The sequence below is a fragment of the Azolla caroliniana genome, unplaced genomic scaffold (genome assembly GCF_043228905.1).
Source record: "Azolla caroliniana isolate FFs.n. ecotype wild unplaced genomic scaffold, voAzoCaro1.0.p SCAF_17, whole genome shotgun sequence".
Lineage (NCBI taxonomy): Eukaryota > Viridiplantae > Streptophyta > Polypodiopsida > Salviniales > Salviniaceae > Azolla > Azolla caroliniana.
The window spans coordinates 2,438,741-2,559,437 of NW_028230452.1; the positions used below are offsets into that span (position 1 = coordinate 2,438,741).

General features: G+C 41.1%; 9 protein-coding genes, 1 non-coding gene and 1 pseudogene across 16 annotated transcripts; 6 read left to right on the forward strand and 5 right to left on the reverse strand.

Annotated features, from left to right (window-relative positions):
- The first annotated feature begins 2,040 nt into the window (after positions 1-2,040).
- LOC147852782 (uncharacterized) lies at positions 2,041-52,777 on the forward strand. 3 transcript variants are annotated; one of them, XM_087332893.1, is made up of 3 exons: positions 2,041-2,585; positions 2,658-4,742; positions 52,621-52,684. In XM_087332893.1, exons 1-2 carry the CDS (start codon positions 2,087-2,089, stop codon positions 4,733-4,735), a joined length of 2,577 nt encoding a protein of 858 aa, XP_087189019.1. In that variant the 5' UTR covers positions 2,041-2,086; the 3' UTR covers positions 4,736-4,742; positions 52,621-52,684. The 3 variants fall into 3 exon arrangements, 2 of the variants coding, with proteins under 2 accessions (XP_087189019.1, XP_087189018.1); XR_015531251.1 differs by lacking the exon at positions 52,621-52,684 and adding an exon at positions 52,737-52,777 and having other exon boundaries at positions 2,041-4,862; XM_087332892.1 differs by having other exon boundaries at positions 2,041-4,742.
- Positions 34,602-39,876, reverse strand: LOC147852783 (potassium channel KAT3-like). The gene is made up of 13 exons (XM_087332894.1): positions 39,552-39,876; positions 38,671-38,886; positions 38,446-38,598; positions 38,299-38,356; positions 37,568-37,891; positions 37,237-37,476; positions 37,028-37,126; positions 36,902-36,931; positions 36,297-36,482; positions 36,035-36,220; positions 35,873-35,948; positions 35,039-35,761; positions 34,602-34,939 (listed from the first exon to the last, which is right to left on the reverse strand). The coding sequence occupies exons 1-13, from the start codon at positions 39,770-39,772 to the stop codon at positions 34,833-34,835; spliced, it is 2,619 nt and encodes an 872-aa protein (XP_087189020.1). The 5' UTR covers positions 39,773-39,876; the 3' UTR covers positions 34,602-34,832.
- LOC147852784 (uncharacterized) lies at positions 49,731-52,623 on the forward strand. Its single transcript, XM_087332891.1, has one exon. It carries the CDS (start codon positions 49,885-49,887, stop codon positions 52,621-52,623), a length of 2,739 nt encoding a protein of 912 aa, XP_087189017.1. The 5' UTR covers positions 49,731-49,884.
- A 1,687-nt stretch (positions 52,778-54,464) lies between the features above and the next one.
- On the reverse strand, positions 54,465-55,893 carry LOC147852785 (uncharacterized). The gene is made up of 2 exons (XM_087332895.1): positions 55,785-55,893; positions 54,465-55,170 (listed from the first exon to the last, which is right to left on the reverse strand). The coding sequence occupies exon 2, from the start codon at positions 55,155-55,157 to the stop codon at positions 54,756-54,758; it is 402 nt and encodes a 133-aa protein (XP_087189021.1). The 5' UTR covers positions 55,158-55,170; positions 55,785-55,893; the 3' UTR covers positions 54,465-54,755.
- A 3,390-nt stretch (positions 55,894-59,283) lies between these two features.
- On the reverse strand, positions 59,284-69,573 carry LOC147852786 (chaperone protein dnaJ 15-like). The gene is made up of 11 exons (XM_087332949.1): positions 69,112-69,573; positions 64,140-64,263; positions 63,626-63,708; positions 63,387-63,498; positions 63,195-63,299; positions 63,070-63,120; positions 60,817-60,906; positions 60,607-60,715; positions 60,380-60,528; positions 60,237-60,290; positions 59,284-59,821 (listed from the first exon to the last, which is right to left on the reverse strand). Exons 1-11 carry the CDS (start codon positions 69,234-69,236, stop codon positions 59,618-59,620), a joined length of 1,206 nt encoding a protein of 401 aa, XP_087189075.1. The 5' UTR covers positions 69,237-69,573; the 3' UTR covers positions 59,284-59,617.
- A 13,279-nt stretch (positions 69,574-82,852) lies between these two features.
- On the forward strand, positions 82,853-87,408 carry LOC147852787 (pentatricopeptide repeat-containing protein At3g16610-like). Of its 2 annotated transcripts, XM_087333420.1 has the most exons (4): positions 82,853-86,267; positions 86,346-86,473; positions 87,048-87,089; positions 87,257-87,408. In XM_087333420.1, the coding sequence occupies exon 1, from the start codon at positions 82,884-82,886 to the stop codon at positions 86,055-86,057; it is 3,174 nt and encodes a 1,057-aa protein (XP_087189546.1). In that variant the 5' UTR covers positions 82,853-82,883; the 3' UTR covers positions 86,058-86,267; positions 86,346-86,473; positions 87,048-87,089; positions 87,257-87,408. The 2 variants fall into 2 exon arrangements, with proteins under 2 accessions (XP_087189546.1, XP_087189545.1); XM_087333419.1 differs by lacking the exon at positions 87,257-87,408 and having other exon boundaries at positions 87,048-87,208.
- Positions 87,409-88,993: 1,585 nt separating this feature from the next.
- On the reverse strand, positions 88,994-92,607 carry LOC147852788 (protein PLANT CADMIUM RESISTANCE 10-like). Its single transcript, XM_087333551.1, has 3 exons — positions 92,305-92,607; positions 90,293-90,519; positions 88,994-89,376 (listed from the first exon to the last, which is right to left on the reverse strand). The coding sequence occupies exons 1-3, from the start codon at positions 92,483-92,485 to the stop codon at positions 89,203-89,205; spliced, it is 582 nt and encodes a 193-aa protein (XP_087189677.1). The 5' UTR covers positions 92,486-92,607; the 3' UTR covers positions 88,994-89,202.
- Positions 92,608-97,094: 4,487 nt separating this feature from the next.
- On the reverse strand, positions 97,095-102,979 carry LOC147852789 (uncharacterized). The gene is made up of 5 exons (XM_087332950.1): positions 102,854-102,979; positions 101,299-102,335; positions 100,435-101,179; positions 98,433-100,329; positions 97,095-97,482 (listed from the first exon to the last, which is right to left on the reverse strand). Exons 2-5 carry the CDS (start codon positions 102,041-102,043, stop codon positions 97,453-97,455), a joined length of 3,417 nt encoding a protein of 1,138 aa, XP_087189076.1. The 5' UTR covers positions 102,044-102,335; positions 102,854-102,979; the 3' UTR covers positions 97,095-97,452.
- A 4,930-nt stretch (positions 102,980-107,909) lies between these two features.
- On the forward strand, positions 107,910-110,090 carry LOC147852790 (AP-4 complex subunit epsilon pseudogene; annotated as a pseudogene). Its single transcript, XR_015531249.1, has 2 exons — positions 107,910-109,472; positions 109,552-110,090. The product of XR_015531249.1 is annotated as an AP-4 complex subunit epsilon pseudogene (transcript).
- Positions 110,091-113,274: 3,184 nt separating this feature from the next.
- LOC147852791 (uncharacterized) lies at positions 113,275-119,055 on the forward strand. Of its 3 annotated transcripts, none has more exons than XM_087333220.1 (6): positions 113,275-113,473; positions 113,770-113,855; positions 114,574-114,654; positions 114,735-114,770; positions 114,919-115,309; positions 115,398-119,055. In XM_087333220.1, exons 2-6 carry the CDS (start codon positions 113,836-113,838, stop codon positions 118,647-118,649), a joined length of 3,780 nt encoding a protein of 1,259 aa, XP_087189346.1. In that variant the 5' UTR covers positions 113,275-113,473; positions 113,770-113,835; the 3' UTR covers positions 118,650-119,055. The 3 variants fall into 3 exon arrangements, with proteins under 3 accessions (XP_087189346.1, XP_087189348.1, XP_087189347.1); XM_087333222.1 differs by lacking the exon at positions 113,275-113,473 and having other exon boundaries at positions 113,558-113,855; positions 115,398-115,497; positions 115,573-119,055; XM_087333221.1 differs by lacking the exon at positions 113,275-113,473 and adding an exon at positions 113,657-113,676.
- A 185-nt stretch (positions 119,056-119,240) lies between these two features.
- TRNAL-UAG (transfer RNA leucine (anticodon UAG)) lies at positions 119,241-119,320 on the forward strand. The gene has a single exon. It is a non-coding gene; the product is annotated as a tRNA-Leu (tRNA).
- The last annotated feature ends 1,377 nt before the right edge of the window (positions 119,321-120,697 follow it).

Consider the following 120,697-nt stretch of genomic DNA (forward strand, 5'->3'; position numbering starts at 1 on the left):
GGTTGTTCGAATTGATAGTTAGCTTGATGATTGACAAAATGTTCTTGTGCCAAAAGTTCTCGTATGTCACCATCATTCGGGAAAAATTGCGATGTGCCCTCCATTGAATTCGTTGTGTTATCTTCTTCTTACTGTAAACAAATTTGGTTCAGTGCTACCAATTGTAAACAAATTTGCTAAATATTACTTATGACCCATTGTTATGACTAACCGTAAGGCGGAACTAGCAATTTTAGAAGATGGAAGCCAAATGGGTATCAGCTAGACTTGATGTTTAAAGACAATTGATTGTGCACGTGGGCCAAACAAAAAATTGTCTTCCATTGTTGAGGGTGGTGAAGAAACAATCCAAACAAAATCATTGAGGTTGGGAAAAACTTCAAAGTAACAAAGAATGCAATGAGTGACTAGCCTTGTGAGACAAACTTTAACATTAGACAAGAACAGAGCATGCTTTTACAAAAGTTTTCTGAACATAAATCACCTACTGTAATGGTTGTGTACATACTACAAACATAATTGTTTCTCCAAACGTAGAGGCTATGGATAACGAAAACTCCAAATAGTAAATAGGGAGGAATGCCTTATAATACTCTTTTTTGTAAAATGCGTATATGCACAAGTCGTAGAGCTTTGGAGTGAAAAAAACGCTTGTAGAAAGGTTGGATTGTATGGTACTATAATTATTGTTGTGCTGTCAGGTGTGAAAAAGGGAGGAAGGTTTTAAGGTCACTGTAGTACAGATAGAGAGATATATTAGTTCATATAGAGAGAGATATATCTCTATCCAGTCTTTGAAATCAATCAGTCAAAAGTCTTTCTTTTGGAAGGACAATATGAGAACCTTTGGTCTTTGAAAACCCTCATTTTGTAAGAAAAATTATACATTCCAAATGAAACTTTTCTAGGAAGAGGTTACGATGTACGTGGACACAGAAAATACTGTGTCCCATTTTTACGGAGAAGACTTCATAGCCACGCGCTCCTTATTTCTCTGTGGGTCCGCATTAGTGGTCCATAGCTATGGTCATAGTTGGTGGCCGTCGTGCCCAGAAAATGTAAATAATGCACGACTTGAACAAGCGATGGGTAGTGTAGGGTTGTTACATAACTCCTCGTTTGCCTAGCTACCCGCAATTCTCTTTATGCGTCCTCTTGGTTGGGGTATATATACCCATGATTCTTCTTGTAAGAATTTGATTACATGTAGCATGTCGAGGAAGTGATCATGGGTGTATGTATAGATATGCCACGTGATGCCTTCTACATATACAATCCATGACTTTGTATATATATTCTTTCTCCATGTCCCTATCGTTTCTGCTTTGTATATATCCATGAATCCTCTACCCCATTTGTTATTCCCATTATGTATATCTACTCCTATTACACCGATGTTTACCTTTGCCACACCACACGTCCAATCATGTTCTCTTATTCACACCATCTATGATATGTTTCTATGATATCCATGAAGCACAACCGAAGGAGTCAAAAAGTAAGTGGAGCCCACAAGCTATTATGAACAAATATGAACAAGTTCTAGTACCACTTACTAGCGAAGAAAGTCACTAATGTACAATTTATTGTACAAACTATCATTACTGTATATGTGTGTATGATTGTATATATATGTGTGTGTATATATGCTTTGTGTGTGTGCGCGCATTTAATTAACTTATGTGAATAACCCAAAATCCTACATATCAGGAATCAAAGTGCTCACTGAAGAACCTATGCTCAGTTTATATGATCGCATGATACTTTCCAACTTGTAAAATCATTAAATTTTAGCCGGTGTCACTAAATGATGCATGTTCTTTGTGTCATTTAGCAATGCCTTTTAGGAAAATAAGGCATATCGCTATCTCAGTTGTTTGTTCTAGTGAGTTTATTGACAAATCGCTCTTGATAACTACCCTTCCCATCTTGAAACGTATTCATTCCATTGGTGTTGTTGATTTCTTCTACTCCAAAGTTCCCACCTCTTTCACTCACTCCATCTTATCCAACACTCCAGGAGATGCTGAACCTCCCATCCACTCTCCCTCTCCTCTCAATCCTTTTTCTCATCATAAATTCGGCAATGACGACCGAGGCTGTGGCGCCTGGTTCTTCTCCTACTTCCTCCTCCTCCTCTGATAATGACGACGACTTGGCGGTAGTGCAAGCCCAAGCCCAAGCTCTCATAGCATTCAAGGATGCCATCACCCATGACCCCTCTTCTTGCCTCTCGTCCTGGACCACCTCCTCCACCTTCTCCAACTCTACTAGTCATATTGTCCACACCACAACACCGGCCTCCTACTGCCCCTCCAACAGCTCTGCCGGCTGGTACGGCCTGCACTGTGATGACCGCTTCCACATCATCTCCATCAACCTCTCCTCTTGCAGCCTCTCTGGCTCGCCTCCCTTCCCTTCTCCCCTTCTGTGGCTCTCTGGTTCCATCTCCCCTTCTCTGGCTCTCCTCCCTTCCCTTTCTCTTCTCAATCTTTCCTACAACAACTTTTCAGGCCCCATCCCTTCTAGCCTCGGGAACCTCACCCAGCTACAGACCTTGGATCTCGAGTACAACAACCTGGAAGGTCCCATCCCTTCTAGCCTCGGGAAACTTACCCAGCTACGAATCTTGGTTCTCGACAACAACAGACTGGAAGGCACCATCCCTTCTAGCCTCGGGAACCTCACCCAACTACGGATCTTGGATCTCAACGGCAACAACCTGGAAGGTCCCATCCCTTCTAGCCTCGGGAACCTCATCCAACTACAGACCTTGGTCCTCGAGTACAACAAATTCTCAGGCCTCATCCCTTCTAGCCTCGGGAACCTCACCCAGCTACGAATCTTGGTTCTCGACAGCAACGACCTGGAAGGCACCATCCCTTCTAGCCTCGGGAACCTCATCCAGCTACAGACCTTAGATCTCGACAGCAACGACCTGGAAGGCCCCATCCCTTCTCGCCTTGGGAACCTCATCCAGCTACAGACTTTAGATCTCGACAACAACCACCTGGAAGGCCCCATACCTTTTATCCTTGGGAACTTCACCCGGCTACAAACCTTGTACCTCGAGAGCAACAACTTTTCAGGCCCCATCCCTTCTAGCCTCGGGAAACTCATCCAGCTACAGATCTTGGATCTCTCCTTCAACAACCTGGAAGGCCCCATCCCTTCTAGCCTCGGGAACCTTACCCAACTATGGAGCTTGGGTCTCGAGAGCAACAACCTGGAAGGTCCCATTCCTTCTAGCCTTGGGAACCTCATCCAGCTACAGACCTTGGATCTCGACCAGAACAACCTGGAAGGCCCCATTCCTTCTAGTCTCGGGAACCTCATCCAACTACAGACCTTGGATTTCAATAGCAACAACCTCGAGAGCCCCATCCCGTCTAGCCTCGGGAACCTCACCCACCTACGGATCTTGCGTCTCCACAGCAACAACTTGGAAGGGCCCATTCCTTCCAGTCTCGGGAACCTCACCCAGCTACGGGCCTTGCGTCTCGACAGCAACAAGCTGACAGGGACGATACCAGCTGCACTCGGAAGCTGCTCACAACTCACCGACCTTCGACTAGGGTTCAACACTCTCAAGGGTTCCATCCCCAGTGAGTTGGGAATGCTCATAAACCTCGAGGAACTCTCACTAGTTAGAAACAACCTAGAAGGGATTGTCCCTGTTGACGCTTTACATAATCTGACGGTTCTTCAGGTCTTGCGTCTCTTTCGAAACAATTTGACTGGGAAGATAGAGAACTTGGACCTGTCCAAGTTGCCGGATCTCTCGAGTTTTAGTGCCTATGAAAATGCTTTAGAAGGGGAGCTACCTGCTGGTCTAACAGAGAGTAAGGAACTGGTCGTCTTTGATGTGCAGGGGAACAAATATCTCACCGGATCCTTAGGCAATACTGCTACTCCTGACATCACTGGTTTATTCAACCTGAGGGTGCTCTCGGTGAGCTACAACCAACTAAGCGGAGACATCCCTAGTTGGGTTTGGAAGCTTCCCAGTCTGCAGGCACTAGACCTCTCCAACAATCGTTTTAGTGGCCGCTTCCCTGCGACTCTCACGCACCTCTCCTACTTCAAGCTCAATCAAACAGCAGGCAGTAACCAGTCAACCCTCTACGAGGAGGTGCCTGTCACGTTGAAGAATACTGTCCAAATTCTTGACTATTTTTTGAGTGCGCGGATCTACTTTGATGTGTCCATGAACGATCTGGAAGGCGAAATTCCGGAGAGCTTCGGGGAGCTGCAGGGTTTGACAGGAGCCAACCTGTCCCACAACCGAATCAGCGGCCCCATAGGTGAGGGTACATTCGGTAGGCTGATGCATTTGGAGGTGTTGGACCTGTCCTACAACCAGCTCAGCGGTGGCATCCCACAAGATTTCACGTCTCTGGACAGCCTCTCTACTCTAAACCTCGCCCACAACCAATTGGAAGGACCCATTCCCACACAGAACAACTTTAATACCAGGTTCACGAATGTGAGCTACGAGAACAACCTGGGCCTGTGTGGCTACCCTCTTTCCTCCTCCTGCAACACAAGCATCGATGATGCAAGTAGTTATGTGGGCATCACAAGCACAAGCACAGGCAGGCCAAAGCAGCACCTATTATTGATCATGATTTGGTTCCATGAGTTCGTATCTCCATGGGCAGTTCTGGTGGGCTATCCCGGTGGGGTTGCACTTGGCATATTTCTCAGCCATCTCGTCTCCTCAAAATTGAAGTGAATCAGTAGTAGTGTTGGACAAGAGAACTGGACTGGACTGGATTGCACAGTTTTAAGGACTGCCATCATAAAAGCTATTTGATTACTCACACGAGGAGCACAATCTCCAACATGAGCATTTGAACTATGTATAAATATGCCTTTTAAACTTCAAATTGTTTGCATTTTTACTCCATGGCCAGCCAATGATCGATGGCCTAGGGGAACAACTATCTTGATTCACATTTATCCACGTATCGACAAAACTTGGAGATTTCGCAAGTGGGTCCTTGGAATTCATATCATATCATAGCTTTTTAATAGAATGTTCCTATGTTCCTATGGTGAGTCAATCTCCTTGGATTTTCTGAGTTAATAAGTGTTGAGAATCAAGCTCAACCTAGTCTAGTGTGTGAACACACCCTTGAGAGTGTGCACTCAAAGATCAAAAGTCACCACTCTTATCTACACATTAACTATGTATCATAAAATCATATTCTATGACACATAACTAATGAGTTTTCACATTCCCCATGACCCATGAGCTTCGGTAGTTAATGAAGAGAGAGAGTGACTATATAAAGCACTGTCCTCCTACTTTGTAATTAAGTCGATTAATCTCCTTTGTAATATACATTTTCTTGAGTGTTTTATTGTCTCTCTAATCTATCTTATGTTTCTCTCTCTCTCTCTCTCTCTCTCTCTCTCTCTCTCTTATACACACACACTCACAACACATATCTCTAGTCTATTCCGCTACACAAGAATCACCATTGATTCTTTACATGGTATCAGAGCGGTTTGGTAGCTTAATCTCGCTCATCCGTGTGTGTTGAGTTGTACATCGACGTTCAAGAAGAACCGGCTCATCGCTATCGTAGTGCAACCACATAGCTCGTATTTAAGAGAGAAGAAGGAAGAAATCTATGTCAAACACCATGAATACTCAAATGGGGAGTGTTGTCGTGAAGATTTTCGGCAATGGTGTGAAAATCACATAAAACGTACAAAATCGAGTATGAATCACATAAAACAATAATAGTGAAGTATCTAAGTACAAAATGATGGAGGTCTTCAACAACTTTCGAATGCACTTTATTACACGAAAAACGGACAACTAGATGTAAAGATATGAGGGTATAGAGTTTGTGAAAGTAAAAGAGAAAACTGTGAGATATCCCACATAGGCACGACAAATATGGCTCTCATAATATATAAGGTAGAGTAAAAGCTATTATCTTTGTGTCTATGTGTTGAACATAGAGAGTTCAAGGTAACTTGAACTAAGAGTGGAGGTGGCCTAGCCACTCGTAAAGGTTTTGGCCAACCAAAATCAGATCAGCTCCATAGCCGATGATCCAGCGGCAGCAGCCGGCAAAGCGACGGTGGCACACCGGCAACCGACATCCGATGGAGCCGACGAGGTGGCGGTATCGGCATCCGACGGAGCCGGCGAGCCGACGGTGGAATCGGCATCCGACGACGACGACATCCGACGGGCGTCCAAATTAATAATTAAATATATATCACATACATATACACAAGGAGGGCAAGTGAGGATTCGAACCTTGCACCTCCTAGTTAAGAGTCAATTGGCTTACCACTAAGCCATGACATTTAGTTGAATTTATATTTCTATCATTGTACTTTTACATGGAAATTCTCATACATGAGAGCTAAAATGAGTGACATGGTTATCATGCACCACATGTAATACATGAGCGCTAAATGGCAAACATGCATTTTATGCATGTCTTTGTACCCTCACATGCATCATATGCATGAGAGTATCTATAAAAGAAGGGATGAAAAAGAAGAAGGGTTAGGCTTTTTTTTGTTATGAAATTAAGAAGAAGAGAATTCGTTATCGAATTGATCGTGTAACTTGTTTCTTAAAATCTAAAATCAAGAGTTTAATCTCGATATCTCTCTCTTGGCCATATCAATCTTTCTCAATCTAAGTCAAGCGTTTAATCTTAATCTCTTTCTCTCTCTCGTTCTATCCTAAATACTTTCTCGCTAAGCTTGGTGCGAACTTTGATCCTTCCGATCCAAAACCTCGGCGGTTCCGCCTCACGATTTGCGCCTAGTGACGGATCTTCACAACATAATTAAGTGGTGAACCCGACGTGAAAGAGGCAGTAGGAAGGATCAAGTCGAGGATCAACCGATACTTGGAGATGGCATCCGCAAGCAATCAAAGCGGGAGAGCTCGAAAGGATGATGCTAATCGTCGAGCAAATGATGAGATCTCGGGACAACGACGCGAGCTTGGAGAAGGGTGTTGATCGTGTCGTAGAGCTCGAGGGCCAATTTGATGGAAGGAACGTTACGAAGTTCCTTGATACATATAGAAGGGTGATGAATCAAAGGGACATGTCTGAAGCACGTCAAATCGCAAGCTTCAAGAGAGTTGTCGCCAACAACGTCCAAAGACGCATCATCGAACTTCAAGAAGGTAAGACAACATGGTCCGAGTTCGAGAAAACGATACTAGCAAAGTTCGCGACTGAAGACTCAACGAGGATGACTCGACATGCCCTGATGAAGTGGATAGAGAAGAAGAATAAGAAGATGAGCGCCTCGAGGGTGTACGACAAATTCAACCAGATGTTTAGTCGTCTCCCCAACACGGACCAACTGTTGCTTGAAGAGGACAAGACTTTGTACATCTCGAAAGCTGTGGACATGAAGGATAGACAAGAATTGGGGACTCTTCTCGAAGACGATACCCAAGCAAATGGGCTTGTAGCGGATTGGATCGCGGTGAAGCGGGCGTGCAATAGGCTCGATAAACGTCGCCAATGGGTTGACGACACCGACTTGACGGGATCGACTTTCACGGTGTCGCGTTGTTACGCGCGTACGTGGAGAAAGGCAGGACCACGGGGGTCTTGGACTAGGGAGTGATGGAGCGTAGGAAGTCGTGCTTCACCGTCTCCGGGGCATCCCAGAAGCACACCGGAAGCAACCGAAGAGAGAGAGAGAGAGAGAGAGAGCGCTTAACACCGACTCACGCACACACACACGCAGGCCAACCCGACTCACACCCTTAAGTACAGGAAATGCAGGAAAGGGGAAACACCCGACACCAACGAAGACGCGAATGTACACAGACAGACGCAAACGTATATATATATATATATATAAGAAGAATACATTCCCGGCGTCGAGCCGGACCAAGGTAGGTTACAGTAGTCGTCAGCTGCCACGCCGACGTCGGGGAGCTCACGGGCTCGTCGTGCCGAGAGGGGTCTTGCGCAGGAGATGAGCTGAAGCAAACCCTAAGCGAACACGAAGGGGGAGAAGAAGAAGAAGAAGAAGAAACCCTAAATCTAAACCTAACGGTGAACCCTCTAATGCAAAATGGGCAACCCCTTCACAAAGGGCGTTCCCCTCCTTTTATAGAACAAGGACAGGGATGCGTTACAATGTGGGATAAACCCCGACTTACATGGGACCGTCTGTCCCGACTTGACTACTCTTCGGCGCCATAAAGGCGCCCTCGTTATTCACACTAAATGTACATGGGTGCGTACACACGCTGCACCCCGCCGATGTACCCAATGTTTCCCGGTTTTCGCCTCTGGCCGAAATTCTTCACGACATCCGCCCCCACCTAACCGCACATCCACCGGTATGTGCCAAGTCCGGTTGAAGGGTGAGAGATTTCGGCCGGTGAGAAACCGGTCTTCCGTGATCCGCATCCCGGCTCGTTGCCGGTTTGATCCGTCGGCTTCGATTCTTCCTTCGCGCTTACCTCCCCGTAGGCTCGTTCGACCCGTCGATGGGTCCTCTGCCGCGATCTCCGTAGTACGCGTACTTCGGTTGGCCCTTGTTCGGCCGTATGAACGCCCCGCTTCCCGCCGTATGCCCGATGTCCTCCGCCGCCACCTTCCTTCTCCATGGTCTTACATCGTCGCGTAAGCTCGAACTGCCATGGTCTCTGGAACGGTGTGGGGATCCCTTTCCGGTCTTCGTGCTGTTGCAACAAGTCCTGAGTCTTTCGCTTGTCGTCGTCCCCTCGCCCCCACCAGCTTGTCACCCCGGGCTTGCCGTGTCAGTCTTCACTACTTCGACGGAGCTACTGAGATCTACGAAGCGAGTGTGGAGGATCCTCCTCCGGCCTCTCTTGCCATCCCCTTACTCCAGCCCTGTGCAGTCCACTAGACACTTGTCACCTCGTCCTTGGCACCTCTCTTGTGCCATCTTCCGCTTCCTTTGTTCGGCCCCGCCCGCGCCGAACACCGTTCCGTAGTCATGCTTCGATCCGGCCCGCGATGGCCACTTGCGAGACTCTTGTTCTTTCCAAGGTGTGCCTTTCCGGCCTGACACACCTCCTCGTGTTCGCCCCTACCGGCTCCTTCCGAAACCGTGACCGGCCGGTGAGGGTTTCGCACTTCGTCCGCCCGTCTTACCGGCTCCCTATCTGCTACCTTGTGTTGTCGGGTCCCGTTCCCTGTCGCCACCGTCCTTCTCCCTCGGTCTTACGTTGCCACGTTGGCCGAACTGCCGGGGTCTTCGGATCGGTGTGAGGGTCCCATAGGACCGGACTCCGTTTCTATGCTGGCCGAAATTCGGGCGTCTTTTGTTTGAGTCCCTCCCGGACTCTCCTCGTGTCTTCCGCGTAGGCGGGTCCCGTTTCCCACCGCCACCAACCTTCTCTCTCGGTCTCATGTTGCCACGTTGGCCGAACTGTCAGAGTCTCTAGTTAATTGTGGGGATCCCGTAAGACTGGACTTCCTTACACCCTTGCCTTCGTCACCTCGCCACCACCGTCAGTATCTTGGTCTTACGTCGACCGCGTTACCGACTGCCGAAGTCTCTAGAACCGGTGTGAAGGATCCTCCGTAGACCGCCCATCCGTAGCCCTTGCCTTCGTCACCTCGCCGCCAGCGTCAGTATCTTGGTCTTACGTCGACCGCGTTGCCGACTGCCAAAGTCTCTAGAACCGGTGTGAAGGATCCTCCATAGACGTCCGATTTGTCTTCCCGACCCTGTCCCGGGTCGTCCTTTTCCGCATGCCGAGAGGGCGGTTTACTCCGCACCCTCTCCCGTGGTACCGACGTACCATGTCCTCGGCCTCTTCGTAGGCCTACTCTCTTCCTCCCTCCCGGAATGGTCATCCGGGAGTCCGCTCCGCCCGGTTCTCGTCTGGGTCCGTTCGTCCTTCTCCGGATTGCCGAGTCCCGTTCTCCTGTCGCCACCGATCTCTCTTATAGGACTCACGTCGGCACTCGGGCCTGCAGCCGGATCGGTGTAAGGAATCCCATAGGACCTGCTTTCATTCTCCTTCCAACCCTCGACCTTCGCCCGGTCGGTCTTTCTCCCCATGTAAAAGAGGGCGGCTCGTCCCGCACCCCCTTTCGTATCGGCACTTTCATGCCGAATCCGGCCCCGATCGAACGATCCACGACCGGATTCTGCTCCATACGAATCGGAATGCCGATCTTCTCGTGCCACATCCATCGTCGGCCTCCTCACAAGCCGTTTCCCATCTGTCTTCGCTGGCATCGTGCCAGGACTCCTTGGTACCACCATCCATCTCCTCGGACTTACATGGGCATACGGGCCCGAATGCCGAGTTCTCCGGAATTGGGTCCGTGGGCTTTCGTCCGCTCCTTCCCCGTATTGTCTCGCCGGTGATTCTTGGCCTTTCGCCGCCGCCTTCCTCCGCTTGGGACTCACGTGGGCACTCGGGCCCGACTGCCATCGTCTCGGGAGCAAGTGTGGGAAGACACAAAGAATCGCCCGTCCGTTTTACGCCCTTGTCCGTAGCCACCGACTCTTCGTGGTCGGCGGTCGTCTTCTTACCGATCGCGCAAGCCCCGTCTGGGCTTGCTTCTCTAATGACCGGGACCTCGGGCTGACACGCCCGAAACCGCTGGTCCCAACGTTCCGGTTCCGTGATCTGTATCTCGGCCTCGTCCTTGGCCGTTCTATCTCCGCAAGTCGAGAGGGCGTTTTGTTATGCACCCTCTCCCGTGGTACCGTGGTACCGATCTTCCGCCGTCGCGTGGGGCAAATCCGTCTCCTCAGTCTCGGCTTGCGGCCTCCGTCTTTCCTCTTCCTCGAGCATCGCCTCGAGAGCTGTGTACGCCTCCGCAATCCTGGCCCCAACGCCGACCCTTGCCGACTCTCTTCGTCGTTCGGCCTCTTCCCGTTGTGATGGCACGCCATCGCGTACCTTCCTCTTAGCCTTCTCGGCTCGCTCGTTGTCTAGCCATTGGCACACCCTTCGGACCTTCGACCAGTCCTCTATAAGCCCATTCGCTCCATCATCATTTTCGAGCTCAATCCCGAGGGCCTCCCGTTCCGCTCGGTCGATCGACCTGACGAACAATAGGACCTTGTCCGCCCCCACCAAACCTTGTTCCCACTCTGGGAGTTGAGCAAGCCGTCGCTCGAACTCTCGGAACGCCTTCGTCGCGCCCCGGTGGGTCTTTGCCGATGCTACCCACTGGTCGAAGTCGTGTCGTCCCTGGCTCTTCCGCCGTCCTCCGTATGCCTTCAGGAGCGCCTCTTCGAAGGCCTCCCACGAACTATGAGCCTCATGGAGCTCCTTTACTTCCGCATGCATCCGGACAGCTACAACCCGACAGAAGAACTCCAGCCTCAACGCCTCGTCTACGCCACGCTCCTCCATTCCCGCGTTGTAGGCTTCCAAGTAAGATGGGACTTTGTCCCCGTTGAAACGGCCGACTCTTTCGACCACTCGCTCAACCGCTTGTTGCACTGCTTCTCGCCTCATCACCACTCGTGCCGACTCCAACACCACTTCGGCCACCATCTCCGCAAGGTCGTCGTCTTCCGACTCCATCCTCCCTTGCCGCCTTTCACGTCGGGTTCACCAAATATGTCACGTTGTTACGCACGTGCGTGGAGAAAGGCGGGACCACGGGGGTCTTGGACTAGGGAGTGATGGAGCGTAGGAAATCGTGCTTCATCGTCTCCGGGGCATCCCAGAAGCACACCGGAAGCAACCGAAGAGAGAGAGAGAGAGAGAGAGAGAGAGAGAGAGAGAGAGCACTTAACACTGACTCACGCACACACACACGCAGGCCAACCCGACTCACACCCTTAAGTACAGGAAATGCAAGAAAGGGGAAGCACCCGACACCAACGAAGACGCGAATATACACAGATAGACGCAAACGTATATATATATATATATAAAAGAAGAATACATTCCCGGCGTCGAGTTGGACCAAGGTAGGTTACAGTAGTCGTTAGCTGCCAAGCCGCCGTCGGGGAGCTCACGGGCTCGTCGCGCCGAGTGGGGTCTTGTGCAGGAGAAGAGCTGAAGCAAACACTAAGCGAACACGAAGGGGGAGAAGAAGAAGAAGAAGAAGAAACCCTAAATCTAAACCTAACGGTATACCCTCTAATGCAAAATGGGCAACCCCTTCACAAAGGGCGTTCCCCTCCTTTTATAGAACAAGGACAGGGATGCGTTACAATGTGGGATAAACCCCGACTTACATGGGACCGTCTGTACCGACTTGACTACTCTTCGGCGCCATACAGGCGCCCTTGTTATTCACACTAAATGTACATGGGTGCGTACACACGCTGCACCCCGCCGATGTAGCCAATGTTTCCCAGTTTCCGCCTCTAGCCGAAATTCTTCACGACAACGGAGAAAGCAAGACCACCGAAAGTAGCTGAGCCGCCAAAACAAAGTGACGTGGAAGAAAAGAAGGTTGGTGATGATGTCATCGAAGAACTGGCGAAGAAGTTCGAGAAGGTCACGCTAGCCAACATGAATCGTCGGGGGCCCAAAGGAAAAGAACCCTTTAGATGCGTGTGGTGCGACAACATGGATCATATGAGAAGGGATTGCGCAAGCCTTCGAGAGGCGATCCGACAAAATATCGTGTACATAGATGACAACATGATCTGCTCGAGTGAGATTAGAAGACCCCTACGGGTGAATTTCGAAAGAGGAGGAATGAAGAAAGATATGGAGGATGCCGATGCGACTCATGTGGATGCGATGCACTATGCTGCGTCGGCCGGAATAAGAGTCGAGAAAGATAGAAATGAAGCTGCAAAAGTGGGAGCCAAGTTTTGGTCTTCTGTTCTCGAGTATAAGAAGATGGGGAAGGTCACATCGAACGAGGTAGAGCTTGAGGACCGAAGCGTGCAAAGCATAACCGGGTGGTCGGATCCGGTAGACGACAACACCATACTCACAGAGGTGATGTGTGACAACCATGAGGTGTTCGTCGAAGAAAAGAGAAAAAGAATACAAGAGCAAGGACCATAAAAAAGACATGAAACAAGGAACGCGAAAAAGAAGGACGAATCGGAGACAAGTCGACCTTTACAAACGGAGGAACGAGAATGAAGCCGAACAGGGGAGCCGAGCATACGAGTTGAAGAAACGGTTCGGCCCGTGAAGGTTGGTGTCGAAGACCCCGCTCGGAGGACAAGGACTATGCCTACCTATAAGCTAAGGTCGGACATAGAGCAGACGACGAACCTAAAGAAGATTCTTGAAGAATGAGTTCTTGATAGCCACGTGACTTTGTCCTTGAGGGAATTGCTTGGCATTACGAAGGAGGAGTTCCATGACACGATCGTGGACCTTGTAAAGAGAAAAAGACAACAATCGGACGAGGAAGAAGAGAAGCCGCAAAAAGCAAAAACGAATGCCATAATGATGGCAAGAGATGAAGTCGATGAAGATATGGTGGACAGCCACTATACTCAACCTCATTGGGCACGAGTGACAACGGTGTCGTGAAGAATTTCGGCCATAGGCGAAAACCGGGAAACATTGTCTACATCGGCGGGGTGCAGCGTGTGTACGCACCCATGTACATTTGGTGTTAATATCGAGGGCGCCTTTATGGCGCCGAAGAGTAGTCAAGTCGGGACAGACGATCCCATGAAAGTCGGGATTTGTCCCACATTCTAACGCGTCCCTCTCCTTGTTCTATAAAAGGGAGGGAACGCCCTTTGTAAAAGGGTTGCCCATTTTGGATTAGAGGATATACCGGTAGGTTTAGGGTTAGGTTTCTTCTGCTTCTTCTTCTTCCTCTTCGTGTTCGTTTAGGGTTGGCTGCACCTTATCTCCTATGCAAGACCCCGCTCGGCGCGACGAGCCCGAGAGCTCCCCGACGGCGGCTTGACAGCAGACGACTGTTGTAAACTATCCTGGTCCGGCTCGAAGCCGGGAGTGTATTCTACATATATATATATAAATATACATTTGCGTCTGTCTGTGTATATTCGCGTCTTGTTGGTGTCTGTTGCTCCCCTCCTTCCCTGCGTTTCCTGTACAAGAGGGCGTGTGTGCGTGTGCGTGTGCGTGTGTGCGTGTGTGCGTGCGTGCGTGCGTGAGTCGGTGTCAAGCACGCTCTCTCACTCCCTCTCTCTCTTCGGCTGCTTCCGGTGCGTTTCAGGGGTGCCCCAGAAAACGGTGAAGTGCGACTTCCTACGCTCCGTCGCTCCCTAGTCCAAGACCCCCGTAGTCCCGCCTTTCTCCACGCACGCGCGTAACAACGCGACATCTTTGGTGAACCCGACGTGAAAGGCGGCAAGGGAGGATGGAGTCGGAAGACGACGACCTTGCGGAGATGGTGGCCGAAGTAGTGTTGGAGTCGGCACGAGTGGTGATGAGGTGAGAAGCAGCGCAACAAGCGGTTGGGTGAGCGGTCGAAAGAGTCGGTCGTTTCAACGGGGACAAAGTCCCATCTTACTTGGAAGTCTACAACGCGGAAATGGTAGAGTGTGGCGTAGACGAGGCGTTGAGGCTGGAGTTCTTCTGCCGGGTCGTAGCTGTCCGGATGCATGCGGAAGTAATGGAGCTCTGTGAGGCTCGTGGTTCATGGGAGGCCTTCGAAGAGGCGCTCCTAAAGGCATACGGAGGACGGCGGAAGAGTCGGGGACGACACGACTTCGACCAGTGGGTAGCATCGACAAAGACCCACCGGGGTGTGATGAAGGCATTCCGGGAGTTCGAGCGACGACTTGCTCGGCTCCCAGAGCGGGAACAAGGTTTGGTGGGGGCGGACAAAGTCCTTTTGTTCGTCAGGTCGATCGACCGAGCGGAACGGGAAGCCATCGGGATTGAGCTCAAAGACGATGATGGAGCGAATGGGCTTACGGAGGACTGGTCGAGGGTCGGAAGGGTGTGCCAAAGGCTAGACAACGAGCGAGCCGATAAGGCTAAGAGGAAGGTACGCGACGGCGTGCCATCACAGCGCGAAGAGGCTGAACGGCAAAGAGAGTCGGCAAGGGTCGGCGTTGGGGCCAGGATTGCGGAGGCGTACGCAGCGCTCAAAGCGATGCTCGAGGAAGAGGGGGGATCGAGGCCAGAAGCTGAGACTGAGGAGACGGACTTGCCCCACGCGACGGCGGAAGATCGGTACCACGGTAGCACGGGAGAGGGTGCGGAACAAAATGCCCTCTCGACTTGCGGAGATAGAACGGCCAAGGACGAGGCCGAGATACCGATCGCGGAATCGAAACGTTCGGATCAGCGGTTTAGGGCGTGTCAGCCCGAGGTCCCGGTCATTGGAGAAGCGAGCCAAGACGGGCTTTGCGCGATCGGTAAGAAGAAAACCGCCGACCACGAAGAGTCGGTGGCTACGGACAAGGGCGTAAAACGGACGGGTGATTCTTTGTGTCTTCCCACACTTGCTCCCAAGACGATGGCAGTCGGGCCCAAGTACCCACGTGAGTCCGAAGCGGAGGAAGGCGGCGGCAGAGGGCCAAGAATCACTGGCGAGATGATACGGGGAAGGAGCGGACGAAAGCCCAAGGACCCGATTCCGGAGAACTCGGCATTAAGGCCCGTATGCCCATGTAAGACCGAGGAGATGGATGGCGGTACCGAGGAGTCCTGGCATGATGCCAACGAAGTCGGATGGGAAACGGGCTGCGAGGACGCCGAGGGCGGACACGGCACAAGGCGATCGGCATTCCGATACGGTTGGAGCGTGATCCGGTCATGGATCGTTCGATCGGGTCCAGTTTCGGCATGAAAGAGCCGATACGGAAGGGGGTGCGGGACGAGCCACCCTCTTTTACATGGGGAGAAAGACCGACCGGGCGAAGGTCGAGATTTGGAAGGAGAATGAAAGTCGGTCCTATGGGATTCCTTACATCGATCCGGCTGCAGGCCCGAGTGTCGGCGTGAGTCCTATAAGAGAGATCGATGGCGACAGGAGAACGGGACTCGGCAATCCGGAGAAGGACGAACGGACCCGGACAAGAACCGGGCGGAGCAGACTCCCGGATGACCATTCCGGGAGGGAGGAAGAGAGCAGGCCTACGAAGAGGCCGAGGACACGGTACGTCGGTACCACGGGAGAGGGTGCGGAGTAAACCGCACTCTCGGCATGCGGAAAAGGATGACCGGGGATAGGGTCAAGAAGGCGACGATAGCCCAAGGAGGATCCTTCACACCGGTTCTAGAGACTTCGGCAGTCGGCAACGAGGTCGACGTAAGATACTGATGGTGGTGGCGAGGTGACGAAGGCAAGGGCTACAAATCGGGCGGTCTACGGAGGATCCTTCACACCATTCCGGAGACCATGGCGGTTCGAGCCGACGCGACGACGTAAGACCATGGAGAAGGAAGGTGGCGGCAAGGTGACGAAGACAATGGGCGTAAGGAAGTCCGGTCCTACGGGATCCCCACACTTAGCCAGAGACTCCGGCAGTTCGGCCAACGTGGCAACGTGAGACCGAGAGAGAAGGTTGGTGGCGGCGGGAAACGGAACCCGGCTACGCGGAAGGCACGAGGATAGTCCGGGAGGGACTCAAACAAAAGACACCCGACTTTCGGCAAGCATAGAAACGGAGTCCGGCCCTATGGGACCCTCACACTGATCCGGAGACTCCGGCAGTTCGGCCAACGTGGCAACGTGAGACCGAGGGAGAAGGACGGTGGCGGGAGGGAACGGGACCCGACGACACGAGGTATCGGAAGGAGCCGATAGGGGTGAACACGGGGAGGTGTGTCAGGCTGGAAAGGCACACCTTGGACAGAACAAGAGTCTCGCGAGTGGCCATCACGGGCCGGATCGAAGCGTGACTACGGGACGCCGCTCGGCGCGGGCAAGGCCGAACGAAGGAAGCGGAAGACGGCACAAGGGAGGTGCCGAGAACGAAAGGACAAGTGCCTAGTGGACTACACAGGGTCGGAGTCAGGATGGCAAGAGAGGCCGGAGGAGGATCCTCCACACTCGCTTCGTAGATCTCGGTGGCTCCGTCGAAGTAACGAAGACTGACACGGCAAGCCGGGGTGACAAGCTGGTGGGGGCGAGGGGACGACGGCAAGCAGGGGACTCAGGACCTGTTGCAGCAGCACGACGACAGGAAGGGCCAAGCGGGCTACTGCAGGGTGTTCCTCGGATGCAAAGAACACCGGTATGCGGGAGAACAGTGATGCAAGATCAGGCCGGAAAGGGGCCGACGAGGGGTGTAACACGGGCAGTGCCAAACAACAGACGAGGGTAGGTGGCACACGGAGGTGCCAGAGCAGAAAGGCGAGCGCGAAGCGGAAAGGGATCTTCCACACCGTTCTGGAGACCATGGCGGTTCGAGCCGACGCGGCGATGTAAGACCATGGAGAAGGAAGGTGGCGGCGGAAGGACGAAGGCGACGCGAAACACCATCGGGACATCACGATTCGACAACGGAGGCCAACCGGGCTGCCACGGGCATTCCTCTAGCGGAGGACATCGGGCATACGGCGGGAAGCGGGGCGTTTATACGGCCGAACAAGGGCCAACGAAAGAACGCGTGCGACGGAGATCGCGGCAGAGGACCCATCGACGGGTCGAACGAGCCTACGGGGAGGCGAGCGCGAAGGGAGACTCGAAGCCGCCGGATCAAACCGGCAGTGAACCGAGATGCGGATCATGGGAGACCGGTTTCTCGCCGGCCGAAATCTCTCACCCTTCAGCCAGATTTGGCACGTACCGGTGGACGTGCAATTAGGTGGGGGCGGATGTCGTGAAGAATTTCGGCCATAGGCGAAAACCGGGAAACATTGTCTACATCGGCGGGGTGCAACGTGTGTACGCACCCATGTACATTTGGTGTTAATATCAAGGGCGCCTTTATGGCGCCGAAGAGTAGTCAAGTCGGGACAGACGATCCCATGAAAGTCGGGATTTGTCCCACATTCTAACGTGTCCCTCTCCTTGCTCTATAAAAGGGAGGGAACGTCCTTTGTAAAAGGGTTGCCCATTTTGGATTAGAGGGTATACCGGTAGGTTTAGGGTTAGGTTTCTTCTGCTTCTTCTTCTTCCCCTTCGTGTTCGTTTAGGGTTGGCTGCACCTTATCTCCTATGCAAGACCCCGCTTGGCGCGACGAGCCCGAGAGCTCCCCGACGGCGGCTTGACAGCAGACGACTGTTGTAAACTATCCTGGTCCGGCTCGAAGCCGGGAGTGTATTCTACATATATATATATACATATACGTTTGCGTCTGTCTGTGTATATTCGTGTCTTGTTGGTGTCGGGTGCTCCCCTCCTTCCCTGCGTTTCCTGTACAAGAGGGCGTGTGTGCGTGTGCGTGTGCGTGTGTGTGTGTGCGCGCGTGAGTCGGTGTCAAGCACGCTCTCTCACTCCCTCTCTCTCTTCGGCTGCTTCCGGTGCGTTTCAGGGGTGCCCCAGAAAATGGTGAAGTGCGACTTCCTACGCTCCGTCGCTCCCTAGTCCAAGAACCCCGTGGTTCCGCCTTTCTCCACGCACGCGCGTAACAACGCGACAACGGAGACGCCGGTGAAGATCGGGGAGAAGAAAGAGACCGCGGTAGCTTTGATCGACCACGGCTCGGAGATCAACCTCATGTCAACCGACTTCTACAAAAAAGGAAGATGGCCAATCAATAAAAACCACGTATGGAAGATTCGCGCGGCAACAAAGTCTACGGAGGACTTGTACGGAGCTTGTCCAAATGTCAAAGTCACGATCGGCGATGTGGAGATGGATCAACACTGCTTCGTACAAGAATCGGCGTCACATCCTGTAATCCTAGGGCAACCTTATATCACATCATCTCGGATGGAGACCAAAGTGTTCAATAATGGAGCAGCCTTCGCACGAATAAAGAGTCTTGACAACCAAAGATCTGTCCAATTCCTAACGGTGCAAGCCAATCATGAAAGGAATCGAGATAGTCTTGGAGGCGAATCCTCGGAGTTTTAGAGCGGACTATTGAAGCATGGGGCACAAATAGTCCGAGCAATCACAAGACCCCACAAGTAAGAAGAGTGCGTGGATTGCGAGGAGAAGCAACATGTGTCACACCTAGTGGCGCATGTAAACTAGTACTACTCGACAAGAAGGACAAGCGTCGGATACAAGAATTCGAGAAGATGCTGAAAGAAGAAAACATAATAGAAGAAGGAGAGTTCGTGACTCATATTATGGAAGAAGCCTCATTTAACGACACCATCGGCGAAATCGAGGACGTCGTGGACTTGAGCTATCTTCCCGACCAACGCGTGATTTCGGTTAACTCCGTCAACATGTAAGCTATCATCGATGAATACCGTCATGGCATCTCGATGAAGGAAGCTGACATCAACACGAAATATAAAATGGTGGATAAGAAGATCAAGCCAGTTGCGGTTCCGCTACCGGAAGATTGCTGGCAAAAGATGAAGGAAGTCGCTAACGATCCAAGCTTAAGAGATCCGAAGACGATAGGTCATGTCTTCACCGAAGAGACGAAAGGGAAGCTACGAGTTGGAAAGGAGGATTTCCTTCTCCCTGAAGAGGAGCAAATGTTTCGCAATATGCTTGAGAGACATGGGAAGGCTTTCACATTCTTCCCACGAGAAATCGGATGTGCCGACCCAAAGGTTATAGAGCCGATGGTGATCTTCACAGTGTCGTGAAGAAAACCATCCCTTAGCATAATCGGTGCATAGCGCGAGTGAACTGGCTCTTCACGCGTGCGCGCCCTTTAATGTATATAATAGAGAATTAGGTACAAAGGTATATCCTAGGTAGTTAGATTCGGTAGGTAGGAAGTTAATGAGGGAAACGGCTCCCTTCTTGAAGCTATAAAAGAGAGGGAGACGCGGGGAAAGAAGGATTTTTTTTTAGAGGAGGACGAAGTGTTGTCGGACCGTAACCGAACGCTTCTCCTCTATTCGTTCTCCATCGCTCTTCTCTGCAAGTTTTCGGGAGGCTCGCGCTACTTCGAGGAACGCCCGTGTGCTTCTGGCAGCACCTCCATCCTATCCCCTTTCGTGCGCAAACGAGCAGGCATCGGCATCTGTTCGCCTGCCTGTTCGGTTGTAACCGCTCGCATGCTCTGTTGTTTATTTGTCATTCGTTAATATACAAACATTCGTGTCTCTCTGTCTCTGTGTCCATTCGTGTCTTCTGCGTTGACGGGCCGTGTCCTTGTGTTTCTTTGCTCATACGTAACCGGGCGTCTCTCTCTTTCTCTTTCCCCTTCTCTCACCTGCTCTTCGGTTCAAGACCCCGGTGGTCCCGCCTCGTTTCTCCACGCACGCGCGTAGTAACGCGACAACGGTGCCCCATGTGCCTTGGAATTTGAAACCGATACCGGTTCCGAGAGCACACCTTCCGAAGCTGATCGAGCTCTTAAAGGAGAAGGTGAGTATGGGAATTCTAGAATTGTCGAATGCTCCTTATTCCAATAGGTGGTTCACAGTGCCGAAGAAGAATGGATCATTGCGATTCATCCAAGATCTTCAACCCGTCAACAAGGTGACAATTCGAAATGCCGGAATTGGTCCGAGCGTGGACGAATTTGCCGAAGCGTTTGCGGGCCGGTCCATCTACTCCATTGGCGATCTCTACTCCGGATATGACCAATTCCAATTGGCGATCGACAGTTGGGACATTACAACCATGAGGACTCTGATCAGGTTTGTGCGGATGTGTACCTTACCCCAAGGCGCAATGAACTCGGTGGCTCATATGGTGAATACCATGAATAAAGTCTTGAAGGATTGCATCCGGGACATCACGATGCCATTCTTGGATGATATTCCGATAAAAGGATGTTTGGATTAGGAGAAAAATGAATCGAAAGATAAGGAAGGTTGTAGAAAGTTTGTTGCGGATCATATGAAAGAGTGCGAGAAGGTGCTTCAAAGGCTCAAAGATGCGAATTTGACATTTTCAGGAGAAAAATCCGCATTCGGGCAACCGGAGATCTTGGTGGTAGGTCACTTATGTGGGGCATACGGCCGGAAGCCTTCGCCATACAAAGTGAATGCGATCCAAGACATGATAGAAGAATGCGAAAATCAAATGGAGGTTCGAAGGTTCCTTGGAGCATGCGCATTTTATCATATATGGATTCCTCACTACACTCATGTCGCCGAACCCTTATATGAACTACTAAAGAAAAGAATGAAGTTCGAATGGCGAAGCGAGCATACAAACGCGATGCGAGGATTGAAGAAACTACTTCTTGAAGCTCCATCACTAAGAAAGGCCAACTATACTGAAAGGAAGCCGATTTTTGTGATTGTAGATACGAGCCCAACCAGAATCGGGTGGGTCATCAACCAAGAAGGAGAAGATAATGCACGATATGCCATCCGGTTCGGAGCGAAGGTTCTCAGCGAACGGCAACAAAGATATGCCCAAGTCAAGCGGGAACTTTGGGGTATTGTGTCGGCAGTGAAGATGGACAACGATTACCTGATCGGGTCGGAAATGATAATAGAGACAGATTGTCTCTCAATTCTCGGAATGGTCTCGGGATGTGTTCTTGCTATGCTAAGGTGGATCGCCTACATCAAGTCTTTAAACCCAGAGATCCATCACATTGCAGGGAAGAAGAATGCCATGGCTGACATGCTGTCGAGGGCAAGATTTGAAAATGGAAGCGACATGGTTTCGGAAGATGAAGATGTCGCCCTCGACTTCTTCAAGATGGTTCAATTATCGACGGAAGACCAGGACACGCAAACCCTCCACGCCGTCAACGAGAACGAGTACGAAGGAGAGCGATTACTGATCGGTAGATTCCTAAGAACATTGACGGAAGATGCTTCGTTGACAAAGGAGGAGGCCCTACGAATTCAGAAGAAAGCTCACCGATACTTCTTGAAGGGAGGATTCCTTTGGCGACATCCAAAAAGAAGGACAGAATACCACGTCGAGTGGTGGTGAAGAAAGAAGAGCAAGAGATGTTGATGACTGAATTCCATGAGAGTGCTTGGGCAGGTCATAGAGGAACATGGGCGACGTTCGAAAAGTTGAAGGAGAAGTACTGGTGGCCAAGCATGTACAAAGATGTACTCCATTTCGTGTCCACATGCAAAACTTGCCAAATATATTCAAATATACGTCATCGTGATGAGTTACAGCCGACATACCACTCACCATACACTTCAAATGGATGGTGGATCTGGTCTCGATGCCAATGGGAGTGGGACAAATGAAATACTTAGCGCTGGCAAGGGAAGACTTGACAAATCAAGTGGAAGGACGAGCCTTGACAAATAAGACGACTTCAGCCATTTGCAAATTTCTGCTTGAAGAGGTTGTTTGCCAATACGGATGTGTGGGGAAGATAGTGGCCAACCGAGGGGAGTTGGATGCACACGAAGCGACGGAGCTCTTCGAACGACTAGGTGTGAAGCTCTCCCTCACGACTGCCTACAATCCGGAAGCGAATGGGAAGATCGAGCGAGGGCATGGAGCTATTGTTAAAGCTATCGTACGAGCATGCAACGGTCGAGTCAGGAATTGGCCACAACTATTACCCTATGCCTTGTGGGCCGATAGAAAGACACACAGCTCGGTGACAGGGTATATGCCGACGGAGCTTATGTATGGACAAAAGCCGGTTATGCCCATCGAAAGGACGATCACCTCATGGGTAGCGATACCGTGGGAGAACGAGATGAGCCGAGAAGAGTTATTAGCAGTGCGGATAAGGCAACTTGAAAGAAGACCTGAAGATCTAGAAAAAGTGCGAAAGATGATGGAGGTAGCCCGAGTAAAGAACAAAGTTCGGTTCGACAACACGCATCGACTTCGTCCCAAGAAGATTGAAGAAGGAGATTGGGTTTTGGTTTACGACAATCGCCTTGACAATCAACACAGTACAACAAAAAAGTTCGCTAGAAGATGGTTCGGGCCGTATGTGGTGACAAGTGCCAACGATAATGCCACATACCACCTTGCGGAGCTAGACGAATCAAGGTTGGTCGTACCCATTGCGGGAAAAAGAGTAAATATTTTTAAGAAAAGACAAGACGAGGATCTTGACCTCGATTACCTCGACGATGAACATAATAGGACGGATGTAAATGAAGACATGGAGGAATCTGATTGATCACCGTAGCCGAAATCTCATTTTCTCTCTTCTTGGCATGTACCAGAGGACGTGCGGTTTGGTGGGGGTGGATGTCGTGAAAATTTTCGGCAATGGTGTGAAAATCACATAAAACGTACAAAATCGAGTATGAATCACATAAAACAATAATAGTGAAGTATCTAAGTACAAAATGATAGAGGTCTTCAACAGTTTTCGAATACACTTTATTACATGAGAAACGGACAACTAGATGTCAAGATATGAGGGTATAGAGTTTGTGAAAGGAAAAGAGAAAACTGTGAGATATCCCACATAAGCACGACAAATACGGCTCTCATAATATATAAGGTAGAGCAAAAGCTATTATCTTTGTGTCTATGTGTTGAACATAGAGAGTTCAAGGTAACTTGAACTAAGAGTGGAGGTGGCCTAGCCACTTGTAAAGGTTTTGGCCAACCAAAACCGGATCAGCTCCATAGCCGGTGATCCGGCAACAGCCGGCAAAGCGACGGTGGCACACCGACAACCGGTGATTCGGCGGAACCGACATCCGACCGGTGACTCGGCGGAATCGGCATCCGACGGCGACGACATCCGACGGGCCGATGGCGGCGGCATCCGGTGACCGACGGTAACCGGCGGCGACCGGCATCTGGCAAACCGGTGTCCAAATTAATAAATAAATATATATCACACATATATACACAAGGAGGGCAAGTGAGGATTCGAACCTTGCACCTCCTAGTTAAGAGTCAATTGGCTTACTAGTAAGCCATGACATTTAGTTGGATTTATATTTCTATCATTGTACTTTTACATGGAAATTCTCATACATGAGAACTAAAATGAGTGACATGGTTATCATGCACCACATGTAATACATGAGCGCTAAATGGCAAACATGCATTTTATGCATGTCTTGTACCCTCACATGCATCATATGCATGAGAGCATCTATAAAAGAAGGGATGAAAAAGAAGGATTAGGCTTTTTTTTTGTTATGAAATTAAGAAGAGAATTCGTTATTGAATTGATCGTGTAACTTGTTTCTTAACATCTAAAATCAAGAGTTTAATCTCGATATCTCTCTCTTGGTCATATCAATCTTTCTCAATCTAAGTCAAGCGTTTAATCTTAATCTCTTTCTCTCTCTCGTTCTATCCTAAATACTTTCTCGCTAAGCTTGGTGCGAACTTTGATCCTTCCGGTTCAGAACCCCGGCGGTTCCGCCTCGCAATCCACGCGTAGTGATGGATCTTCACGACAGCACTCTCGGCTCAATAAGTGTCAATGTGGAGGATGACGAAATGGTGCAAATATGCCTCGGCGGCCTGGCATCACAATTCGGCGCGATGCGGACCGTCGTACTAGCACGGGAGAATTCACCCTTCTTCTTTGATCTTCAATCTATGTTATTGGTCGAAGAGAATCATGTTCGAACTAGGAGCAACGCCTTGGAAGGCCACATGCTCTACACGCATTTGAATGGAGGAAGAGGACGCGGCCGAGCAAGAGGCCGATTCGGCCAAGGACGAGGCGGCGGACGAGGTCTGACTTACGACAACAACTCCCAATTTCGGCAACAAGACGGGAGCCATCAAGGAACCTTCGGAAGAAGGGGGAGCTTTCATTCCGGTTTGAGTCGACAAAACTTAATCGAATGCGGATATTGCGGAAAAATCGGCCACCATGAAGAAGAGTGCCGAAAGAAGAAGCGTGAGTCGGCTTCCACAAGCCGACAACTCACCAATTACACCACCAACTCCGACGATGAAGATCATGGCGGAATCCTTGTAATGAGACATAGAGCAAATTCTATGTCGGCCTCTACTTTGACTAATGCCTCCAATCTGGAAGATGTATGGTTCGTCGACTCCGGTGCTTCAAACCATATGACGTCCCATCAAGAATGGTTCAAAGACCTTCGAGAGCCAGATCGACCTGGTTATGTCGAGATCGGAGACAACACCACTCATCTGATTCGGCATGTCGGCAATGTCCCATTCGGGAAAGAAGGTGAACAAAATTGCATAAGAAATGTCTTACATGTACCTACCATAACGAAGAATTTGGTCTCGGTTAGCCAAATCAAGTTCGATTCAACCAAGGAGGTTGCTTCATCGAGAAGGAAGGCTGACTAATTGCTCGTGGTCGAAGGGAAGGTCGAATGTTTATCGTCAAAGCGAACGAGGTAAAATCGACCATGTTCACAAAGGGCATCAAACCTGGCACCAACATAGAGCTATGGCATAAAAGAATCGGCCATATCAATCTCAACAAACTCAAGGTGATGCAATCAAAAGGAGTCATCATTGGGCTCCCGACCTTCAAAGAGAAAGAGATTGAAGGAGTATGTGAAGCATGCCAATTCGGCAAGCAACATCGACAACCGTTCCCGAAGGAGAGGCACGTGAGCAAAGGCCTTTTAGACATAGTGTGGGGACCGGCACAAACAGCCACATTCGGAGGATGTTGGTATTATGTTACCTTCATTGACAGCTTCTCTAGATACACATGGATCTTTCCCATGAGGATGAAGAGCGAAGTGTTTACACACTTCCAAAAATTCAAAAGCGAAGTCGAAAAGACAATTGGGCATCATGTACAATGTCTTCGGTCAGACGGAGGAAATGAATACTTCTCTGATGCGTTCACGGCATACCTTCGACAAGAAGGAATTCGGCGAGAATTCACTTGCCGACACATACCACAACAGAATGGTGTAGCCGAACGCAAGAATTGGCACATCCTTGAAGTAGCAAGGGCCATGCTAAATGAGAATCATGTGCCCAAGTCATATTGGGCAGAAGCTGCAAATACCGCCGTCTACCTTATGAACCGGTGCACAACATCCGGAGTGCACGAGGTCACCGCGCACGAGAAATACTATGGGAAGAAGCCTAATCTATCCCATGTAAGGATATTCGGCTCCATTGTATACGTACACATTCCTGATGAGAAGCAGTAGAAGCTTGACCCAAAATCAGAGAAGTGCATCCTTGTGGTGTACTCACTGGAGCAAAAGGGGTACAAGTGCTTCAACCCCTCTACTCAGAACACTTGTTTAAGTCGGGATGTCGTCTTTGACGAATCGACATCATGGCACAAACCTGAGCCGAATCCTCCCGAGCCATCTATGAATGACCTCGACAACACAGAAGACGATGATCAACTAAGGTCAATACTTGAAGAGATTTTGATCTCAACTAGATTGAGCGGACCACAAGAGCCTCCGAGTAACCAAAGCACATCTCAGCCAAGTCCAAAGATGGACAAAGGGAAGGCCAAAAAGCCGGAATATGAAGACGATCACTTCGACGGCAACGAATCGACTCATCCACTCGAAAGTGAGTTCGATGGCTTTGATGTGTCTCTTACGAGGTCACCCAGAGTTGAGAAAGCACTCACATCGGCAAATGAGAAACTCCGTCACTCCACCTGAGAGAAGAATCCGGTTAGCCGATTCGGCTACAACGACTATATGGCATACCACTATGCCTTTATGATGAAGGTGGCAGTAGTTCGAGAATCGGAGAGCTTTGCCGAAGCCGCTAAAGATCCAGCAAGCTCTCAGCAAGAACGAGGAGATGCAAGCTCTCAGCAAGAATGAGACATGGGATCTCGTCCCTCACTCACCGCACAAGAAGGCAATCAGCTGCAGATGGATATACAAAGTGACGTATAATGACGATGGTTCCATCAACCGCTACAAAGCTCGACTCATAGCAAAGGGCTACGCACAAGCACAAGGCGTCGACTATGAAGAGACCTTTGCCCCGGTGGCAAAGATGACAACTATGCGAATCATGATAGCGCTTGCAGTAGCGAAAGGGTGGCACCTCCATTAGATGGATGTCAATAATGCTTTTCTTCAAGGAGAATTAGAAGAGGAGGTGTACATGGTACAACCACCCGACTTCGAATCCAACATTCATACGAAAGCCATCTGCCGACTCAAGAAGCCTCTCTACGGCCTTAAGCAAGCACCACGTGCTTGGCACTCGAAGATAACACAATATCTTCATTGAATTGGCTTCCGAATGTCAAAATCCGACAATTCTCTCTATGTAAGAAGCGATTCCGAAAGTCCGATCGTCATCATCCTATACGTGGATGATCTGGTCATTGGAGGTGAGCATCTAGTCAAGATCAACAAGGTCAAATCCCTCCTTTCCAACAAATTCGAGATGACGAACATGAAAGAGCTCCACTACTTCCTTGGCATCGAGGTAATTCGGACTCCAGCCGGGATTATGATCTCCCAATAGCACTACATTCTCAACTTGTTATACAAGTTCGGGATGACTGAGTGCAAGTCTGTGGCAACACCTCTCGACCGAAACCTCAAACTAGATGTCATTTCTGGCACCATAGAGTGTGAGACGACTCAGTATCAACAATTGATCGATAGTCTTATCTACCTCACGATAACTCGACCAAACTTGAGCTATCCGATTGGACTTCATAGCCAGTTCATGCAAACGCCACGAGATATCCATTTGGATTGTGCTAAGAGAGTGCTATGATACGTGAGCGGAATGATGGACTATGGCATTCTCTATAAGTCGGCCACGCCAATTCAACTTGAGGGGTACACAGATGCCGACTGGGCAGGCTACAAAGCCGATCGACGATCAACCTCTGGTTTCATCTTCTCCCTTTGAAGTGGAGCCATCTCTGAGAGTAGCAAGAAGCAACCAATCGTCTCTCTTTCGAGCACAGAGACCAAATACAGGGGTGTGGCAGTGGCTGCATGTGAAGTCGTATGGCTTAAGAGGATCTTGAAGGATCTGGGCGTTCCCATCAAAGATCCAATTCCCCTTTACTGTGACAACATGAGTAGTATTTATCTGGCTCGGAACGCGGTGTTCCACACAAGCACGAAGCATATCGAAGTGCACTATCACTTCATTCGAGAGCGCGTTCAGGCTGGCGATGCCGACCTTCAACATATCACTACGAATCTTCAGACAACCGACATCTTCACCAAAGCCCTAGGAGCCGAAAAGCTTCGGCAATTCCTGTTAGACCTTGGATTGACGGTCCCTGACTTGCCAAGCTTGAGGGGGAGTACGAGCCGGATGTACCAGATACCGTCCGAACCGGATACAAGCCGAAGCGAACATCAACTGAAGTAGTTGACCAAAGTTGAGCTTGAGGCGGCGTGTTGAGAATCAAGCTCAACCTAGTCTAGTGTGTGAACACACCCTTGAGAGTGTGCACTCAAAGGTCAAAAGTCACCACTCTTATCTACACATTAACTATGTGTCATAGAATCATATTCTATGACACATAACTAATGAGTTTTCACATTCCCCATGACCCATGAGCTTCGGTAGTTAATGAAGAGAGAGAGTTACTATATAAAGCACTCCCCTCCTACTTTGTAATTAAGTCGATTAATCTCCTTTGTAATATACATCTTCTTGAGTATTCTATTGTCTCTCTAATCTATCTTGTGTTTCTCTCTCACTCTCTCACTCTCTCACTCTCTCATACACACACACTCACAACACATATCTCTAGTCTATTCCGCTACACAAGAATCACCATCGATCCTTTACAAGAAGAAACTATATAGCTTCAAACTTCTGGTCACATTTGGAACCCTTGCAATATAAATTTAGCTTTTCTCCTCTTCTGCGACAGATGTAAATATAGAAATCCTTCTTACTCTTGGGAGAGAAGCTTAATTTCTCTTTTCCTCATGTAAAAAAGAGTAAGCTCTCCATTTGCTCCTCTCTCCTCTCTGTTCAATCTGTTGTTTTGATGCAATTAGGGATAGTTCTTTCTTCTTCTAGTTTTTTTCTATATTTGTTTCGGTGTTTGCCTTTCGTCACAATCTGTTAATGGGTATGAATGACTGTTTCAAGTGAAATAAATGCCTATGATTTCTTCCACGGATTGGAAGCTACATACATCTATCGACTGGATCTCTTTTTGCTTGCCCATTTTACTGTTACTCTAATTTTACCTAATGTAATGCTGGAATGGAAATTAATATGATTTGTTTTAATCCATCTTAGATGATTCTTGAAAATAACAGTAGTAGTGAAACAATGTTGCTTCCCCAACCATTCCCAACTATAGATTGCCCAGTAGTACCCCATGCATCCGATTTTTTGGCACCTTCTCTTAAACAAAATCCTCTACCGACAAATGCATTTTGGCTTAAATTTATATTGACCTTTATGCATTGCTTTGCTCATCTTCCAATCCATTTTGAAGGCCTAGGTCCGTTTCCTTACCTCTCTATTACGCCATATATATCCTCTTAATTTACCACATTACCACTCTAGAATGTAGGGGTTGAACCCATGATCCTGGTCTCCAGTGGAAAACCTTACCAAGCTACACGCACACTCTTTCTTTCTCTTAATGAGCTTACCCTAGTGGTAAGTTGTTAAACTAATAGCACTACATCTATTGATTTGCTGACAGTCGATTGCTGTAGCCGACAGACACAATAAGTCGAACGTTCTATCAAGAAGATTATGGTGGAGAGATGGGTTAGTCGACACTAATTTGACACATAGAGAATAGGTGTACAAAGATTAGTTACTACGATTTAAACATACGTTCTTGATTGACTATTAGGTAATATAATTTGTGAAGCAGAGACTGAATTCGACACATCGACAAATGGAAAATACAGAGTAGTTGACACAATAGATACTCTAACTACCAAAACTTATATTAATCAAAATAGATTGATATTGTTACAATGCTCTCCGTCCCTTTTTATAGGCGACCTAAGAGTCTTTTTTCCATGATTTACACTTGTCTTGTTCGGCAAGAACCTACAAAATTGTTCTATTTCCTAATATTACTTTAATTTCTATACTAGGCAAAGCTACATTTAAATTCTGTCCTTTCATATTTATACGCTTTTTGACTCTTGTTCATACTCTTTGACTTCGACTTGGACACAGACTCCTTTCCACATTCGTCCAATTGCAACCATTCGACTTTGGGTATCCGAGCAGCCAACACATGGCACGTCTGTGGGACAATGCCCTTTTACCATGATTTACACTTGCCTTGTTCGGCAAGAACCTACAAAACCATTCTATTTCCTAATATTACTTTAATTTCTATACTAGGCAAAATTACATTTAAATTTTGTCCTTTCATATTTATATGCTTTCTAACTCTTGTTCATACTCTTTGACGTCGACTTGGACACGGACTCCTTTCCACATTCGTCCAATTGCGACCATTCGACTTTGGGTATCCGAGCAGCCAACACATGGCACGTCTGTGGGACAATGCCCTTTTACCATGATTTACACTTGCCTTGTTCGGCAAGAACCTACAAAACCATTCTATTTCCTAATATTACTTGAATTTCTATACTAGGCAAAATTACATTTAAATTTTGTCCTTTCATATTTATATGCTTTCTAACTCTTGTTCATACTCTTTGACTTCGACTTGGACTCCTTTCCACATTCGTCCAATTGCGACCATTCGACTTTGGGTATCCGAGCAGCCAACACATGGCACGTCTGTGGGACAATTCTCTTTTACCATGATTTACACTTGCCTTGTTCGGCAAGAACCTACAAAACCGTTCTATTTCCTAATATTACTTTAATTTCTATACTAGGCAAAATTACATTTAAATTTTGTCCTTTCATATTTATATGCTTTCTGACTCTCGTTCATACGCTTTGACTTCGACTTGGACACAGACTCCTTTCCACATTCGTCCGACTTCGTCCATTCGACTTTAGGTATCCGACCGGCCAACACATGGCACGTCCATGGGATAGTGCTCCATAATTTCCGCATTGAGGATGGGGTGAAGGGTGTGGGGGGATTGCTCGTCGGATTTGCTGTCGGGGAGGGGTATGGTTTCTGGCTTCATCGTAGTGTCCTGCTCCTTTTCCACTTGCACTTGTTTCGTCTCATATGCTTCCATTTCAAGTGCGAAGTCAATTTGATCTTCGCCGAATGCCTCTAGAAGCTGTGCTATCATTTGGAGGGCGCTTTCCTTCCACATTTCAATTAGCATGTGAATCCTCTCCTCCGACATTTCTGTCTTCGCTCGCATGTGCTTGATGGTCACTTCGAGTTGTGTTATTTTGCTTGTAGTGCATCATGATTGTAATGCGTACCTGTCTTGGATGAGGCTCATATTCATCCGCAAGATGTCCAATTCCTTGGTGTACATCTCCATCCGAGCCATTTCTTGGCGCATGTGGTATTGAATTTCCTTTGCCAACTTATTCTCGCCTGCCATCTGCTCTTCATACCATGCCTTTTGCTTAGACTTTGCCTCACGAAGTTGATCGTTTGTTTGGCGTGTGTGGTGGCCTCTCTTTGTTCGTCGAGGGCCGCTAGAGTTCGGTTAAGCTTGTCCTAGAGAGTCTTTGCATTTTGCGAGGCGGGGGGCAAATAGTTTTTTCATGATTTGAGGGTTGTCAAAGTTCGGACCGAAGCTGTTCAATCTCTGTTTTTGCATTCGCCGCCACTTTCTTAGTTTTGGCCGCTATTGCTTGATGGGCCTCTACCTCCTTATGTAATGCTCGACTTTCATCCGTGGAGGAACCTTTCGTGGTGGCGGTAGATGTGGCTTCTTGCAGTTTCAAGTTTAATTTGACGATACATTGTTGCAACTCCTGCAGTTGCCGCCTGTTCTCCTTCTTAGTGTGCCACCCCTGCTTATTCTTATACGCCATGTCCTTTGCTCCAAGGCATAGATGAGCCAACTCTTGGTGGACTTCAACTAGGGCCATGTTTAGGGCTAGCAACTCGATTGCCATGTGTCCTCCGTTTGCATGCCTTTTCCGGCCAATCTTGCTTAAGGCCTTTTCTCCTTTGGATCTATTAATCCAGTTATAACGTGCTGGATCATTTGTCACTCGGCATGTTCTTCAGCCATGCGCTTGGCCATTGCGATTTCTTGTATTGCGAGGAACTTAACCAGTTCCAACGTTGTGCTAAACTGTAAGATCGCCGCAAATTTGTGTGTGACCATTGGGATCTCCTGATAAGCGAGGACTTCACTTTCCTAAATTAGGGACCCTTTTCCCCGTTGTAGCTTCTCGGTGAGTGTTGTTCCTTTTGTTGTGTCCTAAACGACTGTCGTTGATGACTCCACCCATGTCTTAGTGGCCGGCTTCGTCGGTGTGTCTTTTACCAAGCCTTGGCTGTTTTTTTTATCCTGACGGCGACGTTTCAACTTGAGGCTTTGGGGAGCCTTCTCTTGACATTGTTTGCTCGTTGTTGATGTGTGGGGGGTGGATATACAACACTGAGAGGAATACAACACTCTGACGAGTGTATCAGACGCACAAGGCTCTTCGCGTCTGCTATTACACACACAACTATGGCGCGACTCTCACAACTCTCTTTCACACACTCCCTCTCATTCTACAACTACTGTTCTTACATTGTTTCTCCTTGCACACACATAAATTTTGCCCTAGTTGTATATATACTTACACAACATTCTGGCTATTTACATACGTAGCCCTCATAGGGCGCACAGTTAGACTATTTACAAGTATAGTTAACCGAGTTGGCTATTTACACGATTCCGGTTTCAGCCTCGGCCGAGTCACTCATCAACTCGGCTCCTCTCTCTTTCCCATATGGATGGACTTGTTTCCACACATCATCATTATTATTATTACTATAATAATGATAGTCGAATCTTCAAACAATCGACTCACTGTTTTCGACTCTTCGACTGTCGGCTTTCCGAACAGTCGGATCTTCCCTATCATCGACTGTCGGCTTTCCGATCAGTCGGTTCTTCCTCCCACTAGAGGGACATATTCCCAACAAACTCCCCCTTCACTCCGGTGGGAGGAAATCTGTCAGTCCTTTATTTTGTCGACAGACTCTGAGTCTATCCAAAGGTAGGTTCTTCGTCAGCATGTCAAATCCATTGTCGTCAGTATGGATCTTCACAAGGGAAAACTCTCCTTCTTCGACTCTCTCCTGCAACCAGTGATACCTTCTCTGTATGTGTTTGGTCCGGGAGTGGTATGCCACGTTTCGTGAATGCTCCTCGTTAGACTTTCGATTTCTGCTCGATTGCTCCCTACAATCAGCATGTCATCGACATAAAGGATCAGGTAGATCCGGGACTCATTGACAAATTGTCGAGTATACATACATGGGTTGGAGTCGGATCGGTGGTATCCAAGTTGCCTGATGTAGGAGTCGAACTTCTGGTACCACATCCTCAACGCTTGCTTTAAGCCATAGAGGCTTTTCTTCAATCAACATACAAGGTGACCTTCCTCCCCCGTCACCATGAAGCATGTCGGTTGAGACATATAGATATCTTCTTCCAAGTCTCCATGTAGGAAAGTCGTCTTGACATCCAACTGCTCGAGCTCTAGGTCCTCTGTCGCCATGGCCCAGAGTAAGAGCCGAAGTGTGGTCATCTTAACTACTAGAGAGAATATCTCATCGTAGTCGACTCCATGTTCCTATTTGAACACTTTTGCGACAAGCCGAGCTTTAAATTTGGGCTTCTCTAAGTCGGATACATATTTGTATCTGAATACCCATTTGCAGGGCAACGGCTTCCTTCCAACTGGTAGTTCGACCAACTCCCAAGTATTGTTCTGATGGATTGAGTCCATCTCGGATCGCATGGCTTGTACCCATATTTTGGAGTCCGACACGACTATGGCTTCCTCGTAGGAGCTCGGTTCGCCAGCGTCCATGTAATTGACGTAGTTAAGGCCCAGTTGATAGAACTCTATTGGCCTTCTGACTCGTCTAGATCTCTTGAGTGTTGATTTTGTCGATTCAATTTCTTCAGTAGGCTCGGTCAGCCGATCAGTATTGCTTGAAATACGTATTTTAGGAGTCCTATTGGATGACTAACCCTTGTGATAGGATTTCAACGATGTCATGTCATCCTCCCCTGTTTCGGGATTGATTGAATTGGAGATCGGAGACTTAGCCAGCTCGGTCGACTTTTCTCTTTAGCCTTTATGGGTGTGTTAGTCAAATCGACTCTGTCTTCTTCGACTCTATCGTTTTCACCTTGACACTTCTTGGCTTTGCCTTTCTCGACTCTTGTGAGGACCTGCAAGTAAATGTGTGCAACAAACAACATAGATATGCAACACGAGAAGAAACCAGTAGATCGACAAATAGTGAAGCTTCAATGGAAGTTCTTGTTATTCTATATCTCTCTCTACAAGACTCAAGAGCAGCATTGTTACAACGTTAAGTTAAGACTTATATACTCAAGCCCTAACTATTGGGCGTGTTCACACTAGTAAGGATACAAAGTGGAAGGAGTCGACTTTTATGCCAACAAAATATGACTACAAATGCTACCCAACTATAAACTTGAACTTATCGTATTGAAAAACTATAATGAGTAAGATGATAAACCATGTTGTATGACTATATCGTTGATTAAGACTCCTCTATTTCACCTCATAGTATAATTGGGATAATCCTATCTACTTATGGCGCCTTCACTTTCTTAATTTCATTTGCCTCCAACTTCAAATATGGTCATCTTCATTCATGATGCATGGTACTTAGCATAGTTCAGAATGTAAACATGTGCCTCTTGGCAGGTGCTCAAACAATACATATTACAGAATACAGTGCCAACTTGGAATGACAGTAACAATCATCACATTTAGCAAATACACAGCTAAGGTTACGGTTCATGCAATTTAATTAGCAAGGTCAGGTAAAAATTGTACATTTAGCATTTAGCATGAAAAATCTGTGCCCTTGATGTACCAATTAGAGTGGTAAATATGGACAATTATTCTGAATTTCTTGTGAGCTCTTGTAGCGCTTGCCCAATTAATTAAGGTATATACCCTGAGCATAAGAGGTTCTTCTAGTCAAGAAAATACAGGCATTCATTATCCCGAATGACATCTAAATCATCTATTTCTGCACCATCAGCGGATAACACTTCCTTTGGCTTCATCCCCAGTTTTTCACCTGAAATAGTAATAATAAGAATAAAATGTGTGAATCAGCAAGAAAACATCATCATGTAAAAGACCATATGTGCGGAACATACATTAGAAATATGGTTACCTGCCATCTTCATCAGCTCCTCAAATGTTGTGGGCAGGAGAATCAGCTTACCACGTATTTTGCCTCCCTTGCTAGTAGTAGGGGATCCCTCAAATATGGTTACTCGACGGGGATGACTGCTATGAAATAATGCTCTGCTAGACTTGTTGTCTACATGGAAAGATGCAGAAACAACACTAAAAAGCGATGCCTCAAAATTCTTTGATGACTTTCTCCCTCTACCGGATAACTTATTTACAACTGTTGATTTAGAACCAACTAAGCCATTGGGCTGTTTCCTACTTGCTACAGTGGATAACTCAACTTCATATTGCCCTTCGTTCAATATAGATTCTTCCCCTGTTTTTGTGCATGAAGGCATGTTAAATGGTGGAGAACGTTTATCAAATAGCATCTGAAGTCCTTCCTGGCTCAGCTGGGTGGCTGAATCAGAAGAGTCATCCAATTTGACGCTTTTATGTCCAAGGATGCCATTGAGCTGAGGCAAATGCTTTGAAATAGCAGATTGCAGTTTTGTCAAGTTCTGTGGCTTTACAGAGCTGATTCTCGCTCCATATTTGAGCAATTGCAGAAATCCCTCTGTATCGCCTTTTTGGATTGTATTGTACAAGAGCTCTCCATCTTCTTCTGAGTTCAAATTTGCATGGTTCTCCCATAAAACTTGTGCTACTGTTGGATGTCCTGCCTTAATTGCCTCCCATAGGGGAACGCTATTTTCATTGTCTGCAACATATGCTAACTCAATTAGTTTGCTGCACATTATGGAGATTCACATTGTGTAGCTTACCCTAACCTTCTTGTCAAACAAGTTATGGGAGAGGGAGGGAGACATACCTCGTCTGTTTGGATCAGCACCATATTCAAGCAGAATGCGAACACATTCTAAATAGCCATTAGCTGCTGCAATATGCTGAACAAATTAAACAAAAATGTCCATCTCAATAAGAAGATCCATTAATTATTTATACAGCGTTACAGATATGTCAAAGAAATTACCAAAGGTGTTCTGCCACTGTGATCTGTTGTATCTGGATCTGTTCCTTGCACTAGAAGTTGATGCATAAGCTCAGAATTTCCCACTGATGCAGCATACCGAAGACTCAATATCATGCCCCCTCTCCCCAGGGCTATTGTTTCCTCTATCTCCTCCATAAGATCTGAACCATATGAGCTCTTCACATGCTGTCATTAAAATCACAAATACAACTTTCTAAGCAGATAAGCCATCAGAACCAGAATTACGCATAAATTTGTTAACCTCAAGGAGATTGTCCATCACAATTTGTGCATCAACTATATTGGCTTGCGCAATGTTCATGAAGCTGATCCTATCAATTCTTAATAGTTGCGACAGTTTTGTTGTACGGACAGTGAAGATCTGTGGCCTGAAACATAGTACTCCAATTTCACCAACAACATCACCTGATTTCGCAAATCCAGAAAGCTAATTCAACAGAGAAAAAGAATTCAGTTGATGAATTTAAATAAAAAAATCATTGTTGCGCGTCACAATAAAAAAAGTTGGAGAAATAACTTGATGGATAAGTTTGTAATATCTCAGACAAGGTTTTCTCCCTATTTTGTCAGTGACAGAACAGGAAATATCCAAAGTTTAAACAAATCATAAGAAATATTTCATACACTATGTATGTACAGTGGCATTACAAGTTTTCATGATTCTGAGTATATTTCATACACTATGTATGTACAGTGGCATTATAAGTTTTCATGATTCTGAATCTCATGTTACGAGATTTAGATGCATGAAGGGTTATCAGTTCAGAAAATCTGACATAGGAAAGGAGACAGAGACATTCTGATAAAACAGGTTAAGAATCATCCACAGAATATAGTTGGCACTACCTGTTCAGTTCCATTATTTATATATAAATCCTGTAAAAGCAATGAGAATATATATTCAGAATGACAAGAAATTGACATACTTATGCAAATGAATTAAACCTATTTACGTTTGAAGATCACATATACCAGTACTCCAGACACTACAATATAAAATTCAGTGGGAGCCTCATTTTGTAAGATCATATCCTCTTCTGGTGGAAAATATTCTGGCTTCATCCCTGCGACCTTAAATAATCAACAGTATCTGATTTAGCATCACAGGAAAACATCAATGTGTATCTGGGAGAGCCTACAATAATTCCATATAAAATCACTTTCAGACTCAAGAAACATACAATCTGTAGGAGGAAGTCGTTTGATGTGTTCTTGAAAAGGTAGGCACTCTTTACTGTTGGAAGAAACAAGTGATGTGCAATGGCAGAACGAATTGCTTTCGGTAATTCTGGTATTATCTCCTCATGCTTTAGGTACTCGGTTCTGTATTTTAATCTCAGGTGGTCAACCATTTGATTATGTAACCTTGGGGGCAAGTGATTTCGTTTGGAAAAATTTGTAATCCCATGGATTGTGTCTCTCTGTCACAACATGATTAAACTTTGATTGTCATAGCTGATGTGATGCTTTTTGCAACTTCATGCACTAAAACAAAAAATATCTGTATCTTACAAATCTCCGGGTCCGACTTGTCACGTGCACAACTAAATTTGTCATGTTGCCTATCAGATAGGCTGTGAGACCGAGGTTAAAGAACATGTAAAGTATTTCAAAAACCATCTCTGAAGAATTTTGGGCATGAAGGTCACCATAACCAACTGATGTTAGAGTTGTTATTGACCAATACATTGCATAGATGTAACAAACCCATGGACTCTTATTCCTGAAATCAGGGAGAGCAGATCCGATCCAAGTTTTTTCGTCCTTCTCTTCTGGGTACGATGCTGCCAGCAAAAAGTAGAAACAGCCAGCAAAATGAACAGCCAGCAGAGTAACCTGCAAAGAAAACCACTTGAATGAAACCAAGAAAAGATAACTATGCTCCTACATTGTAGGATGGATAAGGTCAAATTCAATTATCTCTGGAATGAGCTGCCAAAATCGTGTTTCAAACAAACTCATGCAGCCATGTCACCACAAGATTACTTTTGCCTAACTTGAACCTTGGAGTAATCTATAACGAGATTTGCAGTTTATAGCAATGATAGTGATGTCTGAATTGTCTTTTGTATAATATTGAAAAGGGCATGTCGCCATAGGTGGTAGTTATAAATAGGGCCTTCAATTGCTCCATACACTTCCCCAGGAGCCACAATACATGAAATTGCAAAGGTTTTTTCTAGCATGCAGAAAGAAATGCTATCATTTGATATGAACAGGAAACAGCTGAGAGATCCACTTACGCATGACAATTTAAAACCTCGAATCCAAAAGTATGTGAAGCGAATGTCCTTCTCTAGACTGCAATACTCAATATGGAGCTAAGCTTACATCATATAAACAAATATGTTTTGTTGCATTTAAGGTGTTCCCAAGAAAAAAGAAATTACCGTATGAAGAACTTGCTAACTCTTCGCAGCCTCCAAAGGCGAAGCATGTTGAGTAGACTGTAACTTCTGCCTTCCCCATATCTCCTAGAAAACACGAGTGCTTGAATAGGGAAAATAGATAATACATCCAATGCAAAGCCTGTTCTAAGGTACCTGTGTAGATTAGAAGGTCATGAACTTTTCAAAAACATTAAAATTGATTACCATAACATATATCTTCCATACCTTGCAGCAATTTTAGATCGTTTGGTGACGAGAAGGTAAGTATTTCTGTCCACATATGCAACAAAAAATGTAACAACGATGTCGACAAAGAAGAAACAATCCACTATAAAGTCTGCAATAATATAGGGCAATAAATGCTTCCGGATAAATCCCAATTCGAATGGTGACATCCAAGCCGTGTACATCACAAGGAAGATTAAACAGCTTTCCCAACATCTGTGTGCCCAATTATATCAGAAATATTAGGTAAAACAAAAGGATTAGCATATCCTGTTTGAAAGTTTGGTAATTTCACACTGATGATTGAGATTTCCTTTATGATGATGTGATCATCAGATGAATCACCACAACCTTAATTGTTTTTACTTCTTTCAAGAGACATAGAGAGAAATTGCTGAAGGAAAACAATCCAACTACAAACCCTCATCAACAAAGAACCATAACAACGTTTTTTAGGTTCATCACTCCTCATGTTTTGTCAAAGGCAGAATTTCAGAGTATCTAAGATCAAAATTTTAAGTAATCAGCTAGGGAAAATGTCTGCAGCTTTACTAATTTTCTTCTAGTTATTTTGGTTTGTGTTCCCAAAGATGAGACAATCTTTTAAGATGCAATCTCTACTTCAGTCTCCTTCGACATTTCATGCTAGGTTTAGTTCTAAGGATGTTAAAAAATGTATCAGTGTCACGCAATATAGTGCTAGATCAAGAGCTATAGAGAGATGATGTTCCAATCTGATATATGAACTATTTAGCCAAGTTTGTTTTGATAGATATTGTAATTTGATTTTCCAAAGGAATGGAACTTCGTAAGGTGATGAATGCGACATATCATTTCAGTCATAAAAGTGCTGAGCAGCCTTTCGAAGTGATCAAGAAAACCTGTATCGGGCATCGTTGGGGATGATGATGTTCTGCTGGATTGACACAAATCTCCTGCTTCTTGCTCCTAATGCCGGCAACAGATCTGGATCGAAACTGTTGAAGCGGGCCAACTCAAGGGGATCATGTGCATGGCGATGAAGCTTAGCATTAAGGGTGCTGGAAGCAGGGGCGGCATTGAAACAGGAAACAGTGGGAGGGCAAGAAGTTGGGGAGCCCATAGCATACAGGAATGCACAATGGGAGAGGGGGGTTTTCTCTGTGTGTTTCTGTGTGTGTTCAGTAGTAACTCTAGAAACAGATCATCTTCTGACTGATTTGACTGACTGCTTGACTGATTTTGACTGGCAGCCAGAATTAGATGGAAAGAAAGATGGATAGAAAACATATGATGGATGTGTCTGTTAGAAGGTTGGTTGTGGTTGGGCCTTTCCTTTTTATGGTCACAAAAAGAGAGCCCTAAACCCTACCTAAAACCCCACCATGCTCCAATGCATGATTACCGGACCTACGGCTTTATTCGCACACCTCCCTCCCTCCATCCCTACCGAATGTATCTCGTGTAACAAACCGAATGTGCCCGATGATGACAAGCGCTTCATGATATGGCTTCTATCCATCAATCCGTGTCTCCTTATCTTCTCTCACAAACTAGGGTATGCCCATTCTGTGAGGGAATGCGGACTTCCTACTTTTCTCTTTTGTTCTTCGTGTGTTGCCCTCCATATCCTTCTTTTTCCAAAGACCTTGAGGCCCACCACCATTACGCTAACAATTACCATTTTATTCGGTTCACTTTTCCACAAGTCATCACTTTCTTATAGCCCCTTGAAAATGAAGTTTTGATCCCCAAGTCTTTCGATGTATGTACAATGCTTGGTTAATCATCGTCACGATTTTTGCGGTCTCATTCTTGAATGCTTCATAAGGTTATCATACGGTCTCCTTCACATACTTGAGTGCTTGTTTATTATATGTTTGCCTTCACATATATTCTACTTACAAGTTGTGGATAATGAACAAAAAAATACTTATACACAATGATGTGCTCAAAAGCACTCAAAGAATATTTGAAAGTTGTAAAGGAAATAACACGGAATTGGATGGAGACTATCATGCAATAATTGAACAATGCACTCCTTGAAGAAGAAGAATTCATCTACGTCAAGTTGAGTGGAGATTGTGGGGCTGCATGATATCCATGTAGGTTCAGAATCACCAAAATGTTACGTGATTGAAATATTGAAAAGTAGTTTCGAGAACGTGACTTTAGTAACATTTACAATGTTATCTTTTTCCGTGCAAAACAATGAATTTCAAATGAAACACTGATATATGTTATTATTAAAGCAAAATTTTCTCCTGAACCCAATATTTTATTTTTTAACATGAGCTGCTATGTTTGTCCAAACTAAAACAAAAATCCTACTTGAACTCATCCATCAATATTGCCATGTGTTTCAACCGAGAAATGCACTCAAGACTATATTCATTCAAATATACCAAATACAATTACAACAACTTTAATAGCAAAGTTTGTCATGAACTTTCCCTTTGCCTATCCATGGCTAGTCATTGGGATAGTCCTTTTTCCTCTTCTTTTTCATCTCTTTCGTAGTTTGTACTTGATAGGTTTTTTAAAACTAATGGAAGGATATTTTGTTTTGGAAAAAAAAAAAAAACTTTCCCTTTGCCTTGCCCAATCCCACTGTTGTAGAATACTTAGCAAACAATACGTGTAGAATACATATTTTATAGTTAAATTGCATTAAATACTCAAAATACGTTGTCGCGGATTTACACGAGTGTGTGCGAAACAAAGGCGGGACCATAGAGGCCTCGGCCCAAGGAGCACAAGAAGAGAAATAAGAGGAACGACACATGATTATCAACAAGACGGGTACCAACGATTAATTAGGGAAACAGAGTAATTACAACCGGCTTAATCGGGGCTAAGCTACGAGCTCAGCGAACAATGCACACACCCACACACCAAGATACTACAAGGTTCCTCTGACAGAAGCAAGCGGCTTCATACGCAAGCAGACGAGTCTATGCTAACAAGACGAAGCAGGAGGTAGAGAGTGTGTGCTCGGTTCCCAGTCCAATAGCACTTCGTTCTCCCTAAACGTGTGATCTCTAACTCAGTCCTCTCTCCCTCCTTTTATAGATCAAAGAGAGAGAGGGTTGTTACATCAAGTAGTTAATCTCTGTCATTTCGGATAGAGATTTGCCTAGATTTATTCATGTATTTCGGGCATCCGTGCTCGCGGCCATTCACGCGCCTTCAGTCCCTTTCCTCCTTGTAGCCAGATTTCTCCACGACAACGTGTAGGATACATATTTTATAGTTAAAATGCGTTAAATACTCAAAATACGTGTAGAATACTAAAAATATGTAGAATACTTGTAAAATACATAAAATACTTCTCCAATTTCAAAGTTTTTTTTCAAAAAAATAGAATTAAAAAAAATTTAAAACTTTTTTGAAATGATAAATACTTGTTAAATAGTAGAATACATGAAAATTTGAAAAATGGCAGTTCTAAAACGTAAAATACGTGTAGAATACTTTTGTAAGTTTAGAGTATTCTAAACGTGGAATACACGTGTTTTAACAACTATGCTCAATCCAGTGACTCATAAAACAAAGTAAAATTCATACCAGTTCATGATCCTCTACCACAATAAACAAATAACAAAATTGTACTTCATTATCCTTTACCAAAATATTAGCAATGTTAGACTGAACGGTTTTGTATGGGGAGATGACAAACTAGTAGATTAAAACAAGGCTACCAAGGTTTACAACCCTATTTTATTGTGCATAGATTGTGTTACATGGACATTATCTGTAGATTTTCCACGAAGATTGTTGTCAACCACCCAAGAGTAGAGACTTTACATATGCAGCCCAAGTCTGTATCCTTCATAAGGGACAAAGAAACACCGCATTGTACCTTGGGCAGTCTGTATCAACTTTTGTATCATGCCATCCTTCACAATTTTAGAAGTTCCACAGCATAGTAGTTTATCATACAGCTCAAATGGTTGATAGTTGGCTTCATGACAGTTTTACAAAAAATTTAACGAACATAGCATTTTATATCAACTCTTTCAAAAGACAGGATAATTAAAGTTGTGAATTATACAAGGCATCCATGTGCTTTGGCTCTTGTCTTCTCCTTCTACTTTCACTCATCCACCCAAATCTATACCAAAATATAGAAGCCCCAAACCCTATGTGTAGTTCTCATACATTTTGCAGCAATGTAGATGCCATATGCACCATGGAAAAAACTCACCACCCAAAAGAAGGATATATTTCATCAGAGTTCACACAAGTTAACCAGGCCCAACCTTGGGGATATCATAATGCTCACTTAAATTTGCAAGATACTGGTAGAAATCTTCAGTCCGATTCCTATGCAATTTCATAGCTACTCTTTTCAGGCGTTGTGCATCGAGCTCTAATTTCTGTTGATGGTAACTTTTCTCTGCCGCAATACGATGGTCCTAGTAGGGAGGTTCTTCATCACCGACATGTCGCCCCTTCTCTGGCTCATCTATCATGGATTCTCTCTCATTCTCAGCGATAGGAGAGTGCGCCTCCTCGCGCGTCGTCATTGTCAGCTGCTATAGGTAATGTCTTTCTCTCTTCTTTTTCTTTTTTATATTCCCTAACTGAACATCTAATCCCTTCCCTTTCAGCTTAAGCTTGCCTCCAACCACATTTTGATATGACATTGCCTGCAAAAGACTGAAAACACAAGATCCCAAAATACATTAGCAATATATGCGCGTAAATGTGATTGCCCAAGCATTTCAAACATTATGAAGAAGTTTCCGACGTTATTTTTTTAGTTAGAGAGCCAAGTCAGATTTGGCTAGCTTGCAGCAGCAATTTTTGAGAAGGTGGGAAGTACAAAGCCAAGTGAGACAAGCAGAAATATGGACCGACACAAGGAAATCGCAAGTCAATCCAAGCTAAAGTATGTTAGAAGCAAACGTAAAAAACCATGGAAAAAGAAGGTAAAGGCAAGATTCAACATGAAGTCATCACAACAGTCTGTCTGCATTGTATCCTCACAATATGAGTACCAATGATTGAAACAAAGAAAGAAGAATATCAATTTCTTCTGGACTATGCGCAGAAACTACCTTCATTTATTTGCAGACATCCATGATGTACAAAATCCTCCCTCTCTCTCTCTCTCTCTCTCTAGTGTTTAGGGTGTTGACCTCTCCACAAACAATCCACAAGGCTGTTGACGATCATGCCCTCTCCTTAAAAGGGACAACCATAAAAAACAATGTAAATAAGTAAATATAAAATAAAAATAAAAGCAATGGCCTAATGGTTAAGTGTATTGGATTGTGTGAGGAAAGTTCTAGGGCCTCAATCCTAGCACATGTGTGTATTGGCTAATGGTTAGGAGCATTGTTGGGCAAAGTCCCATAAACAATATAATTGTTGCAATTACGTTGTGACTTTTGCTAGCCAATGTGGAGGACAATCGTAAGTGATTTTAGCCATAATTTCCAAGAAAACGGAATCTAGGCTGCTCATATTTTCCGAATCGGTTATTTATGCAAGTTAAAGAAAAGGGGTAAAAAATAGCAATTTTTTTATATTTCCTTGCCCAACTATTTTCTCTTTTTTCTTCCTCTTTTCCTTGTTTTGCTCACTACTCACTACAATGCTCACCATTAGAATTACCTATCTGTCGAGATTTCCTTCTACTCATTGCTCATTGATCATTGATTGCTTGTGCTTTGCGAGACTTCAAGCCTTGAAACTCAACGATTGCCTATTATGTGTGACGTTGTTCATTGATCATTGATTGTTGAGGAAATTTGTGTGCCTGGGTGAAACTGTCTAAACAAGGAGAGTGTAAATAACAGGAAGAAAGTGAAGAGTGGGAAGTCAAACCAATAGTCGAGCCGAAGTATTTTGGTAGCTTCCAACCCTACACATGTAACTTTCTCGCCAACATTGAGAATCACGTCCCTTTGTCTATTGCTTGTAATATCAACATAACTCAATTTGGAAGTGCATCATGTAGATATCGAAACAACATTTCTACATGGAACAACCCAAAATGATGGAAAATGACAAGTATCCTGACTATGTATGCAAGCTACTCAAGCCATTGTATGGATTAAAACAATATCCAAGACAATGGTAGGCCAAGCTATGTCAGTTCTTGTTCAATGCCAACTTCACACGGTTTTACTCTTAAACGAACCTATATGTAAGGAAGACAAAATCAAAATTCATCATAATAGGAGTATATGTGCATGACTTGCCTATAGCATGAACTTCTGAAAAAGAGATACTAGAGGTGACCAAGGAGCTAGACCATTAGTTTCCGGTCAAACATCTTGGAGCATTGGAGCATTTTCTTGGAATACACGTAGAGAGGAATCAAAGCCTAAGGCGACTATCACTTTCCCAAGCAAAGTATGTGGACAACATCTTGAATAAATTCGACATGGTTGAATGCTCTCCTACATCCACACCACTCATTGTACCATGTAAGCTATCATTTCGAGGCTATCCTCAGAATGATGAAGAAGCATGTATTATGAAGAATATTCCATATCACCGAGTATTAGCGAGCCTCCGATACTTGTGGGTTGCACAAGACCAAATTTGTCATTTTGAACTGGTTTTCTCTCAAGATTCATGAATTCAAAAACCAAGTCTTAATCATTAGGTTGCACTCAAATGCGTACTACAGTACTTTAAGTAAACTCAAAATATGGCACTCATTTATCAGGCATTCTTTGGGGAAGACAACTCTAGAATACAAGCATGGCTATCAACACCACTTCAAGGATGGGCTGATGCAAAATGGGGAGGAGATGTTGATTCTTCTCGCTCCACATCAGGTTTTTTGTTTACTTTTGCCGTAGGGTCAATCGCGTGGTTTAAGAAAAAGCAAGCCATTGTCGCCCTCCCCTCTTTTGAAGCTGAATATATCACATCTAGGCTTATAGCTAAAGGACTTTGGCTTTGATCAATGATCCAAGAATTAGATATTCTACAAATTTCCAAATTTAGGCTATGGTGTGATAATCAATCATGTGTCAATATCACCAAGAACCCAAAAATCACCGACCAAAATAAACATATTCGGGTTTGATTTCACTTAATAACAAAACTTGTTGAATAACATAACCTTGACATCAACTATACCCCTACTCAAGATATGTGGACCAATTTCTTAACGAAGCCAGTTCTAAGTAATAAACATTGGAATTGCAACAAAAGTATTAGGTTGAGTCTCTCTCATTATCCTATAGGACATACAGTTAAGGGGGGTATTGAAAATAACTCTAATTTTAAATAAAGACTATTACAATTGCAACAATCACATTATCTAAAAATATGATTGACTGTTACAATTGCAACAATCACATTTCAGATGTATTTAAATTAGGGAAAAGTACCAGGATACCCCTGGAAGTTCATCTATTTACCAGAATGCCCCTAGAAGTTCCAAATTTACCAAACTACCCCTATGTCCAAAAAATTACACTTTATAAAGTAATTATACACTCAAATCTTTGGTAAATAGGGCTAGTTCAGGTCCATTTCTTCCATCTTTGGTAAATAGGGCTTGTAAATTTGAGTGTATAATTACTTTATAAAGTGTAATTTTTTGGACATGGGGGTAGTTTGGTAAATTTGGAACTTCTAGGGGCATTCTAGTAAATAGACGAACTTCCAAGGGTATCTTGGTACTTTTCCCTTTAAATTACTATAGTACCACATATTTGTGTATGAACACATCTAAGAATACATGTACAAGTTCATGTGTTAATTCCAATATCTATTTTGTAATCTCTTACCTCTTACCTTTGTCTTCATGTCCTTGCTAGAATGCTTTTGGCAATGTAGTTGTTTTTTTGTCTATGGCATTAGTAATAAATATGTAATTACTTCTTCATTTGAATTTACGAATAGTTTGGATCTTGATTGTTACGTGGAATAGTCACAATTAATGGTCATTACTCGGTTACATTTCATTTGGCATATTCACGTGAAGAGTAGAATCATATTTTTGGTTCTAATAACATGAGAGGGTACCGTGTTGAGGATTTTAATCGTAATTGTCCATGTTACAATTGTTTGATAATTTTCTCTCTTTCATCCCATGCACTAAGTGAGATAGTGCCACCCAACACAATTGTCCATCCCATGCACTAAGTGGATCTTGATTGTTACATGGAATAGTCACAATTAATGGTTATTATTCGGTTACATTTCATTTGGCAGATCCACGTGCAAGGTAGAATCATATTTTTGGTTCTAATTACATGAGAGGATACCATGTTGAGGATTTTAATCGTAATTGTCCATGTTACAATTGTTTGATAATTTTCTCTCTTTCATCCCATGCACTAAGTGAGATAGTGCCACTCAACACTTCCACTCCATAAAGCAACACTTAAACCACTGACGTTCCATAACATTAATCTCACTTTCCATAGTTAAATATCACTTTAGTTTCATCTCAATTGTATAATTACTATTCCAACCTACTTGAAGCCTAGACGTGTAGCACACATTCCACCTACCTGTCAATGAGACATAATATTAAGATATTTGAGGCTTGGTGCCATTTGGATTGGTTCTCCTTTGTATATAAAAGTGGGGTAGTTTCTTGGTTTTATTGCCATCAATTTGGTTGTTCGCCTTCATGATTGACAAAATGCTCTTGTGCCAAAAGTTCTCGATGTCACCATCATTTGGGGAAATTGTGATGTGCCCTCTATTGAATTCGTTACAAATTTGGTTTAGTGCTACCAATTTTAAACGAATTAAATGCTAAATATTACTTATGACCCATTGTTATAGCCTATGACTAACCCTAAGGCGGAACTAGCAAATTTGGAAGATGGAAGCCAGATGGGTATCATCTTGACTTGATGTTTAAAGACAATTGATTGTGCACATGGGCCAGACAAGAAGTTGTCTTGCATTGTTGAGGGTGGTGAAGAAACAATCCAAAAAAAATGCAATGAATGACTAGCCTTGTGAGACAAACTTAAACATTAGACAAGAAGAGAGCATGCAATTATAAAAGTTTCCCAAACCTAAATCAATTATGGTAATGGTTGTGTACAAATATAATTATTTCTTCAAATGTAGAGGCTATGGATAACAAAAACTCCAAATAGTAAATAGGGAGGAATTCCTTATGATACTCTTTTTTGTAAAATGTGTAAATGCTCAAGTCGTAGAGTTTTGGAGTGAAAAAAACACTTGCAAAAAGGTTGGGTTGTATGGTACTATAATTATTGTCGTGTTGTCTGGTGTGAAAAAGGGGGAAAGGTTTTAAGGTCACAGTAGTACATAGATAGAGATATATATATATATACCTCGAGTCTTTGAAATCAATCAGTCAAAAGTCTTTCTTTTTGAAGGACAAATATGAGAAGCTCCGGTCTTTGAAAACCCTTCATTTTGTAAGAAAATTTATGCATTCCAATTTAAACTTGTCTAGGAAGAGGTTACAATGTGTGTGCACATGGAAAATACCGTGTCTAGTTGGATAGATCCGACCAAGTTGGTCCCATTTTTACGGAAAAAACTTCACCGCCACACGCTCTGTATTCTCTGGTGCTATGGGTCCGCATTAGTGGCCCATAGCTAGCCATCGCCATGCCCAGAAAATGTAAATAATGCATGACCTGAACAAAGCGATGGGTAGTGTAGAGCTGCTACATAACTCATTGTTTGCCTAGCTACCCACAATTCTCTTTACACATCTAGCATGTCGATGGAGTGATCATGGGTGTATGTATAGAAATGCCACATTATGCCTCCTACATATAATGTGCCTACATTACAATCCATGACTCTGTCTATATATATATATATATATTCTTTCTCTATGTACCTATCATTTCTCCCTTCTGTATATATCCATGAATCCTCTAGAGTCTACCCCATCTGTTTGTTATTCACATCACATATATCTACTCCTATTACACTCATCTTTACCTTTGCCACACCACACGTCCCATCATGTTTCTCTCATTGCACACCATCTATGATATGTTGCTATAAGAAGCACAACTAAAGGAGTCAAAAAGTCAGTGGGACCTACACGCTATTTTGAATAGGTTCTAGTACCATTTACTAGCGAAGAAAGTCAGTATTGTACAATTTACTGTACAATATATCATTATTGTATATGTATGTGTATATATGCTTTGTGTGTGCGCGCATTCAATTAACTTATGTGTCTAACCCAAAATCCTACATATCTATGTGTAGGTTGTGCAATCAAGAAAATCGAGTTCTCACGTGAAGAACCTGTGGTCAGTTTATACGATGGCATGAATCAATGATACTTACCAACATGTAAAATCATTAAGTTTTAGTAGGTGCCAGTAAGTGATGCGTTTCCTTTTTCCAATGCCTTTTAGGAAAATATGGCATATTGCTATGGTAATTGTTTGTTGTAGTGAATTATTGAAAATTTGAGCAAATGATTGGGAATTCATATTATATGATATTCACAATTATTGTATTCTAGATTGTCAAATTATATGCCCAACAAGAAAAGTAAAGAAGGAGAGTGACGAACAGCATGTTGAAGTCCAACTTCAATAAGTTAGAGTGTGAAACTTGAGGTCAAACAGGTTTGGGAACCTCAAGCTTGAATCAATTATTTTGACTCACTTATGCAACAATACTAAATGTTACTCATTAGCACTCATCTTAGAAGCTAGAACACCATGTATTGTTACATTTAAAGTTGAGAGTTTGGTTGCGACATTTGGGTGCTAAATTTCATTACAATGGTCTTTTTGCATGTTAGTGGAGGGTTTTGGAGATGATTTACAAACTTCAACTACATAATTGACGGAACTTTGTATCTGAGGTATGCTGATGCTGAAAAACAAGCTTATGACAACGTTTAACACATGCATCTCGATGTTCTTGTACAAATCGCTTTATATCATGGTATTGTACGCCTATGTTGTTATTCTCAACATCCCTTTGCTTGTAATATCAGGATTCATTGCGTCATTATAGGCGATAAGGAGTGATTGTCATCGCATCCGACATTTCTAGAATAAGGATCAATTCTGTATGCTTTAGAAGCTTGAGCAAGAATTGGCTAATCTCTGGTGGGGTCAACGGAGGAGATTACTGGAAGGCCCACACCATTTTTGTGCAACTGCTGCTGTTGGTGGTTTCCTCCGAGTCTCCACAATTTCCACCTCTTCATTCCCCTCCATCCTGTGTGGAACACTCGCCAACTAGCGCAACGCCCTTTCGACAATTCTTCCTTCTTATTCCCGTGGTGCGATGCTGAACCTCCGACGCACTCTCCATCTCCTCTCAATCCTTATTATCATCATCAATTCAGCAATGGCTGCGGAGGTTGTGGCGGCGCTGACTCACTCTCCTACCTCCTCCTTCGACTTGGCTGTAGTGATAGCCCAAGCCCAAGCTCTCATAGCATTCAAGGATGCCATTGCCCATGACCCCTTCTCTTGCCTCTCCTCCTGGACCACCACCTCCAACTCCACAGCACCGCCCTCCTACTGCCCTTCCAATGGCACTGCTGGCTGGTATGGACTGCTCTGTGACGACCGCTTCCAAATCACCTCCCTCAACCTCTCCTCCTGCAGCCTCTCTGGTTCCATCTCCCCTTCGTTGGCTCTCCTCCCTTCCCTTTCTCTTCTCGATCTCTCCCACAACTTCTTCTCAGGCCCCCTCTCTTCCTCCCTCTTCACGCAACCCAACTCCTCCCTCACGTACCTCGACCTCAGCGAAAACAACCTCTCTGGTGACATCCCCCCTTCCCTCATCCTCAACTCCCCCAACCTCCAAACTCTACGCCTTCTGAACACTCGCCTTGGCGGAGTTGTTCCTCCAGAGATGTGGACCCATCTACCGGCTCTTCGGCAGCTGTCTATTTCCGACTACCCCTTACTACCACTTCTCAGCATTTCGCCCACCTCTTTTTCCCCTAGTGCTAATTTCTCTTTCTGTGCTACCATTCAGGTGTTTGTACTGGATGGCCTTGATGCTAATTTCTCAGCATCGTTTCCCTCTTCCTTGGGAGATTGCCAACAGTTGCACACCTTGACTTTGTCTACGGCGGGTCTACAAGGCTCCATACCCCCTTCCATTTGGCAGCTTCCTTACCTCCAAAAGCTGGATATCGTAGATCGTAATTTGTTAAATACTGAGGAGATTCATCCCTACGAGCCACGCCCCTACAAGCTCCACGGGTCACTGCCATCCACTTTTGGCTTCTGTGGCGCTGCTGGATCTACCATCGAATACATATCCATAGAGGGCATAAATCTCACTGGCCACATTCCTGCTTCTATAGGCAACTGTGCTTCTCTCCAGGCTCTGTCTCTCTCTCAAACAAGCCTGGAAGGTCCCATCCCTTCTAGCCTCGGGAACCTCACCCAGCTGCAGACCTTGGATGTCAACAGCAACAATCTGTCAGGCCCCATTCCTTCTAGCCTCGGGAACCTCACCCAGCTGCAGACCTTGGATCTCTACAGCAACAATCTGTCAGGCCCCATCCCTTCTAGCCTCGGGGACCTCACCAAGCTACAGGAGTTGTACCTCATGAGCAACAACCTGGAAGGCCCCATCCCTTCTAGCCTCGGGAACCTCAACCAGCTATGGATCTTGGATCTCGACAGCAACAACCTGGAAGGCCCCATCCCTTCTAGCCTCGGGAACCTCACCCAGCTACGGATCTTGATTCTCAACAGCAACAACCTGGAAAGCCCCATCCCTTCTAGCCTCGGGAACCTCACCCAGCTACGGATCTTGGACCTCCACAGCAACAACCTGACAGGGAAGATACCAGCTGCACTTGGTAGCTGCTCACAACTCTTCCAGCTTCGATTAGGGTCCAACACTCTTACGGGTTCCATCCCCAATGAGCTGGGAATGCTCAGATATCTCGAGGAACTCTCTCTATTTACAAACAGCCTAGAAGGGATTGTCCCTGTTGACGCTTTACATAATCTGACGGTTCTTCAGGTCTTGCGTCTCTTTCGAAACAATTTGACTGGGAAGATAGAGAACTTGGACCTGTCCAAGTTGCCGGATCTCTCGAGTTTTAGTGCCTATGAAAATGCTTTAGAAGGGGAGCTACCTGCTGGTCTAACAGAGAGTAAGGAACTGGTCGTCTTTGATGTGCAGGGGAACAAATATCTCACCGGATCCTTAGGCAATACTGCTACTCCTGACATCACTGGTTTATTCAACCTAAGGGTGCTCTCGGTGAGCTACAACCAACTAAGCGGAGACATCCCTGGTTGGGTTTGGAAGCTTCCCAGTCTACAGGCACTAGACCTCTCCAACAATCGTTTCAGTGGCCGCTTCCCTGCAACTCTCACGCACCTCTCCTACTTCAAGCTCAATCAAACAGCAGACAGTAACCAGACAACCCTCTACGAGGAGGTGCCTTTCACGCTGAAGAACTCTGTCCAAACTCTTGAGTATGTTTTGAGTGCACGAATCTACTTTGATGTGTCCATGAACGACCTGGAAGGCGAAATTCCGAAGAGCTTTGGGGAGCTGCTGGGTTTGACAGGAGCCAACCTGTCCCACAACCGAATCAGCGGCCCCATAGGTGAGGGTACATTCGGCAGGTTGATGTATTTGGAGGAGTTGGACCTGTCCTACAACCAGCTCAGCGGTGGCATCCCACAAGATCTCACGTCTTTGGACAGCCTCTCTACTCTAAACCTCGCCCACAACCAACTGGAAGGACCCATTCCCAAACAGAACAACTTTAATACTAGGTTCACCTCCGCCAGCTTCGAGAACAACCAGGGCCTGTGTGGCTACCCTCTTTCCTCCTCCTGCAACACAAGCATCGATGATGCGGGTAGTTATGTGGGCATCACAAGCACAAGCACAAGCACCCCACGGCCGAAGCAACAATTATTATTGATTGTGATTTGGTTCCATGAGTTTGTATCTCCGTGGGCAGTTCTAGTAGGCTATCCCGCTGGGCTTGCACTGGGCATAATCCTCTGCCATATCCGCTACTCAAAATTGAAGTGAATTAGTAGCTGTTGGTCAAGAGAACTGGACTGGACTGCACAGTTTTGAGGAGTGCCATCATTCATAAAAGCTAATTGAAATACTCACTAGAGGAGCACAATCTCCAACATGAGCATATCGAACTTTGTATTGTATGCATTTTTACTCCATGGACCATGAAAGCGTTGCATTGCGTTCCTCATCTTCCAACCCATTTTGAAGGCGAACTTTGTATTGTATGCATTTTTACTCCATGGACCATGAAAGCGTTGCATTGCGTTCCTCATCTTCCAACCCATTTTGAAGGCCTAGTCCGTTTCCTTACCTCTCTAAGACTCCATATATGTATATGCTCTTAATTTATTACATTACCACTCTGGAATGTAGGGGTTGAACCCATGACCTCTTGGTCTCCATTCGACAACCTAACCAAGCTACAAGCACACTCTGGAATGATTAGCTTACCCTGGTAAGTTGTTAGACTACTGCCACTACATCTGTAGTACTCAATACATCTCTCTCTCTATCTCATATAATTCTACATGGTATCAGTAGCAACAAAGGAGCTCAATCCCACCAACAAATATGCTAATTGATGCTAATTAATCATGTCAAGCATAGGAGCATTATTAACGAATATGACTCAAATGGCTACCCAACTATAATCTTACACTTATCATATTGAAAAACTGTAATGAGAAAAATGATTAAACATGGCATATGACTATAGAGAGATCATATTTGGACACTAGAATTTGTTAACCATGGTTGATGGAACCAACTTACATGCAAAAATTCATTACCCCACAAATAAATGCAATTAATCGTGTTGGTCTTGCATTTGGCATATCCTTTTGCCATCTCCTTTGCTAGAAAACAATTTAAGCGAATTAGTTTCTCTGCTTTAGAAAGGAGTGTTAATCAGTATACTTCAAGGAATAAATCTGAATTTATATAGAATATCTTGGTCGATAATTATTAATAACGACATAATTAATCAACAACAAAGAATATTATTTTGGCTTAGGAGTGAGAATAATACTTCACGAACAACATGTTTCCAACTACTATCTTAACAGAATTGTATTAATGTTTGGGTGGTTAGTACATAAGTGATCTGCAGAATTGCCCGGAGTCAAAAGCATTACACTCAAATTATGGACATCTCTATAAATACTTAATGCTATAATTAGCAAAACAACAACCAATAATTAAAATACTGCAAACAAAATACATTTACTTGACCTTTGGAAATCATGTCTTTGCAATGAATGGGGCCTTCAATGGGGCCTTCACTTGTAAAATATGTAGAATACGTAGAATTTTCAGCATATATAGAATACATGAAAATTTGAAAAATGGCAGTTCTAAAACATAAAATATGTGTAGAATGAGTATTCTAAAACCTGTTCTAAACGTAGAATACACGTTTTTTAACTACCCTCAATCCACTAGTTCAGAAAACAAAGTAAAATCCATACCAGTTCATGATCCTCTACCATGATAAACAAGCATTAAAATCATACTTCATTATCCTTTTCCAAAATATTAGCAATGTTGAACTGAACGGCTTTGTATGGGAGATGACAAACCACTAGATTGATACATGGCCACCAAGGTTTACAATCCTATTTTGTTGTGCATAGGTCATGATATATGGAGATTATCAATAGATCTTCCACGAAGTTCGTCAACCACCCAATGTAGAGACATTACATAGGCAGCTCAAGTCAGTATCCTTTATAAGGGACAAACAAACACCACATTGTACCTTGGGCAGTCAGTATCAACTTTTGTCTCATTCCATCCTTCACAATTTCAGAAGTTCCACAGCATGGTAGTTTATCGCACAACTCAAATGGTTGATAGTTGGCTTCATGGCAAGTTTACAGAAATTTAAAAAACATAGCACTTCATATAGACTCTTTCAATAGACAGGATGATAAAGTTGTTAATTATACAAGGCACCCATGTGCTTTGGTTCTTGTTTTCTCCTTCTACTTTCACTCATCCACCCAAATCTATACCAAAAAAGAGAAGCCCAAAACCCTATGTGTAGTTCTCATACATTTTGCAGCCATGTAGATGCCATAAGCACCATGCAAAAAACTCACCACCCAAAGAAGGATATATTTCATCAGATTTCACACAAGTTAACCAGGCCCAACCTTGGGGATATCATAATGCTCACTTAAATTTGCAAGATACTGGTTGAAATCTTCAATCCGATCCCTATGCGATTTCATAGCTACTCTTTTCAGGCGCTGTGCATCGAGCTCTAATTTCTGTTGATGATACCTTTTCTCTGCTGCAGTACGATGATCCTCGTAGGGAGGTTCTTCATCACCGACATGTTGCCCCTTCTCTGGCTCATCTATCATGGTTTCTTTCTCATTCTCAGTGATAGGAGAGTGTGTCTCCTCGTGTGTCGTCATTGTAAGCTGCTTCAGGTAATGTCTTTCTCTCTTCTTTTTCTTTTTTATATTCCCTAACTGAACATCTAATTCCTTCCCTTTGAGCTTAAGCTTGCCTCCAACCACATTTTGATATGACATTGCCGGCCAAAGACTGAAAACAAAAGACCCCAAAATACATTAGCAATATATGCGCCTAAATGTGATTGGCCAAGCATTTCAAGCATCATGAAGAAGTCTCCAACGTTGTTTTTTGTTAGAGAAACAAGGTGGAAAGAACAAAACCAAGTGGAACAAGCAGAAATGTCGAAGGGCGCAAGAAAATCACGCCAATCCGAGCTAAAGCATTTTAGATGCAAACGTAAAACCATGACAAAAGAAGGTAAAGGCAATATTCAACATGAAGACATCACAGCAGTCTGTATGCATTGTATCCTCACAATATCAGTAGTAAACAAATAAAGAAGAAGATCAATTTCAAATAAAAGACACATAAACGGGAACTTTACGACGTAGACTACGTCTTAGAGAATAATACTCAAGGATTGGAGATTTAAATTACATTCCTTCTGAACTATGCGCAGAAACGAACTTCATTTATTTGCAGACATACATGATGTACAAAATCCTCCCTCTCTCTCTCTCCAGTGTTTAGGGTTACCGCATCTATATTCTTTTCTGCAGACATAAGAAGACATTGGTTCCCATGCAGCACGGGAGGCAAAGAAGAAAAACAACAAGGAATAGGAAGATTAACGACAGACTAACCTCGATGACTTGGAGGTCGATGGGGAGGGGAAACCCTCAGTAAGGCATCAAACGGTCTCCCCTGCTGCTGCCCACAGCCTAAACAGAATATGTTTATGTTATTGTCACATTCTTTACCTCGCTTTATAATGACCAACACACACATATAGATCTTGTTTTGTAAACTTCCTTGATTACATGGCATGTGCATTGTGAACAGAATCATGGGTATGCCAATGAGCAAGATGGAGATGGCGGGATACAATTGAGATTGAAAAAAACCGGCCAATCTTCCTCCACGCCACTATTCCAAAAGTGTGATACGTCCATCTTTTCTCAGTTACTTTTGTGTCGATGCGTCAAAGTAGGCATTAAATTGTCAAGTCTTCATGCGTTTTTGTAAGCTTTTGTTTGTTCTAGTATTGAAGAAGAGATTTGATTGTATCAATCGTCAAAGCGAGAAGAACACGTGCCATAGCCATAGTGTGGAAGGAAGCAAAATGATTTCCCACAATGTTAACAATGTTTTGTTTAGAAATCAATGTTATTAATTTCAACTCATAGCTTCTGGAAATGCATTTCTTGGCAAATAGTTGTTTAGGTTGGCCAATACAAATATGTAAAAAACTCACATATGCCTCATCATAATTGAATCCACTTCCATCACCAACTACTATGGTCATGACTCATGACAATGACATTGTTGAAACCCAAAGCATCATAGTGAAGTTGGCATCAAAAACCTCTTTTGTGCCACCAAGTCGATGGATAATTAACTCAAGGGTTGAAAGCAATGTATGGAATGTTTTATCTACAAGGACAATTAGTTTGCCACTACATGGAATGTGAGGTCTTGTCATGAACAACAATAGAGATCAAAACAACCAAGACAATTTAGAAGGCATTAAATTTTGCTTGATATTTAATAAACGAAAACTTCAAATAGCAAAACCACTTATGAGTCCAAACATCAAGATATACATGTCATAAAAAAAACCCCAAAAAACAAACAAATAATGATAATGCAATTCGGATGACATCACATCACATCCTTGCTATACACACACGTAACATGGGTGAGGGTAGGTCACTAGTATTTACAAAACATAGCGAAGGGTATGTTTAACTAATGTTAGAAAGGAACTAATGTGATTGGATAGAAAGAATGATAGATGTATGGATAAAGTGTGAGGGTTAAACGAGTGTGTAAAGAAGGGAAGGATTGCTTTTAATCCTTGGGATTGAGACAACCCATTAGGGCCAAGTGTGAACTTGCCTAGGGGCCTTAGGTCTGGCTATAAATATGAGGCCTAGCTACCCTCATTTGATAATCTCTTGATTATTCGTCGCGACTCTAACCTTGTGGTGGATCAACTCTTGTAGCAAGCAGGCAAGTACCAGGTATGACTCGACGCCACGATAGTGGTATGGGACGCCGATCGAGGCTCGAGTCCGTCTCGATCCCTTCGCTCAGGGGTGGTTGGGTGGATCGGCACCCTTCTTTCTGTCTCTCCTTATCTATTTATCTATTTTATCCTTATCTCATGCTTACATTAGGATATAGCTCTAATATGTATGAACTATAAAAGGGACTAATGTGATTGGATAGAAAGAATGATAGGTGCATGTACCATTATGATCTTGACAACCAATGAATACAAAGTCTTTTAGAAAAGCACATTTATAAGGGGCCTAGGAAGAAGTATAACTATGAGGCCTAGCTAACCTCATAAAACACATCGCACTAGAAGGTGGAAGTCTTGAGAGACATGTAGTGTAGGCTAGGCTTTTGTCGCGATGATAGTGTTACCTTTTCTAAGGTATTAGTCATCCTAATATCCATTAGTATGGGATGACAATGGTAGAAAGGAGAATAAGAATTAAACATAGTGCATGTACAAGAAATTACCTCTCTCATGATCAGTCAACATAACAAGGATGGTCAAAAGGATCGAGTTCTTCTATCCAATCAATTCACCTTTCTTTTACTTTTATTTGGTCTATTGATTGGTAATATCAGCTATTAACAAATCCCTTGTAGTGGTATTCATCCGATGCCATCACTAATATTTGTGCTAAATACAGATCAAACATCGTGTTGGTGACATGGCATCCATGAATATTTGGCTAAGCACATGGGTAGGCCAAACATAGTTGTGTTGGGTGATCACATTGTAAGTTTCACGCTCGTTCTAATACAACTAGCATTTTCCCAATTCCTAGGAAGGTCTATGGTTAGAGCCCAAGGAAGTTGTCTACAATTAAGTACATCAATTATTGCAAAATCCTTTTTCAATGGGATAGTGGATCATTGTACATTGTCTTACATAAACACTATGAGCATCATTGTGTTAAGAATGGAACTTAAGTTCAAAGCATTGTTAACCATTCAAGAGCATGTTTGCCTATGAGAATTAAGACGATAGTGAGTCGTTCACACTATCTGATTGGCACCAATTTTGGCAGCTTTTCCAACAGCAATGGAAAAGCATTGTTAACCATTCAAGAGCATGTTCGCCTATGAGAATAAGACGATAGTGAGTCGTTCACACTATCCGATTAGCAACAAATTTGACACTTTCAAGTGAATTGGAGGGTGCCCCTAGAACTAAAATGGTTTTACACATGGTGTGGCCTTCTCCAACCAAGAGTCGCACCAAAATGAAAATATTGCACGTGAATGAAACATCAGTCGACACTGATCCAACCAAGCATGCTTTTCTTCGGAGGGAAAGGGGGATTCCATGTCTTAAGAGGACACTTCCAAAGGAGGTGAGGAAAGCCACAACGAAGGGAAAACTGCAGCAAAAAGAGCTTGGGTCTGCGGTATTAGATCAACAATCAATCTCATTGTCATTACATTAAAAAAGCAAAAACTTTTCATGTACAGGACAGCGTCAGAAAACCTAGATTCCATTGGTAAATATCTCAACAAAGTATTCAATGTTCATCACGCGTTTAACTGAGCATTCGGTGGTAAAGCCAATGAAATGGCAATTACTACCCAAGGGGTACAAGAACTTCAGCATGAAGTTGAAGTCTCCTATCTGCCAGCAGAATGCAAAGAGCTTCTTGAGACTTCATATTGCAATTCAACATGTAAACTACACATTTTCAAACCAATCACTTGCTCAGCATTTGATTTCTTCCACAGTTTTAGGTTTTGGGGGTATCTACCACATTCTCATTGGACCCGAAACTGGTCTCAAACCCTTGCTGATTGGTTAATGCTAGCAGTCAAAAGTTAATAAAGTCAAAAAGAGAAGAGCTCTTTGCTTTTCATTCCATGCTGGCTGAGATGGATGATAATCCTTTGGCCCTGCCTTTCCTTTCATGGTTGTCTTGCCACTGGTTGTCCTGGCAGAACCTTGCCATTCCATTCATGGTCGGGTTGAAATCTGTGTCTAAAGTAAGAGTAACTAATATTGGACAATTTCTAGCCATAAAGCAACCTCATAATGCATCCATTTTCTGTGTGGTAAAGAATACTCCAGAGTAGATGGACAGTGAAACAATGGTGTATTTCTACAGCAGGTGTGTCATGTCATATTAAAAAATACTTGAGTAGCACCAATGAATGTGTAAAATAGTTAAAGAATGAATAAGACATGAGGGAGCCAGGAAGCTCCCCCCCCTAATAGAGAATCAAAACTTGCATACAGATGCCTATAATGCATTTACATTCTGACGCAAATGTGATAAGGAGATCACATCAACCCAGATATAATGTACAACTGCGATCTAGATTAACATTGCCCAGAAACCAGGAGCTGAGACAAATCTCAAACTACAGAAGATTAGACTGACATGACTCCTTGGCATCACGGTAATAGGTGCAGCAGATGGTGACTTTGTTAAATCTTTCTCTCTGCTTTAAAAGTCATTCCGAACCACTTCTTTTTGTTAGATTTATCTCTGTTGGGGGATTCCTCAGATGTGCCTGCCTTTTCTTCAACAGCTGAAGCTCCCAAATTGCTGCTATTGGAGTGTCTTTTCATCTGTGGTACTAAAGAAAATGAGGCCTGCACTTTTTCTCTCGACTTCAGGAGGTCATCTACCTGAAATTCAAGCAATGCACAACTCAAATTACACTAGATTCATAAAGAGCTAGACAGCAACTTCAATTATGCCCTGCACAAATCTGGGACAACTGTTCAGGGGCATGCAGGGCAGTAGTAGAACAAGCAGATAAAGAAAGGACACAATGCAATGACAAGCTTTCCTGTGGGAATCACACTACAACATAAGATGAAATCAGCCTCTAATAAAGCATATAATAAGTGGATGACGTAGCCAAAGATTCATTCACATTTCCTACAAAGGGATGGTGCAGATGCAAGTAGTAATACTGTCATAACATTACCCCTAAATGGAATGAAAATCATTGCAAGTTCATCCAGAAGTTAAGACAAAAAAAGAAAACGGTATCAATAAGCATGTTTTGTTATCATTAAATGGAAGCAGAAAACATACCAAAGTTTTCTCGTCTTTAAATTTTTTGCTGACTGCGGTAAACCGAGCTAGGACCTGCCAATATGCACAAATTACTTAAAAGGTTATACAGGAAGCACCAGAATTTGACAGATAGGAGAACATTAAAGTGGACCACAGCTGACCTCTTTATACTCTGTCTCAAATTGTCTCAACTCATTCTGTTTGTTCAACAGTTGGGCTTGAATTTCTTTAAGTTTCTCAGCAGAAGCTTTGAAGGATTCAACTGAAACTGCCTCGATTGTGTAGGTTGCACTTTTGAAGAAATTGTCACCTGACAATAAAGGCTAACATTCATGTTTATTCTTTCTTCAAATTTTGAGATAACATACAATTTCCTAATTCCCTTTACCATAAACAGCAAATATGTGTGTTCCTGCATGCAATTCTGATACTTCACATGGCTGCAAACCTTCAAGCTTTCTGAAGAATGCTGACTGTGGATCTTTTGCCATTGCTAACTAGAAATTTTTTAAAAAATAATGAGGGCATGAGGCCCATCCATCTGATAAAAAAGAACATTTCTAGTGAAATACAGTTTGAGACTAGAGGAGAAACTCACCGTAGTCATTGTCACATCTAGCCTATAAACTTTAAAGTGTAAGAAATACATTCCTGCAGACGTAACTTTCCCGGTCTTTACACTATTCTCCTGTAAAATTTAATCAGATGAGCAGCATATTATCAGAACCTGAAACCACTTCTGAACATATCATTTGTAAAGATCACAATAGGTAGACAAGTGGCCTCATACAAGCTACCAGGAAATAACAAGAAATGCCCAGAGAACATCCCGCTCACCATAGATCTTACATTGCGGATGATACACCATTCAGAAAGAAGGAATATACGAAAAAGTGCTTTTTAAGCACAAAGACACACTACAAAGGCTCCAAGATACATTTGGATTGACAATATCCATGAGCTCAAATAAATGGAAGTGACGCCCCTTTTCATCTGCCATGAACATTTGGCATTTATGATCTTTATTATTGCCTTCCCAGTGAAGTGCTATTTTGTACTGGAACACTCAAAAAATCAATTTGAGTGTTGCATCATACATCCCATTTTTTCGTGTGCATCACTGCTTATACACAAAACAAACAACTACACTTCATTTCTGCAAACCGGAAGAAACATGTTTTGGAGTTTCCAAAATAGAAACCTAAAACCAGCATTCAAATAATTAGGGTCTTCTGCCTTCCCTTCTCTTGTATATATGAATCCCATTCCATGGGGTGACGCACTATTTGTTGTTAAATAATGGAAGGATCCTTTTTTGGAGTAATTTATATACAGACAGATGGAAGGATCCTTTTTCAAAGTAATATCTGATATGCAGGTAAAACAAATTAAGCTTAACTCCTTTATAAAGGTTAAATGTTCAGCATATATAAACATCAATGCCTTGCTATAATTTGGCATATGGCAATCGACCAACATATCTACAATCCATGAAAAATATCTTAAAAGGTAGAGATCGAATAGGAGTCATCATCATCACTTTCCTTATAGAAGTTCTCCACATCACCATCATCATCATCATCTAAACCTTCCCCTACGCCAAATAGAAGCATTCCTTTAAGGAAACCAAAAATATAGCACTAATGTGACATATGATTGAACGTAAATGTTCATGCATCACAAGCCGGAGACTGGAGCTATAAGATCCTTACACACACAGCATGTTTTCACATGACAAGATCATTGCTAGTTCCCTGTGAGTGATTAAGATTTTGAAAGGGCAAAGAGCATGATGTTCAATAAGAATGAAAGAAACAAAGAAAGATATGAGCACGTCTTTGCAGAACCGCAAAAATAAATGAAGCTAGCTACATAAGAAGTAAACAAGTTAGTGGCTAAGGAATCTCATTATCTATACAGGTAATATTCTCAAGTCACATGGATTGTAATTCTGTTTTCAAAAGATCTCGAAATGGATCAATTCAGACGAGATATCTCAGAATCAAAGGAAGCACCTGCAATAGCAGAAGATAATGGCCTTTACCTATCAATGGCAATGGTGGGGAGGTCGTGGTCCACATAGACAAGGTGAAATTAGAACAGATATCTCCAAATCGAGGGAAGCACCTGCAATGGCAAGAGATAATAGTCTTTACCTGCCGATGACAAGGGTGGCAAGAACTTGGTCCATACAGCCAAGGTCTACACGCATGACACATTGTTATTGCCCAATTTATTGTAATGACTTTGTAGTGCCCTGGTTGGGACCCCACGTGTGTAGGTGGGACCCCACTTGTGTAGCCCTTGATTGACTTGTAGCATGTCTGGAAGTGGTGGGGCTAAAGAAAGTTGTGATTGTTCTTCATTGATAAGTTTATGAGGTTGTATTGTTGACCTTCAACAAACTCGGTTCACACTATTCTAACTATGTTCACACCCAACAGTTACTTAGCTAGGTTCACACTCTTCTAACTATGTTCACACCAAAGCTTTAATAGGATACACATTAAGTGTAACATGGACATACTAGTTTTGAAGACGGTGATGGTAACACTGGTAAAACTAATTTCCGATGTTAAATGTAGATACTTCAATCACAAAATGAGCCTCGAAATTGTATTGTATGGTTCAAGATACTTGTTTACATATAAATTTATTTCAAATATCTTTAACATTTTCACCAATATTATTGTGCCATGTCTTGATACACTATGCTATTACTAAAACCAATTTGAGAAGCTATTTATGTAGTGATGGATGCTTCAATTACAAATAAATACTTTAGTTTATCAAATGCCAATATCCATTCCCTAACACCTTTTGAATTTTGTTCAGCTGGAAGGTATCTCACCTGGGATACCAAACCAAATCCATTGCTGTCTTCCCGTTCAAAGTACAGAAGCTGCAACAGAAACACTCAGAGCACAATCACAAGATAAACATTTCAATACCTGATGTTGAGAATGCTAGATTTACCTTAAATTTACTTTGTGTTTGGGAGGTTACACGGACCACAATTCCAGCATTGGCTTCTTCCTCAGAGATAGTAATCTCATAAAAATGAGCAAGCTGTTTGTCCACCTGCAGAACAATAACAAGAAGAACTCTTAAATCAAAGAAAAAGATCAGATTCACTGATCACAGAATGAGTGTTGTATAGAAACTTGCCCTATCGCTGACAGGTCTCCCCAGTGGAAGTGGCCTCACTGTTATTGTTCCATTGATTGCCTCTTCCAGTACATAAGGGGAAATTGATGTCTTTATAGGAACACCTAGCTTGCTAAAATGGAAACATTGTTCAAAATAGATATATTGTGTTTCAGTGTACACACATGATCAAAATTGAATTCATGTAAAACTGAATCGATTGCACTAACAATTTCAAGAAGCCTGTTCTCATAATATACCTGAATAAAGCTGCAAACATGGTGTTTACTGTCCCAAGATTTGAAAGGTCGAGCTCCATCCCAAGATCATCAATGTCTACAGCCTGGAATTAAATTAACAGACCGTGTAAGATCCATATCAAGAGCCCGTGACTCTGCATATATGTAGAATATACAATTTAATTCATCATCATATTGACATGCAGACATTGATAGGCACAGATCCACATCTACAAACACATAAGATATATGCAGAACATGTTTTACTGCAGTCAATTAGAATTCACATCAATACCTTAAACTCAGACATGTCATATTGATGCCGTTTCTCAGGATCAGATAAAATTCCATATGAGTATGCACAAGTCACATATGAACATGTTTTACTGCAGTCTATTTGAATTCACATCAATACCTTAAACCCAGACATGTCGTATTGACATCGTTTCTCAGGATCAGATAAAATTCCATATGAGTATGCACAAGTCACATATGAACATGTTTTACTGCAGTCTATTTGAATTCACATCAATACCTCAAACCCAGACATGTCGTATTGACGCCGTTTCTCAGGATCAGATAAAATTCCATATGAGTATGCAATCTCTTTAAACATCTCAGCTGCCTCTGGGGTATCCACGTTTTTGTCAGGGTGAAACCTGTCAAGTAATATTTAAGTTTTCCTTTCAAAATACAAGAGCAAGGACACATGTGTAATAGATGTTCTTTTTCTTCAGTTAAAAGAGAAAATTGTACTCCGAGAATGATGGGTAGCAAAATACAAAATCTAGTAATTAAATCACTAATGGAAAATTGTAAATATAGAATATATTGATATTGTATCCTAGAAATGCCCATAAGGCTTCGATGCCAACACTCCAAGACAAAGAACTTCAAATCATTTTGATGAGACTCCGCTATAAATATAAAACTGACCAATAATATTCCTTGAGATTGAGCTATCTAAAACTGAAACTGAAACGCATTCTACCTAAGATAATCACACTAGATGTTACTCGTGGGGTGTAGTGAGCAACGCGTGTCATGGAAATATTTCCAGCTTCTTATTGAGTTTCTGCAACCATCTATTAGGCAATACTTGGCTGGCTATCAGGTACCACTTCGTTATCAACAGTCCTTGTGGCCAGTGATTGGGTAACACTAGCCAGCTCAGCTACTTAGCGAGGGAAGCTGATCATGAACTGATCAGGAATAAAAGACTCCCCACCTTCTGGTTTCCATGTAGTTTCATACATAGGTGAGGTGATCGGCCAAAGGTGACCAGGGTACATAGTCAAGCACAGCTCAACACACTAGGTAGCTTAATCACACACATAGCTTAGTATTTAGTTCCTTACAAAATATTTAATCATGCGATAGTTAGATAATAAATAGGTAGAAACATATAATATCTACAAGAGAACACTCAACAATAATTAATTCCTTATTTAGATAGAAGAGAATGGCAGGGAGCCAACAAAGCAACAAACGTAATAATTAATCTTCCTTAAAATCTTCCATATTTTTCCTCTTACAAGATGTTATAGAGTGACTTGTATAGATGTGGGTGATGGAGGAGAGGTCGTGCCTCCATCACTTGCATTGTCCAAAGACTCTTCCTTAACAAATTCTTAATGAGCTCAGATCAAGTGTCTTTCTATATCCTACAGGGAAACTAACATCAAAATGTCATAAATGACCTCTTGTACTATTCCAGGAATTAACTTACATAGTGTGGTTATAGCCAAGCCCCATAACAAAAAGCTCTTTATAGATAGGATTTAGTTGCAAAAGCCCGCCAAATGGCCAACACCTAACATACCTTGGGATAGTGACTTGGATACGAACGAAACAAAATCAATAAAAGTTGTTGTGGTAATGGCAATCCTATGAGCCAACATTAAAGGGAATGGAATATTTTGTCATTCAATGCATATGATAAGTCAGTTGCAAATTCTCTAATTAAATGCATATGGCATGTCAATTACATACTCCCATATAGCAATAGGGAGTGGAAGCACTCAATGTAAATCAACAAGAACAAGAGAGGGAGACGGGTGCTTTATAAAGAGTTACCTTCGCCATAACATCCAACACTATAGGGAGTGAGATAGAGAATATTTTGTTATTAAATGCATATGATAAGTTGGTTACACATTCTCTTATTAAACGCATGACATGTCAATTACACTCTCGTGGACCTTTAATGTTAATAGCCCAGTAAGCATGCGTTCACATATTATATATGTTGAACTTGTTTCCCACACTCAGAACGTAGCATGTCAGCCAACTCCATGAAAATTTGGCTGAGTATCTGGGCAACTTCCAAGGTTTGGTTATGAATTTGTTATACCCACCTTCAATCTCATGCCAGACTTTTGTTACTTTGCCAATGTCTAAGAAGTACACCACCTTGCCGGAAATCGTTCTGTTTTCTTGGTCAATGCACCAAAGCTAAATGTTGATAGCATTTGCTACCCAACTGCACCATGTATGTTAGACTGCCCGATCCATGTAGAAGATGAGGTTTATGTGGAGTTTCTTATGTGTCATGTCATTGAAGAGCCACAAGTCCTTGCGGTGGCTTCAAGTTTGCTTCAATGGCATGTTGCTTAACAGAAATTGCAGGCCTCATATTCAATGACAAGTGTTTGAGGCACACCATTGCTGCTTTAAGCTGCTCCTTAATAATTTATGTCCATTCTTCTACGAATTCAGTCAAATCTATGGAATCAATTACCTTGTGAAGACTTGGTCCCCAAGTTTCTACTCAATAGAGGAGATTCAACATCACAAGGGTATCAAATAGCCACTATTTAGTTTTGGTTCTTGGAACAATATGCATGCACATTGTCTCTCAAGAGCACCGAAGGATGTATATCCATAAGAAAGTCGGGCACAAGCAACCTCCAATTCGGAGAATAACGGTAGTGAGAATGTTTCTCCTATGTATGTGCAGAATCATGGATATTTAACCTTTCCTCACCCAAGAAGAATTTTGGTTCTCATCTTGTTACCCATGTTTGGGTAGTGTTAAACACAGTCATGTTAGTTTCATCAATGTATTGACAAACCTTTGTCCATACAAAATGATTCTAAAGCATTTTGACATCTTGTAGTGCCTCCAAAGAATCGGAGATCACCATAAAGTCATTAGCACATAGTAATATTTGTATGGTTATACCCTTTGCAAGTGCTCTCAAGCCACCAAATCTCACGATGTAATGTGATACCTTACTTTTATAGAGGCTGATGAGGGTGGGTGATAGTGGGCATCCTTGTTTTACTGAAACCGTACCATGCATGCCTCCAACAACCCATTTGGAGATCGCACTTATCTTGATACAGATTCATATATGAGACTATTTTATTTATATAGAACAGGAATGAAGACAACATGTTGTCATGTAAAAGAGTGTGTATGCTACTGGAGCATGACTGCAAGGGCCTTGAACTGGAGAAGGTGTGATGTTGCAGAAAGATAATTCCAGTTGCTTCCCCCGAAACCCTTCATGAAAAATACAGCTCATATCAAATCAATCGGCATACAAGCATTCAAGGGGGCGTGCACGCCTTTGAGGGGGCACTTGGATCAATCCACAAACACGTGGAATTGTGATTCCAATCCGGTGGTTGTATACCTTGTGTCTAGGCCACGATGACTTTAATTTCTTTGAAACTGTGATCTTCAACCTCAGTGTCTAGGAAAAGGGCATGCGATAGATGACGACGTGAACTGGCAAGGCAAATTCTACCAAGAAATTGGAAGACTATTGGCAGTTATCGATATGGGAATCCCTATGATCACCTTGACCTTGCCAAGGTTTATGCTGATGTCATCTTTGCTTAATATATTCCCCAATAGCATGCCACTGGAAATGTTGACGACGTACTTCATTTGATTCAGGCTCAAGCAGGTAGCTCGGCATCTCATGTTAAATGTCAAGTGTTGCAAATAGTCTGAAATTGCATCAAAGAGCGTCAAAACATTAATAACAACCTACAAAAGCGTTGGAACATATTTCTTATTCACCACAATGATTTGTTGGAAGCTGGCCACCAGAGTCTTTGGGCCAAAGACCATGTCTGCTACTACGACGACAAAGGCACCCCATTCAATGACAAAAATCATCTTCACTTAGTTTTCTAGCACCATATATCTATCACCGTTTACAAACAACATTTATTATATTCGTCCACTATAATATGAGAGGATTGTTATGGTCATCAAGTGTTGAAGAGGGTTGTGATGAACACTTTAAGATCGTGGCTACACTCCATTCAATAAACAATGTGAGAACCATGGAAGAACCAAATCATACAGTGAGGCCCTTGAGAAAGAGATTTAACATGTAAAAAATGAGCCAGTGTTGAGACACCCTCATATGGTGACAATAACACAATAAGGACATGACAATTACTAATGCATCGCTAGCACACATAAGGAGTGATAACCAGGCTAAAATGAGCACAATCAACTCAAGTTTTAGTTAATGGAAAGGAGGGATACATAGGAGGACTGAGCTAGAGCTTAGGGTTGCCACTATCTTATGAGATGGCAGAGTGATGGTGGAGCATGGCCACCACATCGATGCCCATGGCAGCAGTGCAACAGCTGTGGCAGAAGAATCGAACCTCCTCATTGTCATCATCATCATTAAATAAAAAGACTACCATAAGTATTGATGACAACAAATGTCTTCTTCTACAAGCACATTTGCGTGCCCAAAAGGATATTGAACAAGGTTGTATTGTTCACAAATGACCCAAACCCATCCAACACATGTATGACCATGTGCAGGGCTTCGTAACTTGATGCATGTTGAATCCATGAACCCATTGAGATCATAGAGCCAAATAGAGCATTGATCCTCAGCTTCTTAATTAGTGCTATGTAGTAGTTGGCATGGCATGTTTCGAATCATATGGATGTAGTTCATGAGCATTTCGATTTCCCCCTGCTAGAGGTGTATATCCACACTCGAATTTGTTTACACCACTATAAACCAGTTTCTGGTTCGAGTAGTAATGCTCGTAGAGCCCTTACACTACTTCGCACTTGATCTCACAAGTTAGGTATTGAAGTTGCATCATGGTATTAAAATGTAACGAATTTGAAGACATATAAAGTATGTAATGAAGGCATGGTAGAGGATAAATGTCACATGCTCGACATATAGTGCAATTCGTTCAAGATATGCTGACATACTAAGAGGGAGTGATAACTTAAGTGCCATACTTAAGACACCACCTAGAAGGTTGAGTTCATATGTGTATGCTTTACTAACACATAGAGACTTTGTGCTTCAACGTATGAATACCCCTTTTTAGGAAGGAGACATATATCAAGAACACATGTATACTCTGGTCCCATAGGTCAAAATTGGCCTCTTTATGGACGATAAAAATTCTAATTCTAATTCTCTCTCTCTCTCTCTCTCTCTCTCTCTCTCTCTCTCTCTCTCTCTCTCTCTCATAAACATGCTGAAGATGAAATAAACAGTTACTTGAGAGCTAATTTCTTGTAGGCCGTCTTGATTTGCTGCTCGGTTGCATCCTTTGGAACTTCCAGAACCTCGTAAGGATCTCTCCTCGAAGTTGGAGAAGGTGTCCGGATCTTGTCATTAGACATCCTTTCCTTGTCTGAGACAAGGAATCGAAGAAATGTTTAGTCACAAATTCATACACCCGTGGATCTTTCAAATAGACGTTTCAGATTAAAAATTAGGGTTTGCTGAATAGAGTAAAAGAAAGGAACTTCGGGGATCAGAAATTTGGGATACGCGGGCGTTAGGAAAAGTTTCAAATCACAAGATTAGATTTGGAGAATCGAAGTTGAGCAAATTTCTGGGTGGAAGCAAATGCAAAAACAGACTGCAGAGAGGTTAAGGTAGTCTGCAGTCAAACATCGATCTGCAGAGCAGTTAGAAGCAAAAATAACAATCGACGGGTGTGGATGGCGTGGGCATTGACGCACGGACGGTTCGTTCTGTGGTGGGGATGGAATTAGGGTTTGGGGAGAGGAGGATACAGACAAATCAAATTGGTGAGATGAAGGTTAGGATTTGGGAGAGATTCTCATAGTTTGTTTTTTGGGGGGGGATGAATGGTCCAAGTGGGGGTGGGTCCATTTGTCTCCCTTCATAGGAAATCAATTACATTCATATACAATTGATAGAGAAGGTGCAAAGACAACAAACATGGAGAGTTTTATCGGTTCTTCAAAGCAAAAAGTTTGGTTTTGTTTCTCCTAAAGTTCGCACTTTGATACAATGTTGTGCCCTTTGATCACATTCTACTATTCTTTCCACACATCTTTGACCAAACCCAACCCTTCCACAATTTTTTGGTCTCATAGCTCATATTGACCTCCGAAATCAATAATAAAATTTCTTTGTCTATGTGTAAAAGCGCACAATTATATTAATGCTATGCAAAACCCACTTGTTACAACTTCTCGACCTTATCTATCCGCCTATATAGGGAGCAAGACATCCTATAAAACCATTAAAATGCTTGAATATCCACTTGAAGAAATTATCCTCATATGCGCTAACATCCAAGAAATTCACATGGGAATGTTTTTCAACTTCTTCAAATAGGCTTTTATCCCATCTCTACCATTAACAAGAAAGCATTATGAATATTCCAATTGGGTTGCACTCCCCAGTATCGTAAATTTTGGAAAAATACCTCCAGCTCCTCACTGTTGAGGTCTTAAATAACAACGGGTTAAAACTTGCCAAATCTTTGATAAATACTTCTAAATGATATGCATTAGGACATTTAATGAACCTATATGTATTGTCCTCTAATGGATTGATGCAAAAGAAGCATATACCTAGCCCTAGTCATCCCCTCTTTAAGGCTAGACCTAATGGGAGCTCACTCTCCATATGAATACCTTTGCACGAAATAGTAAATGGGAATGTCAACTACTTTGCAATATTTGCCACCACCTTGCATTTGATTCACATATATACTAATTTTCTACTTTGGGTGATAGACAATGATGCCATTCCATGATGATGCATATATATTTGTAGTGACTAGTAAAGAGCGTATAATATCCTTTAACCACCAATCTACCTAAGGTGCACGATTTGCTTTCATTGGCAATGATCCATATAACACTGGTATATAGTGTAATTTCTCCCAAATAAATCCATAATTTTGGGGAATGCATAACATCATTTAGCATCTTCAAATTTCAACAACCTTTGAGATTCATTATCAACTACATCTAGCAAGTCTACAACCTCCAATCAAAATAAAACGTTGAATTGAGATCTTGACTTCTCTTTTTGTGCCAATGTCACAATTGAGAAGAAATGGGCAATTCATTTTGTAATGAATTACAAAGTTCTTGTTTACTTCAAACAAAGATAAGGTGTCTTATCATGACCCTACCAATTGTTGTGCACATGATAAATGTTGAATCTACCCTCGTGTAAACATTGAACCTTGTTATCCCAAGCGTTCCAAATCACTTTCCATGCTAGAAATGAGGCGAGGCTTCCTCCAATTTATATGCAACCTTAAATCCAAGGCAAATTAGTCCCAATCTTGCACACTTCCTTCAAGATTTTCTTTCGAGGTCGATAGAAACATAAAATAATCATTTCCCAAGGCATCCGCTACTAACTTTCCATTGGAAGGAACATGCAAACCCACAATATCATCATTAGCTACGATATTGGACAACATTACTAACAATGGATGTGTAACAATAACAAATAATAGTGGACTTAGTGGACATATTTGCCACATTGATTTAGTAAGAGAAACCTTGGGAGTAACTCCACCCTTACACATCACATGAGGTGTTGCATTTTGTCACAGCAAAAAAATAAGTCATCACATATGACGACCAAACCCTATATTATATACATCACTATTGAGAGAAAATATGAATTAAATCATATGTTTTTTTCAAATCTAGTTACACCATAATCATTTATTGATGTTTTTGTCGAGCATAATCGGTAGCATTTGGGTATCCAATACATTATGCAATATATTTCTGCTTACAATAAAAACCATGTTGAGATGGGTGAATAAATTAGGGTGATAATTTCTAAAGCTTGTTGGATAATGTATTTGCAAACACTTTGTGCAACCGTCCCATCAATGAAATAGGCCTCAATTGATGAAATGACTTAGGTTATGGTACCTTTGGTATCAATTTGATTAGGCTCACCTTCGAACTCATGCAAGAAACAAATATCTCGACAATGTCGAAACATTTGTTTGAATGGTCTCTTAAGAATGCAAGCATATTTTTTTAAATACGTCATTTGTAATATCATCCCCCTTAGGGCCTCTACCATTTGGAAGGCGTAACAATACCTTTTCCATCTTGACTTCTTCAAAATCAACATACGATTCTTGACAAATATTTGTATTTACATTACACCCAATTGCATTTTAAAACTATTGTCTTGCTTTCAACACATCCTCATTGATAATCGACCCTAACCCAATCAAGTCCTTAAAAAATGAAACACGTACCTCACTAACCTTATATGAGTCCACAAAATTATCATCTCTTATCTTAATTGGCACCACAATTGAACAAACATATCATGGTCTTAATCCTTGAAAAAACATATAAGATTGGGGCTAATTATCTATAAGCGCATGTCGTTACTAATGTTGTCGCGGAAAGTTGCGGCTTGCGACTTGGCTCGAGCGAGATCACCGGGGTCTCAAACCAAGGAGCTTAAGAATGAGTTCCGGTTGAGGCCTGCCGTGATCGATCCGGGCTGGTCACCGAAAGCCGGATACCAAGCACACATGCTTGTAGAGCCATATCCAATATGGATTTGTCGTATGTTTCCGAAAGATGAGCACACGGGCATGTAGACACAAAGTGGTAAGCACAAAACAGATGAGAGAAGAACGATACCTCCCTGGACACCACAGACAAGTTAAGAATATTGACATGGCTCAGAGAGAGAGAGAGAGAGAGAGAGAGAGAGAGAGAGAGAGAGAGAGAGAGACCCGTATACAACAATGCCAAATAATCGATTAAACACAGAGAAAGAATACAGATTTGGCCTTGGGCCAAAAAACAGAGCTTTGAGCTCAACAAACACGCAGACCGGTGAGTCTCTGGTCAGGAGCACACAGGCTTCCTACGTGAGCAGAGGCCTCACACCGCCTAACCGGCTGAGCAAAACAGGAAACCTATAGTACTCAAGAACACAATCTAGCACCACCTTCTCCTATCCAAAATGACGATGCCCAAAGCAGTTTTCCTCTCCTCCTTTTATAGCTGAAGTAGGATCGGTTACATAAGTAGTTATGACAATTGTTTTTGTCATAGATTTCCCAAGATTCCCTCGAATTCCCATCACGTCCTATTATTCTACCTCTCTTTTCGAGGTCCCGTAAGTACTCATAAAAGATGTTTTTTCTTTTACTTAATAATACTTCGATATTTACATTCGTTGTACATTAGTCCTAATTTATGTGCATACTTGCACTCCCTTGTTCACACGCATCTAGCAGACCTTTCTGCTAATGGTCGGAATCCTCCACGACAACGTAGTATTGCCTTCTTATAACTTTGATAATATAAACTATTCACGATGTCCTGTGACCAAACTCAATGATCCAAAAGTTCTTCATCATGTGGATTATGCATCAACAATACATTGCATCACCTAAGAATATGTGAAATTTTATTAATCGATTGTAGCCTATGTCATATAACATTAGTTACACAATACACATGGTGAATCTCTCTCTCTCATCCCCTCTCGTTTCCTTACCTTCGTCAGGTGCCTCCCCTTTGTGCACATACACAAACTTCAATCTCCAAAATGAAGCCTCTACCCCATGATTGTTTTGCAGTCACATCAATCAACCTAGACCATCTCCTTCTTTATCAATACATTTGCTCCTTTTTGTCAGTGTAATTCTTTAGTTGTGACTTCCTACAGACTACACGCAAAGTTTCCTTAAGAATGGGCAGTGCTCTTAGGCATTTGCCAAGCGACATCATTTTTTCGTTACCACCAATTGGGCTACATGAACATTTACACTTTCTTCATATCAAATAAATAGCTAGAAAACTTAGAACCCAAAATAAATTATTTCATACCCTCCATTGATTGTTTGTATGTGTGGCAAAGTCAATAGAATTGCATTCCCACTAATTATGAGGCATACTAGGAAATTGCAATGGTTACAACATCCTCTTTGCTCCATTTTTAGCATTCGAAGTTACTAAATATTCTTTAATTTTGCTCCTCTTGTGATGCCTTGTGTCTTTATGGTTAAAAAGGGAATACTTTGGACCTCTTTGATTGAGATTAGAAATAATCTAAATGAATAAAAGTATACAATCTTTAGATCTCATCGAATAAGAATAGAAATAAATTATATCAATAAAAAAAATACAATCTTTGTTGTATAAGTAGAAATTCCCTTTGAACCTATATCTATGAGTCTCATATAAATGAGAAGAAAAAGACAAGTTTGAATTGAGAATTATGCTTCACTTCTCCTTTAAATTCATGATAGACATAAGCCTAGATAAAATTAACATTTGGTGTGAGTTTCTACTTAAAACATAAACATTATTGTTTTCTTTCTCCTCACACCAAGTATTATAGGCATAAGCTTATGGTTCAATTCTAAAACTAAATTGACGGGGTTAAGGATAGAATAGTTGCCACAAAATGTGAATTCTTTTTGGAGGATTTGGATTATGGAAAGGAGACCAATATCTAGATTAACTTGGGATCCTAGAGAACTATATTGGAAGGTGTGGATTTAAGATAATATTAAATATGTGCCCTTTTTTCAATATTCAATGAAGATTGGTAGGAAAATATTAGGTGCTAGATCATGGAAAGAACCAACAACAAATGTCTTTTGGAGACAAAATGGGTCTTCTCCACAACATCTTAAACAATTTTGGAAATGGTTGTGGGGTATAAAAACAAGTAGGAAAATTGTTTATTCCGTTCGTTTTTTGTTCATAAATCTATACCAGTTTGTTACGGGCATGACCATATAATATCCCGTGGTGAGAATTGTCGTAGTATTCTATACACGTGGATAAGTGTGAGGGTTAAACAAAGAGTCTAAAGAAGGGGAGGATTACTTTTAATCCTCGGGATTGAGACAACCCATGAGGCCAAGTGTGAACATGGCTGGGGGCCTTGAGAATTACTATAAATAAGAGGCCTAGCTACCCTCATTGGGGCATGCATTGACTACGTCGAGACTCTGTCCGTGAGTGGAACGACTCTTGTAGCAAGCGCGCTATCGTCCAGGTACGACTCGACGCCAAGGCGGTGGTATGGGACGCCGATCGAGGCTCGAGTCCGTCTCGATCCCTTCGCTCGGGGGTGGTCGGGTGGATCGGCACCCTTCTTTCTCTCTTTTCTCTCTATTCTTTCTAGATCTATCATTGATATATCCTTATTTTATGCTTACTTTAGTACCTAATCTCTAATACAGTTAATATGTAGCAAAAAGGGAATGTAGACAAGATGTGCACTTTCTGTACGGATCTAGTAGAGATTGATAAGCATTGTTGGTGGAGTTGTGGTTTTGCTATGGAAATATGGAAACGAATCCTCACATAATTAATACCAGTATATCCTCAAGCATTGTATACATGGGGTACAAGATAAACCAATGGTATATGAACAAGAGGAGTTTGCAAATGTTATTGCGATGAGACATGGTTTGATGTAAAAAACATTGATACATTTGAATGCCCATATAGAGATTGATAAACCTCAAATATGGCAATTGGTAAGTAGTATTACAATTTGGTATATTTGGAAGGCTCGATGTTTGAAGGTATTTCAAAATGTGACTGAAAGACCTGCCCAAATAATTCTTGGGATTTGGACAAAGATTGTGCATAATCTCAATGGTTTGATGGATAGTATAAAAAGGTAATACGCAACAAGCGGGCTCAAACGATTAGAATTTCATGCCATATGGGACATACATATATTTTATAGACGGATTTATGATAAGGTGGAGTAGTTCTACTCTACACCAAAGTATTTATTTAAGCCAACAGTTAGAATGTAGGAAAAAAGGGGTTTTGTGGAATTCTTGTATGTATAGCCTTAGGACGTTTTTTAATACTAATGTAGCATCTTTTTTTTTGGAAAAAAGAAGAAGAAGAAAGGATAGAATAGTTGGGAAACTAATTGTCCTAAGGACTTAAACAAACCCATAAGGACATATAACACACGACAATATGGTGTCGTCTAGGAGACCTAGGCATGAGGCAATATGTTGAGGGGGATAACTAACTCCTTTAGTTGGGCATCTTGAGACATTATCAAGACTCTATTGGTGAGGCTAAGCTCCTTTTTCAAACCCATAGTTCAACTATATTTGATGGTATAAGGAACTGATGGTATTTTATGTTCGTCTTATGTCCTTTGCTCGAGGGTGATCGGTGTGTCAAGCGCTCTTAATCCAATTTGTTTACTTAATATCTTATTATTTTGTTCATCATTAATTCAATTTGTAATATTTTGCACTAGAGTTGTACTAATGATTTTCTCTCTCTTTTGTTGTCTATTTTTGGCGATTATTGAGATTGTTGGTAGACCCAAGAACAAATGAGCAAAAAATCAATATTCCTTTTTCTTTATTTTCTTTAATCTTGAGATATTATTAGTTTGGTAATTATTCAACAATAGTTTAATAATCAACATTTTCTTAAGATATCAATAAAATGTTTGATATCTCAAGATTTTAATACTTCTTTCAAAATTAACATTCAAATCGATCGATATATTAGTTGTGTGTGTTTTAAATTATTTAGAGGTGTAATATTTTTTACTTGATTTGAGGCATGACCTATGCTTATAATATTAGGCTACTTAGGGTCAAGCGATGCTTGAGTCCAATACCTCATCAATAATAACCCTAGTGTCAACCACAAGTCCATTCAACATGTTATATTATTCATTAAGTATATATTAATGAGAAGAAAATATTTTAATATCATTCAAAATGCTCTAAACGAATATTGGCAACCATATGTGTGTTGTCTACATATGCACATATACATTTTGCTTTTGTGCAACTTGGGATTTTTAGAGCAATATAGGATATTTTATTTTATTTTCATCAATACAACTTGTGAATAATTTTACAACGGACTGACACACATGTTTAAGCCTGGAAAAGCCGCCATGGATCACTAAGATATGGATCAGGGAAAGACATTGAATGTTAAGTTACTCCCATGGTTTTAAAAACATCAATTGCTAACACAATCACTTAAGCTTGAACATCATCCACAAATGTAGAGACGATTGGAGTTCACATACACATATTACTGTGTGCTAATGACTTTATGTTGATCTCCAATTCTCTGGAGGTACTACAAGACGTTTAAATGCTTTAAAATCATTTTGTATGGACAAAGGTTTGTCAATACCTTAATGAAACTAACATGATGGTGTTTAACACCACCCAAACATGGGTAACAAGATCAGAACCAAAATTCTTCTTGGGTGAGGAAAGGCTACGTACCCACAATCATGCACATACTTAGGAGAAACATTCTCACTGCCTTTATTCTCCGTATTGGAGGTTGCTTGTGCTAGACTTTCTTGTGTTCATCGGTGCTCTTGAGAGACAATGTGCATGCATATTGTTCGACAGAACCTAAACTAAGTAGTGGTTATTTGATACCCTTATGACATTGAATCTCTTCTATGGAGTAGAAACTTGGGGACCAAGTCTTCACAAGGTAATTGATTCCATAGATTTGAAAGAATTCGTAGAAGAATGAACAACAATTGTCAAGGAGCAGGTCAAAGCAACAATGGTGTGCCTTCAAACGCTTGTCATTGAATATGTGGCCTGCAATTACATTGAGTGCTTCCACTCCCTTTTGCAACATGGATGATGGGAGTATGTAATCCACATGTCATATGCATTTAATTAGAGAATATGCAACTGACTTATCATATGCATTGAATGACAAAATATTCTCCATCTCACTCCCTTCAATGTTGGCTCATAGGATTGCCATTACCACAACAACTTTTGTTGTTTTTGTTTCATTTGTATCCAAGTCACTATTCCAAAATCACTCTATAACATCTTGTAAGAGGAAAAATATGGGAAGATTTTAAGGACGATTAATTATTATGTCTGTTGCTTTGTTGACTCCCTTCCATTGTCTTCTATCTAAATAAGGACATCAATTATTGTCGAGTGTTCTCTGGTAGATATGATATGTTTCTACCAATTTATTATCTAACTACTGCATGATTAAATATTCTGTAAGGAACTAAATACTAAGATATGTGTGTGATTAAGCTATCTAGCGTGTTGAGCAGTGCTTGACTATGTATCCTCAATCCTGGTAACCTTTGGCCGATCACCTCACCTATGTATGAAACTAAATGGAAACCAGAAGGTGGGGAGACTTTTATTCCCGATCAGTTCATGATCAGCTTCATTCGCTAAGTAGCCGAGCTGGTTAGTGTTACCCAATCACTGGCCACAAATGACTCTTGATAACCAAGTGGGAACCTGATGGCCATCCAAGGATGGCCTAAGAGAGAGAGAGAGAGAGAAAGACTATTAAAGGCCAAAATCAGTCTACAAGACAATATCAGATGGACAAAAGTTGTCTTCTGTCTGTTTGCGAGGAGGAAATGGTATGATAAAAACAGTGTAAGAATAATAGGAATTGAAAGTGAGATGCTTACATGATCTCCTCGTACATACAAGTATGATGATGATGTGTACCAGCTTCCAAATAATGTCTAAGATGCTTTTTTAAGGTAAAATACCCGGCTCAAATATAGCTAGCTTCCTTCTATAGCAATCGAAGGGTGTGGAATGAGATACTCTGGTGGGTCCGGTGTCAAGGCTCTTTGAATGAGTTTCATAAAGGTTTAATACCAACTTGGTTGCCTTCTTATGTGCAACATGGGACAATCTCTGTCTGATCTCCTCGATCTATCTACAATAGAGTCTTGGGGCACTCTCTGTTCTGAGGCTGATGTTCATCATTGCAGGGTGATCCCTCCAAAACATTTTATTTGTAGTTCAGTGTTGTTTTTTTAGTCTCAAATATGTACTCCACAACACTCTCCATGTCAATTACTTCAATTGGAATTTACCCAATCTCAAGCAATAGGAGAATTTGTGGGTTTCACTAGTTTTCCTTTGACGAAACGAAGAAAGTATTGTTGGACATTTTAAAACTCTTTGAAAATAAGCTTCAAGAATTCTTACAATAGATGGTTTATCCTAGTTGAGAGCCTTAATAAGCATACCCTTTGTTTTGGAGATATTGGCATTCAACCCATTACTAGGAGATGGATAGATACATTTTTTATTGTCCTTAGAGGTCAAGCAAGAGCCATCACAGAGATGAAATTAAATTATATGTCTAATCACCATGTGGATAAGGGCCAAAAATGTCCTATGGGAGTGAGCTAGATTTTAGGCAAAATATTCCAAATAGAAACCACATAAACAGGAGAAAGTTTACAGCCTCTAGATAAGGAAAAACGGCGTTTCGACATGATTTCAGCTTATATATTACTTGTATAGGAGTGCTCAAAGTGGCAAATAAATCCACACATCTTAAAGAGGTAAATACATAAACACATAAATGTTCTTTGATGGCTATTGAAGGCCAAAATCATCTTATGAGAAAAAACAGGTCTACATTCGATGATTATCAGGAATGGCAAAGCAAAGTGAGATGCTTGCATATATACAGATATGGGGAGAGAGAGAGAGAGATTATATTATTGTCTTCGAAGTATTACATTTCACGTGATACATGTGAAAGTGAGTAGCGATTCTCGATGTTCAAGAACTTTACTAATGAATGTTGCAATCAAGAGTGCACAATATGGTTGTAAGAGAAATTTGTGCAAGGATTGGGCTCGATCGAAGAGATGTGGAAAGCATGATTGAATATGATCAAAGGCAAAGCCTTGTATCAAAGTGTGATACTCAAACTCTCAAACTTGTTTAGGGCAAAGTGTGCATAGCCGGCCACTCTCATCACTTGTGCCCCAACGCCTTGTCTCACATCACAATGCATGTGAGCTAAGTCACATGGAAGCAATGGTTCAAATGGCAGATAACGGGGTGGGCTCTAACATGTATCGATGAACGACTATATTTTAAACTCACACATGTCATTGGAATATTTCAAGCTTGTTACTCAGTTTCTGCAGTTGTCTATTAGGCAATACTTGGCTAATAGACATATAAATTGGTAGAAACATATAATATCTACCAGAGAACACTCGACAATAATTAATTCCTTATTTACATAAAAGACAATGGGAGGGAGTCAACAAAGCAACAAACATAATAATTAATCTTCCTTAAAATCTTGCATATTTTTTCCTCTTACTAGATGTTATAGAGTGATTTTGGAATAGTGACTTGGATACAAATGAAACAAAAACAACAAAAGTTGATGTGGTAATGGCAATCCTATGAGTCAACATTAAAGGGAGTGAGATAGAGAATATTCTGTCATTCAATGCATATGATAAGTCAGTTGCATATTCTCTAATTAAATGCATATGACATGTCGATTACATACTCCCATATTGCAAAAGGGAGTGGAAGCACTCAATGTAATTGCGGGCCTCATATTCAATGACAAGCGGTTGAAGGCACACCATTGCTGGTTTGAGTTGTTCCTTGACAATTGTTGTTCGTCTTCTACGAATTCATTCAAATCTATGGAATCAATTACCTTGTGAAGTCTTGGTCCCCGAGTTTCTACTCCATAGAAGAGATTCAATGTCACAAGGGTATCAAATAGCCACTATTTAGTTTAGGTTCTAGGAATAATATGCGTGCACATTGTCTCTCAAAGAGCACCAAAGGATGTATATCCACAAGAAAGTCGAGCACAAGCAACCTCCAACACAGAGAATATAGGTAGTGAGGATGTTTCTCCTAAGTATGTGCAAGATTGTGGGTATGTAACCTTTCCTCTCCAAAGAAGAATTTTGGTTCTGATCTTGTTACCCATGTTTGGGTGATGTTAAACACCATCATGTTAGTTTCATTAGGATATTGACAACTTCCAAAGCATTGGTCGTATGATTGTCCCATTGACCTCCAACCAAGAAAAGAGCCATCGTGGGGTTGGATCTACAATCTATCACCAAATGAGCTTGAGGTTCTTCAAGAATACATCGAGGAGAATCTTGCATATGGATTTATTTGACATTCAAAGTCTCCAGTTGGTGCTCATATATTTTTTGTGAAGAAATAGGATGGCTCGCTTCGTTTGGTCATGGACTATTAAGGATTAAATAAAGTCACCATAAGAAATAGGTATGCAATATCTTTAATCTCCAATCTTTTAGAGCGCATTGGTGGGGCAAAGCATTTTACAAAAACCGATTTAAGGGGCGCATATAATCTTGTTCAAATTCGACCGAGTGATGAGTGGAAAACCGCATTTCGCACTCGGTATGGTCACTTCAAGTATACAATCATGCCTTTTGGGTTCACCAATGCACCTGCAGTTTTTCAACCTATGACAAATGACATTTTTCGGGATTTTTTGGATATCTTTCTCATAATCTATTTAGATAATATGTTGATTTACTATAAAACACAATAGGAGCATGACATACATGTCCAAAAAGTACTTGAACGCTTAAGAAAGTATTAGTCTTTATGCCAAACTTGAGAAGTTCAGTTTTGATAGCAAACAAGTAGAATTCTTGGATTATACTATTTCATCTAAGGGTATCTTTATGGATCCAACAAAAGTCAAAACAATATTGAAATGATAAAAGTTACTTTTTATAATATCTTGATTATTATGAAAACTCTAGAACATTCTAGAATATCCTAGAACATCTTAGAATATTCTAGGTCTAGAACATTATAGAAATCTCTAGGCTATTCTATGGGAACCTATAAATATAGACATACAAGTCTTCTTAAACCAATTTGAATAAACAACAATCTTAAGCTCTCATTGCCTATCTTGTATCCATTCTCTTTTTATCTTAATACACCCATTCTTCTCTTATCATTTCATTCCTTTCTTCTTGTGTTCTCTTATATCAAATTTCCATCACTCTTATCTTTTATTATCGGTCCCGACAGAAACTTATGAATTAAAAACATTAAAACTTCAAACTCAACGAGTTACATCGGGCTTAAAACTTAGACCTTAAAACAATAAATCAACTTAATACTTAATACTTCAAAAAATACACAAACTGAAAACTTAACTATTAACAATTTCCCCAACACAAAATGTTATGTACATCAAAGATTGACAAAACCAAAGTTCTAAACAAACATGACGAAAACTAATGCCATGATTATGGCTCATGTGGTTTGTTTAAAATGTGGAGTTGATTGCCCAATAGTTGTTTATTGACAATCACTCACACATTTCTAACATCCATTGAGCTTGAAGCATTGATATAAATGGTTGCATGGATGAAGATATGCATTCACTGGGCAAGTAAGGTTGGACATGAGCCACCTTCCCAACATCTTGGAGTGCATAGGCATCTTGCCTCATCAAAGACCAATCAACTTCTAACATGTCACTCCCGATTTTTAACATATTTTCCATGTTATGGACCTCCTTTGGTATTATAAAGAACCTATAGCTAACAAGTTCCAATGGACTAGCCTTGGACTTATAATATGCTTCCTTATGCATGCTCATCCATGCCACATGCCTTGCACACCCAACATCAAATAAGTCATCTTTGCAACAACTTATGACATTTGGGTGCGTCGGCAAATGGTACACATCCAATCTACTACCTGATACATGACCACTATGAGTTCCATATATTGAAATGGTCATCGTCGGACAATGAGGTGATAAAATCAAGGTCATGGGGATTCATCCTAGCTTGATAGTAGGCTATGCTTATTTTCTGATAAAGATGTGATTAATTGGAGTGTAAAATGTCAATATCTTGTGTTCACAATGTGATTAGTCACTGATCAAAACGAGAGCGAGTGATTGTATAACTCTGTGATTACAACGAGTAATCCCAAGCTAGAGTCACAGGTTAATAGGACTGTTAATTTTGCTGTCGACGATCGCGATTGGGCGACCTCATGATTAAGTTGGGCGACCTGATTATTAAGTTCTCCCAACTTAAAAATGAGGTAGCCCAACTTAATCACAAGTCAGTCATTATCTGGTACAAGACAGCATATACATATATACTATATATATATATATAGTAGGAACTTAGCAGTAGTGATTTCTTAGAAGTTCCTCAGGTTCCTTCTTTAGATGCTGTGGTTGCGGCTGCTGCAGCCAAATCCTTCCGTGGAGAGTCTTGGGCTGGCTTCCCTCTGCAGCAGCAGGGGAAGCTCAAGTTATAGCTATATCGGGCAGTTATGGAAGAAGCTGCTCCCGTTTGCCCCCAGTGGCTCCACCATTGCAAGCCACCTGCGGCATCACAGTGGTACCACCATTGGGATCCAACTCCCGGCAGAATCTGGAAGCATAGCTCCTGCTCATCTACCATCCCACAGGGTATCCTCCACCACCCACGAATGCTCCTCGTGGAATTCACTCATCATAGGTTATCATAAGCTGGGTCAATCGAGACATGTTCTTTCTGTGTACCACGAGATGCAGGAGGATGGCTCTGCTCAGCTTTCTGGGTATGCCCTTGTGGCATTGTTGAAAGCTTGCGCTTTGCTGAAAGACCTAGAGCAAGGCATGGAATTACATCACATATTATTGGAAAGAGGATTGGATAGAAGAAACATTTTCATCGATAGCTCCTTGGTAGATATGTATGCAAAATGTGGCGCCTTTGTGAAAGCAGAGCTACTGTTTCATGAGCTTCCTGAACATGATGTAGTGTTATGGAATACATTGATTTCTGGATATGCTGAACATGGGCGTACTAAGGATGCACTACGATGCTTTACAGAGATGCTGCACACAGGCATCTCTTGGAATGCAGTTACATTTATTTGTATCTTGAAAGCATGTGGAAATGTAGCAGACAATGTCAAGGGCAATCAAATACATGCGTACATCGTTAGAAAAGGATTAGAGCATGACTGCGAAGTTGGCAATGCCTTGGTGGATATGTATGCTAAATGCGGCATGCTCCTAACGGCAGAACGAGTGCTGCACAAGCTTCCCTTTCGAGATGTAGTTTCTTGGAATACACTTTTGGCAAGATATGTCGAACAAGGTTATGGGCGAAAGACTCTCGATCACTTTGAGAAGATGCAACAAGAAAGGATATCTTTGAATTCCATTACATCAGTTTGCATCTTGAAAGCTTGCAGCAGTGAAGGGGATATCATTAGTGGCCATGCAATACATGCTGAGATTACTAAAAAGGGTTTTGAAGGAAATCTTCTCGTTTGTAGCACCTTGATTGACATGTATTCCAAATTTGGCTTACTCAGAACAGCAAGAGGATTGTTTGATAAACTTAAGGTTCGAGATATTGTGTCATGGACTACACTATTGTCAGGATATGCTGAATATGGCTATAGCAAGGAGGCTTTAGAATGTCTCAAACAGATGCAGAACGAGGGCATCTTTCTTAATGAAATTACCTTTGTATGGATCTTGAAAGCATGTTGCAACTCGAGAGATGCAATAATGGGCCAAGAAAGTCATGCCAACATCACTAAAATGGGCCTGGAAAGAGAAGTTTTGATTGGAAACACTCTCGTTGATCTCTATGCCAAATGTGGCTTATTTGACATGGCACAGGAAACATTTCATAATCTGCCATCTCAAGACACAGTGACTTGGAATGCACTAATCTCAGGATATGCAGAACATGGATACAGTGACCAAGCACTCAGGTGTCATGAAAAAGCACTCCATGAAGGTGTTTACATGAATGCCATCACTTATTTTTCTGTGCTAAAATCCTGTGCTAACTTGGAAGCCATTGCAAAGGGCAAAGAAATACATGCTGAAATTGCTACAAAGGGATTAGAAATAGAAAAGTTTACTGCGAACATGCTGATTAATATGTATGCAAAATGTGGGTTACTTGCAGAAGCACAACAGATCTTTGATACTCTTCCATGCCGTGATATTAACTCATGGAACATGGTTATCGAAGGTTATGGTAATCATGCCTATTATAAAGAGGCACTTGATTGTTTTGTACATATGCATAATGAGGGCTGCTCACCAAATACATGTACACTTATTTATAGTCTGAGAAATTCCATTCGTATGGGGTGTGTTAACAAGGGAAAAGAAATACATTCGGATATCATTAAAATGGGATTAGAAGGGGAGACTCTTGTTGCCAACACCTTAGTTGATATGTATGGCAAAAATGGACTTTCTGCAGCAGCATGGAAAGTTCATAACAGCCATCCAATTCGTAATGTGGTTTCTTGGACTGCATTATTAGCAGGGTTTGTAGAACATAAACGTGGAGAAGATGCACTTCATTGTTTCGAAGCAATGCAACATGATAGTGTATCGTCAAACGCTGTCACACTTGTTTGCCTGTTAAAAGCTTGTGGCATGACACAAGCAAGATCTAGTGGTCAAGAAATGCATGCAGAGGTTGCTCGAAAAGGACTTGAAAATGACCTTGTCATTGGAAATACCTTGGTTGATATGTATGCAAAATGTGGTTTGCTTGACACATCGCAGGACATGTTTGACAGGCTCCCCATCCATGACATCGTCTCTTGGAATGTGCTACTTTCTGGGTATGCAGACAATGCATGCGATGAAGAGGTCCTAATTTGCATAGAGCAGTTGCAGCATGAAGGCATCCATCCAAATACTGTGACTTATGTTAGCAGCCTAAAATCCTGTGGTAATATTGGTGCAGCTCTTAAGGGTCAAGAGTTGCATTCAGCAATAGTCAAGAAAGGACTAGAAAGAGATCGTGTCATTGCCAATACTTTGATTGATATGTATGCAAAATGTGGCTTGCTTATAGAATCACAGAATGTGTTTGAAGTATTTCAAGATCGGGATCAGATCTCGTGGAACGCTCTGATTGCAGGATGTGCCCAGCTGGGGGAAATTGAAAAAGTTTTCTTTTTATTTAATATCATGCGGGAAGATGTCGAGCCAAATCTAGTGACGTTTCTCAGCATTCTGAACACATGTAGTCATGCAGGTCTAGTAGATATTGGCCAAATATTCTTTGGAGCGATCAGCAATTTGTATGGTTTTGTTCAAACGCTGGAGCATTTCACTTGCATGATTGATCTCCTTGGACGTGCGGGTCATATAGATAAAGCATTAGCAATGATCAGGCGGATGCCATTGCATCCTGGTATTGTGTCATGGCATGCTGTTTTAGGAGCCTGCCGGAAATGGGGCACTATAGAGCTCGGAATAGATGCCTTCCATCATGCAATGGGAGTGGATGAGAATAGCACAGCTGCACATTTATGCATGATTAATATTTTTGCAGATACGACCACACAAAAGGAAATTAGAAGTTGAGCATTAGGGAGCCGTTACCTATTCTGGTCATTATGACAACTGTAATGGTACACATTTCAAGATGGACCAAAATGGTGATTCTCTATGCTGATGAGAGGAAGCCAAACAAAGGAAGGAGATGGAAATGGGAGCCCGAGATAGAAAGGTGCAAATGACAAATCCTTGTGACTATGACTGGGTATTGGATGTGCTTGCCACACTCATGAGCTGGTAAGTTAAATGTTAATAAACCTTTTGTCATTCTTTGGTAACACAACATTGAGAAATTTGAGATAATTTTATGTGCAGACTTATGATCTAGCTTCATGGAAGGTGGACAGATGACGACAATGGCAGAACTGCTAGTTTGAAGAGCGCTCTGGATTAATTATCCAGAGGAATTCTATCCCTGGGTCAAGATTCTTGTCATAAATTAGGTAAGCACACTTTACATAATTGTTTTGCAAAAGCTTATTGTAGAATAATTATACCCTCGATTCATTTTTTAGAAGGGCAAAAGGTGAAGCTGCCCCTCTTATACTAAGCTCAAAGAATAATATAGTTTTTATTTGCAATTTAATGATAAAAAATGTATTATTTCAAAGGAAAATGACTCCAAAATTACTATGAACAACTTGGTTAGATTTGTTTGATTACCAATACAAGTTTTATATGTCTGATTGGTTAATTATTGGTCTTTGAAAAGCCTGCTCAATGTGAGCAACTGTAACATAGTTAGTTTGCTTAATGAACTTGAACTACACATTATCAATTTGGTTAAATCATTATCTAATTACTTTCAATAACACCACTAAATTCCAAACTCCTAAAAGGAGAAGAAAACACCGCCAGAAAATACACACAATCATTAAGAAACATAAGACTGATAAAGAAGTATGTAGACGAAGATGTTTACCTGATTTAACTAAAGATGTTTACCTGCTTTAACTACGAAACATATTCATTTTCTTTTTGGTTATCGCATATTAATCAGATTCAATATTGCCACAGATGCAGCGAACCTTTGGCATCTGGGCTCGAATTGTAGAACCTGTATCCTTGGAGCAATCTTTTTCCAGATTAATGCAGTCATTTTCCATACTGTATGTTTATTTTCTTTCAGTAAGGGGAATTCACGGGACATACCCAGTGGTGAGATTTCTTGCAACAGTTGATAGCAAGTGTGAGCTCATTCTTGTAGCTTAACAGCACGCACTCAGGAAGGGTTTGAGAATTAAGAAATCCTCCGTTGGGCAGACTGACTTGATACTATACGAGTAGTTTCGGTAGTTCACAATGTGGTGCTGGCCTCTCTATTAATGGATGTAGTGTATACACTTCATCGCCTATACCTTAAGGTCTACGTGGACCATCCACCAACACACCAGCAAGATGTAGTGAAAAGGTTGCAGAAATTGTTTATGGATTGTATATACCTGGAGAACATGGAATTATAGAATTTCTTGTTCCCCAGAGGGTTAGATTCTATGCTTTTGGCAGACTGACTTGATACAATACAGGTAGTTCTGATTGATCGCAATGTGGCATTCTGTCAATGGGTGTAGTGTTTGCACTTCATTGACTATACCTGAACCACCATCTTTTAATCTCCCAAATCAACAATATGCAGTCAATAGGTTGCATAAATTGTTGTCTGGATTTTAGATACCTGGGGAGCGTGGTGTTGTAGAATATCCAATTCTCCAAGAGTGTTAGATTCCATGCTCTGTTTGTGTAAACAACCATGCCACAGTTGTAATATCCAGATAGGAAACAAGTACTGGATTCAGATAAAATTGAGTTAAGAGTAGGAGTGTTTAATTCGTTTCCATGAGAATTATGAAAATGTCCTTTATGCTTAGTTGCATTGCTCAAGCATATCACACATGTATTGGCTACTCAACAAGTTTGAGTTTGAACCCATGATCACAAACCATATGAAAGTGTCCATTTCAATTTCATGAATATCACGAGGGTTCTTTCGTTTAATCATTTGGAGCATACAGAAGATGTCTACATAGATTATCACCATATGAGAAGGTTCATTTCAATTTCATGATTAGAACAAGGTTTTTTTCTTTGATCACCTAGATTACCCATAGAAGATGTCTATACAGATAATCACTGAATGTAAATGTCCATTTCAATCTCATAAATAGGACAAGGTTTCTTTATTTTGATCATCCCAATCACCATAGAAGATGTCTGCTTTCTTTTGATGATCTCAAGGTGAGTGATTAATGGAATGAGATTTTTGTACATTCATGATTATTGTCATGACATTGAGGAGCCAGATGGCAGAAACATACATGTGAATGTAATGATACTATTTGTATTGGGCCAGGCCAACTTCAATGGGAGGTGTAAAGTCACTAAATGTGGTCACAAGGAACAACCATTCACGTAATTGATGCATTATTGGGTCATCAATGTGGTTACAAACTTACGAGTGACACATGACCAACCACATAATCAATGCACTGTTAGTATTGACATGTATAGCAAAATGACTAGATTGTATTGGACCAAAGTTAAGTTTAATTGTGGGGAGTGTGTAGTGTCACTTGAACATCAAACATTGGTAGGGTTACAAGAAGTCACAATCGACAAGTAATCCAATTAACTCTAAATAAGTAACTTAAAACATGAAAGCTTTTTTGCCTAATAATTCTGAGACCACACATTTTAATTTTAATCATTGTTCATATTAATTTTAGTTTACCTAAGATTGTGCGTAGAATGCAAGAGTGTGTTGCCTACTCATTAATTAACAATCAAAATTTAAAGGTAATTTCTCCACATGGGAATGTGAAGAATATGGGCATACAACTTTCACTAATGGCACACTCAAACTAGCCTATCACCAGAAGAATCCAAGATTAAGACATCATGAAATACGGGTACATTAGGCACAATGAAATATCAATGACTGTTTAATCTCTCAATCTTCTCACCAATTATGCTTATAAACACACGAGAAGAGCATATTTTAAAATTACAAATGTCATTACTAATTTACAAGTAACATTGACGAGAAGGATTAACCACAAATATTACAAACCCATGTGGCATCATTGACTATATGCAAGGATAAAGATTTTTGGAACAAAATTCTGGAGACTAGTGTTCAAAATATTACTAATGCACTATGAATCATTTGTAACAGTCATTTTAAAGATGTTCCATTGCTTGTTGGATATCTTTCCATAACCTGATTAGATGGTACTTCCAGTGAAATGCTTGCATCTGCATTCATCCTGTCACGAATTTCTCTATACTCTTGGCACAATGCACACTGGTGGCAGCATAAATGGGTTACAAGGTCACCACAAGGAGCATCCTGCAATTAAATGTGCACATTAAGAAACTACTACTTAACCAGTCAAATCAAATACTTTTAAATAGCACAGATGACTAGGTTTCCTACCAGATTTATTTAGCCACTTCTAGGGAACTAGCATCATATATCCCTTGGTAAGATCTTGTACATTGACAAGCTGTAGAATTTCCGATCATTTATAATGTGGGCTTTAGGGACCTGAAATTTCCATTGATTGATTGGCCACCAGATTTATCCAGCACTTCTAGGGAACTAGTGACATATATCCCTTGGTCGTTCATAAGATCTTGTACAGTAACAAACTGTCTTCCTCCCATCTATAATGATGTGGGCTTTAGGGAGGCAAAGTTCCATTGATTGTTATGCTAAGAGAAGTGAAGTTTGAATAACTGGTCTTTAGTACTTCAAGCCCAATAGATGTACTTTATGGACTTTATAAGGATCAAGTGTGTTAGGACAAGGGTCATATATCTATGGCTTCTGGAGGGTGCGTGCTGTCCAGCTATGTGGCACTCACCTATGCTAGGTAGGTAGTCAAACTAAGTGGCCGTACAAGTTGAGAGGGAGAGCCATTGTATTACAACGAACTAATATGTAGAATGCATATTATAATCTTGGAGGTGGGTTCCTTATGATGCATGAAAAACTGTGGCAGTAAGGCCTAAATAAAAGACTTATGCTCACAATTTTGTGGAATTGATGCCACATCAAAAGCAGTGGAAAGTTTTTTATATTGGCCAGACTTACAATGAGATGTTCAAACACTCTTAAGAACAAGCATAATTTGCCAAACAGTTAAATTTAGAGGAAAAAAGTCACTGTAAGATCATTACGAATACATGAAAATCATCTCGTATAGCAGACAAAGCCTTTGTATATAGAACTATTTCAGCACAAATTTTATTACAGAACATACCTCCAAGTTATATTTGGACCGCAGCATCTTCCGGTAGCCACAAGCATAACAGGGGACACAAGAGCCAAGTAGACCCAGAAACGTTCCATGTGTCATGCTACATCCAATTCCTGCAGCAATTCCCCAGAGCAGCACGTGCATAATACAAGGACCTGTCCACGGTCTTCCTTCTAGGACTTCCACATTTCTGCCAAATAATACACAAGGACACCAAAGACCCATGCAACCTGTACTATCACCAATAAAAAAAGTAAATTTCTCTCTCTAAAATACACTTCATCTATGCTCAGATATGCTGAAATGGACAGGATGGCTAAAACACGCAACAGCACAAAGTATTCCTTGAGATTGCAAAGATACTTGAATCAGGACACTATAAAAAGAGGGAAAAGAAATCAGTTGACAGACAATAGTATGATTATGGTGAGATATTGTATAGCTAGACTTCGAGGCAGTAAGTGCTGAGCATCAACTCTGCAAATAGGCAATGGAGCAAGCAGGCTTCCGACCAAAATAAACATTGTGGATTTCAAGCCAGCAGACTTCCGAAGGATAAAATTATGAGAAAAAATGGAAAAACTTGGAGTATTAACATGCAGGAAAATAATGGTGGCCAGGTTTAAGATGAACGATGAAGATAACCAAAGACTTTTCCAGAGAGTTCACAAGCACCATGGAAATGAAACAGGTATTGAACCTTTCATAGTGTTGATTCTGATTTATGTAGACTGTTGAGCTTTTGGCATATTCTAAGCTGAGAATGAAAAAGTTTCTAGATAAGGTCCATGATTTATATGAACATAGTGGCGTAGCAGACAATGTCTCCAAGACCAGAGCCATGGTGCTAAGCACTGTCAAGTTTGAAAGTCAGTGATCATCGGTGTACTATAAAGGAGGCAATTGAAATGGTCCATGGTTTCAAATATATCAGTATTGACATACCTAGTCAACACACTTGACATATGTTTCTAACTACGAAAATGTTTCTAACTATGAATTTGAGAACATATGCCAATTTAGCACACTCCAAAGATGGGAGGTAAGAGGGATAGTTTTTTATGCATGTATGGTGTGAACTCTCCTTTAGGAAATCCGATTTGGAGAGGCAGTAGATACAGAGGAAATTTTTATTCACCCTTTAGGGATTAAGAGGAAAGCCATGTACTCCGTATTGCTTCTCCCAGAAACTCAAATATAGAAAGCAAGGACAATGCCACATGATCGCCTCCCCATGGCCACATGGGAATCAATGCTTACCACAGGGAAACTATGACAGCAAGTGCCTTTAGTCCAGCTGGGCCCAAATCATCCAAAAAGAAAGTGGTATGTTCAAGATTATCTGAATGTGCACATAAGAGGAAAAGAAAGGGAGAAGAGAACAGGGGTTCATGTTTTACTCCACCACGTTGAGAAACCATCAACACAAAATGAGGAACAGCCCAAATTAGATCTAAGTTGGAGTAAAATTGCCACCTCGTTAATAGTTAATATCAGGAAATTTAACAACTAGAGGAAGATATGTGCACACATTGAAAATCGCAACTGGGGATTGGCTGAATATTGAACTGAAATAGAGAATACATTACATGTTTCCTCAGCATGCCAGAAACAGAATTCCAACAATGTTGTACAAGCTTCTGAGGACTCCTAACAAGTACAGAACTATCAACAACGATAGGAGGCTTCTAATCAACCAAAGAATAAATTTCATGGAAGATCCAAATACTGAAATTAAGAAACAAGCTTAGTTTTTCATTTCGGTTTTCTCTTAGTTTTCTATTTTTCTACCATTTTAAGTTCCAACACATACACGGCTGGAGAGGGCTGCTGTGTGACAATTATTGTTCACATGGGTCACGAGCTAAACCTATAAAACGGTCTGTCCGTTCCCACCCTTTTCAAACAGAATAAGGGATTTATTTCTAAACAATACCATGCGAATATAAAGAAATCAACACAATAGAATAAGCAATAACTATGTTTGCACACAACAGGAGATCGCATGGACTTACAGCTTCGCATGTCATCGAAACAGGCACAGACGCCAGAGCCCCATCTCTGAGGGGTACGATGCAACGAAAGAAGATGATCATCCCGCCTCTGATCTGTATCTGTGGGGGAAGACAAGGGAGCATAGTCATCATCTTCGAAATCAAACTGATACCCAATGTGGTCAGATCGTGCGGTAGCCATGGAGCAGATCTGAGGGCTGTTCTGAGAGATCTGAGAGAGATCAAGTCAGAGGAGAGGAGGGGTGCAGGGGAACCCTAGTGGGAGAAGAAGAAGCTCTAATGGCACGGTATTCGTGTGTGTCTGTATATGTAATTTGTAAATATACATACATACATACATATATATGTTACATGTATATATACATATATGTATAGGTATAGGTATATCATATATGTATATGTATATGTATGTGTGTATGGATTCATGTTTTTTTAATGTAAATTTCTACTCTTCAATGTTCATCACGAAGCCGAACGATCGCTCTCTCTCGAAAAATCCATGAAAAGCCGAGAGGAATAATAGGAGATGGGTTATGTTTTAAAGATGGTCTCAACTTCATATCATGTTTGGTGAGACGACAACATGCAAGAAGAGCATTGGAATTGATGAATCCGGGAAGGAAGATGATCAATGCTAGTGACACTTCAATATGACAATGCAAATTTTATGTAATTCAGTTGTGTTGCTGGTTGACCAAAGTTCTCATGGACGAGAGAATGAGAAGTAAATGCAGCCATGGGAATATGGCATCATTTTCACCTTGCAAAACCATAACTTTTGTGTTTTAGGCACAATTGTTTTTAGTTCGTGGACAAAAAACTTGGAGGCCAACATTGTGGCTTTTCCTTTGAGTTGTACATACAAATATAGTATGGTTGTAATATTCGTTGTTGGATCTTTGTTGTCCCCATTTTTCGATGCACTTGATGTATAATAACCGAGTTGGTGCCTTTCTAGTATAGATCTCCTTTAAGTCGATTGGTATAGCTCTAGTCGAGACATCATGTCATGTGGCTTGATGGGTCACGTAGCACAAATTCCAACCAAGGGTGATGTCTTTTAAGATTTTTTTGGGGGTCATTCTGTGGTTTTACACATTGGAGCTTTATAATCTTGACTTTTCAATGCTTTAATTAATTTTGTTCAACTTCACGTCTTATCATGTTGAAGTGCCTTGCAACGTCTCTATCATAGCCAATGCCATCAGCTCGCACATCTTTCATTCATGGAAAGTATCAAAATTTTATCCCCTACTTTGTGTTTGTGTCTTTGTAGACATATGACTATAATACTCCAATGTTTAGCTTTTAGAATGTTCAATGCTAAATTTCATGGAGATATACAATGATTCATTTCTATGATTTTTTTAGTCATTCATCAATGCATCTGAGTTAAGAGTAGAGTGGCATGTTGTGTATGTTATGCATGAAGTAAGTTTTGTATAGCACAAATCAACAACATATGTCTATCTTTTGTAATTCTAGTTTTTACAAAATCATTGTTTTTAACAAGTATATTTGAAGCATGAGCAAATTTCCATTGTCCATATGTTCATTGGTGGGTGGATTGGGAGGTCTATAACCTTTTTCTTTGGTTGTATTGGTGGTGTATAGTTCAACTACTCGATAAATTAGAACTAGAATTTTATTTCAGCTTCTGATCAAGGATAGGGGTAACATCTATTTGGGCATAAGATGTATTGCTACAATACATAATATATAGGTGATGGGTTTTTTACACATCACCTAGCAAAAATATTGGATAAGATATTGTTAAAACTAGCAAAAATTCACATGGAAGTTGTCTTAGAGGAAAGTGTACTCAAATTAACTTTTGTTGTTGGCACAACGACGTATATTTAAGAAAAGTTAATCGGCAAAACACTTTTGCATGTTGTGTTGAGAGAGGTTATCAAGAAGCTTCCCATCCCCATTGGAGGATTCAAAGAAACACTACAATATAGAGGGTCATTCCCAATAATTGGGTCCTTGAGAAGACCCCTATCACCGTGATTTAAGAAACACTACACATTACAAGAGTTGTAGATGGTTCAATAAGCTTCCATAATAATAGGGCTCTTTGTAAGGAATACTTCTCCTTGGATTTTAGAAAGCACATTGTTGAGAATGCAAGCCAAATTATATTTTACTTGGAACTCTATACAGGTAGAATGTTAATAAAAATGAAACATTGAGGCACATATTGAAGTTGGCTTTGTTCTTAGAGATGAACATACTTAAATCATTGGCTTTTGTCATAGGTTAACCTAAGGTCTCTTTCAATAATTCTAGGGAAAAGTACCAGGATACCCCTGGAAGTTCGTCTATTTACCAGACTACCCCTATGTCCAAAAAATTACACTTTATAAAGTAATTATACACTCAAATCTACAAGCCCTATTTACCAAAGATGGAAGAAATGGACCCGAACTAGCCCTATTTCCCAAAGATTTGAGTGTATAATTACTTTATAAAGTGTAATTTTTTGGACATAAGGGTAATTTGGTATATTTGGAACTTCCAGGGGCATTCTAGTAAATAGACGAACTTCCAAGGGTATCCTAGTACTTTTCCAATAATTCTATTACAAAGTCAAATGACTGACAATTCCAACATGGCCTATAACTCAAATGGAACAAAATTCCTTTATTTATATAATCTTTCTTGCTTTTATTTCTTTGCATCGACGCAATCTTAGGGTTTTGTCTAAGGGGTGTAGTCATACTTTTGTAATGAGGTTTTAAATCATTCATTCCACCATAAGTTTGGTTCTCTTATGTAAACTTATCATGCATTTTATAAAGAGTATTTTGACAAAAATAAACATACATGGAATCTTTGGACAACCTTTTGAAAAACCAAATGACCTACTCCATGTAATTAAGAGGGTTTGGTATAGAGCAAATTACCAAACTAGCAGAATTGGCTTAAGACTAAGATTGCATAAGAGTTTTAGAGCAAGTTTATTTCCACAGTTTTAGTCTATTGGACATCTTTAAAATTAGATGAGAACTCATCCAATTTGTAGGTAGCTAGTAATAAACAATTTCATATAGTAGCTTATTCTATACTCAATAATGGTATGCTCTAAAATATTACTCAATAATGGCATTTTCTTTTGTCTCCATGAGATACCCACGCTCAATGAGGTCCTACTTCATGTCATTCTTCCACTAATGGATTGGCTGGCCCCTAATCAATGGATATTAATGGATGTTAGTAAAACTTCCTCTCTTTCCTCATCTATCAAATACACCTTGCTATTTTTCATTATATGGCATGCATGCAAATATACAAAGAAGAGGGTAATTATTTAATCCCAAGACAGTGGACCACCTTCATGAGAAAGAAGAGTTCACTTGGGTTGATGCATGACCCTGCCATCTCCTTTGACAATGACCTTACCCAGATACAAGGTAGTATACATCCTCAGTTATTCAAGGATATACAAGGGGAAGAGAGAGAACCATCAATACAACTGCATCATAATAGTTGGAACGGCTATCGACTAGGGGCCACAGCCTACAAGTCCAATGAACCAGAGATGCCTCTCACACCATGCAAATCGGAGGTCTCAGAGGGTTCCGACATCATCCAAAGTGTATCATTATCATTAATAACACATAAGCGAGCAATTAAGTTCAAGTTGTGTTTCTAGGATTGCAATGGATCGTAACGAATTCTGAAGTACATGATATTCACTATCTTCAATGCACCAACTTAGATGTCTGATATCTCATCTTATAAATGGCACCACTAGTGAGATACCAGTAGTGAGATTCTGTTATTGTGTTGAGCTAAACCATAGAATCCTTGCAACTCAATGTTAGTGAAGACTCCCTTCCAAAGTACAGTATACATCGGACATCCAAGAGTCTTAGGGTCATTATAATGTCTCCTTTTACATGGGCAAGAGCAGATAATCTACTAGACATGGAGAGACTATCAACTCTGTGGTATGGCCATGAGTCTCAGCAGGATAAACGAAATACTAAGATATAATATGATGCAGATACATACTTAAGCCTAGGAGGTGGTAGATGTGTATATGCATGCCTAATTCCACGAAGAGCAACAAAATTGGTCAGATAGCTCATCTTTAGATAAAACTGCAACATATACATTGAATATCATATGAAATAAGAAAAAATTCTGAATATTAACACATAATTTACTGGTGATGGTCAGCAGTCTTTTCCATTTCGAAACGCTTGTATACTGCATTTCCATTGTTTTTCTCTATTCCTTTATTGGTTCTTACCTGAGAAAAATGCAAAAAAACTAAATTCCATATAATCTAAAATGAGAACCGAAACATATACGTCAGATAGGCATCTCTTATGTAGTTGTCACTCCAAACACTACAACATTTCATGTACAGCATCAAGATAGAAAATGACAATGATTCATTGGTGGTCCAAATCCATTGGCAATCCCACATCTGAGAAGACAATGCATAGAGAAACGTTTGTCAGAACATATATCACTCTTCTGAGTTCTTAAACTATGCTTTTTCATTAAAAATTTGAACCATATTTGATTCTCAACAAAAAAATTGTGAGCTACAGGTCAAAACTGTGTACTGTATTCCTTTCGTTCTATAATCACCTCCAAGTCTTGTTAGTGTAACTACAAAATCTACAGCATTTCATAATAATAAGGTAATGTATAGCTCCCTATGCTACCACATGAAGGATAGAAAGGATAAAAATTCCTGGGTGCTCCAACCCAGTAGGAAGTTCCACATCACATAACACATTCAAGAATGTTTTTTTTGTCAATCAAGAATATGATCTCTTAAATTTTGTGATTTGAAATTCATTTGTTTTCGACCAGTTCTTAATCATTTGCATCTTCATTAAATGGTCTGTACCATTTCACGTTCTGAACAAAAAACATCATCTGCTTCAGGCTTAAATCTACAAAATATATGTCCAAACAGGAAACATTATAAGCAGCTCCAAGGTATGTTCCTCGTCACAAAGTACATAATCGCATCTAACTTCCCTCTTTATTTCATCTTACCAATTGCATGAGAAGCATACAACACACTTAACAAACATGTCAGGGTCTGAAAACTGTCTGCGAATCCCAATGAAATTAAGAGGCTTGCATGCTCACTGCTGCTGCCCGATGCCTTTTTCTCATCTAAGCCTTCTGGTATTTATCAATATATCCCTGGGAACAAGAGATATAATCTCATAAGATGCTCTAGTAGATAAGCATGATCTGTCAAACGAGTTTTCAAAGTAATAATTCAAGATTCAGGTTTACACTATCATATTCTACATTTTGCATATAGACTTGATGATATCAAAGGCAATTGGAACAGGTCAAAGCCCAGACTTAGAAGTCACAACCATTAGATTTCTTAAGCACTTTAGACTTCTAGAAAGAAACATTACTGTCTGAAATACCCAAGCTGTGGATGTGGTTAATTTCCTTGCATGCTCTTATGCATATCATTCTACATCACAATTCCTTAGCATCACTCTATTCTACTTAGTAAAAAATGAAGTGAGATTTCTTTTAATATATGTTTCATATTTCCTTACCCAATGGATGGGTGCAGCTATAATCTGTTAAAATATCATGCTTGCAAAATTTAGAGTAGGCTAAATCATTTCTGACTTGCATTGCTTCTTATTCCAATGCTTCTTTTCCTCCTACTGGCCTGCCCATGGACTTTATTCAACTACATCATATCATCCCTTTTACAGCCATTACCCATGCATAGGAAATTGAAGAATCAATATCACTTTGTACCTAATCTCTGTTATCAATAGCTTCTTATGTTTGTATCAAGCATTCCACGAAAACTATCCTTTAATGTGACCTAATGAGCTGGATTCTAAATCAATATCCAACAAGTATCATACAAGCCATGGTCTATGATATGCATACACTCAGACGCCCGTGATAGAGATAGCACACGAACATGAGAACAGAAGTAAAATAGTGGGATATGCTGAATGGCTGAGGGCAGCATGAAGAAGTATTGTCTAGAATGTGAACTGCCTCAAAATGGATGATCAGTTGAAGCATGCTTGATTATAACACACTTACCATTAAACTTGAAATGAAAAGATATTTCAGCCAAAAGTTTATTCCAAATAAAAATCACAAACCTGCACCAATTTCGAGATCTTAGATCGAGATGACATCATAAACTGATCAACTTTTTCCTGAGACTTAGGGATATGGTGACTCGGCAAAGCTATGGTAACTTTATCAACTGTTTTCTTGACAATGTTTTTGAATGCATCTTTACTCATGCGCCCTTCTCTCCATGTTGGCTTGAGCACTTCTTTCACATAACTGGCTACAGCAGCCCTGAGCAACTTTAAGCCACGGCTATTGCTCATTTTAGTTTTAGAGTGCCCTAGTGTATGCCCATCCTCAGCTCCTTCAGCTGTTTCTCCTGGACTCCAAATCCGATTATTATCATCTGGAGGACTAACATTCTCAACTATGCCAACAACTGGATCACCATCTGCCTCCACTGCATTTGCAGCATCTGTATTTTCAGGTCCTGAACTTGAATTCTCCAACCCACCAACGGTTTTTCCATCATTGATCATCTTACGAAAGGAATATGACATTGAGTTCAAACCATCAGTTACACTAGGCTTGATGCTGTCTGAAAGAGGATCATATTGATCACCGGAAGGAGATGATTCTGTTTTTGCTCCAGGAAGCTTAATTAAGCTTGATAGAGGTGGAATAGTGGTGAGAGTATAGGAATAAGGTGATGAGACTCCAGCAGCTGCTAATTCAGAAAACACTCCCGAAGACCAAGGTAATGACCAAGATGTAGTGCCTTTGGAGTTTTTGTAGCAAGAGTTAGCATATCCATCATCTGGAGTATGGTTTAATCCATTTGAGAAAGTAAAGCCCCTCGAGATATTGCTCAGACATGAGGACACATAGGAACTTTGAGATGAGTGTGCTGTCATTGGAAAGGCAGGACTGAAGTCATGTTGGACAGAAGATGAGATCAAGACTGCCTGATTCCCAGACATCTGACAGAGATCATTCTTCAGAATATTGGGAAATCCATGTATTAATAACCCTGCTTGAGAAGTTGATACAATTGAAGCTGGGCTTTCTTGGCCATGAAAATTGTAGGGCTTCAAAATATCTCCGGTTGTTAGGCCATGTGGTTGATCTTGAATCTGATTGACTAAAGGTTTGGAAATTTTCAGATTCTGACCATCATCATCCTGGCCTGTATTTGCATGATGATTGTGCAAAGGTTCCAGTGGAGTTGCATGACTGAATGGAGATAAATTACTAGAAGATTCAGGTGGTTGAAAAGAACTGGACTGATGGCAACTATAAGACCCACTGCCACTAGGAGTATGCTGGCAGGAAACTATTTGACCCATCGTGGACTCTATTCGATATTGCTTTTGTGCATTGATCTGCATTGACAATGATAATTGGGACATCTGAGTACCAGAACTTCTGGGATGAAATGGTGAGGCAGATGTACCATCATCAACCAAAGCCGCTCCTACGGAGCTTGGTTGTATAGAGATATCTACCACTGTTGGAGATTTTGCCATGGTAGATTTATCCTCCAGTGGTAGAACAGTTAAATTACATCCAAGCCTCGTCACTTTAGAATCTGCTTCAGACTTCTCGATGTGAGTATCAATTTTCATTCGTTGTTCTACAGTTGTTTCTGCTTTGACTTCTATGTTATTTAAGACATCATGTACAACCTTCCCTTCAGAATTATGGCAAACGGTTGGCATGTCTGGAAGCTCATATGTTTCCAGCTCTTCAATCGGAGTTGTCTCCCTCACTTCAGTGCAGGTATCTGGTCGTCCTGTTGACAATTCATGTGTTGTATCTGATCCACTGAATTGATTGTCTGGGCTGTCTTGATGATAAAACCTGCATGAGTTACCACGAAAACATCTTCCTCTTGCATAATTTATGCATATGATGGGCCCATTTCTCTTGACTCCTTTTTTTAGTCCATCTTGAAGATCTCTTGGTGACATCAGGCTATTGGTCCTGCACATGTACAGAACAACAAATCAAGAACTAATGTGGGTCTTAATAGAAGGAAGTTAAAAACCCATCATATTAAAACAGTTAGATTACAATGTGCCTGCTGACCTGTGCATTCCATTAATCGATGCTGCTTCAGAAGAAAGGCTAACATCCAATTTTACAGAAACTGAATCTTCCATTGGTTGGCTTCTGCTCCTGCTTCTGTTCGTCCATTTGCTTCCAGTTCTGCTACTACTTCTACTTCTGCTACTACTTTTAGTTCTGCTATTATACTCTCTCCTGGTCCTACTCCTTCCTCGCTTCCTACTCTGTTCAGAAGAATTCTTCTTCAGCAATCCCATCTCTTCAAAGTCTCTCTGTGGTTCACCTGCTCTCGGACCATCCAATCGTTTCAAACCCCTTGACAGCACACATTCAACACCATGCTCTGCTTCTAAATTGACATTTCCATCTTTTCCAATCATCTTAGCTCCATTAGCATCTTTTTCCAGTTTCTCCTGATTCAATCTTCCGCCTACATCCAGGTCTAGATTTTGTGATAGTTCTGAATCATCAGAAGCATCAGTTGTGTCACAAAGATAATTGTCTATGAGGCGACCTGTAATATTTCCAGCCAGATGACACTGTGCTTGCTTATCCCCAGCTAAAACAAGTGTGTTTCCTTGAAACTCTTTTTTATGCCTCTCTTCTTCACCTTGGGAAAAGTCAGAGAAGCTAGCTATCTTTTCTTCAGAAGGAAACCTCATCCTGGGCAGTTCATCTTCAGAAATATTCTCTGATGCCGATTCCAAAGTGGCTTCCATAAGATGTTCACTTGATTCCTTCTTCGGAGATGGCGACATAAGATCATCTGTTACATTTAAGCACAACCAAAATATTCTCATTACATCTCACATATATACTTGTACAATAATTACTCAAGTACTAAAAAGGATAATTCTCTATAGCTATCATTGGTATAAAACGCACCATCCATATCCATATCAGATATCACTGGAGATCCTGGGGGTTCTTCATCCTTTCCAATTATTTGCCTTTCCTTTTCAGTCCACCTGGTATTGAGTTCATGATTGGCGTGTTTATTTATCCTTTTATCAGCTTCTGTCTGTAACTGCAATTGAAGCCTTTGTTTTTTCCACTTGTAGAATGCCCGATTAATAACAGCTTCAGGATCCGAATCATTCTCGAACAAGAATGCAAATTTTGGATCTCCCGCATGCTTTGCACGGATGATGCTCTCATATCGGGGACCATTCCGCACTACAAACTCTGCCATACCTTCAATATTCTTTAGAATCTCCGGATCACTAGGCAATCGCGGAGAGATTAAAGTGGAAGCAGCATCCAATTCTGGATTGAGTATGTCAACATTGGGTTTCCTATCACAGAGGGGGGGAGGAGGGGGGGCAGTGGAGGGAGGCAGTGGCAGAGTATCGACTACAGGACTATACGAAACAGACGGTACAAAAGCTTGTTGGGGGGTCATGAATTGAAAAGGATAAGGACGTGGCACTGGAGTTGGTGGGGGAGGTGGATAGGCAGAAATTCCTCCATGTAAAGGATGTGTCACATATGGTCTCCCTGGCATAGGAGGGGGATCAAAAGGTCTAGGTATGTTCATGGATGTGTTCCATGGTATATTAATTGGTGGAGGTCCAAATGGCATCATTCCATTTGGCCTGATATGAGGATAATCTCTCCCAGAAGGAAACATTTCTCCCTTGAGAGCCCTTAGATATGAAGCATTGACTGATCTCACATATGGAAGTATGGGCTATTTATAAAACATTAAAAGTTTACTGATCTCTCATATGGAAGTATTGGCTATTTATAAAAACTTAAAAGTTTACTGATCTCACATAAGGATGATACATATTTTCGGTATATCAAACCCTAACATCCTTCAACAATCTCACATGTGAACGCACGTATGCAATCTCTCAGAGATACATCAACACCTAGAATCCTTTATAGTTTGGCTATCCAGCAAAGTCTGAGGTTTTAACCTGTAAATAAAAGGTATATAAATGACATATAAAACCTACAATTGGAAGTTATAAGCAATATGTCAAACCCTAAAATCCTTCGCTGGTCTCATATTATATAGAATAAATTAAGTATACATTAAACCCTGAAATGCTTCACTAGTTTAGCATTCCAGCTGAGACTTGAGGATAAAACTTGTAAAGTAAATGGGTCTGTGTCGTTTAAACAATGTCTACCTGATCTTCTGTGGTGTGATACAAAGCAAAAAATAAATACAACTCAGGCAGGGGTTCTTAGACAAAACAGAAGAAATTGATAATGTGTTTTCTTTCACTTTCTGTCAAAAAATCAGAATCAAAATTTTAAAGCAGAGAAAAACAGGGGGGAGAGAGGGGGGGGTAAGAACCTTAGGAGCCACGGAGAGGAGGCAGACACTTGTATGGATGATGATGCTGATGATGAAAGAAGAAGAAGAAGAAGAAGAAGAAGAAGAAATGAATGAAAGGAGAGAGGAAAAAACGAAAGAACAGAGAAAGACCTGGCAGAGAGAAGCATGAGCTGATTTGGGGTTGCAGAGCTTGCTTCACTCAAGTTCCCATGGAGGGAGAGAGAAAGAGAGTGTTCTCATGTTCTGCTTTTGCAACACATCAACAAATAGGCCTCTCTCGTTTGTTTCTTCTCTTGGCCAAAATGACTGAATTGATTGATTGAACCATGAACGAATGAATGAATGAATGAAGACTCTAGGGAATCCTTTCATTGGAATGAGTCGAATCGGTTTGGTTCGGTCGGCTCAGTTGGTTCGGTCAGGTCAGCCGGGTCGGGTCGGGTCGGGTCGGTTGGTTCGGACGGGCCGGTCGGACCGCCAGACCAAGGCTCAAATCTCTTCCGGCCTCTCTCCAGGCTTCGCACACCATGACCACGCTCTTTCATATCATGCCAGTGCAGCCCTCTCTCGTTACAACCCCATATACTCCATATAACTTGAATACGAAAAGGTTCGGTTGGTTCGGTCGGGTCAATTGATTCAATCGGCTCGGTTGGGTCAGCCGGTTCGGGCTGGCTCGGTTGATTCGGACGGGCCGGTTGGACCGCCAGCCCAAGGAACAAGTCTCTTCCAGCCTCTCTCCAGGCTACGCACACCATGACCATGCTCTTTCATATCATGCCAGTGCAACCCTCTCTCGTCACAACCCCATATACTCCGGATAACTTGAATACGAAAAGGTAACAAACAGTAATATTATGCACCTCTTCGGAGCATAGTTCCATCCATGCCCCCATATTCATTACAAGTATATGTATGTATGTGATCCATCTGTGTCCTCATATCCATTACAAGAATATGTATGTGATTGTACAACGTGCAAACAAAAATATACCTCTCGTTGTGATATATCATGTTTGAAATATATAGTTATGTCGCTTTTGGGAAGTTCGATAAAAATAGATAAAAAAAAGAAACTTCTCTTAGCATCCTTAAAAGTCTATTTAAATAAGAAGTTGTATCGCAATCCATTTTTTGTGATTGCTTCCATGCACATGCAACCACTATTTGATTTGATGGAAATACGAAAACACTAAGATATATCAAGCAATTGTATATATCGATAAGATACGTGCAATAGCCACGTGGATTTTTAAAACATGGTACCTCTTTGATAATCTATTAGGAGTTTTCTTATAGCTAAAGGTTGTGACTACTTCTACGAAGAGGTATAGCATTATACATGGACCATGGTAATGATGAAAATTTTATGTGTTCTCATCACATAGAGTCTTCTTGCAACACTTCGTGCGTTTATACAATGATTTTCCCTTTGAATTGAAACTCTTGTCTCATATGCACGTGAAATAAGCTAGTACCATAATTTATTTATTTTTTTCCAAAACAATATTCTTCATTAGTATAAACTAGTACAATAAATTAATGGCCACATACTCAATAGATAAAAAATCTCATGACATTAATACTCATATTTAGAGGATCCTTCTTATTTTGGCCTCTCTATAAGTATTGTTGATTGTCTCATCAAATTCCCTTTGTCACTTTTTCTCCGAATATCGTATTTGTTAGCCTTTGTTGTTGATTTGGCAACTTCCCATTATTTCTTGAATTGGTTAGACAATTTGAAACATCTTTATGCTTTTATATTTTCTTCTCACTGTTATCTTAATATTCATGACATTTCAATTGGTCAGACATTTTAAAGTTGACTTTGATGCACATTCATAACCATTACGTAAAACACTATATTTATATCATCCTCCTTATTTCTTTATAATCATTATCGATGATTATATCATTTTATTCGGCAAAATATTAGCATTAATTCATATTATATTAATATTACGTGCTACCCCTCCTTAATTTTCTTGACTTTCTCGAAGTAATATAACAATTCCTGGTACTTTGCCGATTATTTTCTTCAATCAAAGTAAAAGTTCGATCATTCATTTTGATTGCTACATACATTTCACAGAGTCATTGGGTAAGACAACTAGATGACACAATTTACATATAAATCACAAACTTGATACTTCTATTTGCATAATTTGATACTTGTCATTTGTGCATCGCATATAAGCCAAAATGAATCGACAAATCAAGATGAGTGCTACTTGTTGCTATCTTCCTGACAAGGATAAGGTTTTTGGTACTTGATTTTTATGTTTTGTACTATTCACAATTGAGTTTTACACTCTCTAATGTCACTAAAGAGTGATTCCAAGTGGTATCCAACCAAAGGAAGAGAAGAAACTAACGTTTCACTCATCGAAGAGTTCAGACAACCACATGGGTAGATGGAAAAACTATCTATCCAAGTGATAATTGTGCTTCAACTATATAAACCACTATCTTGCTTGTCCACATCGATGTTGTATGTCAACAACCTCGATCAAGTTAAACAGGTTTATGTCCAACTTCTCATTTGACCTAATGCCACATCAATGTGGATTATGTTTTCACATTGAATATGAACCATGCATAAATTTATAGAGAACTCAGATTTTCATGAGTATTCACAACTTTAAAGAGCATGATTCTCTCACTTTTGTATGTGAATGGTATATAAAACTAGAAAAGGTTTGATGTTTCTTAGTTTCATGATACCGATAATTTTGATGAAAGTTTGGGTTAAATTCATTTCATAAGGCTAACTGGTTTTAGGGCAACAAAGGTATTTGTATTTTCAATGGTATCGAAACATGCTTTGGTTGTTAACCCATAATTTTATTTTCTTTGAAAGTCGGCGTCTAATAAAAAGACGAATTCCCTTTGTCGTTTTAATACTAAAGATAATGACATGCTTATTATTCTAGTTCTTACGATGTGCAACAATTATTATAACTCGTCAAATTCAAGCAGATAATCTTATCGGATGCTTGATACTTTGGATACACATGATTCATATTTCTATTAATAATCTAATGAGAATATGCAATCTAAATCGAATATGTGATTTGACATGCAATCTAAGAATGATGCTTATTTCCTCTCAACCGACACACAACATTGATTACCATTTCGATTGATATGGTTATCTAAATATGCAATCTATTTGAAAATGTTTTGCATTTCGATTGAGATGCTTATTCAGGATTTTGAATATATGCACTAATTTTAGCTTCAACAGAGCATTGTTCGTGCTGTTTTGATACACATTCTTTGTCAAGCATGTGATCCAATGGAAATGCTTTGTATTTCAATTAATAAGCTGCTTATTCATTCTTTCGAAGAACCACGCCATAGCCCCTCCTCATATGTTTCTGGATGGACAAACTCAAACCAGTCCGTGGTCCTCCCAATTTTGCATGGCTTTTTTTTTCTATTCCTCTCTCTTTATACACCGAGTATTCTCTTTTTGAGATTTGTAATCTCCGAAGAAGGTTTTCATAGGGCTTTATCCTTCTCAGGCATCGTGTAAACACGAAGAGTTCAGGTTGTTAGCCCAAATGAAATGGTTAGACATCTTGGCTATCCATTGGGATGGAATGCAATAGGGAAACGAAAGGCTGAATGGGTTCTGCAAAAAGTGAGACAAAAGCTAAGCTATTGGAAGATTGCAACATGGCCACTCCATGTCAGATTGAGGATTGTGCAATCAATATTCATGGCTTATATGCAGTATTACTTAATTATGATTGATTGGCCGAAACACATGATACAAAAGATTAACTCATAAATCATAAGTAGCTTTTGGTCCTCTAAGCAGTCGCATAGAGGTATACGACTTTCATCACTAGAGAAGATATGCACTCCATGATTGAGTGGAGGGCTAAATTTTCTTAATTTGCATTTGCATATGTTGGCTAGAAAAGCTACTTTATTGCCAAAATTTGCTGAAAAAACATTGCCTTGGACAAGAATGCTATCTGATATGTTTGATCATTTGAAAACTAAGTCATTTGGCTCGTGGGAAACTAATCATTGGGATGTAGTGTTTGGAAAGCTTGACGGACACATCAAAGGTTGTCCGTTTAGCTCAAAGCTTCTAAAGCACTGGAAGGACGTATTGCACCACATAAAATGGAAAGGTAGGAATTCAGAATCAAGGAACTCTTTACGCCTCGAAAGCTTACACTGGAGTGCTATATTCCCATGGTCATTAGCTGAACAAGAGCCTAGGAAAGCTTATTTTTTAGCAAAGAAGGGGCTGAAATCAATTGCAGATGTGGTAAAGGACCAAGGTCACTTATTGCACTTCAATGACATGACATGTCGTTATAATCTTGGGCCACATCATCGCGTTATATGGAATCAAGTCACTGAGTTGGTGCTTTCCTTAATACCTATGCCACCTCTCAATGGAAATCGCAAGATTCAGGATTGGATGTTACAAAAAGGGAACATTGTTATTCCAATGCATAACATTACAACACATTCAATGTATATGTTGTTGCAACCTATCCCATGGTTTCACGAACATGCAAATGCATTATGGAACCTACACAAAACGCAGTCTTGGTGAAATAACAGGCTTGCAAGCTTATGGAGCTCTGGTTTTCCACTTAAGCAACGGGTATTCCTATGGAGATGCTTATTGGGTGTGCTCCCGACTAGGTTGAATCTTCAAAAGTGATCGATAGCCTCGCCGCATTGTGCAAGATGTGGTGGACGATTGGAAACAGTCCCACACTTATTATGGACTTGTTCATTCACTACAACATTTGTACAAAGACTAAGTGCATCTCTTTATCACAGATTTCTTGGCCAAAGGTTTGGTAAACACTTTTGGATATTTGGACAAATTCTATGCACCCTATCCGACAATGCGTATTTTCTCCAATGGACATGATTTTGGGCACTTTGGACCATTTGGACAGCCCACAATAATAAGGTCTTTGATCGAAGCCAATTGCATGAAGTTAGCTTCTTTAAGTAATCCCTCGGGCAATCTATATTTGATTGTCTGCAACTTAGAGACATCATGCTCCAAATTTACAACCATTGCTTTGAGTGCTTTTAAGCTCTTTAGTGTCTAATCGACACTTCTATATTTTTCTTTATTCTTTGTGGGTTTTCACCTCACTTTGAGGTTTCCAACTAGTAATAAAAGTGTTACTAAAAAAAAAACACAAAGAATTATCTCTATCATTCGCAGATTATACAGTAATTCTGATCACAGGTTGCTGTTCGAAAGAAAAATAGCAAATACATGTATGTTATGGTAATGCAAGTCTTTTATTTTGCATAACGACTCCTCTTGCATCTGAACCTGGAACAAAAATCTTGGTTTAACAAGCATGTCAAGGAAAAAGCTTAGTTTTTATACCTGCTGGAAGGAGGGATACAACTACTTCAAATCTATTTAAGCTCTATTTTCTTCAAGAAAGAGCTTTTGTAGAAAATTTGGAAATTGGTCACTATGGAGCAATTGAATACCATTGGAAGAGAGCTCACAATGGGCTCTCAGGCTTCAGCAAAAGAGTTTCTTGAACTCATTAAGGAGATCATTGAGGCCAAATCAAAGGACCAAGAGGAAAGGATAGTCATCCAAGAAGTTGGGATGCTGAAGAATAAAATTTCTGAACCAGATGTGCCTCGAAGAAGAATGAAAGACTATATAATTCTGCTTTTCTATGTCAAATGCTTGGACATTAAATACAAGCTGTGAAGATGACCCATGAAGATAATTTGCTGTTGAAAAAAGCTGGATATCTTGTAGTGACATTGTTCCTTAATGAGGACCATGATCTCATACTTGTAATCATCAACACCATTCAGAAGGATCCGAGGTCAGATAATTTCCTAGGTTGTTGTGATGTCCTACAGCTGCTCATATAATAATAAATGAAGAACAAATTCCAGCTGTCTTGCCCCAAGTACCAGATCTATTGGGACATCAAAAGGAGATTGTTCAGGAAAAGACAGTCATGGTGTTGCATAGATTCCACTAAAAGTCTCCATCAACAGTTGCACATTTGATGCTGAAGCTCAGAAAGGTATCGAACTGAGTTTGCATCAATAGTCGTGTCCTTATATGTTTATGCAATGATTGGTCATAGATTACCTGATTTATATGTAATCTCCTTGTTCCCTTTCAAAAACGTGAAATGGAAGTGTAGAATAAATAAAAATGTAAAGCATTATACAGACACATAAGGTACAGTATGGAAGTGGAGCTTCATTTAGGTATTTATGGTATTTAGGGAGTTTTTCTGAAAATTTTGGGAACTACGATCAAAACAAATATTTGGGTGTTCTAGTTGCAGGAATATTAGAATCTGTATCAAATTTTCTGGAGTGATTTTACCCAATATAGTGGACGAGAGAGAAATGAGGTGAAAAAAATATCAACGAAAATATTTGTACTTTTTCACGCATTCTTTTTATGAGTAGCAATACGTTTTGTGTTTGTTTTGACTGAAACCTTCACAGCACTTTCATTTGGGTTTGAGGATATAACAGGTTTTCCTGCTTCACTGGTTTCAACGCATGCGTGTATATGGTTTATTATTGATTACAGATCATGTGCGTAAATGATCCAAGTGTGATGGGTGCATCTTTATGTGCTCTTTTTTATCTCATCTCAGGGGATATATACTCGTATAAGAATTTGACCTCTCGGTTCGTCAACATTTTGAAACAAGTGATTGAGCACAGGTTACCTAAACCATACAATTACCACAGTGCTCCAGCTCAATTTATACAGGTATTCTTATAAAAACGGCATTGAGTATATTATGAGTGTGGTATATTTACATCTTGAACATCCAATCTTCTTATTTCAGATAAAATAGCAGAAAATTCCGGTGTTACTTGGAGCAGGGGATAAGAAAACAAGTGAGGATATGTACAGTCTTCTCATGATGTACTGAGAAAAGCAGAGAAAAATGAAAACATTAGAAATGCATTAATATACGAGTGCATCCACACAATTACCTCCACTCATCCCAATACCAAACTTTTAGAGACTCCAGGTGAAAACATATTTAGATAGGGTAGAGGTTGGGTATGATATGCAAGGTTTTTCTTCTTCTGGTTGTGAACTCTGCTCAAACCTTAAGAGAGTCTGGGGTATAGATGTTATAACTTGCTCACATCACAAATGCAATGTGTTTTCTCTATTGTTGGCAGGACCCAGATGATACATTGAAGCGGCAAACTTTGGAACTTCTGTACAAGATGACAAAGTCATCAAGTGTAGAGGTTATTGTTGATCGCATGATCAGCTATATGAAGGGGTTAACGGATGAACATCATACTCGATGCATAGAATTAACTAAGTGCTTTCCACCATGGAATCAATGGTTTATGCAGGTACATCTTACATGGGACTTTCTCTTCATTAACTTTCCCACTGGATATTACTTATTACTTCTGGCGGACGATGAACCGAGTGTTTGAGCATGCAGGTGATCTTGTACCTGTTAAAGTAGCACATGATTTGATGAGATTAATTGCAGACAGTGCTGGTGAAGAGGATTAAGATGCTAAGAGCTAACTTTGGTTTCCTGCAGTATGTATTACTCATCAAAATATTTGTTTTGTTGCCTAAACCAAATTCTTGGTGTAACTCAAGCCCTCATTCCCATCAAGGAGGGGAATCTAACCATAAAATTCTTTATGCATCCCAATAGCAATTGTGAACATTCTCTTGGGTTCTGTGGCATGAACACTAGATTCTTGATGTTAATATATATTAATGTGAAATATTTTTGAATTTAAATATATTATCTGTTTATGTTTCTTCCTATTTTATGCTTAATATTTCTAAGAAAATTGGCGCTGGATGACACACACGCTGCAGTACATATGGTGGGTTTGAAGGTGTGAATTTTGATTTAACATGGCTTTGTGACTGGAGTCAGTCATTGTGTTTGCCCTTGAGAAGTTATGTGAGGATTTTTCTTGGGGAAGAGGTTTTTGGACTAGACACTGTCCTTATGGTTAAGACCTTCCTATTTTAGTGATGCATTGATAATACTTTTCGTATCAGCTACCTTTGATTTGAGAGGGGATTGCTGGGATTGATCCTAAACACAATACTTGGAAGTATCTCCTACTCACTTTCACGATATAAAGGGGATAATGCATAACATTAATGTCATTTTGATGTTCTTGTGTTTTCCATCTTTCCTTCCTATTACTCTTTAGTTATCCACAAATTTTTACAATGATAAAGGACTGTAGAAGGGATGATATGGATACTTTTTTTAGGTGTTTCAATATGGTCAGCTTTGCTGAGCTAGTAGATTTTTTGAAATTGATGTGTGTATGGTTGAATTTAATGCCCAAAACAAACTGTATTTTAGATTTTGTTCACTTGGCCATAAACAGAAATTCATTGTTGGGAACTAATTGGAAGTCACTCCTGCAATGGAACATTGTTCTCTCTCATTTTACTCTGGTTTTTTTAATCTAGTGAAAACAGTCTTATTATTGGTAAATACTAATTTATCACGAGCTCAAAGTTTCCTTATCAAGCATCGAAGGGTTGCATCATTAAAACAATGCAATGCTAAGAATAAGGGATTCTTCCTAGTAGCATTTTACACACTGAAATGATTCATCAAATAAGGGATTCTCCCTAGTAATCTTTCACAAAATTGCCAAATCAATACTTTCTTGAACTTTTGTAGAATTTTACATACTGAAATGATTCATTAAATAAGGAATTCTCCCTAGTAATCTTTCACAAAATTGCCAAATTCATACTCTCTTGAACTTTTGTAGATATGTGTTAACTCCATGCCTACCATCAAATACAAAAGCCTAATATGACACAATCCTAATAAATTAGAAAGAGGAAAATGTCTAATGAGCAATCAAACACTTATGTGGTGGAAAAGAAGCAATTACTTGTTGCTAGTCCATGTCTCTTTAGTGTCAATCCCAAAGGTAAACCCCCAATCAATACTCTCCAAATGAGGTCCTTTGCTAAAAGTAACAATTTAGAATGCCAACTAAGTACATTTTAAGATTTGCCATTAAAGAGAGACTCAATGGAGCAATGGTATAAGAGATTGGTTACTTGTAAAAACCAAATTTGACATCATAAACATCAATCAACCCATGTTTGCTCTTTGGTTTGTATAGATTATACACTAAGACACAAACAAACACATATAATATAGATTGTCTTAGCCAGGCATGGTTGTCTTTCTCTCCTTGGCTAAGACAATTTATATATCTATCTTAGTATGGATAATGCATGCTTATCTTTCTCTCATTGATTAAGACAATCATGTATGTCCATTAGTACATGGGTAATGCATGTTTATATTTCTCTCATTTGACATGATATTGGTGATAAATGCAGTAAATGAGCAAGAGTTGGGGAGAGTTAGGAGGGTTATTAGAAGTCATTGCAAGCATCATTTATGGGAAGCAAGGATGCCCAATCTCCCATAACCAGTTGAGCTTTACATCGACAAGGTAGTAGATTACATCACATCTAGTGACAATGAAGGAGTTAACATATTACATATACCTGTCCACACTCTTATTTATACTAATGACAAACTTAGCTTCTAAATCTTGGGTTTCAACTCTCAACATCATCGCAATTCCCTATATGGTTTTTGTGGTGAGGAAGGGCACATGTATAACACAACCATATGGGCTCAAAAGCTCATAGATGATACACAGTAAAGCCTCTAGCCCAAATGAGATCATCCAAGCTAAATTGGCCATATCTCCCCATGATGGTAAAATCACTATCCCAAACGGTGAGCCTCATCGACCATATCCAAACCTTGCCAACCTTGATAATTACATGGAAGGCATTTGAAGCATCGAACAAAGTGGGGACAATAGAATATGGAGAAGTATTGTGATACTCATAGATGATGAAATGGTTCAACAACAATAACTTTGGCATCGAGAATTTGCCACCTGTTTGAAATTGTACAACTCTCCAAATTTAAGAATGAAACAAAGTATTGCGGCATGCAAGGTCTATACCTAAAAGACTTGGATCACACCAAGGGAGGCTATATTGCTAGTGGGAATTAACCTACTACTCTTCATCACCATTCGAGAAGTGATGGAGAATGTTGACGTTGATAGCAGACAACCACCCAACACATATGCAAATAGGTTGCGTGCCTCATTTGAGTCTCATCGTCTAGTCCCTAAAATTGGATAAACGAACTTGGTGTATAACAAACCATGCACTAAACAAGATAGGCATCCAAAGATGCCTACCCACCCCAAATTCGGTCCCAAAAGAGCTTCACTTCCTCTTAACAGTCACTCACTGGGTGAAGATGGTAAAGCACGATGACAGACTTCAAACGTTTGTTTTCCATGGGGTAATCCAAAGGGCATGAAAACAATTCCTAAAGGTTCCATTATTATGCTAAAGGATCAAAACCACCAGGGAGAGAAACACATAGCAGGTAAGTTATATACTTACCAAGGCCAAATTCCTAAAACCCTCCCAAAACCCTTGGTGGCCAAAACCAATACCTTCTTGAAGAGCAAAAAGAAAAAACTAAGGCGAGAAAAAGATCCGTGGGAAGTAAGGTTCTTTCATTTCATTATTGCCTCTGTTCTTCTTCTTCTGATTCTTCTTCTTCTCCTGCGCCGCTCGCAACCTGCAAATGCAAGTCACAAACCACCTTTGATTCCCTTCAGCAGCTATACATCTCCTTTCTTTCTCTCTCTCTCCTCTCTCTGTTCTCCCCCCTTGAGGCATCCATCCTCACGGTAAGTTTATTTGCCCTCGATTCCTTCTTGTATGCTTCTCATTCAATCCTTTTATGGGGTAATCTGTGGCTACGTAGGTTTTGACAAGAAATTTTGTGAACTCTAAACCTATTCAATCCCTCCTCGGCTCTTTTGGATGGTTTTGGGTCCATTCATTGGTGTTCCCCAGACCCACTTTTTTGTTGGAATCCTGGAACTGAGTCGTAATTCATTACCTTTTCCTCTTTGCTATGGCATTCAAAAAATTTCACTCACCATGGTTAATTCTAAGAAGTTCCTGCTATGAACGATTTCAGGTTTCAGTTTTCTGCTGCTGTGGACTTCATAACAACGTAGAATATTTGTTTTAGTATCAATCGCCGATGGCTACCGCTGAGAGAAGGTGATTTTCCCATTCTACTAAGGATAAGACATGGTATTTAGTTGGCTCAATCATGGGTTCATATAAAAACTAATAAAGAACCAGCTATCATTTATTTGAATACGGTGGCATAAACATACACATAACTACATTATTAGAGGTTAATTATGTCAAGAGTAGGGTTGCTATGTATAGCTATTGGATGGCTTCTGGTTTGAAGGCCATAGTCCTGGATGACCATGCCGAAGTCTACCACTCATATGGAATGAATCATAGATTATAGACTGTGTATTGATAAAATGGATGACGGAGAATAGAGTGCACAATGATGTCTAGCTCATTATGTATCAACAAAAATTTCTGCCAGATAATATTCATCCATACATTGGCTGGCTAAAGGAAGTGCAATAACTAAGAGGCCTACTCTAAAGCTGTTGGAATATCCAATAACATTTATTGAAAGGTCACCCCATGTCTTTGACATTCAATCTATATCTAGCACAGCTATTAGAGTATAGAGACAATGAATTTGTGTTGTTTCTGAGTCTTACAGGCCATATTTGGCTTCCCAAGGAGGTATTATATATACCTAGACTTAATTAATCCTGAATATTACAAAGTAATGCATTTTCTCATAATGCAGGGATGTCAGTGTCTGTTTATGTAATTTTTTACCTCAATGACATGGAAAATCATATGTGATACCCCTTCTTAATTCTGATGGAATAAAATCACGCAGAGTGGGCTCTGCTCGGAGAGGAATGACACTACTTGGGAAAATTCCAGCAGCTCCAAAGCCTATCAATTTGCCCAGCCAAAGGTTTAATTCGATAAGTTCTCGATTGATTGCTTCAATGGCCAATATTTTCTTTATTTACAGCAGGAATGTTACTGTTGTAGGTTGGAGAATCAAGGACTTGTCCCACATGTGGAGAGGTATGTATGTATGTGTCTTTTTCCATTGCATTTTCCAGAGCCAAGAAATTGAGATCAGATATGCAATTTAATTTTTATGAAATTCTTAAATTTGGACAAAAGCTTGGGGCAGGCTTTTTACATTTTTCGAAGATGGTTAATATTTCAGGGGAACATTCAGTTGGGGGGGTCTTGCTGGACAGCTAAATTCTTCTGGTTCCAAATCTGCAAACACAAATAAGAATGAAAATGTTACAAAATCGGAAAATGATTTGGCTTCAAATAAAAAGGGAGAAGGCTTGGTTGAGAAGAATACTCAACATCTACCTACGGAGAGCAATACCTCGCTCCCTTCCTCGGCTTTTACAAATCGATCCGATGTTACCAGCAGCATTTGTTTCAATTCAGCAAGCACTGAATCTTTGGATGGTGACATAAAGGTGTACCCTGGGTCTACATCGGATGATGATTCCAGAAGTTTAACTAAGAATGCAAAGAGCCCCACTCATTCAACTTCTGGTTCCGAAAATACCAGCATTGGTTTGGACAATGCTAACAAGGTGAGGATTCATGCTGTTATTCTAACTGATAGGATTGTGACATTTTCTGTTCATATGATCACATTTATTCTTCCTCTGATGAAAGCAGTTGGAGGACCCTGCAAAATCGCATGCATTTGCTCCTAATTGTTTTGCTGATGCCTGGGTACAAGGACGCAAACAAGTTTCAGATCCAGAGTCTCTTCTGAGTGAGTCATTCTGTGGATTGTCTAATGTAAATCATTGTTATGTTTCACTTATGTGTTGGGTGATTCATTATGCAGACAAAGATGAAGGTAAAAGCGGTGACTCCAAGCAACCTACAGGCCCAGGCTACTCTTGTTATACATACAATAGTTACCCTCATTTCTTAATGCCCGGTATGCCTTATGCCCCTGCGACTTACAATCAACATCATGGACCTTATGGCGTGTCAAGTATGCCATTTTACAGCGATGCAAAGGGCAGGGAGGTCGTCATAATTCACATGTATGGAAATCCTGGTTTTTATGGGGGCGTTTTTCCTCAGCCGGGATTCTCAGAGCATTATAGCAGGCCTCTCATGTATAGTCAGTTCCCTCTGCAATTCGGGCAATTCGAGCCGGTATTTTATCCTGAACATGAAATGGGAGATGGTGCATCACAAAGCACAAACCCTCCTTTCTTTTGTGAGCAATCCGAGTTTGCACAATATGGGCATGAAAATTACAATGATGAATGGGCAAAAGAGAATATGGGCAAAGATACACACGTTGGTGAGGCTGGATTGCCTGCTCCAACTTCTGCCATTAAAATTATGCCTCGTTTGCATAAGCATAGCATGACAAAGAAGGCAGGGAGAAGCCATTGGAATGTTAAAGGAATTTGTACAAAGCCATCTGATGTTGTGTCACTACCTGGGAGAAGGGTTACTTTGCTGACAAAAGTGTCTCAGCATGAAATAATCATTGACAGTCTCTGTAAAAAGAGTCAAGATAGTGGAACTGAATCACCAACAACGACCTTGGCGAATCTTCCAGTGTCCCCTCACTTTGGTAAAGAAGCTCAGGAGGATGAGGGCATGGAGAAAGCATCGACAGGAACTTCTGTTTCTGATAAGGCTGTTGATGATTGTGCAATACCAAGCTTAAAAAGTGAAGTCTATCTACCCCAAACAGGTGCTCCAAAAACCATAAGGGAAACTGCAGTTGCAAAAACAACATGCCATACCTTAGGTGAGGACAATATTACTCATGTTCCCTCTCCTGCACTAGCAGAGATCCATGTTGATGAACACTCTGTCATTTCTTCTAAGATTTTGTCTCCTCTGATTTCCCCTGGTTCTGTACTGGATAGTTCAAGTAATGATACAAAAGGAAAAACATCCCAAGAAACTGGTCCTTCTAAGGATAAGGATTACTTTATTGATTGTATACAAAATCCGAAAGATGCGTTGGATATGGATAAACAGAAATGTAGGCAAAGGGGAATCAATGCCCTAAATAGAGATGGGGGGAAACGAGAATATAAACTGTTCACTGCCAAGTCTAAAATGGGCCGTAAAGTGTTCGTGGCCAAAATCCAGAGGTCCGATTTAACCAAGAAAAGGAATAGCATTGATGGCAAAGTTCTTTCTAAGACCCAGACTTCAATAAGTGAGGTTATATCTCAATCAACCATGTGTTGTAGTGGAAGTCTTCCATCAGAGAAGCCGGGAAAGGAAGGTTGTGGTTCCAAACCAGTAATGGCAGCTATGCCAGCCAAAGGATGGGCAAAGAACATGAACTTATCGAAGGATAAAAAGTCATTTTTATATAATTTATGTGGTTCAGATTTGCCAAGTTTATTGATTCCTGATGATCAAGATAGGAATATCAAGCTGGAAAAGGCCTCAACAACTGGCTCTTTAACTGATTTACATGTGGTATCAGATGAATCAACAGAATGTGGGAACGAAACACAGAATTCAACAGAATATGATAGACAAGTGGAGAGGCGTAATAATAATAAATATCTGAAAGAACGGGGTCCAAATACTTCTGTTCTTGTGCCTGGGAATAGGAAATGGGGGTCTGAGAGGTTTGCCAGGAGAGTGAAGGTGGAAAAAAAAGTTTTTGTGCCCAAAGGTGAGAAGGTTCTGAAGCATAACATTGTGGACATTCTGAGGACAGATGCTATAGAAATCCAAGAATTGACGAAGGAAATCATTTTACCACAAACATTTATTTTGGAAGCCACCACGAATGCACAGAGTCTAGTAGATGGTTGCAATAAACAAGATCTCCTGAACAAGGTGGAAAATATTGTTGCTATTAGTGAACCTGAGGGAATTGATGCTAAACTTCAAAATTGTTCCTCAGGCAGTGGTATGCCTCTAGTTGAAGACAATGCATTTCCTGCTGATAATTTATGCCCTTCAATTTCTTTGGATTCCCATGCACTTAATGCTCAATCTAAAAATAGAGAAAAGAAAAAAGTTCAGAAAAAGGCTGTTCCTGTAAGTGGTTGTAATGAAAACATAACAAAATCTGGGACAAGACAGAATCACTCTGAAAATGAAATTGAAGATAGTGGACATGAAAACAAGAAGGCTCAGAAAAACAATGCATTCGGTAGTGGCTCTTATGACACCAGTATGAAACCTAATAAAAGTCGGAAACACTTGGAGTACCAGGTGAAAGACAAATGTGGACAAACTAGAGCAGACAAAAATGACGTTGAAATTGTTGAATCGGGTGATAGTCATGATCATTTAGAGAATCAGGTTAAAGCTAGGGTTCAGCATGAAGATGACACATCTTATCAAACTCCAACAGAGTGGAAACATGAAGTGCCAGATGCATTTTCTAGGAAATGGGAAGTCAAACAGCCTGTTGGAAAGACTAACATGAACCGTAAAATATTTATGCCAAAGATCCAAAAGAATTTAAGACAGATTTATGCTCCTAAAAAAACTATCAAACTTAGCTGTATTGATGTGCCTCAATCAAAATCTGAAGTTTATCCGGTTGGTTTGGCCCCTCAACCAAGATCCAAAGTTTTTCCTGCTGGTGTGGTTTCTCTATCAAAACCTAAAGTTTGTCTCAAATATGTAGCTTCTCATTCAGAATCCAGCATCAAGACAGGACCAGGAAGTGCTTTGGATCTTAGGTTGGATATTTCTCACACTGCAAACTCTCTTGGTTCCTCTGCATGTGTTGGCCTTTCCAAGAACATCACAGAGGAGGAGGATGAGCGAAATGTTTGCTGTACATCAGTTGGAATGCAGAAGAGGCCTTCAGAAAATGATCAGCTGAAGGATCATGAACATGAATTGAAGGGTACATTACCACGGCTCCAGAAATGTGAGAAAAAATGGAGACCGAAATTGCCGAAGCCTTGATCTTCAAGCCAGCAGTGCAAGATAACCATTGCCCAGAAGGAACACTAAGTTCAGGGATCAGATAAGAGACTCTGTTCTGCTTGAAAGTAAAGGTCAATGGACGTTTTCATGGAGACCATCATGTCATAATGCACACCTGTTTAGGCTTTTTGCCATATTTATTTTCTAGAGACGTTGCATTGTAAAGCAAGAGAGGAGATTGTAGCCCTTTGTGTGAGAAATATTATGATGTGATTGGGTATAGAAAGTGACAGGAAAATGGAAAGAATAATCTGTACTACAGGCTGTGAACTGCACCATGGAATTTAACAAACAGGAAAAAAAAACAGGCTTTCCCTCGGAAAGTTAAAAACATGGAACGATTTATTTATCTGTGAGTGAGAATGGCTATGGAAATCTTGCAATGGCAGACATATATATGTGTATGTGTACCACAATTTATGATATCCTGGAGCTGTTCTGTTTAAGACATTAAATTAAGAACACACTAAACTGTCTCTTGTCCTGGAATCTATTTAAAATGTTTGTGTTGGTTAGCTGCAAGCTAATATTCAATTTATGTTGGTTATTGTATAATATAGTTTGCTATCAGACAGTTTGGCCGAGTGGTCTAAGGCGTTGGATTTAGGCTCCAATCCGAAAGGGCGTGGGTTCAAATCCCACAGCTGTCACTACTTTTTCGTTGCATATTTTGTTGCTTTTTACTTTATTTGCTTATATTGTGGCCTTTTGTTTTGTAGTTAATGTTTGGCATATTTGCTTATGTTGTTGCCTTCTGTTTTGTAGTTACTGTTTGGCATATTCTTGTTCATTCAAATATCTTCATCGTAGCTCTACTTAACTCATCAACTAACTGCATGCTCCATGACATTCTTGATTGAAGACCTCGATATGTCAACATTTTTTGCCTAGCCCCAGATTTTATTATTGATGGAGCCATGTTCATCTTTGCGGCTAGAAGCATACATTGAAGCCAATGATCCCAAACAAGAGACTAGATTCTTGTATATGCTAGAAGACAATGAAGTGGCAAAATCGGTAGTAGTTTCTATTGTTGGGTGCAAAAGGCATAAAAGTGAGAAGTACAATAGTCCAAAAAATATCAGAAATTTCTTCTTAAAGAAAGTAAAACAACACAACCAAGATAGACTAGATTGGCCAAAGATCTTGATATGAATCTACTTGGTGAAGAATGCGTGCCAAGTTGCCAACTAATGTTTATAAAGAAGGATTCTTGAGGGTGTATGCTATTTGAAAAAGGTCCATTTTTTGACATATTGAGACTTGACTAAATTTATCGTACAAGATATTTTTTGTGCATAAGAGACTTGACTAATACAAGGTACTAAAATTGCTTCTTGTTTTCATCAAATGTAGTCCTAAAGCCAGATTGCGCATGTTGTGTTAATCTTGAACTCTTCAATGTGATTAAGTTTCGCCCTTGGTTGCTTGTTAGTGGATTGACATCAACTCTTAGTTTTTGCATCAACAATAGAGTAGACAATCTATCAGATTTATAGATCTTAGTTCTAGAACAATATGTTATGTCCTAAACTTCCTCACGTATGCAACCTTATACACAAACATACATATAACCTTTGGCATTGCATTATAAATTTAAAGACTCACATGCACAAATTTTTTAGGAGCTCTTGCAAAAGGCAAGGAAACACCCAACTAAAAATCAACTGGAATAAAAAATAGGCATTATAAATATAAAGCATGTATGGGAGTTAATATTTAATTATTATGCCCCTGAAAGTTTTTTATAACATGAAGACTATCCTTGATGAAACCAAACCAAACTTTATGACCTTAATTGAGGGAACCTCAAATCTGTGGAAAATACTAATGGATACTTTTCTAAACAAATCGACCTAACATTCTTTCTCCACTTCCCATAATTAGGTCCTTAAACATGTTAGAGATTAAAATAAGAATCTAAATTTACAAGGAGGTTGAAGGTTACATGAGCTGGATATCATCAATTTGAATAACATACAAAACATGTTGCCTCTATCGATGTCAACAAAGCATATTGGACAAAT

Bases quoted from the DNA above. Each gene is read 5' to 3' on its own strand.
- LOC147852785 (XM_087332895.1), bottom strand. From the start codon at position 55,157: ATGTCATATCAAAATGTGGTTGGAGGCAAGCTTAAGCTCAAAGGGAAG.
- LOC147852791 (XM_087333220.1), top strand. From the start codon at position 113,836: ATGGCTACCGCTGAGAGAAG. The intron at 114,655-114,734 runs GTTTAATTCGAT...TTACTGTTGTAG, and splicing joins ATCAATTTGCCCAGCCAAAG to GTTGGAGAATCAAGGACTTG. The intron at 115,310-115,397 runs GTGAGGATTCAT...TGATGAAAGCAG, and splicing joins GTTTGGACAATGCTAACAAG to TTGGAGGACCCTGCAAAATC.
- LOC147852784 (XM_087332891.1), top strand. From the start codon at position 49,885: ATGCTGAACCTCCGACGCACTCTCCATCTCCTCTCAATCCTTATTATC.
- LOC147852782 (XM_087332892.1), top strand. From the start codon at position 2,087: ATGACGACCGAGGCTGTGGCGCCTGGTTCTTCTCCTACTTCCTCCTCC.
- LOC147852788 (XM_087333551.1), bottom strand. From the start codon at position 92,485: ATGGCTACCGCACGATCTGACCACATTGGGTATCAGTTTGATTTCGAA. The intron at 90,520-92,304 runs GTAAGTCCATGC...GTGATAGTACAG, and splicing joins TTTCGATGACATGCGAAGCT to GTTGCATGGGTCTTTGGTGT. The intron at 89,377-90,292 runs GTATGTTCTGTA...ATTTAATTGCAG, and splicing joins GGTCCAAATATAACTTGGAG to GATGCTCCTTGTGGTGACCT.
- LOC147852786 (XM_087332949.1), bottom strand. From the start codon at position 69,236: ATGTCTAATGACAAGATCCGGACACCTTCTCCAACTTCGAGGAGAGAT. The intron at 60,291-60,379 runs GTCAGCTGTGGT...GCATATTGGCAG, and splicing joins TTGAGACAGAGTATAAAGAG to GTCCTAGCTCGGTTTACCGC. The intron at 59,822-60,236 runs GTATGTTTTCTG...CTTGAATTTCAG, and splicing joins TTAAAGACGAGAAAACTTTG to GTAGATGACCTCCTGAAGTC.
- LOC147852787 (XM_087333420.1), top strand. From the start codon at position 82,884: ATGCTGTGGTTGCGGCTGCTGCAGCCAAATCCTTCCGTGGAGAGTCTT.
- LOC147852789 (XM_087332950.1), bottom strand. From the start codon at position 102,043: ATGTTTCCTTCTGGGAGAGATTATCCTCATATCAGGCCAAATGGAATG. The intron at 101,180-101,298 runs GTGCGTTTTATA...TAAATGTAACAG, and splicing joins ATCTGATATGGATATGGATG to ATGATCTTATGTCGCCATCT. The intron at 97,483-98,432 runs GTTTGTGATTTT...TCTTGTTCCCAG, and splicing joins AGATCTCGAAATTGGTGCAG to GGATATATTGATAAATACCA.
- LOC147852783 (XM_087332894.1), bottom strand. From the start codon at position 39,772: ATGGGCTCCCCAACTTCTTGCCCTCCCACTGTTTCCTGTTTCAATGCC. The intron at 38,357-38,445 runs GTAATTTCTTTT...TGAGTATTGCAG, and splicing joins GTTAGCAAGTTCTTCATACG to TCTAGAGAAGGACATTCGCT. The intron at 37,477-37,567 runs GTAAGATACAGA...ATGTTGTGACAG, and splicing joins CAAGTCGGACCCGGAGATTT to AGAGACACAATCCATGGGAT.